The 113726-nt window shown below is 42.3% G+C and overlaps 3 protein-coding genes across 3 annotated transcripts; 2 read left to right on the top strand and 1 right to left on the bottom strand.

Moving 5' to 3' along the window:
• The first annotated feature begins 37549 nt into the window (after positions 1-37549).
• On the top strand, positions 37550-77767 carry srrm3 (serine/arginine repetitive matrix 3). The gene is made up of 13 exons (XM_073478787.1): positions 37550-37845; positions 48978-49079; positions 57591-57692; positions 58252-58332; positions 58866-58934; positions 62108-62143; positions 62394-62444; positions 62952-63059; positions 65004-65166; positions 73998-74293; positions 74378-74629; positions 74719-74844; positions 77488-77767. Exons 1-13 carry the CDS (start codon positions 37550-37552, stop codon positions 77765-77767), a joined length of 1962 nt encoding a protein of 653 aa, XP_073334888.1.
• Positions 77768-83253: 5486 nt separating this feature from the next.
• On the top strand, positions 83254-87706 carry hspb1 (heat shock protein, alpha-crystallin-related, 1). Its single transcript, XM_073479306.1, has 3 exons — positions 83254-83720; positions 86101-86164; positions 87107-87706. The coding sequence occupies exons 1-3, from the start codon at positions 83306-83308 to the stop codon at positions 87258-87260; spliced, it is 633 nt and encodes a 210-aa protein (XP_073335407.1). The 5' UTR covers positions 83254-83305; the 3' UTR covers positions 87261-87706.
• Positions 87707-97505: 9799 nt separating this feature from the next.
• Positions 97506-111412, bottom strand: ywhag1 (3-monooxygenase/tryptophan 5-monooxygenase activation protein, gamma polypeptide 1). The gene is made up of 2 exons (XM_073480149.1): positions 111219-111412; positions 97506-98262 (listed from the first exon to the last, which is right to left on the bottom strand). Exons 1-2 carry the CDS (start codon positions 111303-111305, stop codon positions 97606-97608), a joined length of 744 nt encoding a protein of 247 aa, XP_073336250.1. The 5' UTR covers positions 111306-111412; the 3' UTR covers positions 97506-97605.
• Positions 111413-113726: the final 2314 nt, after the last annotated feature.

Raw genomic sequence — 113726 nt, 5'->3', positions numbered from 1 at the left:
GCCTCTGTCAATGCATGCTTTCCCGTCCTCTCATCCCCGCTGGCAGACACACACTGCTCCTCCTCCTGTCCTACTTCCCTCTTCTTCAGCTCTCCTGAAGGGCGAAGCCGCTGTCGATGAAGCCTCGAGGGGGGGAGCGAGAGGGACAGTGGCAGAGGAAGGCTGGAAAGGTAGCTTTTATCTGGTCGAAGTGTTTCCGGCAATTTACCAAGTGTCAAAGCACAATCAGCCAGACATCGTCTCATGATGTGGTCTGATTTTGTGTTTAAAACACACACACACATTGCTGCCTTGTGAGAGCGAATAAAGGGTGTATCGGCTTATTCATTGAAAGCCAAATAGACTGAAAGCCTGAAACATTACTTCCTGATTCTCCTTGAAACCGTGCTTCAGTTGGCAGGGCGAGGACTGTAGCGTAGCCGGGCTGTGTGGTTTCTCTGCAGGTGGTGTCTCCTTCATGTTTTATTTAAAAAGCTTGTCAGTCTGCATTCCTGTCTCAAATACAAATCCACTCATGGAGGACTACTAGCTTAAGATTCATGTTTTACTGCTCTGTCTTTCGGGTAGATTGGGGGGTGAAGCATCCTTTTAAGGATGTTCTGTTTCATTGAGATTGAAGAAGACCTTTCACCACCAGTGGGAAATTAGACCCCCTCAACAATTATTACAAAGATATTTGAGACATTTTATACTAAAAAGAAGCTAAATTTTTTCAAGTTAAATTACACTATATTTTATATTATCATTATGTTTTTTATTGTATTATGTAGGAATGCACAGATTTATTGCCTGATCTTCGGTATCGGCCGGTAATCGCCTTGTTGCCTGCTGTCGTCCTAAAGGCAAATAAGAAGACATTCACTGATGACAGTGGCCGATGTTTATCTGATGTGCCACATCAATTTTGTGCTGGCACATTCATGAGCTGCTGGCTCGTGACATCTCTGACATTAGTTTGTAAGGCTATGTAAGAACTGAAAATGTCCTCTTATTGAGTAGGTTGTTGTAGAGCAGGCTGAAAAGGTTTCTGGAGAAGGTTACTTTAAAAAAGAATCTTTCAGAAAGAAGGTTATATTAAAGGTTGTGTCATACATTTGTATGATTGACTTTCTGTGCTTTCAAAGATAGTCTAATGAAGGGCTGAATAACTTAAAAACAGTTAGTTTAGTGGGGTTTTTTATATGAAGTTTTTTTGTTTAGCTTGCATCAAACAGTCTGTAAAAACAACAAAAACAAAACCAACAACTACAAATTAAACATCTGTTTTGGCATCAGCTATCAGCCAAATAGTTATTTTAAACGTCCATATTGGCCCAGAATGGACTGTGGATTTTGTCCCACATCACTTCCTGTACATTGAAAGTGCATTAGAAAGGGATCTCTTAATGGCTACCAGTATGAATATGAACAGGAGGAATACTTACAGCAAGCAAAACCTGTTTCAATGTACACAGAGTATGTACACATACATATGACGTACGTTTTGCAGATTTGATTCTCCTTGATGATAACATCTCTGGAGAAATCAAAACAATACATGTAAACAGGATGAAACAATCATTTTAACAATTTCACCTCCTACCAGACATGACTGGAGATATCCTGATGCTGTAGCCTCCAACCATCCGCTGCTTGAAGAAATATTAGCTGCTGCTATAAGACTCTGGTCTGATATAGACTGATACTCAGCACACTCTACACTGGCTGCAGTCCTTGAGAGGCTGTTATGAGCTATGTGCTGTTGTTGTGGGCCGTTGTTGCCATCATCAGGACCTGCTGCAGCCCACTCACAGGCAGAATGCAGCACCTTCCTATCTTCCATTAAGGTTACCTGAGATAAATTATCCCCGTAAGAAACCTTCCCCCCCACCCCCACCCTGCCGGTTCTGCAGCAGGGCCTGTGTCATAGAGCTCAGGCTGACAAAATAGCACACCACTCTTCCCATGTTAGAGCGCATCCATTTTTAATCCTCCGCCTTTGAGTACACAGAAACAGACACAGACAGGTACACTCTCTTACTGGCTGATTCTTCTCGGAGTTAGCTTTTGATGTTTTATCCCATTTCCCACAATCTGGCAGAAGAGCACATGTATCATCATGTGTGGGTTTTTTGGGGGCATTTCCAGTGCTTTGTGAAGCAATACTCAAGTCATGATGTTAAAATTCTGCACCTGTTTGACTCTAAGGCAACTGATAGTACAGTTTTGCTATGAAGTCATTTACCTGGCTGTGGGCTACAATTTGAGCCCACAGCCTTAATTTTTTAACCTGTATTTGTTCACATTTTAGTATGCCCAATTAGCTTTTAGTAGATGCTGTTTGCAGTGTACTCATGGAGTACTGGAGTTTTACTGGAGTTAGTGTCTTTTTCCTTTGATTTCTAGCTTGATTTATGGATGATGTACCATAAAAAACGCCATTGCAGTAGTCAGTTGTGGATGTAATGAAGGCCTGGATCAGCTATGTTTTTTAGGTCAATGAAGGCAGTTCTGTTGATTTGCTTGACGTGTTGTTCGAAGGAGAGGTTGCTGTTGAAAATGAAAATGAGGTTCCAGGGTGAACTTGTCGAAGTTGTTAGCGGTTTTGGTGAGGGATGTGGGGCAGATGATGATTATGTCTGATTTATCACAGTTTAGTTGGAGGAAGTTGATGTGCATCCATGATTTCATTTCCGCGAGGTAGCTGGTCAGAGTGGACTGAGTTGCAGTGAGGATGAATTTAGTAAAAATGAACAATTGGATGTCGTCGGCGTAACAGTGGAAGTGGAGACCATGTCGGCATTTGATGCAAGGGGGGGCATGTAGAGGATGAATAGAAGAGGACGGAGCACTGAACCCTGAGGGATGCCTTGGGACAAAGGAATGATGGAGAATGTGCACTTGTTGCTGTTTGTGAGGTATAACCAGGGGAAATGTGGTAATTGAACATTTTAAATTTAGAAATGAAGAAATCACTGAATAGATTTGGTGATCTGTTGGATTCTCTGTGAGGAAGTTGTGAGGAAGTCAGATGAGCCTTAGCTGACAGTCAGCCTCTTAGATAACTTTAAAGGGCCATTGTTCTGAGGAAGACGTGATCAATACTGGAATGTGTAACTGATTGAGCCAGCCTTCTCATGAGGTATGTAACCATTGTCCTGTTTTTACCTGACATGAATAAGTTAAGATGATCTGAAAGACTGCAGAGAACACTGTGGGTCTTCTCTCTGTACTGCATGTATTAAAGAGATCTGATTCATCTCACCAAGTCTATAATTCATACAGACAGTGAGCAACTCTCAAACTTCAACAAATAGAATTTCCCTTACATAACCTTATACTTGATGAACATCAGACAAAATTATATACTCAAAAGTGTAGTCTCACTGAATCTAGAAATCTGTGTACGTTGTCTCTGTGAGTGCCTTTCTTTACACAAATTGTAGCAAACAGGCACTAGCTACTTAGTTTCATTGCTTCTGAGCTTTGCATCACAGCTGCTGCTGCTGCATCTGCTGACTGTGATGGTAAGGGTGCCAAATCATCAGACCAACAACATCAACTTGATATTTTTAGAACACCAGCATGCCCCTTGTCCTTTTTTTTTTTTTTTTCTCACACAGTATATAACCTCTTCCTCAGCACCCCTCTTCAAACTGCACCACCCTTGGGAGGTGCATCACACTGTTTTAAAAAAACCCTGCTAGAGAGTATGACTCATCTTGATACCCAAATCAGACTGTGAAACTCTTTTATGGGGAGTCAGATGCCAAGACGGCCTCAGCTCATCTGTTTAGGGCCCGTCCTCCTCTCAAGGCCTCTTGAAATCACACTTGACATTCTGTCAGTGGTTTGCATTCGGATTCTGTATGTCAGTAATGTAACTTTAGGTTTGAGGTCAGCCTCCCACTGTGGAAAGCATTTAAGCAACTTGGAAGATCAAGAGAACGCCTGCTTGATCTCCTGATCAAAGGGAGCTTAGCCCCAGATTCATCCTCATCAAGAAGCAGAAAAACATTAGATAAAATTTAGATCAAGGACTGAAAACTGAATAATTCAACCCAACTTTTTTTCCACTTATATTATAGGGTTGGGGGCTGTTTCTAATGAACTTTGTCCTCTGCAGCTGATAATTGTTAAATAAGACAATGTTTTATTCATCAGTTTCTTCAGATCTATTATTACTAAATTAAATATTGGCCTTATTATCCTTTAATATCTGTGCATGCTTTTCTACCAGACGGATGTCTTTTCTGTAGAGCTTGCGTGCACATGCGTGTGCATTTTGTTGTGTGTGTGCGTGTGTGTGTGTGTGTGTGTGTGTGTTTTGGCAAGAGATGTGTGATAAAACAGGCACATGAAACTGCATTATTGAAGTCAATACAGTCATGAGAAACGGCCTTGCTCTTTTCGAGTCGAGGCCGTTTGAAGCTGTCACCCAGTTACTGCTCAAAGGGCAGTGTTTGACTGCTTGTTAGCCATCTTTGGGCTGTGTGTGTGCGCGCGCATGTCGGTGTTTGTGTGTGAGTGAGCATGTGTGTGTTTGTGTGTGTGTGGTACTGTCCCCTAGGGATCCCCTTCCTCTATCCCACTGACTTCAGAGCTGCTTTGAAGTTCTTCCTCAGAGAAGAGGTGAAGGGGAGGGAAGAGAGAGAGGGGAGCCTGAGACAAAGAGGGGTGGGGGGAGGGAGAGTAGTGAAAATGCTTCATTTTTATTCCTGCACTCACTCTGCTCATCGCTGAGCTGTTTCCTTCATAATTTGAGAATGATGTCACAGGCTGCACGGTGTTTTTCAGTATGACAGAGTGTAGTCGGGCTGTCGGGGTCGAGTGCAGAATCACAGGAGGGCTCAGAGAGAGGGAGAGTGGTCGACGCCAGCACAACGCTGTGTTAAGAATACAGCATATTAGGGTGGTCATGTAGCTGCTCTTGGTCAGCTCATGAATAATGGAGGGGATCAGTGTCTGGTTCCATCAGGTGATCCCGGTGTACTTTTTCAGGAGCTCTCTGTGTGTGTGTGTGTGTGTGTGTGTGTGTGTGTTTATGTGTGTGGGCGTGAGGGTGAGAAGAATGGAGAGAGGCGCAATGAGAGCAGCTGCTGTGGCCAACACACCCTCAACACATAACCATCTGCCACACTGACTCCAGAGAACTAACACACACACACACACACACACACACACACACACACACACACTGTTCTCTCTTCAGTAAACATCTTTCTCTCTGTCTATCTATTAGTGGTGGGCGATATGACCTAAAATTTATATCACAGTGTTTTTTTGTTTCTTGTTGTGATGGTATTATATCACGACACACAAAAATAAAAGAGATCCACCACGAAAACATGACTCTAACTTTTTCACTTTGTTGACAATGTAAGGGAAAAACAGATTAAAAACAAAAATGTTTATTGGCTTCAAATAGGGATAACAATAATGTTTAGACCCTTTTTGGGAGGGTCTGATAATGTAGGTTAAATAGTAAATGTAAAATAGTTGTGTGATTCATTCTCAGAGTGAGACGGGGGTAGGGTTAAGCGTCTCTTTATTAAAAACATTTATTTGGGCAGAAACCCCCAAGTAAATGTATGTAATTAAGCAGTCACTGTACCACAGGGCTCGTCCATCAAGTGCATTTACATACAGCCTTAAATACAAATCTCAGGTTTCTGTAAGAATTTGTTAGAACGTTCTGTTTTTTGTTCTAACAAACAAAACTCAGCACGTCACGATGTAACGTCTTGCAAACCTAGGTCTTGAAGTCATGCATGCTCATTTTTGCCATGTGATCAAAGTCAAAGTTTGCACAAGCATTGCACTTAACTCAGAACAGCAACAGCACGTCAAGCTAACATAAACTGAACCATGGTCAATAACATCTGGCTAGATCATGCTAACATAAACCTCTGTCAAAAACTAGCGAGTTAACAACTTTGCTCACACAACTAAACATCAAGCAAGATATGTAACTTAGCAAGACAGTTAATACTCAGTACTTACTCATTCAACAGACTTTGCTCAGTCACTATCTCTTTTTTGTCTTAGCTTCTTCCGTCAACGTCCTCTTTGGCCTCTTCACCTCTGTCATGATGACCGTGCCCGTTTCCATAGCCCTAACATCTGGCACCGGTTCTGGTGCGCATTCTGGCCCTGGACTTGAAGACCTCCTTACTGTCCAAAGCTGCTGCGACAGCGGTGAAACACATTTACTCAGCTAGCAGAGCTAACTTGTAGCGACACTACACAGCAGTTTCAGGTTGCTTTTAGGAAACTCTGTAAATCACAGAGAGTTGAGGCAGAGCAGCCGGAGGATATCAGAGGGAAAACCGAAAAACATTTTCTCCGTATTACTGTGATATTTGGTGCTATCTGCGATGTACTGCTGTAAAGCGTTAAACACTGTGATGCTACTTCATTCACCGAAGTTACATAGTGCAGAAACAAGCGATGGGGGAGGTTAAGTGGCAAAGACAGAGACACCATTCACCCTACTACAGGTCACTGTAACATTAAAATGACTTTGAAGCTGTTATTTTAAGATAAAAAACTTACATAATGTTGCTTTGATACTGAATACTCTAACATTGCTCCGGCGAGCTACATTAGACATAGACATCAGCCGTGCTAATGCCAGGTAAACAATGGCAAAACTCACAGGTTCCTAGTTTGAACTGCCTATAACACATCTTATATTCAATCTTATATGTTTCATTAATTTTTTCTGTTAAAAATTAGACTGATGTAAAAAAAAAAAAATCCAATTTGAGCCACTTTGTTATAGCAGCACAATGTTTTCTAAACAGGGTCAGGGCTGTCACTTTTGCAATATTGTGGAAGAAAAAGAAATACAAGGTAATTAACCTCCCATGTCTAAAAACTGGAGAAATTAATGACTCAACTATGTTTTAATTAGGACGTTTTACTTTATCCAAAATCCACAAAAGACACCAAACTTAAATCAGCACCCCGAAGCCAAACTTGAGCTCTTCAGCTCTGCCGCAAGAGATTTACACACACACACACACACACACACACACACACACACACACACACACACACACACACAATCACCAAACACACATAAATGCTTTATTAATGACAGTGTTTTATTGCACACACACCCAGGTGTTTGTCGAGCAGGAAATGATTGTTTTCGCATCTTAGTGTTCCTCGGAAAGCCTCCTGCGGCGATAGATACTGTTGATAAAGCAGAAGAGTGAGTGGGAGAAATGATCCTCTCAGCAGCCCATCCAGAGCCGTCATAATCCTGAGTGGGTGAGGTGCTGGAGAGGATCGAGCAGAGATAAGATGATGACTCAGGGAGCAGCTCTCACATGAGGAAATGAGACTGAGCCTCAATAATGGCTTGTTTGGTAAATTACTAACCTCCCTCTCTCACCCATTAAAAAACAGTATTTACAAGGGTAAACTAATATAATCCCCTGCTAGCCTCAGCTTGCAGCTTTATGATCTATGTAAATGATGTAGAATCGTAACAACATTTATTTGGATCACGCACAGTCTTTTAAATAAACAGCATTTTAATTGCTCTGGATAAACAGTATTGTCGGTGGGTGCGTGTAATGAGTGACAATGGTTCATCGTGAGCGAAACCAGCAGACAAAATGTCATCAGCGCTGAGCTGCACCGCGTGGCAGAATTCCATCTATTTACCCCGGAGAGATGGGAAGAAGGCCAAGGACGCGGAGAAATAAAAGCAGGAAAAGGTGATGCTGCGAGCAAAAACTGTGCTGAAAAGATGAATGCAGGCTCTGACCTTTTCCATTTTTTCTTTGCCGCGCACACTGGGAATTCATATCAGCCGTGCCTGCTGCAGTCATCGCACCGCCTTCCCCCCATTCAGAGCGGGCCAGACCTAAAATAACAGTTTGTTCCCTTTATCGTCGTACTGGAGGATGCTTCTAGCAGATTGACTTCAGTGTGTAAAGTCTATACCTGAGATCAGTCTGGAGTTACACTGGTATTTCTGTCTCTGTGTGTTGTTGTGAGAATGGTGTGTGTGTTCAGTGCACTCCTCCCTGTCAGAGTCATGCAGTCTGTATGGGGGAGGGGTGAATCAATCATGCTCTCTTTCTATGATTATGTAAAATTGTACGTGTGATTGTGTATGTGTGGTGACTGATGAATGTCTCTCTCTGCGGCTCAGTATATGCTACTGTGTGTGTTTGACTGAATAAGCATCCATCTGAAGCCTCCACAGTTAGATGATTATAAGCATTATGACCAAATGGCTCTTGGTAAATAATAAATATCTTCAGAAAGACCTGAGTGCCAGCGTGCGTATTATTCACAGCTACTTCTCCAGCAGCTTGAGTTTTACTTCACCCTTTGATTGCCCTAATAACGTGGATTATTGGCCACTTAACACCACCTGGGCGCTGTTTTGCTTTTGCACAAAGAGGGTACGAGGAATAACAAGAAACTGCACATAGATGCTGTAATTATTGTAAATGATAGGTAATGTGGCAAGAAAATTAGGGGATTACACTGCAGGGCAATATGAAAATTTAATCAATATGATCATACATTTGACTGAAAAGTTCACTAACAAGTCAGCGTGTTTTACATTAAATAGTCAAGATTTATTTGTAGTCTGCCTGTTGAGAGTGAAATCTAAGTACAGGGGTTGAGGACAGGATTAGTAACCAGAGCCTGTTTCACATATCTAGCAATTACACTTACATAAAGGGAGAGTAAAACAAGTACTTGCTGAGTTCGAGGAGTAAGACACATGTAAACACGTGTAAAAGTAAGAGACATTCTGCACAGTAAAAGATTTATCAAGCATTCATGCTCAATTTAGAGTAACCTAACTTTTTTGCACATCTTTGGATTGTGGGAAGAAGCCAGAGTACCCAGAGAGAACCCACACAGACACGGGGAGAACATGCAAACTCTGCACACTGCCTCAGCCAGGTCTCAAACCCAGGTCCTTCTTGCTGTGGGGCAACAGCGCTAACCACTGTGCCGCTGTGGTCATTTTTGAACTCATTTATCTGAAATTCTTAACATCTCCGGTAGGACTTAGTATGTGGAAAAACACTATGTTAGCATTGGTACTGTAAACATGTTAGCATGTAGTTCAAAGCACATGTTCGCTACGTTGGTATTGTGACTGTACAGTTAGAAGAAAAAGAAAAGAAGCAACAAAGTGAAATGAGCCAGTGTCTCTGTATGAGACTGTTCGAACATCTGTACTGCTCTGAGTTCTAACACATGCTTGATGGGTTGTTTTTTCAAAAGCAACATTCGGTTCCTGCAAATAACAAGGCTTCCCACTGTGTGTGGATATTCACATAGGACCAATTTTGCTACCAACGTTCTTACAAGCACATCGGCAGCAGGCACGAGTTAAATTGGGAGCAGGACAGAAAAGACTTGGAGAGAACGTTCCTTATTTGTGAAAACACATCCATGACATGTTCTTTGAGTCTGTAAAGGCAGACAGTGAGAGGACCTAACATGGCTGTACCCCACAAGCAGCAGGGCAGCCTGTGTGTATCTATGGTAACTACTCTCTTCTGAGGGAGAGTTTACAGGTATATGGACACAGATAGTGGATAGTGAATTATTTAGAGGCTCCATCAGACAGTGTCTGCCAGACAGTGAATTCAAACTCCCTCCTTGCATATTGGACTGCAACGAGGGAGATATTAGGTGGCAGCAGTCTGTGATTTGTTAATTTTTAACAAGGGGGGTGGCTCAAACCCTCACCCTTGACTTAGCTGTAGTAAAAACTATATCTGTAGTCATGTCCCTTTCAAAATGTTCTCTTACAAATGTGGCTCGGTCTGGGGGTGTATCTCTAAATGATCATAGAAACATTATAGGAATATCATGGGAATAATACAGGCAGCAGTGTATCTCTGTGATCCTCTCACTCTTATGTGACTACATGTTGCTACTTCACCTTAATCATGAAGGTGACACTACTCTATAGGCTACAATATAGTACAGAGTTGACATAGAGTTGACAGTGTATACTGTGGTTTAGAGACTTTTATAGATCCAAGACAAAACTGACAGAAGAGCGGGATTGAGAGAAAAAGACGTATTTACAAATCCCTCTGCTACTTCAGCACCACAGACAGCCACACGGATTTATCAATACACAGTTAAGCTACTGAAATTTCAGAGCCGTGCTCGGGCCATGGATTGTAACTTGCACAAATCTCAGGATTTGTGCAAGTTACAATGAAAGGATCAATGAATCAGGCAGACTATAGTAACGACTGAAAAGCCCCTCTGCCCCTGACTCTCTCAGCTACCAGGGGATGGCAATACTAAAAAGTTCAGCCATTATCTGCTCACCCTCTTCGCTGATGAAAAGTCAGGGGAAGTTTCTGAGGTCTGGACTGCGTTGGACAAATATGAGGCCATTTTTTTCTTGTCCTTTAACAAGAGGGATGTATTTCAGTCATTTTGCCAACAAAGGGGATGGCATTCCTCCTCACCCCCCGTCAGATCACATACTGGTTGGCAGCCTCCATCTGGCCCCCCCATCTCCTGCTAGAAAGAACCACTCAGTAGAAAATCCACAATTTTTCAGACTAAGCAGTATAAAAAAAAATGGTGCAAAGTTACTTGCAGTGTTTTACTCTAAATCTTGTAAATATGGTTAGCTTACATAAAACATTTACTGTAATTTGGAGCCAGTTTTACTCAGCATTATGATTAAATGTTTTTATTCCAAGAACCTCTCAGAGGCATGAATGCAAAGCATGGATGTCTCATTGGAGAACTGGCTTTATTGCCTGCATGCTGTCATGAGGGTTTTCTGTAAATGGAGAGTGCGACAGCCTGTGTGTATTCAAGTGCAGCCTGGTCGGTCGAGGGTAATAATGTCCGATCTGTTGTGGGTATTCTGCAGACATGTTAAAGTGTCTATTCTGCTGAGTGGTGCATTAGGCATGGTGAAGTAACACGTTACTTCTGTCAATAGAGGACATCCTCTTAACATCTCATACTGTCACCTCCTTTTATGTCTTCAATCCTCTGTCACCACTTTAATCAAGCAACCACAAGCAATTACTCACAGTAATTGTAAGCAGTCTAAAGGATGAAAGCAGCGGCAGCACGAGAGGCCTCTTCATCAAGACCTTTGAAAGGAAAACTGGTGCCAACATCTGCAAAATTGTTCAGATTACATTTCACTGCATTTTGGCAGTGGTGGTATTGCACATATTTGATTTGGATTACATAAAAATCTGTGCCAGCAAATACCAGAGGTGGGAACATGAGTTACAACATGAGTACTTTTGCTTGAGTACTACAGTACAATTCTGAGGTATTTGTACTTTACTTGGATATTTCCATTTTATGTTATTTTAAACTTCACATTTTAATTGGAAATATTGTACTTTTTATTCCATAACATTTATTGACACCTATAGTTACTAGTTTACAGGTGAGGATGCATAAAAACATATCGTAAGCATATAATATGTGTTAGTTAAAGATTAAACCAGTGATTCCACAACTTTTTGGCTTTTGTTACCTGTTACAAAAAATCCAGAGCTTAGTTGAGGCTCGTTGTCATGTTTCATACGTCAAATGATTTAGTATTCCACAATAAAAGTAATAAAAGTGTAGAGAAAAGTAAAAGAAATGAAAGGAAGTTACAAGTTACCCCAAGGTGGGTAACCTTTGTTGTTCTAAAGTTTGTTATAAAGTACTTTAAAGGTGCAATATGTCAGAATTTTGGTTTAAAACATTAAAAAAATCACTAAAATTAACAACAGAATGTGATAACGTTTTGTGAAAGACAAAACGTTTTCAAAAAAGAAGGCATACTTGAATATGTAGAGAACTAAGCTGCTTCCTCTTTTCTTCCTCAGCATTAAAATATGTGGTGGTTGTAATACTACAATACACAGTTCGTCTTCTACACTGTCAAATCCAAAATTGAACCAGAACTTCATTTTAATCTGGGCAAGTGCTGCTCGAAGTAAATTCTCAGCTTGTGTGTCGTTATTCTGTTTGTTTCTTTTCTGCTTTCCCAACGTTTCAAAGAGCTTTCCTCTGTGTGCGTGCTCATAAATAAAGGAAGTGTGTTGTTTCAACTCGGCACTTGTAGCAGTGGTTATCAGAAACAAACAACAGCAGGCCTCTTATTTTCAGACTTAAACCATCTACTTTGGATTCATTACACCAATAAGAAATCATAGAATAAAACAATTGCATTTTCTTTCCATCCCCAGTTACCACCTGCCTAAAGTATTTATAGTCATCATTTAGGGAGCTGGTGGAGGTTCTCCCTGTGGGAATTCAATAATGTATTATTCATGTTATAATGTTATTATTCAGTCTTTACTAGCAGATTCATCAAGACTTTCAAAATGTTGAAGAGACTTTTTGTAGCACTGAGTTCACTCATGTTCTTTTAATACACTTTAAAATAGGAAGTGCAGTAGCTCAGTAACTTTTGAGTTTTGCAGTCAGTTGTATGATGGATGGTATTAATGTCATTTGCAGTTGTGATTCAAAAGTTATATGACATTAAATCCTCAAATCATCCAACTATAAAGCAAGGAATCTGTCTGTCTGAATGTATGTTATTCGCAGATCTTGAGAACCATTTGGCTGATCTTCTTCACACTCAGCAGGTGAATTCGGTGCAATTTGGACATTCAATATTCAAATGTAATTAATAAACAGTGAGCACCGCTCCATGCAGCAGTGGGGATGTGGCTTCAGCACTCTGGTGTCATAACTCTATAGACTGAAGCTGGATTCACGCATGATCCCTCTCACATGATCTCATGGGGAAGTAGACGTAAACAAAATGGAAATTAGCACGATAGAACAACTTGCAGAAGTAAAAGTAATTTTTAAATTATATTAATTTGTATTGTGTTGATAAAATGGTCATCCTACATTGAGGTTTATAATACAGAAGTAGTTTTAATTCATCAATCTGTATACCTGTGTTTGTAAAAGGCTTATAACTACACTGCTATTTCCTACTCTGTTATACACAACTGCTCTCACTAGCAGCTCCTTTGTGGTGATTTTTTTGGTGCCATGCAACTATCAGACTTTCTCAACCTTGATTTAGTAAGCAATTTAAACTTCTGCAATCAGTAAAATTTGCACTTCAGTCATAAGTGAAATTATTCCAGTTCCATTGCCTTATGCTAATAAGGCTGATTAAACAAGATGAAATCAGTTTCCAGTTGAGGCTGCAGCCGCACAAGAAAGAAATCATTCTGTTTAGTTAAAGTAGAACTTTAAAAACAGAGTTTTGCTTTATCTACATGCATATGAACATGAGACTCAAGAGAATACAATGCAAAAACAATAGCAATCATAATAAGCAAGGCAGCTAGAGACAATAATACAAAGAGCTTGCAGTTCAAATAAAGAGGACAAAAACACGCGCAGTGAAACAAAGCTGTTCTGGGAGCTCAGCAAGGCCAAACACCAGCAGCGGGCTGCAGCAATTCACACAGCAGAGAGCTGCTGAACATTTATGGACCCTAGCTGCCAATTTCTTTTTGGGGGAGTGTTTGGCTTCATTGCTCTCCTTGGACCTTTAGTGGAAGAATTAGAAAATGGGTGTGTTGTCTGAGGCAGACGCAGAGGTGTGAGGTGAGAGGATGCTGAGGCGCTGTTCTCCTCGGAGGCTGCCACTTCGCCCTTGTTAAACTACAACGGCTGTGATAGCGGGCAGGGGCTTTAGCGAGAAGATGGAGATAAAGTGGGACATTTTACTATTGCTATTGTGTTTGAGTCAGAGCATTTGTCGCTGGCAATACAGCACCGCTATTTACCACAGGGACCCACTTATATTAACCAATCTGATAAAAGAGACGCACTGACAGCCTTTCTATCTCTGAGGCTCCCATAAAAGAGCTCTTGTTGACTCACATTTTCGGAGGGTGTTACTGCGAAAACTGGCTTTCTCAGCAATAGGAAGTCACAGGTATTATAGCCTTCCTACATCAGCAGAGTATACCTTAAAGTCCTTTGGTACTCTGCAGTACTGTTACAGGTTGATAATTGTTTTGTGGCATCTCGTTAGGAGACTCTGAGTTTAAGGATTCACAAGGAAGATCAGACAGACATAGAGATGTGTCTCCCAGAGTTCATAATTTTTTTGCTAGTTAGATAGATCTCTATTGGTTTTATGTCAGCAGCAGTCTTTCTGGCAGAAAGGATTTGGTGTAAATGAATGTCAGCTCTTTTCAAACATGGGCTCAGCTCCACCAGCATGAAATGTTAGAGAGCACTTGAACTTTTTGTTCCTCTTAAAGGTTAAAAGAAAAAACTCCAGCATGTTCTTTAAAGGATAAACTTCAACAGCAAATGCAGCTGCGTGCTTCACATACTGTTCTATTGTGTTGGTACTCTTTTAGTGGAGAACGGTGGACTGTTTTTCATGCGACCCTGGCCTCCTCCAGAGCTGTGCTACAGGAAAAGTGTCTGACCTTTACTCGCACGGTAAAGGCAAGTGGCCCACAGGTGAATGTCATCGGCAAAATGATCGGCTCCCTGGCAATGTTTTTGTTCCTTTCCACGGTAGAAGTGTCTGTGTGCTGGCCTGGAGATCTAACACGAATATGTCGCAGCCTGAAGCACACAAATTTGAAATTTTAGATTCTCCAGCTGCAGATGGAGAGAGCTGTGTCTGATGATGTGCCCTCTTCAGCACATCTGAATCTGACTCTCATCTGTATTCCATCCTCAAACCTCCAACCTCATTGATTAACCCCACAATATAGGGTTTTAAAGGAGTGAGCTGTCAGGGGAAATTTCATGCCCAGTGCCTTTTCCATTAGGGAGAAACAGGAGAATCTACCTCCTCGGGGGGCACGCGGCTAAAAGTTGCGGACCATGAATCCTATAGGTTCTTTTAAAGCTCATGAATCAGATAGTGTGTGAGGTCATCCAGCTCACCAGAGACACATAGAAATCAATGGAAAGTTCTATATTCAACCCATCTGCCACTCAGTAATGAATATAGAGTTCAAGGAGATCAGGCACTCGAGGCATCGGACGCTGGGCTTCTGGCTTCGGCAACTGTGCAGTTGTTTAAAGGGGAGGGTTTGTGAGGATGTTAGCCATTTATTCAGTGGCAACAAATATGATTAGCAACAGAAAGTGGGGAATGTGGGAGATGGACAGGATTAGAGTGAGTAAGTAAGGATAGAAATGGATGTGTGATCTGGTTACAGTCGGGGTAAGTGTGTTAGAATCTGACACCGAAGTTCTATTTATGCTGCGGGATGACTGAGACGGGGGAAACTGAGCCACGGCTCTCATTGGCTGGTGATGCGCCTGTCTTCTTGCATCACCAGTGTCTTACCAGCACTCTGCTTTCTTGCGGAGGCTTTAGAAGAAGATCGATACCACTGTCATGTCTGCACTATGAACTAATGGAACATAGTTGCCAAACTTGAGACCTCAAAAAAAGGGAATGATGGGGGTCTGGAGGTCTGGAGGTCTGGAGGTCCTACACCCCGAAAAATGTTAGAGACTTGCATTCTGGTGACTTTTAAAGTATGAAAATAATAAATAATAATAATGACAAAAAAACAAAGTACACTTTAACAGCATTTTTATGTTAAATACTTTTAATTTCACTTTTACCTTTTTAATTTTACTGAGAATAATTTACCCCCCTGCCATGACTTTGCCTGAATCTTTGGCATTAACTAATATTTATCAGTTTCATTTATTTTTTCATTCATTTTTTTGCCCCTGCGCCTTAGAGAATCTGTGCACGCCACTGCCCTTGTTTGTCAGCGTTTCGATGGTGATTGTGACCCCCGTGATTGACAGAAAAATGAACATACCAGATTTCACAAAATGTGCGGAACTTTCCTTTAAAACTTCCCGTAAGAAACGGGAAATCTTCTTCCCACGACGTCTGAAATTTGCCTGAGTATTTCTTTCTCTCTATTTCTCTGTCCATCTCTCACTCACTCTGGAGGACGGGGCACAGCTGTACACTTTATGGTGCCCAGAAACAGGTTGTGATAACTAAAAGGGGAAAATTGTGTGGAAATTTGTCATACATTGGGAGAAAAAGGGAGGAATTGTCACCCCGAGAGGAAATTGGGGGAGGGTAATGATAAACAGGAATCTCCCAGGAAAATCTGGAGGGTTGGCATGTATGAGCTGGAGCAAGCAACTGGGTAAGCTTAGCCTAGCACAAAGACTAGAAATAGAGGGAAACAGCTAGCCAGGCTCTGTCCAACAGTGACAATATCTAGCACCAATAAAGCTCTCTTAATAAAATGTTGTATTATTTTTTTAATCCATCCAAAAACTTGGATTGGAAGATGACATATCACTGTTTTACTGGGGGGTAATGGCAAAGTGTCAGACTATTTATTTGATGAGAGTCGTTGCCAGGAAACTAGTGGAGATTCCAGGATGTTTCTTCCCCCAGCCAAGAAATAGTCTGGCACATAACAGGTCAGATTGTATTTTTTACACTTCATTGTCTCTTGGACGGATTAAACAAAGAAAGATGAATTTTAGTGGTGGCAGATTTGTTACCATTCAACAGAGCCAAGTTAGTCGTCTCCAGATTTTTGCTAAATTAAGCTAACTGGCTACTGCCTGTAGCCTTATATTGTGTGTACAAACAGAAAGTGCATTGTTTTTCCCAAAATATCATATTTTTGCTTTAAATTACTTTTATTTTCTACCTCAATCTATAAGGTTAAGGCAAACTCAGCACACATGAGGTCAAAGGCATATTTATAATCATTTTTGGACTAACACTACAGAAAACACAGCGTGCATCCCTGTCACTGGTGTGTCACCTTTTAGAGCATGAGTAAGTCATCTCCTTGTCCATTCTATCTTAAATACAAAAAACTATTGTTCTAAACCACAAGTATCATAGGCTGGAGAATAGATAATCATTCATTCAAACATGTACTTCATTGCAGAGAAGTGCTGAGAGAATGTCTTGAGTTGAGATGAGAGGATCTGCAGTGTGCTAGCTTCACAGTCGGGGAGCAGAAAGGACCTGAGCAGACCCCCCGTGGTGCTGGATTGGAAATGGGGCCCCAGGAAACATATGAGGAGAGAGAAACGATTTGGATTTAAACTGCAGAGTAGGTGTACACTGTACACTGGGCCCATTTTCTATTTGTACAACATGCACGCAAACTTACTGACAGCCATAGAAAGCAGCTGTAATTGTCTACGAAATCGAGAAAACGAATGTAAAATCTTACCCTGATGATCTGATGAACAAAAAATAATATTTTAGAAACTGATAAATGTTACAATTTAAGACCTCTTGCTGCTGACATAAAATCCCTCTGATCCACCATTAGAGTCTACTTTACATTCCAACCTGAAGATCATACATTAATAGCCTCTCTGTAGTGTTTGAGAGGTTGTTACGGCTGATTGGGGCAATTTTTCTTAGCGAGCCAGAAGAGGAGAGACCGAGGCTCAGCAGGGACTTAAGCCAGAGAGCTGGGCAGGAAACAGATGGCATTGGTGGAGGGAGTGGGGGCAGGCGGTGCACGCATAGACACAGTGCCTGGCCAGAGGATATTACAGCGAGCCTGGACACACTCATCCTCTGTCCCCTGCCTCCCGGGGGATTAATAAGCCCATCATGGCTGCTGCCCATATGGGGAGCCACAGAAGGGGTGTGACAGTGAGGGGGTGATACTGTAACTGGTTAGCCATTTTGTCTTTAAATGCCTCACTTTGCCTCTGCAATGCTTAGGGACCATGTTATTGTTGCAGATGTTACAGCACAGCCAGCTTTACTTTGTGTTGTAATGGAGGGCAAAGGGAGAGAGTCAGAGAAAGGTGAGGACTACTGGGACTGCAGGTGTTCATCATTGAGGTTATTTTTACACCAGCCTACTCAAACAGGTGGCCAGATAATGACTGGCATAAAACCAAGGGGGAGCACCCCCTATCTGGTGCATTCCTCTGACCTGGCCTCCACAAAAGGACACTTTACGCACCACCTTGATTGAAATGGCTTTCTAACAAAGCAGTCTGTGTAGCTGCTGCTGCTGTGTCAGTATCGACTTTGTCTGGAGCTATATTGGTGTTGGTGACATTTCTTATATTCTCACATCACCTCCGGTGTGGCCAAAGGCTCTGTCTAACCTTTGAGGCGCCGAGTGGTGGCCCACTGGAAGAGCAGCAGCCAGCTCACCTGACCTTTATGAGTGCTTTCAAAGAGCCCCCCCTCCCAACACACATACACACACACACACACACATACACCCCAACCCTCTCTCCAGCCAGCTCTCAGTCTGCTGGCTCCTCTAGACCCGGTGTCTGGTGCTGACATGCTGGATCTGCTGCTGTCCTCGGCTCCCAAGAGAGCTGGCTGGCTTCTGCAGCCTGTCTCTACGTATATTCTTGCAGACTAGGATGGCATAGGAGAGCAGACAGTGCAACCTGACTTCCAGACAGTGGAGATGGATAGTTTTACTGCAGATAGGTCAGGGACTCCTCTCTGTTGGGCTTTGCCCCGTATCACTGATACTCTGAGTGAGAGAACAAAATCCTCTCAAACTTATGAAAGAAAGTTTCCTCCATGTCACAGTCACCTTTAAATTCACATTAACTGGAATAACAAAAACACTGAGGATCATCTTCCACATGAAGCACAGTTTCTGTATCCTCACAGTAGAGCCACGCCACTGTAAAACATCCTGCCTCCATCACATATGTTTGGGTGTTTGATAACCACATTTAAAGGATCATAAATGATGCTGATATATCAATATAGTTTTGGGGTTTGTTTTGGTATTGGTCGCACTCTTCCTCATAGTGTAAACAGTGTTATATGTGTGTGATCGGTGCTTTTGTTATTCAGTTGAAATGTTAGTGTAGGCTTAGATGAAGGTGACCTCCAGTCCAGGTCCCTGAGAGGGATGAATAGAAAAATCCACAATAATAATACCAGAAGCCATGCAGCCTGCTTTATGAGTGCACTTCTTGCCGGTGTTGACAGCTTCATTAGGCCCTCGCTGAGTGATTAAATGCATTATGACTCCAACTTACATCCATAAAACAATATTATTCAATATATATATTATATCACTTCCGTGGAGTAAAAGTTAGCTCATTCTACGATGGATATTCTTTTTCTTACTGATTGGCTCAGTTCATGCACAGAAGTGATCCACAACAGCCCCACTTCCCAATCTGTGTATGAATATACAAACTGTTGTTTGTACAGAGGCTGGGGATTAAAGCCGGATGCCTCTTTTGAAAGGTGCCTTAATCCTGCTCCCAGCTTGCAGATTAGAAGCCCCCGCTTTTTTGAAGATTTTAGTCAATATCAGCTCCTTCCCCAGGCATGTAAACACATTTCAACACTGATTAGCTCGGAAACATTGCTTTGGACCCCCCAAAAATACAGCCCTCGTGAGATATCAAAGGCATTACCGCATCCATGTATGCATGCGTGTGTCGTCTCTCGGGGCAGTGCGGCGGAGCCTGCGTTAATGCTGGAATATCTGCCGCTTCATAGCCCACTAGCACGTAGTCGTCTCTGACAGATGGCCGGAGGAGATGTGAAATCTGAGCAGGCAGAGAGGGGTGGGATGTCCGTTGTGGCATTATGGTTTGTCTCATGTTATCTCCCTTTTGCCGTGACCCGGGCGCTTCACGCATGGAGCATGGCAGATTGAGATGTAAAAGCACAGAGAGCAACACAGCGGAGGAGGGAGGAGTGACCGGTCTCACCTTGACAGTTTAGCGGAAGCTGCTAAAATACATATTTTTGCAATTCATCTCCCCAGCTGCAGGGTCAATGGGTGTGTATGCACGTGTGCGCCCGACTGCGTGCCACTCTGCAGGGCAGTGAGGTGTGTGAGGAGCTGATGACAGATGGTCATCATCACTGTCAGCGACATATCTGTCAGCTTGTCCTCGTCTCCACCTCTCTCATCCTATGATGAAAGGAGGCCTGTTTTTCTCCCTGTGATCTTCTTCTTTTTTAAGATATATGAGGATGGACTCGAGGTCACAGAAGATCAGACATGATAAGGGCGACCTGTCTTGTCTCAGCCCTCCATCAATCAATCAGTCAATCGGCCAACCAGTTTCTCTTTCACGGTCCCCTCTGTTTGACATTCTCGCCCAGTCTTTCTATCACTTAGTCTGCTACAGTTTCTGCTCTCAGTCAGTCAATATCTGTGCCAGACTAATCTTGTCCTCATCTGTTTGGCCTGTAGTTTTTGTCTGCACATGCAGCTCCAATATTAGGTTTTTGCATTTTTCAGTGGAAGCCATTACTGAGAAAATCCTGTGAAAACAGGGCTTTCTGTAGCTTGACCTTGATTCGCTGGAAGCTATCCGTCCTCTAGCATTAGTGAGTGACTGTGTGTCTCGTCAATATGAGGAGAATGTCTCCTTATCCTGACAGGCAGTGGACCTGGACCGGATTGTGGGGAGAAAATCAACAGAGAGGCCTGAAAATATTGTGAAAAAATGACAAAACCTTCCCTAATCACTCTCCTGTGGTGCGGCATCAGAAAGCATTCCTGATCTGTCAGCAATCTGCGGTTTGGTCCCAGCGGACTCCTCCTCCTCCATCCCCCATCTCCAGAGTAGAAATATACAGTATGTTCACATTAGGAATGCAGAGAGGGAAGAAGGCGCAGTGCACAATCCTGTTTCTTTGCTGTGAATGAACTGCACGTATGAGGGCTGAGAGAGCAGAATGTGAGGAGAGAGGTAGATTTTCTGTGTGTGTGTGTCTTATCTTGGTGAGGAGAAGGGTAGTGTGTGACAAGCGACACAGTGTACTACCTCCGTACAGCCTCCCCCAGTGACACTTGTTCTCTCATATCTGTGTCTGGTCTATTATTGTCATCAGCCAGCTGCAGGGCCTGAGTCTAGATATCACCAGCCGACATCTCTAATTGGGGCACGCATGCAAATTACACCCATGTTTATTCTTATAGACGATTACATCCACAAGCATCCAGCCGTGAAATAGAAAGCTTTACGCTTCAAGGTCAAGCTTTCTGACTCCGGAGGATTTCAATGGGCATCACAAACACTTGACCATTGCACATTATTATGCCCCGAGGGGCTGCTTCTACAGAAATACCCACATGCACTAGACAAACATTTTTACCATCACAATCAAATAAATGATAGTTGCAGCTACATTCAAGCGGCAGCCTCCTGATTTCAAGAGTCACACGGTGCAGAACAGACTTTAATGGACTGACATTTTGCCCTGTGTGTTTTTTCTCTTCTCAAAGATGAATTGAAGCCTCCGCCGTGTGCTCGATTTATAAAAGCGCTACTGTCCAAATTAATTTGAAATGGAATGTCGGGGTTGCCTTGGAGACACGCTGAGTCGGAAGCCTGCCATTGTAACTCACCTGAGCCGGCGCAGGAAAGGCCGTCTCTGCATTTTGGAAAATGAAATAGTCGTTTCATTGTGGGCTGCAGTGAAGAGGGGGAATGATAAAGGGAAGTAGTTAGAATTTGTCTTTGCGATTGATTTGCCGAGGCCTAGGCCATGTGTATTAACACCCCCCTGCTGTATTTTACAAACAGAACAGAAGTGCTTCTTACTGTGGGATCCCACGTCCACACAGTCTGCAGAAGTGAGATGAGTTTTAGTTATTTTACACTACAAATGTCAGTTTTTCTCTATTTTTCTCTATGTTCTTCTTATATGGTTGAAGTGGTTTTCAGCGACATTTCAATCAGAAAAATCAGGCAGTCGTTGTTTGTTTTGTCACTGCCTGGTCAGTCATGATTATTTTCATTATCAATTCATCTGACCATTATTTTTCAATTAACTAATTAATTTTTTGGTCTCAGTGAACAACGTCTCTTGCCTTTGATAATGATTAATAAGGATGATGACATGATTTTCCTTTACCGTTGTTTAAGGACAGAGAGAGAAATAGAAAGAAAAGAAGAATGCTCTTCACCTGTTGTGTATATTCTTTACATGTCTGTGACATATTCTACAGATATAGACATTGAAACCCTCTTACAACACTAGTATGATATCGATATGACGGTCCACAGAACATTTTCAGGTCTATTTTGGCTAAGGACAAATAGATGAGACTGGCAGTCTCTAGATGATGCGACAACTGCAGCCTTGCGTGAGACCCTGGTGAGCCGCTCTGCTCACACCGGCTGTGTGGCTTCTGTAACTTGTTTACATGGGCACCGAAATGAAAAGCAAGACGTTCCACCATGCACACACGCCGCACAGGATTAGTTAGGTTAGTCATGAATCTGCATGTTGTAGAGAAATAGCTGAAATGTTTGAAACTATTAACAGGTTATCATTTTGCAAAACACGCTGCCATTTAACAAAGTGTGTATGTATTTTTCTAGGCATCCATCGTTTTCCCTGTATTTGTCTGTGGTCCAACCGGTAAACGAGGTCTCCAAACTAACTTAAATGAAAGTGTAGTTGTTGACGTTATTTTAGATGAATGAGATGTAAACACTCATGATTTAAGTTAAAAGGACAAGTAAATTGTCTGTAAGCAAGGGCGTGATGCAGGCGTTTTCTTCTCAGAGGGTATTGTAAACAAACATGTTGATTGGTCTATAGAATTAATTTGAAAATGGTCAGCAGAAATGTTGAATACACATAATTTGTAGCAAAAGAGCTAAAAGTTGCAGACACATGCAGTTCTTTAGAAAGGTAAACATAGTAATTTGGGCTACACATGTGCTGATCAAGGAGGTTTTGACTAATGAATCATACAGCTCACATTCTAATTAGTTTATTGTTGCTGTCTTCTTTCTCACTGCAGTACTTTTCCTCACTATTCTCTCAGGCTTTTCTGCAAAAGAAACAAAAAAAAACTTTCCTCTAATTAAGAGAAAATGCAAGTTCAGCTTGTTAGACACACAAGCGTCACTGTAATCCTTCTACAGCTGATGTTCCAGATGTCTCAGTGCTGGTGCAGCCTTACCTCGGCTTGCTGAGCATCCTCCTGTGTGTAGCTGTATCCATCTTACTGGCTTGTCACACTGTTATCTAATTAACTATCTACCGAGGCAGAGCCACTAGCACTGTTGGCTTTAGCTGTGACAGTCATTGGTTGATTTTAAAAAGCTTTGTTTAATCTTCTCCCGTCAGTACAAATCCAACAATGCAGCGAAGAGCAATACATCTTTTTCTCTGAAGGTGTTTCATCGGAAAAAAAATGTTCTTACTCTCCCTTTGAGACACGTTTTTTCCAATAAACTGGCCTTTTTATCCTTTTCCCATTCAATTGCTCCATCTTCTGTAGCAGCCCGCAACAACCCATCTTTTCTCTTCACTCTTCTCTCTCATGTGTGGTCATTGTCTCGTTTAGCACACACTATTCTTACCCTTTCTTTTCTTTATCCGCAGCAGTCTGGTGGAACGTCGTAATACAGCGTGTCATGCTAGTTCAACTTTGTATCCGTAGCCTGTCGGTGTACTGATCCTCAGCCCTCGTGGCCCTGACCTGCCTAATACCCACTGTTATCCCCCTCTTTCTTCTTTTTTTGTGCGTTGAGCTGTCCTCACATGAAAGTTGGGGAAGGGAAAACTGCATCTGATTAGCGTGCAGGCTCATGGCTCGAGAGCCCCTCGGCTGACAGCTGTGAATGCCATGACTCAGAGGACAAGCCAACAGCTCATGCCTCCTTTGCAGTCTGATTCACCCACGGAGCGGGGCGGCAGCGGCCGTCGGTGGATCTGTGCGTGCCTGTAATGAAATGAATATCAATTCAATAATTACTGGATTGCAGGATTAAATCCATATTCATGCCAATATGAAGGTTGATTTAAGCTTGATAGATCCATTGTTATGATTAGAGAAAAGATCATTAAATTAATGTACCTTGAAACTGAAACAAGTACATTCCCTCTTTGACACTTAATACAGCAGATGCATATTTTTTTTTTGCAGGTACACTCCTTTGCAGACACTACAGCTTGACATTCATTATTTGATTACCATAGCAACCAGTGCCCAGATATAATTATGGCTATTATTATAACTTTTAGTATGAGTACAGTGATAAATGACGGCTATAATCCAACCCTTTAATTATTCCTCTCCTCCATCAAGCGAGAGCTGAATTCAATTTTTCAAACCACTTGATTATCTGATTGTCTCTTTTTTTTGACAAACATGAAGATATTTTCTTTTCTCTAAACATGTTGGCAGTAGTGGTAGCCAGCAAAGCGCTTACTCAGTGCCTTCACAGACTGTCTGGTGATAAATGGCGTGTAGTTGCCCTTGTCGAACCCAAAATCCAGCACCATTCTTTTCTTGCTGCTACCTCCCACTATTTTAAGCCGTTGCTGTGGAGCTGTGATGGAACTGGAGGTTCATTGTTGTCCAGGATAACTCGTATGGCTGAGATTACAGAACCATCTGTGAAGATTATATACTGTATATATTACTGCATGTACAGGGTCTGTTGGAGGTGTGATATGATTGCTTTGAGGGCTCATAGAGGGTTTTGTCCAGCCCCACTCCCCCTTCATTCTCTCTATCACACAACTACTGTTATGATTCTATGTTTAGTTTTAATCACTGACAAACCTTAAAGGGTCTTTTTTTCTTTTCCTTCAGTGTCTTCAAAGTTAAAAAAAGGTCAAAGTCCGCACCAACAGAAGCTCCTCTTGCTCTTAAAACACCTCACCAGTAGTCCTCCTTTTAATTTCGTGACTTTGTGACATCACACTACGTCTCTGAGTCACACATTTGCATAATTTATGCCTTGTGGCTAGTTTGGCATGTAAGAATTAATTTAGCACAGCTGCTCTGTTGTTGTTAGTGGTGCTGGGCCAGGCGTGTGTGAGCTGACCAATCAGAGGAGACTGGGTGTTCAGAAGGGCGGTCCTTAAAGAGACAGGAGCTAAAACGTTTCAGAGGGGGAGTATAGTGCTGTTGTACTGGACAGTATGACACTGATGCTTTCTGTGAGCACCATAGCATGTAAACCAGTAGTAACCCAAAATAAAATTATGAACCTGAAAAAAAGCATTATACAATATGTCTCATGTAAACATTATGGGTAACACTTTAGAATAACCATCATTAATGAATTATAAATGTACAGTTAATTAACTTTAGTTAATAGTTATTCCACTGTTTACAAACAATGAAATGCTTTATGCCTTGTAAAAGTAAATAAATACCAGTCGCAACTTTATAATGGCCATCCAAATAAAGCATTTAATAACCATTTACAAAGGATTATAAATATCAATTGCAACCTTTCCATTAAATTGTTACTCTGATCAAAATTCAGTTTTTATGTACTACATCACAGCTGGTTTTGACCAAGCTGACCACATCAGTCTGGAAATGTCAACATAATTGCTGAATTCTTTGCATTTATTTTGATGAATGTTTCTATAGGCTATGGTAATGCAAGCTGTTTTATTCTAACAGTACACTACAAAAGACCAAAGTGTATCTACTGGATATTATTAAATCTCGTAAACATCTAATTAGTGGGTGCAGGAAGTAGTGCTGCACATGGAGGTGGCACACAAGGCTGTAGCTATAAATAAGAATGTGGCATCTCAGTCAACATGCCAGATTTAATAAGGACTGAAATGCATTGTTGGCTATGCTCCATTTAGAGTCATACGCTTTCTGCCAGCAGCAGATGCGCGTATTAAAATCTTACTAGTCTGCGAGGAAATGAAGCTGTGGATGTGTCTGCTGTCAACCAGAGGCAGGAAGGAAGAGGCAGAGGTCCCAATCTGAATGTTTCTCTTCCATCTGAAACCTTAAAAAAAGTGACTGTATATGAGTTTTCATCTGTGAGCTTTCATCTGGGCCTCAGACTTAGAACAGGTTACCACTGGCTGAGATCAAACAGACAGGTTCAGCCAGGCTGGCCACAGAGGTCTGTGGATGTTGGTGGGTTGGTAAGTTGGTCGGCCCACCATTTTGGTCCAGGCTCAAATATCTTTGGATATGCTGTTGGATAGATTGCCATGAAATTTGGAGCAGATATTTTTAAGTTCCCCTGAGGAATTAAATAACTTTGATCCAATATTTTGGTTTATGACAAATACTTTGAAAACTTTCCCATCAACCTCAGCTGTATTTACTGTTTAATTAGCAAATGTCAGCCTGCTAGCATGTTAGTTAATTGAAGATGTAAACTTTGGAAACAATATACAAGCATCAGTATGTTAGCAAAGTCATTGGGGTCATGTTACCATGCTGATGTTAGCACTTGACTCAGAGAAGCACTGTGGCTAAGATCAGTCACACACAGCTGCTGACATAGCTGTGCGCTCAGGAGAGAAAATAACAGGTCAGGGTCAAAATGATATTTTAATAATCATCATATTAATCGCAACAAGAAATGTTTCATGAATCAAAATGTTAAGACACACTGTTTTCATTTTTAACTGTCCTTTTTCTTGCATATTTAACAGGCACTTGAAACTGAATTATATGTGAGCAGCATTTAAAATAAAGGAAACAAATGCCCTCACACTGTATTAAAGGAAGTGGAGAACTGCGTACACTTTTTACCTTGTCAGAATAAATTAGCTGTACTTGCAGTTCATATTCACCACTGTTTACTTTCTCAATGATACACAGTACATTTGACACCGTGTAAGAAACTGCAGTGAATCTGCTTCAAAGACGTTAATCTAAGTGGATACAACATAAAATGTCTTTGAGAGTCAATAAAGCAGCTTGGAGTGTCCTTTTACATCCCAGCTGTTATCATTTTAGATGTAAAAGTGCTCTTTGAAGCAACACAGAAGCAGAACCAATAAACACAGCCAGGTTTCTGTTGGCCTTGTGCTTTCTTCATCTGTCCTTGCCTCTTTTCAGTCAGGGTGAGTGTGTAGGAAATGTTTTTCTATCATTTCTTCTCTTAATTAGCTACAAGGTTGTGCAGTACATTGGATCATTCACGCCTCATGGGATATTATTTCTACCACTCAACTGTTATGACTAAGATTGTAAAAATTGTGAAGAGAGAATTCACCTGAAAAGGAAAATTCAGTCATTATCTACTAAACCTCATGCTGAGGGACGGTCAGGCTTCTGGAGACTAGATTTACACCATTTTATGCTTATTTTTCTGTATTTATTTTTTCTCTGGTAGTTTTCTTACATTTTAAAACAAGTCCCTGTCTACTTCAGCTGTGTAGGAGAATGCTACAACACTGTTTTCCTGGAGAAGCTCCAAAAATGTTTTGTGGACTACAAAACCTCAACTGCTATCTGCATCAGGATGGTTAGATACTGTGATAACTGAATTTAGATTTTTGGGTGAACTTGTCCTTTAAGTATATAAATCAAGATTTTTATTCAAGCAAGCAATGACCTGACGGGGATCAGGTCATTGTGCTGATTACTGCAGCTCCAAACTGCTAATTTTGCACCGATCGAGAAACGTTGTGAATCATTTTCTTTCAATTTTCTTTTAATCTGTTTGAAACATTCAGGTCGGAACATTTGAACTAAAACCAAAAAAAGGGTGTTAGCTGGTAGGGAACTAATAACAAAATCATTTGGTTCATTCGCTCGGAGCTAAGTGACAGAGAGCCTGAGTCCCCAGTGTAATTAGCCAGAGGTTTGAGCAGCCTGCATGATTTTTGTTATTCACAAAGCTGTGACAGCAGCAGAGGGCCGCTGGCTGCTGGTGATTACAATCCTGGAAAGTTGTAGGCAACAAACCTGTATTTAGTCTCAGCCCTTTGGCTGCTCTGAGCAAAACAATTCCTCTGTAAACTCCCGACAAGTTTCATTCCTTTGGGAAATGAAAAGGGGCATTGTCTGAAAGTTTGAGAGATTTCGTTGTTGTTTTGCTGTTATTGGTAGAAGGTGGTTGTTATGTGGGATTAAAGCGGATGCTGCATTTAGCAGAAGTGAAGGTGTTTTTGTGCAGTAGTCTCAGAGGCATGTCCCTGCAGTCCAGGGGTGTTTGCAGGGAGCGAGCGTCTGCCGGTAACTGACAGGCATCACTTTGTATCAGGAAGCTGATCGCTCTGCGCTCCAGAGTGCTGTGTCAATTAGGTAGCAGCAGCACAGGCAGGTGGAAAAGAGGACAGCCTCATTTCTGTGCTGCAGCAGTCTGGAGATTGGCTCTCAGATTGCTGCAGGCACTGACTCTATTCAGCCTAGTCTCTCTTTGACGGGCTCAATCAGCCATACGGAGCAGGCAGGTGGATAAGAGAGAGATTTCATCCATATCAACACCATGTCTTCAAAGCTTACAGTGTTAACACATGATTAAATAGGTGGAGCACTGTGGAGTATTGTGGAACTTCTTCACTGAAGGTTTAAATAGCTGACTGGGATCTGATTTACGAAGGCCACCTGTGAGGATGATGCATTTGTGTTTCCTGAACACTAAGTGTCATTCCCCCACAATTCATGGTGTAACCCTGACCACACCTCAGTGACACTTTGAAGAGGAACCTCTGACGATTTAAAGCAGCCCTTTACCCTTAACACTCTGGTTGTACTAACTTTTTAAATTAGATTTTTCTTTGAAGCTGACTGTGCAGTGGATGTTGTAAGATGTTAGCGCTCCAGCAGCATCGCCTCTTTCAGAAAACCTACATCGAAACTTTCCTGTTCTGTCTGAGCCAGAAGTTGCGGTTCGTTTTTGATCATTATCATGCAAATCAGTGATAATTTCATGTAAATATTTATGGATGAATAACTGCAGCTGATTTTTTTTTTTTGAAGTTATGATTAATCTTTGGGGAATAATAGCTCATAAAGAGGAAAATATGTGAAATAAGAATAATGACATTGAGAACTGAGTCAAATTTGCAAGAACACATCAGCCTCATGCACAGAAGCGCTCTCTGGTACGTTGATGAGCTACTTCAAGCCTCGCATGTGTGCCGGACGTTTAATATATTCCATAATGTATGGCGGGTTTGGATGGAGAGTGCATGGGACAGGCTAATCTGCAGATGACATTCCCAGCGTGAGAAAGAGAAAGGTCAAGAAAGAGGTCACAGATGAGGAAATTGCTCTTATCTCTCTCCTTGAATAGAAGATTTTGTTGAAAATTCCACTGTTCAATCTCTGCTGTCCTCTGAGTACGATGAGTCACACGGAGGAGTTTGACTGAAGTTTTGGGGACATCATTTCATCCCAGTGGGACGAACTTGCACTTTAGAAAGAAAGTGCCTCCTTCTCAAAATGAAATAAGATGACAAACTGAGTTTGAAAAGAGGTATTTTGTCGCAGATAGACTTTCAGTTCGCTCTCAGAAGCACTCCCTGGCAGTATCAGAAAAACTGCTTTGTGGGCTAAAAGAACACTGAAGCTTATAGAAGCAAAACAAAGGCCGCAGCAGCTGATGAAACCTGAAATGCAACTTATGATGTATCTGCTGAATAAGCAAGGACACCCGATAGAGGCTGAATCCATTAATACATCCAACATGGAGGATACTGGAGGGATATCACAGAAAAGAATGACCTTTTTGTTTTGGGACTTATTTCAGTTTGATCTTCAGCCCATATATGTCTTTGAGAGGAGTCAGACTGAACTTCTGATGAGATCGGTTCTCGTTAATGTAAAGTGTACTGCAGATACAGAGGACTTATTATTCTGTAATTGAAGGGGCTGGATGGCAGATATAGAGAAGGCTGAGTGTGAAATGCTGTAGAGAAATCATACGTTTCACACAGTGTTCTTACTTGTCAGAACCTGACAATGGGACCTGACTGGCTACAGTTAAGTTGGAGATTCTGGTGTGTTACACTAGTAGCAGCTAGTACTGCCTCGAGATAGGAGCCTCAAACAGAGATGAGGAGCAGGCTACAGATTTCACTTCTTTACAATAAACTTAATTTTTGAATGATTTAAACTCAAATGTTTACATATCGCACCTTAATAAATTTACAAAGCATGTCATTGTTTGTTAACTGTGAAATAACTATTAACAAAGTTTCATTAACAATAACTTTACTATTTATTAATGACGGTTAATCTAAAGTATTACCATTCCCTCTTCTCCAGGATTCGTTGAAAAAAGTGTTTGCACAGAGGCTGATGTGTTGATCTGTGCAGCGCACCGACAGGCGGGGAGTGACTCAGACATGCAGACCTGAAACCATCTCTCCCCTGCCAGTGACCCCACTAATCGCATCAGAAGCAGTCCTGTGCTAATCATTTCTCCCCTGAGACACGGCACATGGCAGCACTGTGGAGTTTAGGAGTTCGGGCAGAGTGAATGTAGCTGCGCCATGAGCCAGCTGGAGCAGATGTAAACCTGCCGAAGAGCCGAGGAGGGATTTAAAAAAAAAAAGGCACAGTTTGAACCCTGGGGAGCGAGGCAGGGCAAACTGTTCAGAGCCCTGTTTTGAGGTGACACATGCTCTGCTGAACTGTGTGCCAGGATGAGCCCAGATGTCACACTGAAGGCAGCATCTCTGTCTCCCTCTGAGGTGACTCGCACTGTTCTCTGCATGTTGAAAATAGGACGGGGGTGGTTTATTTCTGTCACACTCTGTCTCTGAGGTTGCCAAGATATTTCGCCACTCAAGGCCAAAAATTTTCAGCTGCCTTCTCGCCTCTCATTAGTTCAAAGTATGTTGATGTCTACTTTTTTTTTATCATCCTGTTTGTGTTTGTTCCAAACGATGCAAAAAGTGGCTCTTCACACGAAAGTGCAGAGCTCTGTATCAGAGAGGCGAGGCGTTTGCGGGTCTAAATGCTATCGCTGGAGTTCTTCAGCGCCGCAGCATCAGCCGGGCTCCAGCAGCTAGTCCCTCCTCTGCTCGAGCCCTCTCTTGCTCCCCGATAGAGTAGAAATCTCTCTCAACTACAACTGAAGCTGCACTCTTATTTCACTCTGCGCTGTAGCTCCCAAAGCACCAACAGAAAAGTAAGTGAAGCACTTACCAGAAACTACTCATACTCAGTCTAACCCCATGTCTCTTTAATAAAGTCAGCTGAATGTTAGGCTGTGCCTGGACATGAATTTACCAAATTTAAAAGCAGCTGCTATGTGGAAAATGTGCCAACATGTCAACTGAAGTCTATCTCTCTTGTTGTATTTAGTATGGTCTCTTTGTAACGGGCGGCGAAGGCTTTGGTAAACAGCAGCAAATAAGAAATTACATGCGCCAAAACTTTTGATCCCCCGTTTGAACTTCAAACAAGGCCACTGTGCAAATCTTCCCTCTTTTCTATTACCATTCCTCAGACCTCCGCTCCTCATTTCGTATGCACCTTCCATCCGAGTACGATTAAAAAAAAAAAAGAGACAGAAAAAGTTGAGGCTGCTTGTTTCCCCGGCACCCAGCAGCAATTCAACGTGCCTGGAATGAAGATAGCTGACCTTGGGTAAGCTAAACACATCCTCTGGGTGCCAAAGTGCTAAAAACAAAACACAAGCTTCCAGCCAAGGGGCAGATTATTTTGGTGGAAAAGGTGTGATAGAAAGCGGGAGACAGGAGACAGACGGAGAGAGGGAACTTTCGTGAATGCTGTTGGTGAGAAGAGATACAGTGACATGTACACACAAAGTTTATCCAGGAGAAAATTTCTCTTTTCACTGGGGGAACTTTTTCCTTTTTTTTTTTTTTTAGAGATAGCCACCAAGGATGTTTTTCAGCTCTTCTCTGCCTCTCTCAGTCAAGGTCAGGCCCCCTGTTACTGCCACCCTACAATCATAGTTGAGGTGCAGCCACCGCTGAGTGAGATCCAATCATCGGAGCCTTTGTGCACAACACAGAGTGAGCCGGGGCGCTATGAGAGAGGGGCGAAGGGTTAGAGAGGGAGAGAGAGTCGGCTTTTAGAGAGGAAAGTGGCTCCAAGCAGACCGGTCCCACCTCTCCGCTTTTCTCTGCAGACTGTAGCAGGAGAGATGGAATCCACTTAAACAAGCCAAGGAATTTCTACAGCACAAAATAAATAGAAGCACGCTGTCGCCTACGTGTGTTTTTCCACAAAGTGCAGCCTATTGTGCAGACAGAAGTCAGTCACTGAATACAAGAATTTTTGTCAGAAGAATTTCTTCTGATGCTCTTCTAGTCATACGTACCAGGCTTCATCTGCACTATTTACAATAACAGGACTAAATGTACAGATGGCTGTACATATGTTCTGCACTCAAAGTACCCTGCTGTGTAGATTTACCTTGTAAAAAAGCTGCAATATGTTCATATATCAGAGAAAGAAACATGCTGTAAAGAACAAGCTGCACATTTTATACCAGTTGTGATGGAGCTGGTGAAGAATTAGTCATGCTATCCTGAAAGTCTTCCCTCATCTATACAGCTGAGAGTGACTAATGACATTTATAAGTGCTAATGTGTTGATGCAAAGCTGCAGTGTTTCATCCACTAATTGGTTTATAGACAGAAATACAGCATTTCATGCCTGCCTTTACTTTTATATTCACTGCAATCAAACAAGACTAATCGTCTACCGCAACGCCAACAGTCCTGTGAGGCTGGCTAAGCCAAACGCTAACATCAGTATCATAACATAATGTTCAAATTGACAGTGTGAACATGCTACAAAATAGCAGGTATTATTTTTCTACCATCGTTTTTAGCTTATCTTTTAGCTTAGTTTAGAATGTTATACAAATATATGCTTGACAGATATGGTGCGTTCCATTTGAAGTCATCAGTCAGAATTTCCGAGTTCCCAGTCGGCACAAGATGGCTGCTTCGCAAATCAACAGCTGTGGAAGCTGTTAATTAGCACTTATGTCTTATTTGTGTCTCATCAAATCAGTCTTACAAACAGTTCTGTCTAACTTCTATCTATGGACATGTTGCTTTGGTGTTTGTATGCCTAAAATACCACGTAATGCATTGTTGATCTGGTATTGTAAACAATTGCTAACGATCTCTAACGTGGCTAGAACTGGTACTCCAAATAAAATGCGTTTCCATCCACTACTGCTTTGTGAATATTAGAGTAAGAAGGTTGGTGGTGCTAATTCTTCAGACAGGTGCCATTCAATCGATGCAGAGGAAGAGGACATAATGAGATGACTTGATTTAAAAAGTCTGACTTTTGTCAATGGAAAACCATGTGGAAAACATATGAATTATGCTATTTACTGTATGTTTGCTTGATTTTAGAGGGTTACAATAACTCTATTGATATTTTGAATGGTGGTGCTGCAGACAAAATCAGTAGAATTCATCCTCTGGGCACCATGAATACCTGTGCCAAATTTCATGACAACGCATCGAATAGTTGCTGAGATATTTCAGTCCTGAAACAAAGTGGTGTATCAACCAACCAACTGCTCTGCAGTATCCATAGAACTACGCTCAAAGCCTGGAAAGAAGAAATTGTGCTATATCGTAAATGGCACCTTAATGTCCTGAGTGCTGTATCTTAGACAACTGGACTTGTTTCAGTTTCTTGAAGATGTTTCACCTCTCATCCAAGAGGCTTCTTCAGTTCTAACTAACTGGATGGGAGTTGCAGGCTTTTAACCTCTGTGTGGGAGTGTCCTTACAGAGTCACTTAGAATAACCATGACCTGGATGACTGAGAGCCTTCATCAACATGCACCTAATTGCTTATGTATATAGACTTTCAAGTAGATATTGTCACAGTAAAGAAGCAGATTTTTATCATCAGTACAAAGCTATGACAGTGATATGTAATCGACCTGCTTCTTGCTTTAATTTGGGAGTTCCTGAGGTCAGGTCCTTGTGTACATTTGCTTCTAATGATGATGTAGGCAGTCAACTGTTAATCTATCCATCCAGAGAGGACGACAAGCAAGATAATCAATTATCCCAACCGATTGCAGCTCACAGGGACTACAGAGTATTGTACCAATGATGTCCTTTACTTTTGTTAATGATATATTTTGATAAAATCCCCCATGTGAAAAAAAAAAAAAAATTAAAATTGCTATAATCACACTGTGGCTCAAGTCCAGGCAGTCCCCCCTCTAATGTCTCATTAGCCTAATGCAACATTAGAGTCCTAATGAGAGTACGATTTTTTTTAGTGTGGCCACGGTGAATGTTATCCTCATTAACTGAGCTTTAAGTGCGTGATCCATGGACTGTGTGCATCAGATGAGTCAGCCCTGTGTGGGCACACAGCCACCGTGTCACTGAGAGATAATGATGCTTGAATAAAAAAAACCCTTCAAAATGTAGTGAAAACTGGCACCTCATCCACCAGGATTTTGCCTTTTTTCTACGCTCCGGGCTTGTTTTGTTTACATGGTGTGATGTCAGCAGAAGATGGGGCTGCAGTGCCGACACAGCAGAGGCCTCCAGTCAAGCAGGCAGCGCAGGAAACCACGGGCAAAGGTTAAGATCAGATGGCAGGAAGCGTCTTCTCTCGCTCGATGGAACGTCTCTTTTGTTTCTAGCACCAGTCAGCGTCTTTGATTTCAAACTGGAATATTGAATGTTCAAGTGCACATTATCTCTTTGTGATTTGAAATAACTGATGGTGTCACTTAGCGCATGTGTCTAAACAACTTCACTCAGCATGATGACTAATTACAGACAGTGTTTGTTGGGATGTGACAGTCTTACACGCCCTCGCAATAATAGCAGAAAAGGTTGGTGCCACCATTAATACAGTCGCTCCAGATAACCTTCAGTCCCTGTAGAGGACTCGCACACAATTAACTGTGTGCCGCTGCCTTATCAGCTCACTGACAACTCCCCCCTTTCTGCTCTGATTTTTTTTCATTACACAATTAAATGATTTAGTTGTCTTAACTTGAAAGAGAACAGATTTTTTTGCGCCCCCCTCGTCTCCCCTCCAGGGGACAAAAGGACTGACTGTGGAATGATGCATTAGTATAATGAGATGACTCGATATTTACAGCGTGGTTTAACACAGGCTGGAGCTTGGCCCCGCAGCTTTTGACTCTCACATCTGGCGATGTAGAGATTTTCATTTGAGATGGGAGGGTCCTTTCCCACAGATTTTCCGATGATATCTTCATTTTATCTCAGCTCATTACTGCTGAATTTCAAACAGCTTCTCACGCTCGGTTGGGTAAATGCGTGCGGTGTAAATGGTGGGGTTTGTTACCAGGAACGACCCAGCGGCCAAGACATGGTGTCCAGCACAAATGGGATTAGCGGTGGTCCTCCCCTCTGGCTGTTAGATCCAGACCTGAGCACTCACAGCCAATGACCACCTGGCCTAATTAGAAGAAAGACAGGACACAGGAAGTGTTGTTTCTGTTCTGACATTTCTGCTTAATTAGTAGAAAACAAGCTCATGTTAATTGACTTCCTTCCAATCTCATACAGAGGCCCTCCTGCCTACCTGAATGTCATTTTGAAGGACTACAGAGAGCTTACCGCCATATAATCTTCTCCGGAGTTGTTTTTTGACGAGCGCTTGCAGATGAGAGATTGCTGTCATGGAATATCAAGCGCTGATTTAGTGTATAATAGATTCAGCGATGATGCCTCCTGCTGTCCTGCCACCTGTTCTGTCAGCCGAGAGCCGTGTCGCTATACGCACAGATCCACGGCTCGTTTACCCGCTCCCAGCACCTCAAAAACAAGCACATCCCCATTAACCAGTCAAAGACTTCCAGAACCGGCTCCAGCAGAGAGAACCGCCTGCCTATATGGCACAAGCTGCTCGCACACTCACTACAATGAGATGAAATACGCCGGGTAGTTCTGGAAGTTTGTCCATCCCGGCCTCGGTGTCACCCCGTCTCCGCTCCTCCATGTGTGACAGTGATGAAGTGCCTCCGCTGGGCTGTTTTGGCTGCTCAGTGAAAAATGAAGCCATTAGCTGTACAGGGAGAGGACCGGCGCCGGGCAGCCGAGGCTCGTGGGCACGTGAAGGCCTGCATGTTCTACACCGGCCTCAACAGGACAATCCATCTTAATCAGAGCCCGGTCCATGCAGCACTTGTACCGGACGACTTTTTATTCAGAAGAATGACACGCTCATCACTCCATCAGTAAACGAGCCAGAAACAGAAAGGTCAAACAAGTCAGAAACAAAGAATGCATTCAGTGGTGATACAATAAGTCAGTCAAGTTATATTAAAGAAGAATCAATACTTCAGTACACTTTCTCCTGTCACCTGTTGTGTTGTGAGAGACTTATCAGCCTCTGTGTCCTTAAGATAGTTAGTGTCCTTCACTCTCATCCTCCTTTGGCATGTATTGTATACAGTGTTGGGGGTCAAGCACTACAAAAGTGACCTGTTACAGCAACATTGCTTTCGGCAGTAATGGAGTAATATAAGACATTTTCTAATAGGATTTGCAGTAATTTTGTTAGTTACTACGTCCAGTAATGCTTTGCCATCTGAAACAAAGTGTTTATAGATGTTTCAACCTGGAGACTAGTGTAAGCTTGTTCGAAGCAGCTCATAACAGTATAAATATTTTAAGTTTTGTCGTTCAGTTCATTTGAAGAAACTGAAGAATTCATTCAGATTTACAGATTGAGAGACAGAAATGGTCCTATTTGTGTCCATTCCTCCTCCTTTAGTCTGTAAGTCCACCGATCAAAAGAATCAAAAAGGGTTTGCATTAAATGAATCCTGTGAAGTCCATCACTCACTGTCTTTGTTCGTCTAACGGAAAAAAAACTTCTTTCGACAAGATACATATTTTTCTATTCTTCCTGTTCAGTGTTGTTGGGTGTGTTTGTTTTTTTATGTTACTGCCTTCAACATGATCTCCACCCATTTCTGTTTAGTTTTCACCCCAGGACAGCCCCCGGAGTACAGCAAGCGCTCCCAGTTTGGAAAGCAAATTGGCTCTTTGATACTGTGTATTATTGAACGAGCTGTTATTTGCTATCAATAAATCAATCCCCCACAATTGGAGCAAATTATTCTCCCTTTACTATAAAGGTGGATAGCTGGGTTACATGGTAGCCAAGCTATTTCAATGCGTTCTGAAGAAGTCCCGCCTCACAGACTGCTTTAGGGCCTGTTTTTGCAGTGACATGAAACACGAAAGTAACACAGAGCAGTATAGTCAGTAACAAATGATAGCAACAAGTAATGTGTAATACATTACATTTTGGAAGTAACTTGCCCAACCCTGCTGGTATATGACCCTTATGTTCAGCTTCGATGGGGTCCAGGAGATGAGAGCGTTTCAAAGAGGAATCAAACTCTTCCTCTCTCCCCCCTAACCTTCCTCCAGGCACTACTGGGCTGTTGACTCATGCAGCAGAAGATGCTGCCAGCGCTGTCGCTGGCAATGCACGTCTACATGTACTCAAGATCCAAAGTGTGTGTGTGCATGAGTGTACAGTATGTTGAAGTGTATGACTGTTAGCAAAGTGTAGTGTTCAGTTCAGACAGAAACGCTGCAGCCTGTCCAAAAGTATTAACATCTCAGCTCACCTATCAGTGTGTGTTGTCAACTCTGAATCATTCTGGCTTATTGTTCATCCGAGTTTGTTGTTGCACAGACTGAATTTGTGTGTGTATCAGTTGGCAGCTTTCTGGTTGTCAAACTGGGGTTCAGGGAGCATAAAGGGGCCTTCAGGGGGCTCTACACTGTCTTGAAAGTGAAGAATAATTTATACTCTGCTGAATGTAGTCGTAGTAGTAGCACTAGATAGAATTCAGTAATAAATCCTCCTCCTTATCTGTGTCTCCACAGAGTTCTGTAATCATGTACGATGCTGCGAGGGTGCCGTCTCCCAAAGATGGTGCAAACGGGGTGGCCCAGCCCGTGGTCCCCGGAGCAGGAGCCGGAACAGCCGCAGGACCAGGAGGGCCGACGCCGGCCGCAGCCCTACAAGCTAAAGCCGAGGACGGACAGCCAGGTACGGAGGAGGAGGAGGAGGAGGAGCCCAAAGCTGAGCCTGTCCTGGTGAAAAAGCCACACAGAGAGATTCTGGACCATGAGAGGAAGAGGAGGGTGGAGCTCAAATGTATGGAGCTGCAGGAGATGATGGAGGAGCAGGGGTAAGTAGAACCATTGACCACAATGGGCCTCGCACTTAAAGCAGTTATAATCAATATTTTAGAAAGGACGTAAACTTGTTCAACGTTTGTTTGTGCATCTCATCGCCATGTCTTACTGTATATGACACAGGACACTAAAGATTAGACAACTATAAAGAACAATGTGTGGCGTAGCATTGCCAAACACCCAGGCTGTCAGTATAGTGAGTGGCTATAGTTTACTTTTGGATAGAGTTGGTAGCATGGCAACAGTGTCATAGCAGATTTGGCTAACGTAAGCTAGCAGGCTAATGTTAACGTCGTATTGATCAAATATGGGAGGCACTCTGTGTAGCTTTTTTCCACATTGACTCACATAAGAGGCTGGATCAAACATATCAGAGCACTCACAGGCTTTATATGAGTGCACTCACAGGCTTTATATCCAGTGTACAAATCCAATCAAACCATTTTTTTAACAAGTGCCGCAATTTAGCATTGCTGCTGGGTTTTTTTTTTCTTCTTTTTTAAAGATATTTTCGGGGCTTTTAAGCCTTTTTAGTTTATTTGTCACGTCCCCAGTTTCTGAAGGCCTTCTTATTGCTGTGTTTGGCCACACAATGCAGCTACTTTCAGTGAAGAAACTCTTCCACCCACGTTACATTATGGAGCATTTAGTAGCTGAATATCCAGATATTTCCCGCAGGAGTTGGTAGAGGGCAAAAACTGAGCTAAGTGAATGTTGGACTGACATATCCCAGGTGAAACAACTCCAAATAAATGAAGATATTAACTGCAGAAAAAGAGTTATAATGCCTTAATCTGAGTAAAATTGTAGTTTGAGTGTGATATGAAAATAATCAGTCAATGAAGAAATCAAAACAAAACAAAAACAACCCCGTTGCTTTAGCACAACATTTTCATTCTTTATATCAGAATTATGAGAATTATTTCTGTCACAGCACAATGCTGATTGCGTTGGAGGCAGTATTCATATTTTCTAATTGTTTCAAGTCCACTAATACAATACTGACACTGCTACATCTGTTATGTTTTTCTCTGCGGGGACTTGAAGCTCCGGAGTGTGAAATATGTCTTTTTATTCTGTAACAATTTGTGAATGAAACTTGCCTGAACACAGATCTTATTGGATCTTCTTGCCAATTTGGGGCCATTGATTTTGCTAAAGATCAAATCTCACAAATGCGTAGCTGCCGGTGCACAGTCGGCATTCATCGAGTCAAAAGCAAGCAGTTTGTGCAGTTCAGAGATTTTAATGAATCAGTTGCATGAGTAAGCCTCGCCTAAAAAAGCAACAGAGTTTTTGGACAGAGTGCAAACATGTTTTCACATGAAGTACAGTGTGTATTTAACAAAAAAACTCAACAAGCGAGTAGGCACTCGAGTTGCGCTGGATATTTGATGTCAAGTGACGTTACCGTTTCCAGTGGAACAGTAGTTGTTTATCTTTTCTTAACAATTCAGTTATTGTGGAGCTGTTTGGAATGCGAGCCATGAAAGCACTCTCTGTGTAGTAGAGAGCTTGACATTGACAGCTGTGTACCTGTAGGGGCGTTCATAAGTTCACAAGCTGCAGCAAAACATTATATTCAAAATCTGTTTCATGCCAAAAGTCATTTTCGTTGCAATATTGGGAAATAAAATGAAAAACAAGCCCCTGCAGAGGAGTGTAGTCAACATAAGGGGCTGTAGTGCATAGTGCTGTGGTTTGTTGATGTGGCCGTTTTTAGCAGCATGGTATGGAAATGAGGAGGGATCAGGATGAATTCATCATCAGAAGTTGTGATAGCTGCCATCTACGTACGTAAATGACCAATAATGTCATCGCTTTTCAAAATGCATTCATGTACGATCCTTGCAGGATGATAATTTTGTGGTGGACAGAAACTAAACTCATGTCGTTATGAGGAAGGCTGCTCCGGTCCTGCTGGAATAAGAAACAACTCTATATTAAGAACTCTACAGGGACCGCTTTGGCACAGACCTTGGTGCTTCCTGCTTGGCCAGTAGCCCCGTTTAACATAATTGGCAACGCTCACAATCAGCTACCTGGTGAAGGATCGTGTCCTTGTCACTGTTCTAGTGGCTCCTGTGGAGAAGCAGGAGGGAAGCATGGTAAAAAGACCCATGACTGTGTGTATCAGGGGATTCTACACTGTCACCTGTAGAAACCGTAGCTGCATTTACATCTACATGTAGCAATGGTAAAGACTGTGAGAAAAAATTGGGGTAACTTTAGGTGTAGTTGCTTTAAATAGTGACAGAAACATGGCCGTTAAAAACAGAAACGATCTGTGGTCCATTCAACTTTTTGGTTTTAGATCTTGAAAGATTTAAGGATTGCTGATTGCCTCGATGGTCGAAAAGCCATTCAAATCAGAAAATCAAATATTGTTCCCAGGACATGATGTAGGTCCATCTTCAAAATTGTATAACAGGCAAGTGAATGATAAATCAATGAATTTTCTCAATAAAGTTGGGGAAAAAACACATTCTTCTACTGTTACATGTCAGATTAGACATTTCATAGTGAGTAGAACCACTTTGCACATTTCAAGTTTAAATGCTTTGGGGATCACTTTATTTAGCATGCAAACCATATAAACACACCAGTTTGAATCTCTACTATATTGTCCGTTGTCCACAGCTAGTGGGAGATATTGGTGACAAAACCCGCACTCTGCTGGGAATTTGGCCTTGTGCTAGTGAGAAAAAGAGGTAAAAACTTCAGAAACATCTCATGGTTAAAAAAAAAAAGGAAAAAAAAGCTCTTTTCATTATCAGAATTCAATCTTTTGAGCAGAATTTGTTCATGCGTGTGTTGCTCGGTAAAACATGAAAGTGATGTGGTTTGAGCAGGTAGCAGAAACAATCCTGGTAATCCCCAGAGCCACGACTGCACCATGTAGCTTCCGCATGAATTACGTGATACAAATTTTACTTCACAGATGAAAATGCCAGACACACACACACACACACACACACACGTACAACATTTCCGTGGTTCAAATATGGTGATACATGTAGATTAATACATCTGCAGCGGCGGTTTTTGCTTCACAATCTTGTATATGTCACGGAGGCGACATTACTCATCCGTGATGTTGTTACAGCCAACACTTGAACTTTGTATTAATAACCTTATCCTCAAGTAATGGTTATTAGCGAGGGTTGCCATAGAGACAGTGAGCGTAGTGCACAAAGTAGTCTGTTTCATTAGCATGATATGTGTCCTCCAGCCCAAAGTTAGGAAGGGATCAGCGTGTGCTGACGCCGTGGCCATGAAAATTGTAGTGACTGCAGTCAGCCCTAATCCAAAGACTCAAGGCTTCTCTCAGGCTGATCTGCAAACACACACGCACACACACATACTGCTGCTTGAATAACCACAGCTCGCAGGCAAACTCCAGGCTAGCTGAGACTGTAATTAATGACGAGCTCTGTGATCCTACGTCGGTACAGAGAAAATTCACTTTCCCACTGATACCTCATGACATTTCATTCACATCACACTCGTCACTTATAAAAAGGCGGCTAATCCTCGACACATTAGGGGAGGGTGATTTAATTAAATAAAGGGCAGGCTAATTAGTGAGGAGTTGTTGTTTTTTTCGTCTTTCGGTTTTCAAATTTTTAAAAAAAGTAGGTCTGTTCATTCATTTCTGCTTCCTCCTCTGCTGATTGTAACATTCTAGAGTATGAAGATGAATTAAATCAATGCTCCTGTGGGGGTTTTGAGAAGTCGGAGATGGATTAGACTTCCCTTTACTTACACTCATTTTTCTACCCTTCTCTCAGCCTGGCTGGGCTCGTCAGGCAGTAGAGCCTCATTAAGACTGCAGGCTAATGGTGGATCTACAACAGATTGATGTAGGAAAGTGCTGGACTTTAACAAAAAAAAAAAAAAAGAGGGGGTGCACTGCAGCCATCTGTCAAGGCTCATCCTCTGCCTTGGAGGAGTTGTTCCTGGTTTGAGCCCAATGTAAAAGAGTGCTACAGTGTAGTGGCAGGCAGCAGCTTGGCTAATGATGACAGAATACAAGAAGACCCACGCTGACCAGCTCCACTCACTCGTCAGACTGCACAGGCTCACTGGCAGACAGCGGCACTTGAAGGACGGCGACCGCTTCGGCTGAGTGTTAAAGCCCTGTCTGGATGGACGCGAGTCATCTTGTTAAACTATAATAAAAGGAGGATCTCATTTGCCAGCTTGGCGCAGCGCAGCTCCCCGTGCCTCTCCAATTTCTAATGTTCCTCTTTAAATTAGAGAGTGTGTGTGTGCATGTGAGCAGGATTAAGGGATAGAGCTGAGGATGAAACACAGGGATAGAGAGAGAGAGCAATGCCAGGCATTAGACACAATTAAAATGGTGGCTGGAGTCTGTTTTCATTTGTTGTGGGTTTAAGCCAGCGGGCTCAGCCTCGACGTCGCCCCGGACTCCCCGTCCTGACTGAGGCCTCGGTGAAGGATTAGGCTGGGGGGCAGGTTGGACGCCTGCCTCCTTCTCTAACTCTGCCAGCATGGTAGACACTCCCCTCCTGCCTTTACACACAGCACCCCCTCAATTCAGCCATGCTCTTCTCCAGAGATAAGACCAGGATAAATAGTCTGTCATGAGTGATGGCCTCACCCTGGGAGCCAATTAGACAGGCTCAGCAATTAAAGGAGTCTGTTCATTTAGCAGCAGACCCCATTCAGTGAGGCACCGAGTGCTCCGCCGCTGCATTGCCCTTTTATGTGTATCAGATGTGCTGGAGGTTACATACATCGGGCCGTTGATCTGTTAGAGTCGCTATTTGAGGAATTAGTACAAAAAACTAATCATCACCATCTGATCACTGCATGTACTGAGCCTTTCAACAAATGCTTAGTGTCTACTTTTAAGTTTGGCTACATTGTGATAACGCAGCTCAGAGACTGATGTAAAGCTCAAGGACTACTCAACATGTAAGAGTCCAGATTCTATTTCAGGGGTGTTTTTCCGCTAAATGAGCCATAATGATTGTTCATGTTTTCAACTCCTGTGGTGTCTGAGCCTTTTTCCAGCTCTCTAATGAGCTCTCTTCATCGGGACTCAGGCACTGTAATCTGCAGGCGACACGCTGCTCCCTTTAAACACATGAACCCCACATATGCGACGGGGATAACCTAATTATCTGTGTCTGTGTTTTTTTGTCTGATTGCCGATAAAATAAATGAATTCAAAAAAATGTGTTACTTTGGCTCTGATGCAGCATCTTCTGTCTGTCTGTAGTCACCACTCTCACTGTGGTGTGTGACCTACAATCAGAGATGGGCACAGATACATCACAAAATACAAAATACTGACATCAAAAGATGTTTTTAATTAAAATACAATTCATTTGTAATTCAAAAAGTCCAAAATTGCATTTTATACCAACTGATATTACTACGTTATAGCTGTGTAGTCGCTTCAGTATGTCTTTGACTTTGTTAGACAAGTTCTTAGATAGTGACAGAAGGGAGAGCTGCAATTAAAATTAAATCATTATTTTGTGTTTTATTATTTTGTCATTCAAGTAACTCTGTGTGTACTTTATCTTTTCTTAAAACTCCAAATGTAGCCTACTTTGATTTTGCATCTAACATCGATGAAGTGGTTAAAGAACATCCAACACATTTAATCAACACAGTGTGGTATACATGGTGCCAGCTGTCGTCCCTTTATGCTCCTCACAAAGCAAAAATTATATGAGTGGATGAAATAAGTCATGTTTATGGTGCAGTACTGTGGATGTCAGCTGGTTTGATTTATGACTATACAGATAAAACTATTTGGCGAAGGTACAAATTAAGTTTTGTTCTGTGTTATTTATTGATAGCCTCAGCGTAACAAAATGTGGCAACAACTAGGCTACAAGATAATAATGTCCACCCATAACAAAGTGTGAGCTAGGCCCTCTTTATGCATGCATGAAACTGTGTGTGTGCCACCAGTGGTACCAGTTCCTTGAATAAGAAGCAGAAGATATTATTCTTTCTGCTTCACCAAGCAGAAAAATTAGATGTGCATGTGCGTATTGAAAAATTAATATCTGTTGGTTTTAAAGTCGAGTGGAGAGGTGTAGCCCGGCACAAGCAAAAAAAACACAGAGAAGCATAACTGAATTTGTGTTGGTGCCTGTACATAAGTCCAAACAAGCAAATTAAGTCTGTCTGCAATAAATTGAAACTGCAATGAAAAGAGGTTAATTGTGGAGTTTCAGAGCTAAATTGCTTCATCGTGACCACCAGTGTTTTGGTATTCCTTTAATAACTTCCACAGTGACACATCACAGGAGATGTGAGTAGCGAGGATCTTATTAAGAGAGCTGCTCTCAGAGCCTCTGAGGCCACGGCAAATAACTCTCTCTGTCTGATGGAGGTTTTCCTGCAAGCCAAAGTCTGCGTCATAAGACGATAAGCTCGAGTCCTATAAGACAAAATTGGGAGGAAAGCATCACAGGGAGAATGACCCATTTTATACATTGTCACTGGGGGGCTGTTGAGCCAATATAGCTGGTCCACGCTGGACAAAACAGCTTCAAACGCTGTTGTTGCAGGAGGCGTAGAGAAGATGAGCAATCAGAAAGAGGAGCAGTGGTTGATTGTGCTGCTCCAACCATTGATCTGCTTACACTGTGGGGGAGGAGAAAGAGCAGCTTTGAATAGAGAGAGAAAGGTGTAGTCTCTCTTTGTGACTCTTTCTTTCAGCTCCATCCTGTATCTGTTATCTAACCAGACAATCTATAAGCGTGGAGAGCATCAATGAAAATCCTCTCCAGTTTAGAGTTAAACTGTTTCACTGTGGCACTCTGTAGGTCGTTTTAATTCTGCCCCTGAAATAGAAATATGGGGGCGTTCGGGCTCGCTTTCCCGCGTTCCCAGCGCCATTCAATCTTCCTAACTACATTGGCATCGCTTTGCCTCTGTACTCTCTGCAGCGAGATTGATGGCGGCAGACTTTCATAGGTATACAGCAGCGCCTAGGGACGACTTGTGGAAAAAAGGCTCTTCAGACATCAAACGCGGAAACATCGCTGGCACGCACACAAACACACACCCACACACGTAGGCACGTCCTCGTCAAATCGATGACTATCAGCGTTAGGATGGTCTCCGGGCCACAACTATTCATTTTCCTGGATCATGAGTTAATGGGGGGGATCTGCGGGTGCTCGGAGCTGTCTAATTACTCCAATCAAGTTCTTTAATCGTGGTGATTTCTCATGGCTGGAGTGGCGGGGGAACCCCTCGCCCTGATGGATGTGCCTTGTCTCTCTCCACCCAAATTGCTTGGACTTTGCATGCTATAGGCAATGGACCTGGGCTAAGTGGCTTTCGGTGCCATGCTCAGTTTGGCATTAATTTCAATTTGAATTCAGTGTTACCCAGAGTGACCACTCCAGTCCTCCTCTCCAATCCCTCCTCTGCACTGTGTCAGGCCAGAACAGATGGTGTGTTAGGCAGAAAGCAGCTACCTTTACAGCTGCAAGAGGTGCTAATTAAATGTGCAGAAGAGAGATGTGTTGTCCCGATGTGCTCATCATGAACGTCCCATATGTGGCCATATACACAGATAGATTCAGAGCTCCCTGTGGCTTCTTGGCGAACTTTTCTTAAATGCAACTTGCCGATCATGTAACCTTTCTTCAGCCTGCCGTAGATTTTGATCTCTGTAGGTGAGCCTGCCCACCAGTCACCAGGTTCCTTCAAACATTCAGGAGCAGTGGAGGATCTCCCGGCCCGTACTTCTAAACCCCACACTCTTTGTATAAGCAGCACCACTGCTGGGCAAACACTCTCTGACTTTGGTTGGAAAGCAAAAAACGATCAAAAAGAACCCAACTTTGCTGAGCTTCATGCCGTCAAGCTGTGCAGAGCCTCTGAATCGAGCGATTCAGTGGGAGGACAGAGAAAGGAGACGGAGAAGCAGAAAGAGGAGATTCTGTAGGTCATGTGTCAACAGAGCCTTTAGCTTCATAAGCGCTGACCCTCCTTTTCTTGCTTTTAGCTGGAGTCTCAACAGAGATAGCTGCAGGCGCTAACATCCTCACCATCATCAGCACAATGTGAAGGAGAACGCCCTACAGCCACGGCTTCTGTTCAGCCAGGGCACATTCATTTTCACAGCCAGTGTCCTTTCTGAGCCTTCTCACCCTTTTACCTATTGTACACCCTTCTTCGATCCACAACAGACCGCTGAGAGCACCGCTGTAGAGTTGTCGGGGCAGCAGCTAACGTATGGTGATGGCTCCTGTGCCGTGCATGGAAAACCATGAATATAAAGTGCGTGTTTGCGGCCTCCATTGTGCTGAGTTGACAGCCGCTGGGCTGAGAGATTGCCGTGGAGCAGGACCCGATGGGGCTCACACACCGGCTGGCTTCTCCTCCGTTGGGCCATCTTCCAGCTATTTCAGCTCTCCATCGCACTGCTCATTCTCCGCACCGTCAACGCACTGATAGCAGTCTGCCCAGAATACATGGTACCGGCTGCTATATTTAATCTGAGAAAAGCAAACACTCCTCAGACTAATGCTATTTCCACGCTGAAATGAGCCACTGGTTGATTTACAATCCAGTTTATGGAATTGGTCCTGCTATGGGCCTCCGCCTGAGAGGAGAACAGAATCTGCAAAATAAGAGTCAGTGTTTCAGCACTGAGTGATGGACAGTCCCCTGCTCTTTATCGCTTTGCCAGTGAAACTCTCATGTTAGACGTTATAAAATATTAACCAGGTAAACAAGCCGCTTTGCCAGAAGCGCGTGCTGTCACATACTTGGTCTGCTGCTGTTTTTCATATGGGTCACATCCCTTAGATCCAATTAAGAGAAATCTTAATGCTAGAACACTGGTTTTCAGAGTCTGACATGGATGGTGGGGCTCCACCAGCAGGGGATGTAAACAGGAATTATAATGTTGCCAAGGAGTCACTGAGTTAGCTGTGGGCCTCAACTTGATCCTTGTTTTTTTAGCCTTAATTGGCACCTTTAAATGTCTGCAGAATTAGCTATTAGCAGCTCCTGTTTGCAGTTTAGCCATGGATGTGCAAACAAGAGTCACTGGATTACTTTGATACTGAAGGAAACTTAAAAACAAGATGATTTTCAAGCAAGTTCTGCTGCTGTTTTTCATATGGGTCACGTCCCTCAGTGCCAGTTAAGAGAAATGTTAATGCTAGAACAGGGTGTGTTCAGTGGATATAGACAGAAATATAATGTTGCCATGAAGTCAGTGAGTTAGCTGTGGGCTACAATATAAGACCCATTTGTTAGCCTATCTTTGCTTTTCATTTTGGCAAAATGGCACCATTAAAATCCATCACTGGATTATTTTGATACTGAACAACTGTAGTTGTAAGGAGTGTCTTCTATCTCTGAATTTGAAATGGAGTTTGGGATGCATGCAACTGGGGAAACTACAAGAGGACTGATACCACTCTAAGGTCTTTAGGCTAAATATGAAGCTATAGCCAGCAGCTGGTTAGCTTAGCGTGAGATAAAGACTGACAGCAGGAAGGAAACAGCTACCCTGGCTCTATCTGTAGGCACAACATCTGCCAACCAGCACCTCTTGAGAATCATAATGAACTAATTAGCTTCATATTTAACTGACAGATGTGATTGTGGTATCAGTATTCTCATCTAAACTCTCGGCGAGAGAACAAATATGTTTATTCCCCAAAATGTTGAACTGCTGAACTCCCTTCGAGAGAGACAAAGAGAAACTGTTGCCAAGTAAAAGTGTATGTTTCAGCACTTAGTCAGAGACAGTTCCTCAGTAGTTTGCAGTTGGAGCCCACATGTCAGATGTTATCTCTTACCAAATAAGCAATAATGAATAATAATCAGCACGTTGAGACTCAAACAGATGATGAGTTCTTTATTCTGTGTTGTATTTGCACCTTAGTGTGAATGCAGACCATTTTAAAGTGTGGATAAGTAGTGAATCTCCGTCTGAGCACACTGCTGTATCCCAGGCACACCCCACACATGCTCTTGTTGTTCTCGATATGAACGCTACAGTATATTATTAATGGCTGAGGCTTCCAGTCAGTCTAACTCTGTGATGTCTGGCTCCTGGCCACACTTTAACAGCTTTATTAATTCTCTCCCTCTCCCCTCCCTCCTCCGTCCACTCCTCTCCCTTCATGTTTCTCTGCCTCTGTAGCTCATTACATCCCATTAGCGCAGCCTGAGCAGAATGTGGAGATGGTGTGAAGATGGTGTGAATACACCAGGAGATCAGCTCGGTGCGCAGTGCACTGAAAATGCCGTGTGCTGTCAAGTTCACAGACATGAGAATGTGGAGAATTGCAGCAGCAGAAGAGAAGCTGCTTCATTCTCTCTGTAGCTGGTTGAGTTATTACTGTCTCCCTTGCAGAGCTGTCAGTAGACACAGTCTATCACTGGCAGGCCTGTGGTCAGAGACTGTCACTGTAGCTCAAAGCTGTGTGCATGAAATATTTTAGGAGTCTTGGATTCAGTTATTATCTCCCGCACAAAATAGGAACACGACGAAAATTAAATTACAACTGATCATTTGACAATTTGACACTCTTCTTTTGCAGCCACAGTATACCTGAAATGGAAAAAAGCCAGTTATTCTCAATTAGAAAAAATGACAATAAATCTACAATGTGACACAGACAGTGATTTCTTTCATGTGGCACTGCAGCAGTCCGCAGTATTCTGTCTGTCAGCTCATGGAAAGCTCCTCCCCGCTGCCCCACAGTTACTCTCAACTCTGTGATTTATTGCGCTCCGCTTGCAGAATAAAACATGACACGCAGTCTGGGCGCGAACAAGAAAACTGCCGGGGTCGGGAGAGGTTGACAGTGAGTCATCAGAATATACATCATCCGGCGGAGTGTCATTTTTGGTTAGCACACGGTCAGAAGACTCTCTTTGCCATTGTCGGGACTGTGTGCGATAGCGGGGGACGACATGGCTCCTGCATGGTCATGTGGCAGTTATGACAGATGACAATTAGCTTCATCAGTGCATCTGCTGCATTCAGTGCTGGTATTAAAAGCTGCTGCTTGTCAGCTGAAAAGTCACAACTGCAGATTATAGATGAATGTGTGTGTGTGTGTGAGCCTCTACTAACTGTGTCTGCTCTCATCCTCAGGTACACAGAAGAAGAGATTCGACAGAAAGTGAGCACATTCAGGCAAATGCTGATGGACAAGGAGGGCGTTATCACCAGAGAGGGATCACACACTCAGCCAGTGTAAGTTACTGTCTATCAGGTTTTATGTCTATTATGTGTGCATGAAGTTAAGTTCACAGAACACGATGTTGGCCCTGATTTTCATGCCAGCAAAAAGCCTGAAACCAGAGACAAATCAGGGCTCGGTCTGTGAAGTGAACTGTTCAAAATCCCAATCCAGGATCTCACCAACACGTCACTGGCTAAGTATCTGTTTGAGTCACAGACGGGTCGGGGAGGGAGGAGCGAGCTACAGTTAATTAGAACCTCTTTCCTCCACTGTCATCCACAGTAGCTCTCTGAACCCAGTCTTTTATACATCCTATTATATGGAGCAGGAACAATAATAGCCTCTAGTTTCTACACACAAGCTGTTCAGTATTTGTTAGTCCTCCTGAACCACAATACAAGCAGGCAGATTCACTTTTTTAGTGCAAAAATAATCCTTGCTTTCCGCTCACCCTGCTAATCCGTTCCCTCACACACATTCTTTTGTTTTTCTTCATTGTTTTTCTCTGAAAATCAGTGCAAAAATAACTTGGACAGTTTGGACCGCATCATTCCCGCGTCATGCCTTGTGTCTGTGATCTTGTAACCGGGATACCGTCCACCCATACTTACTGTCATTTATACTCCCCACGACTATATATTCAAGTTAATTTTAAACCAAGCACCTGAATTAATCAGAAATGATGTGTATTTGGACCCCACCTTTAAAAAAAAGAAAAAGTAAGTCTAAAGTGAGTCCTTTTAATTGTCTGAGTGGAAATACAACAAGAGTTTAGTGGAAAGCGACAAGTTAGAAATGCACTGTGCCATTTTGCACATTTGGTTTTACAAACTGAAAATTGTGATGCATTGTGAGGAGGCCCAGATGAAAATATTGTTTGTTTGAAGCGTCGGTGAAAGTGCCAACCTTCATGAGGATCGTAAAGTAAAACAACACACGCAACAAGAACAAATTCAGCTGATTCATTAGAGAAACCGAAGAGTTTTGTATCCTTGATGATGAATTTATTACAAAATAGTCCAAATTCTTTGTAGCAAATGAATCTAATAAAACTTAACTGCAGTAAATCAAATGCCAGCAGAAATTGATTTTAAAAGAGGTTATGAGAAATGGCCTTCCAATGTAATAATGTCTTCAGGCGGTCGGCTCCCAAGAATATGGACCGTAATTGCAAGAGTGCAATGAATTTTAATTTAAATCTTTGGCTTTTGACTGGTAATGCCTCTCTGTGAGTACACAGGGAATGGTTAAACCCTGCTGCTCTGAAAATAATCAGCAGCATTTTAAAGTCTATTCTAAACTCTGCTGGAAGCCAATGAGGCGAAGATTGGCATGATAATTGTCAATTTGTTTAGTGTTCAGCCTCTCTCTAGCTTTGAGCGCATGGTGGGAGTGAGAGCGTCTCATCTGAGGCGACGGAATTAAAGGAATCAAAATAAATGATCTTTGTCCAGATCACACACACACACACACACACACGCTTGCAAAGGCCACCGCCTCAGCCGTCAGAACACATGAGAAAGAGCAACAGCAGGATGTGGGCGTGGTGTCCCTCCTGAGTCAGTCCACCATACTGTGCGCGTGAATGATTGAGAGAGGCAGTGCGGTGGTGGCGACGTGACCCCGCTGTCTGTGAACTAATGACTGGTAATGACGCTGATGCTTCCTGTCTCACAGACGAGACTAATGATTGTCCCTCCTCTGCACCTCAGCCGGTGTCTGACATCGGACCAGACCGGGCTGAAATGAGGAGGAAGGCTGAAGGAGCGAGGTGATGCACAGAGGGATGAATATAACGCATTATTTGTGAGGAGAAAGTAAACTATGATGAAGCAGAAAGCTTTGTTTGTCTTGCTTTTCTCGCATTAGTTCAATCTCAAGGGCACTTCTGAGTCAGGTCAATTTAGGATGTCAGAGCTGAAACTTTTCCTCTGCAGAAAGGCCTTGATGTGGAAAATTGAAGATGGTTGTAATTTGCAGGGCTGTTATCCCTCCACTCCCTCTAACACTCAACACACACACACACATACACATACACACAACAACAAACTCTCTCTGAAATAATCTACGCCCCTCTGCCCAGCAGTGTGACGTTACTTGCGAGGTGCCTAAATCTGAAGCATCATGTGGAGCGTGCTATAACCGATCCCCACAGGCTGGCCCCGGGGAAGAACTGTGCTATAGGCCCTAACTGACCCACTCCCCTGATACTCACAGCGATAAGCAGATCAAACGTCCCCGCATGAATAGGTAACACAGTGGGGGACCCTCACTTCTCTTCACATGGCCCTAACTCATTGTAGACAGCCAGCAGTATGCACTAATGTGTCAGTGATCTCATATCAATGGAGAGGCTGTGTCACGGCCCTCTCCGTCTCTAAAACTAAGGTCCTGGTTTGTTTTCGGGCTTCGGGTCCTTTGTAGCCATGGTTGAGCCACGCAGCATGACTCTAGTAACAGCAGTGCTAGTCTGTCGGTCAGTTGGTCCACTACTGTGATCCAGAAAATGTCTTCACTACTACTGGATTAACTGCCATGAAATTTGGTACAGACGTTTAAGCTTCCCTGAGGACAGCTTTACTTTGAGCACCACCAGCAGCACACATGTTCATGTTTCCAAAGTATGAAGTCTAATGACTTCACTTCAGTGATCCCCTGACCTTTCCCCTTGTCCCAACATAATACTGTACAACAGAGTCAGTTGTCTCCAATACTATTGGATGTTTGCCTTGACACAGAGTACACACATTCATGACCTCTGCTGTTTTTTTTCTAGCACTAGCAATTGTATTTTATTTTTACCTGCATAACTGATGACATCCCCATCAGTCACATCTGTACTTTGTGTACATTGCTATGTTGCATGTTGCTAACATGCTAAACTAAGATACTAAAGGTGGTAAACATAAAACCTGCTAAACACCAGCACCTTATTATAGTTGTGAGCATGTTAGCTGACATTTGCTCAGACACAACTATGTCACAGACTCACAGAACTGTTGAATTTTACCTGAAATATTAAATATTTTCAATCACAATTTGAAAGGTATTGAGTTGTATTCACTGAAACAGTAAACTAAAGACCACATATAATAAATCCCTGTAATTTAAATACCAGTTTTTAAGAAATATTTTCATGGTTTAATGACATTGTTGTAAAAAAGAATGTGTTTCTACACATCATTATCAGCTGGACGTATACCACTGTATGCCTGCAACTTAATCTGTGACCTGGATCAGATGATCTCATCGTAATGTAGGCAGAGGTGGAAGAAGTAATCCAATCTTGTCCTTAAGTAAAAGTAGCGATACCATAGTGTAGAAATTCTCCGTTTAAAGTCATGCATTTACATTTTTAAGCACTCGTTATGGAGAATAATGCAGAATATAAAGTATATCATTGCATTGATAATATATAATATTATCGATGTATTAATGCATTCATCACTTTAATGTTGAAGTTGTTAAAGGTGGTTTAAATGCTTCATACAGTTTATCTGTTCGGTAGCTTGTGAATTTCCCCTCTGGGATCAATAAAGATGTATCTTAATCTATAATATATCACAATATAATGGTTGATTATATTTCCTATAATTAAATTAAGTTGTCAGATAAATGTAGTGGAGTAGAAAAGTCTAATATTGTAGGAGTAGAAGTATAAAGTAGCAGAAAATGGAAAAAGTGCACGTACTTCAAAATTGTACTTAAGTACAGTACTCAAGTAAATGTACTTAGTTACTTCCCACTACTGAATGCAGGTACAAACCTCTTCACAACTTCTGCACAAAGATGAATATAGTATGTGGATATGGAGATAATAGGCACAGATATGTAGATTTTCTAAATGATAGGAGTTCATTAAGACCTCAGATACACTGCTGCCTTCAGTGGGTTTCAGCTCGCTCAGATGGCAGGCTTTATTCAGATGCTATCTTTTCCACAAGGACTATTACTATTGACAGGCTAAGCCCCTCAGCTGTAGCTTAATACCCACACACTAGCAATAAACAGCCAGCAGTGAGCATGAATGTGCAGGCCCATAACTCTGTTTACCGATGTCCCACATTGATTTCCTGCAGGACGGTTGGGAACAGAGATGGGGAGAAGGAATGCGGTGTGTAAAGCCTCCCAGAGCCATGCAGGCTTACACACAGAGAGTGTCCGATCACAGCTGGATCAATGGGGAAGCTGACCCTGGGCTTAACATAGCTGCTCGATATCTGATGAAACGCCTGAGACGGACATTTATCCATTAGAAACAACAGGAATATATTTCATTTCAATAAAAACGGACTGACTGTTCGCCTGTTAGATATCTGATCTGGGTGCATCCACAACATCAAGGTTTTTCCCCATGATCACAAAATTGATCAGCTCTGCTTAAACCGCTAGTCCAGTCAATCCTTCATCTTAATATGACCATTATACAGCAGCTACTAGATTTGCACCCACCCTCATACTGAGGAGCAATCAATCCTACCTCCACCTCCCTCCTCCCAGAATAACAAACTATAACTCTGCAGCAATAGAAATATATCCGGGCCTTCAGTGGCAAAGTGGCTGTCTGAGGAGGGATATGAACGAGCTGCACTACTTTGTGCTGCGGCCCTGAGGAGGACCTTGGCTGTAGTCCATCACTGCCACGTCCAAGGGACAGTGGCTGAGTTAGGTAGTCTCTGGCCTCACCAGGGCACCATTAAGCACAGGGACACTCAGTCATCTGCCTAACAGGGGCGCTGTGTTGATCATGACCAGGCTGGACAGATGTCTCCGGCATATTGGAGCATGGCTTCAATTAAGAGATTAGAGACAGGATGGGGAATTAGTTGATTTATCACTAATGACTAAGCACGGGGACCACAAGATAGTTTCCATTGTTGTTAATTGCTCTTTTTGGCAGTGTGCTTCATTCTGGCCTACAGGGACACTCGTTGAAGAGAGAAGGCTTAACGACTGATGGCAAATATGAAACATGTTTTTTAAAGGCCAAATGGAGATTTGAAAACTTACATGGGCGTTAAAAAGAGAAATATTAAATAAACAACAATATTAGACCATTTTCAAAAAACTACTGTCCTTGTCCAAACATGTGAAGCCACTGTGTCATTGAGAGAGGCTGTGTCATTGAGAAGGCTGTGTTCATTTCCTTTCTTCTGGAAAAGAAGCTGGACTTTCTGGTTTACTTCAGCTGTCTTTCTTACATATTTATATTAATGTAAGCAAAACTAAAAAACATTATCATGTCGCATCATCCTTCCAAATTGATGTCAGTCTAGTTAAAAGAATAGTGGGATTGTTGTTTATTAACGCACCTTACTTACTACCCTACTTCCAATCCCATTTGAGCACCGTCCTTTACTGCATACCTCATTCTAATATTTGTTATGATTATCTTAAAACTGGAAATTCATCACAATCAACCTCTTCTGAGTGTTTTTATCATGATCCACGATAATATCTTTTTATTGTTCCACCTCTAATCCACACGCTTGAATGCATGAACGAACGCTAAGAAGAGAACCAATTTCTTCTTTTACCTTTACTTCTATGTAATACCCCTTTTCCACTGGTCAAAAATCCCACTCAGACCTGCTAAGATTGGCCAGTTGTGTGCATTGGGAATGTGTACACTCGGCATTTACACCTCGGCTCGGCTCGGCTCGGCTCGGCTTTGATCTAAACGTACTGAGTGCCATTGTAGTTTTCTAATGTCACTTGTCTGTAATGATTAAATGCAGCTCTTGCTTGATTATGGCAGCTAGCTAGTCCAGTAATGTTAGTATATCACACACTACTTCATTACTTGAAATGTGGCAGATGGTCAACTCTTTTCAATTCCTCCATTATCTATAGAATCTGCTGTCATAACACTGTCTAATATGTTAAATCTGAATAACGTTAAGAGCAGCATGCTGTCACTATGATTTGCCACCACAGCAATGTAAGCACTACTAGATGGTATAACACTGGACTGCTGGATTCGTCTGTTGCCTGAATAGTGTCTGCAGGCGTCCCCTCAGGCTGCAGCCATGACCTCCACCTATCAGAGGGTATGTGTATGAGATTTTGCACTGCAGGGCGCTGTGCCTTTGTGTGTGTGTGTCCCTCTTCTTAGCTCAATATTCAAAAGTTAGATGACCTCTTTCGCCAGCAACTTGCAGTGTTTGCTTTAGCATCCAGCCTGTTTCCACTCAGGCAGTTTTTAACTCAACAGAGAACTCAACTTTGTTAAGATTAAAATTCATATGAACCACGGCACACCCCCGCTGCCTACAGTTGTTTACTTCTTTGCTCAATTGCCTCTGTTTTTCTGAGACAGTTTGAATTAACGTGCTTTGTGTAATGCAAGTGTTTTCATCAGAGTGAGCGTTGCAGTGTGTGTGTTGAGCTCCAACACTTGTACAGAAAGGGCTGTCATGGTGAAGTTAGTTTATTTTGCTCGTACTTGGCATCCCCGCTGTGCCCAGTGGTGCTCAGCCAATTAAGGGCTCTGTTGCCTCGTCTCTTTCTAACTAACCGTCAGGCCTGTGCCCTGTGCAAATCCTCTACACACTCTCCTTGCAGCCATTTTACACCGCTTATTTTGTCTTATTTCCGCACCTCCTCTCTTGATTTGACATAAAATGTGCTCTTATTGTTTGCCCCATGTGTGTTTGATCTCTCTAGAGATGCACCATCCTTTGTCAACCTCTTTCTGTGTGTCTCCTCATCCTCTTTGTCTCATTACTCCTGCCTGTTTTCATCTCTCTCTTACCAGTTGAGGCTGCATGGCTCGTCATTGAGGTTACGTCTTTGTTATCATCACTCTACATATACTACCATATTCTTCATCTCTGTGTAAAAAGAACCAGAAAGTTCAGAGCATGACCCACTGGGTTTGTAACAATACAGGGATTTGACAAGGTCAGACAGATAGGACTGCATAAGGGAAAAATAATCAGTGTGGTTTGTTTTTTATCTCTTTCTTTAGTCCACATGGAGCCTGCAAGGTCAGATCTGGTGGATCAGTGGAGGCCACATAAGAGGGACGGGGGTAGCGGGGCAGGGAGGATTAGGGAGGAGGCTGCTGCCATCTGTCTGTATATACAATACAGCGTGTGTGAAAAAAAGCAGTGGGAAGATATGAATCCCACAAGCTGAGCTGTAACAGTGAGAGAGATGATGATATTCTCACTGCTGCGGTGAGAGAAGATTACAAATGTCAGTATAGAAACCACAGTCACAAAGAGTTTATTGTGTGAGCATCAAATTTTCATTGTTTTTTAACTCAAGTTAAACCACAGATGGATGTAAAGTACATTCTGTATAATGTTACAACATGGCTGAAAATGTTTAGCTAGCAGTGTTGCTCAAGGTATGGCGAGGTCGGTCAACCACTTTATTCCAGACTGAAATATGGCAGCAGATGGATCACCATGAGATTGTCTACAGACATTCATGTTCCCCAGAGGATGAATCCTACTGACTCTTCCTCAAGCACCTCCAGCCGGTGGAAATGTGACGTTTTGAGTGACATATCTCATCAACTATTGGATGTTTTGCCTCCTGAGAATGAACTGTAATACAATTGGTGATCCCTTAACTTTTTATCTAGCACCATCATCTGGTCATTTTTTTAAAAAAAATTGTTGAATACTTTTGGAGCTTCACCAAAATCCTCTGACCACAATGACTCTCCCATCAGCCTGAGCTGTACTTGTGTTTGTGCTAATAAGCAGCTTTTAGCATTCGCTCCAGACTAATAGACAGCCCATAAATTACCAAAAAATTGCAGTACAGGAGTGCCAAACTAGGTTTGCGGTAATTTGGAAAAAGTGTCTCCCTTACATAGTTTTGGTTTTGGTAAGTTTATTTTTCAACTGTAAAATGTCACAATTCTGAAAAAACAAAAAACAAAATATGAATTGTTAAACCCTTAAATATCATCAGAATCTGGTATCAGTTAGGCTAAAGTTAGCAGAAACATGCTAAACTAAGATGGTGAAAATTATTGCTGCTAAACATGTTGTTGTGCATTGACACAGGAAGCTTGGGTGCTGAGGGGGCTGCAGCACCCCTCGAACTAGGCATTATAAATACTCATTGATTAAAAAAAGTGTGACAGATGCAGCAGAGGAAGAGAGAGATCTGTGAGACCAGTGAGAAAGATAAAGTGCAACAATTAGAACAGAAGTTTCTGTTATGTGACAAACAGGCAGATCAACGTTATACGTGCTTGTTTCCTCTATCTAAACATCTGTCTCCTCACCCCGCTGCATTATAATAAACTATGAGGCTGTTTAACCCTGCATTTACATACATCCCTCGTGATCCAATCACAAGTGGACAGCTCTGTCCCTCAGGTCACATCTGGCATGTGTCTCAGTATGCATCTTAAGTGACCACTCTGCAGATAAACATACATTTTTTTTACCGGGGTCATGCATTGCCATACATCCACAGCCTTGTTACTTCTCTTATTATGATATTCACATACTCTACACAAACACCACATTAATGATCCTGCACTCTTTCGTCTTCAGGGTCAACCACCTGCACTATCAGCCCGATGAATACGGAGAGGACCCTGAACTGGTCGGCTATGAAGATGGAGACTATGAACATGATTACCACAGTGACAACAGGTGAAGCACGTGTTCAAGCACAGACCTACTGTACTGTATGATGGTGATGTGTTGACCAGCTCGGACCCCTCAAGTGGTGAATTAAATCAGCCACCTAATATCTCCTCCACATGGCCTCTGGGTGTTTCCTTTGATAATATCCGCAAACATAAAGTTGATCTAAGGATACGACGATCTTCACATCCTGCAGCAACACTCAGCAGATAAACACCCGTTATTATTTCTGTTTGAAATCATAATGTAGATGGTCATTTAGATTGTGCTTTCTGCTCTACAGAAAAGATTAAATGCAATTTCCTCGAGAGCAATTTCTCGTTTCCATTGTAAGATATATTGCATGAATATTTTGTATTATGGCAGAATGAATGGAGGAAATGAGAAAATAGACACTTATCGCCTTTTTATCGGCAAAGCAGCAAATAACTATAATCAGAAATTTATTCGTTGGGAATATTATTATGCTAACAATCACTTGTAAATTGTTTCTGCCTTTCTCACTCTCGATCTCGCTCTTGATCTCGCTCTCCCTCTTGTTCCCCCCTTTCGATGGCCAATTCAGAGTGAAGAGGAAATCAAGCAGCTCTCCATCCCCTCGTCCAAAGAAAAGGAAGAAGAAGAAATCTGGCCGCCGAAGGAGTCGGTGAGTGGAAACAGCTTCCACTGATGAAGTGCTTCGATTTTTCTCCTTTTTCTTTTTTTTTTTTTTCTTGCCTCGTTGACAGAATAATTAGACTGTGGTTTTGTGAAATGGAATTCCAATTATTTTGGCGTGAATATTGCGAAGGAGCCATCAGATACTGCAATTGTGTGCAGGGGGAAAAAATCTGGAGGGAGACATTAGCAAAGCAGAGTCTCATCTTCCATTTTCTTTTGACAAGGTCAGCAAAAGAAATCGAAAGAATGAGAGTCTGAGACAGAAGGAGAAGGTACATCGGTGCAAAAGAGAGGAAAGTATAATAAGAGAAAGGCAGACGGATAAAAGGAACTGAGGACAAAGAGAGCCCTCGATGAGAAAACTCAGCTGAGCTATATGTGATGACACCTTAACTAACAATGATCCCTGAGGTGGAATGTATTGTAGCACAATGATGAGTGAAAAGCCAGAATTTAACTGACATCTGAGGCTCGTTTTGCACTCATGGCATGCAAATGTTTCCCTCTCTCCATCAATAGGTTTGGCAGCTCCTCACCCACTCACAGAGAGAAGAAGAAAAAGAGTGGAAAGAAACACAAGCGAGACAGGTGAGTGTGTACACACACACACACACACACACACCGAGCGAGTGTCATCAGAGATGTGTCATCACATGAAAGAAACTCTGACTTTTCAAGGGTTTGTCAACAGTTGCTCTCACAGTGATGGATGTGAGAGAAGGACTGTGGAGAGGGAGGAGGGAAGGAAGAAAGGCAGGAAGAAAGGGAGGGAAGGAGGAAAGATAACAAGAAAAATGGAGGCAGGAAGGGAAGGAAGAAACCGTCAGAAGAAAAGAAAAAAGACAGAAGGAATGACAGAAAGGAAATGAAGGATGAAAATGAAGGGCAAATGTGAACAAGAAAGACAAGAAGAAAAACTGAGAAAAAAGGAAAGGAGGACAGACGGGAAGGGATGAAAGACATGATCCAAGCAAGAGAAGATAAAGGAAGAGACGGGGGAAGAAAGGGAGAAGAAGAGAGGAAGAAAGGCAAGAAAGACAGGATAAAAATAAATTGAAGAAGTGAGGAGAAAAACAGGGAGAAAATGAAAGAGAAGAAAGAGAATGGATTAATAAAAGCAAGAGAAGACGTATTCAAGGAAGAGAAGAAGGAAAAGGAAGAGAAGAACTAAGACAGGAAGAAAAAGAAGGGCGAGAAAAAGTAGATTAAAGGAAGGAGGGGAAACAAAGAGCATGAGCTCATCAGCAGTAGTTGTGAAGTGCCCTGGGATATCATAACCACAATAAACAATGGTAGAGTTCCTTCCTCCTCTGGTTTCTCTCGGTGTGGAGCGGGGCTAAATGTGCTGCTCTAATAACCCGGCCCGTATGGGGGCACACAACACAAGAAAAATGAGCCTCTCACCAAACAGCCGAGCATCGCTGCACTGCCCCGCTCCTGTTTCACACCTCTCATCCATCCACGCACATCCGAGTCCCCCTCGTCCTCTCTCCTCCTCACCCCCACACCTCCCTCCCTCAGCCCTCCTCTCCCAGCCTCCCACCAAAGCTGCTCTGCATTGCAGGTACTGTTGATATATGAATAATGTATAAATGAAGCGGGGGGGGCAGAGTGCACGTTCCCTCCCCAGAGCAGACACCCTCCCCTGATGCTCTTTTCTTTTTTTAAGGCGGGGGAGCAGGAGATCACTTTGATCCTGTCCTGCTGAATTTGATACCGCCGCTTGTTTATAATATACAACTTTAAAACAGCAGCTCCACGCCCGTACGTAGCTCATATACTGTCCATGTCCATGCAGCAGACGGTGTGCTGATGGATTTAGCTGTGACTGGAGTGTGTGAGAAAAGAATAATGAGCCCTCCACAACAACAGCTCATATACAGTAGTCCCCGGTTGATTCCCTCCAGCGGGGAAACATGGGCTGCTACCGGGGCCACGGCTCTGACTCACATATCAGCCACATACATTACTGTGACAGCTTTATTACTCCCCTTCCAGAGAATCAACACACTTTGTGCCGCCACTCCCTCCCACTCCACTACACACTGTAGGTGTTGTAAAGCAGCGGAGGAGATGTAGGGCTCTTCAGGAAAATAGAAACGGCTCTCACAGACCGGCCTGACTAATCACCATGGAAACTGCAATGAGGGTGAAAGTGATATGGAGGTGATGTGTCAGTCCAACGCTGAGCACCGAGGAGCGGCCAGCCTTCCCCATCATTACTGTACGCTCAAATACACGGTTAAAGGGAAACTGGAGCTCAGGTTATTATTCCTGCCTCTTCCACAGCCGGGGGAAAAATAAGTGTGACATGGAGCACCTGTAGAATACCAACTGGAAAAGGCCGCTATGGGAGCTCCCTGGGGACAGCTCTGAACATATGGATGTATGCATGTCATTCAGATTAGGTAGCAAGATGGTGGCTCACATGTAGCTCATTTGGTATTCCATTAAGGAGTCGGCACATGACGGCACGTGTTGTTCATAGTAACTTGAACATGTTCATATTCTGTGACTGGCAGCTGAAGCCTCATGCTGCTTTGTGTCTCAGCGTCTTTCTGTAATATTTAGAGTGCTGCTTTCATTCATATGTTGTATTTATTAGACACATATATTTTATTAGTTAGTACATGAGTTATTATGTATAACATTTGCCAAATTAACAAGAAGGAACAAATAGTTAAGAATTTGTTACAGACAGCATTTCACAAGGTATATAAAGTTTCTCACAACTCACAAAATTAAGTGATTTTTTAATGGAGTCTGGGGACTTTCTCCACAGGCATCGCAGACGTTGCCTATATTTGTTACTGTTTACTGTTATTGTCCATAAAATGTTGTCTTCTTTCATAGATTTAGTGTAAATTATGAAATCAGTTGAGACATTGTGTTCAAACAGCTGCTAAATGTTGGCAGGTACGACACTCTTTCGACACGGAAGTAAATAGGCTTGTACAGCGATGCCACAACAAACGTTTTTTATAAGAAACTACTTAATGTATCGGATTTGATGTAAATTTACAAGAACGCATGAATAATTCTGAATTTGACGTAGCTGTAGCTGTAAAAACACGCGATTTGTAAGGAAGTCTGGGGATATTGCGGTTACTATTTCAATGCTTAGCTCCAACAGACAGTTCTGCTGCAAAGAGACACCAAACACATTATCTGCATTACACTGAACAAATGGAAATCAGACAGTGTGTAATCCATTCTGCCTGTTGTTTGTCTTCCTCTTCTGGATTCATGGGGGACGTCAGTTAAGTAGGGGGTCTGTCAATGTGGCCCACATGTGCGTACATACTGCTAAGACAATATGGTCACACTGGAACGTTTTCACACCTGTACACAGAGCTGTCCACTTGTGATTGAATCACTCAGGACGGATTTTAATACCACGTCTGAATTCTGTCTGAAACACCTTCAGGGACTTTATGTAGTTTCAATATTCTTTGGAGGTGAATTTGTAGGAGTGACAGCACAGATTAGATTTTGGGTTCAGCCTGGGGCATTTGTCCAAAATACTACCTGTGCTGTCCTAGAAATTATTTCCAGAAGCAGGTTTAGTAATTCCCAGAACCACCTGAAATCTGGAACATGGGCTGAGGTAAAAAATACCTTTTCTGAGAGAGAAAAGTTAACCAGATTACCTCATGACAAAGGCCCCTGGTCCACAGTTGAAGCATACTGTATATGAATTATTCAGTGGATGTGATCTGGCTGTCATCATTAAAATGATTGTGGCGTTTTTGTGATTATAGATCCGCATCTGGCTCCAGGAAAAAGAGGAGATACAGGTGTGTATGAAACCAATACATCATAACACAATTACTGTTAACTACATTGTTTATGACAGAGTGCATCAAAGCTCTGTGCTGCAAATGAGTTTTTCTTGTGCGACGTGTGTGTAATGTTACTGTCATTTCTGCCTATTTATTACTGTTTGTTCAAAAAGACAATCCATATGGGTGAGTGGTGCATTGAGTTCCTTTTTTACATGCTGTAATGTACTCAGCTTCATTATCTTACGTACGGCGTGTGTTTCAGGTCGGGCAGCCCGAAGAACAAACACAAAGACAAGAACAAACAGAAAAAGAGGTGAGACACTCTATCAGCATTCACAGTGTTGAGCTGACGGGGGGAAAAAAATTATTCATATGTCATTATTTCATGTACATATACAGTACGCAATGTGTAAGAACAAGTGAAGCACAGTTTGTCCTCTGCACACAGTAAAACAAACAGTGAACAATAGTCTCAGCTCAACAATGAGTACAACTGGAATCATGTTCCATCTCTCATAAATTTATATTGCTATTTTACACCCATTATCTCAGGCTCTCTGAGACTCTGCGAGAATGTTAATGACTGTAAACTAGCGAGTTCAACACATTTTCCATGCCATACATCACACCCCATCTTGATTAGAATATATATTGAAAGTGTTTGGCGGTGCATGAACTGTTTTACATATCGTGAGATCCGATACTGAGCTCGCTGTGGCATGTGTGTCCCCGTGGTGTATGCGTACATACACATGGCTCTCTGTGTGAATATGTATGCATGTGTGTGGTGCGTGTTCGTCTGTCCGTTGTCCTCCACCAGGTCCCCCGGTGAGACCCCCAGCAGGAGTTCACAGCGTCAAGGCAGCTGCTGTAGCTCCCGTAGCGCCTCCCTGTCCTCCACTCGGAGCACCTCCAAATCTCCTGCCAGGTAGACTCCTCAACATACACACACACACACACATAAACACAGTGTCGAGCGGTTGCCCTGGTGACCGTCAGTCCCTCTCTCATTTAGTCGCGGTCCTCAGGGGATAGATTAGGATACAAATGGGGCTCCTCTGCATGTCTTATAATAACCCCCATTAAGTGGCTGTGATATCTCACTCTGCACTCATGTTGAGTGCTATGGAAAAATATTAATTGTTGGTAACACTGTTAGTCATTTTATGGAGCACAGAGCATCAAATGTTTCTTTTACAAAAGCCAAATTATCTATATGTTTCAGTCAGTTTGAATTTTAAAGTTTTTTTTATTTTTAGGGCAAATAAGAAAATAGAAGAAGAGTTGCTAAGATTTTGACTCTCCTGTGTGAAGTAAACAGCCAGTGAAAGAGCAGAATGAGGAAACCCTTTGTAATTACATCATTAATAAATGTATAAAGTTATAGTAAATTTAGTTAAAAGTTATTTTACTGTAAACAAAGAAATTGCTTTATAGACCATTTATTAAGCAATTGTTTATTGTAAAGTTGCAACTGCTGTTTATGAACCTTTTACAACTGCTTAATAAATGGTTCATGAATGATTTAATTGTTTGTTAACAGTGAAATAGCTATTAACTAATGTTTAATGAACTATACATTTACCATTTATGGCCTGAGTCAAGCTGTGATTGGCCGGTTCACACTGCTTCAACTTTCTCCTGCAGCGCTCTAAAACAGTTTCATCTCATTGCAAATCTTTGATATGAACTGAGCTTTAGATTTTACCGAAGTTTCTGAGCCTGTATATACCAATCTTTGAAGGAGTAAACTTAAGAATGATCTAAAGAGGCGGCTAATGAGAGAAAAAGTTCTTTGCTGAGTGATATATATATAAATAAGAACATCAGGCATCAAGTGACTTACTGCTCGTTACAGTAAGATCACAGAGGATCAGAACTGATGCAGCAGAACCACAGATGTCTCTGCTCTTTATTCCACATATCCTCCTTATTTGTCAAAACCTGACACCTACAGTATATTACCCACAATGCAACTCAACCATACAGATTTCGGTGTGTTATGCTAGCAGTAATTAACATAGCCTCGGGCCGCTAACCTGAAACAGAGATGAGGAGAAGGGTGCAGAGGTCTTGTCAGCACTTCTCTTAAACTGCACAGCAACACATTTTTTTTTCGAACTTGACGCTGACTCAAGTGACATCACTCTGGGAAATTTGTTTGATTTCATGCAGCTCCCTATAGAGCCCAAAAAGGCGTTGTACAATTATCTTCACATCTGCAGTCGACTTGTAAACAGATTTTGATGTGTAACATCAGAGAACTTCATGAACCCTTTGAGAGCAACTCCCATGTGACACATCATTAATCACATGTATGCTCTGTGAGAGACAAGGATTCATCCTACATCTGCCTTATTTAGAAACAAAATATTATTACATTATTCATCCAGTAGCTGTTAAAAATGTGAAACAACACCATTGATTTTGTATATAAAAATGGAAATACTAATGAAACAATAGGAAAGTGGTTGAAATGGGAAATGGATAATTCTGCAGCTGATGATGTCAGACAATAAAAATGCACTCAGCTCATGTTCTTTGCACCTCTGATAAATAAAAAGTGATATCAAATATAAACAGAGGGATGACACTACCCTTTTCTGAAGCACACATACAGTATTGATTCAGCTAACAAAATTATTCAAAATGAACAGAACACATTTCAGAAGGTGTGTGTTCATCTGTTTCTCTGTGCTGCAGTCATATTGTATCTACTCTGCACCAATTTAAGAGACCTCTGGAGCTCTCTTCAATTCAAGAGTATTTTAAGCTAAATGAAAACAATTCTTACTTTATCACCTGATTGCTGATGTCCCCCAGGTGTCTGTGCTTTATTGAGTGTGTTGCTGTGTGGCTCCGCTCTTTCCAGACTGAACTCCAAGCACAAGATGGACGGACAAAAGGCGTCCAGCACCCCGCTGTCCCCGGGCTCCAACACTCCAGCGGCGTGGCACAACGGGGACCACACCCAGCGAAGCCGCAACGGCAAGGCCGGCAGACTCAACCACGCCGAGGGCGACAAAGGGCACGATGTATGTAATCTAGTCTATTTTGCTCCCACACCCCCACCCTCCCCCCACCCACTGCAACGGTATCTACCACAGTCTCTACAGATGAGTTTTATCTTGCTCTTTTGTGTTGGTTGACATGAATTCTCATCTCCTTTGATATTGAAAGATTTTTTCCACTCTTTTATCAGTTGTTCCTAGTTTGTAGGCCAGTTGTTATTAATATTATTATTTTTGACGTGTGAAAGACACTCCTGTGTAACACTTGCCGCTCCTGCTGCTTTGTTTCTGGCTCTCTTTGACTCCTCTGCCATCTTGATTTTTTTGTTTGTTCTTATTGTTTGCCGGTAACAAAGGGTTTCTAGTGTTTCTGTTCAGCACACATTGTCTGAGTCGCAGCACAACATTAGCATAACACACCTCGAATGGAAATATGAGCCGCACTGGCACACAATGTTTCCAAATGAATGAGCAGAAAGATGTGTCACTTCTTCCGGGCGGGTGCCTGCTAAGGCACAAGAATAACAGAATAAAGTCAACGCAGGTACGACTACTTCAAACATTCACTCCCCCCTTGAAGGTCCATGCCCGTGAAGAAATATCAAAGAGAAATGTGTCTATCAGGGATTGAGAACTTCTTAGTTTTACTGCAGATTGTCTTAATCAGCCAAAGAGTCATGATCAGACGTCTGATGGTGCCATAATGTGATAACAATCTGCAACTCCTCTTTGAACTGACTAATCCAATTACTAAATGGAAAGTTTTGATCCACGCCGGCCAAAATGATTTCTGTATATGTTATATTGCTATGAACAAGGTGCAGCGTTCTGTATCATCTGCTTGTGCAGGGCTGTATGGAAGATTTAAAATGCCCCCCAAAAAAAAACATTAACATGAACTGAAACACAATACACGTTTCATTTTTCATGCATTTACTGTGTCATAACTAAATAACTTTGTACTGTTTTGTTTTTAATAACTAAACTAATTGTTTTTTGTTGGAACAGGAATTTTTGTATTCCAAATGTAAGTCACAATGAAATCTAACTTAGAGCATCTGTAGACTCTGAACTAGTCTTTAAATCATAAACAACATATTTGTTTGGATTGTTTTAAGTATGTGTGGCTTAGCGAATATTGAACATTGAAATACAGAGCTGTAGGGATATGTGGGTGTAGACTTCAGTTGGCCTCCGCACACACCTCCCTCACCCGTTGTGGTTAGAGGCAGAGCGTAAAGGAAGAGGCTTACATTTATAAATCTAAGCTCAACCACGTTTATGAGCTACCCAAAAACAGTAAGTGCGGTTTTATATGACAAGTTTGATTGGATACGTTCATGTCATCGTCCCTGAGTTACAGATGAGTCATCAAAAATATGAAATGCTTTACAGGAACTTTGATATCATAGATTTGAATTTTTAAATTCAAAATACTTTATTTTAAATTTTTCATTTCACTGACTTTAAAATTAAATCACACAAAAGGAAGTATTGCACTTCAGTGATGTCCAGCAGGGAGCAGCATATACCTGCTAATAACACACACAAAGCACTGTTATTAGTTTTCATGAGGTGTAAGGTATACTTTTTAATATGATTAATTATTAAAACATTGAATTAAAACATTGACTTTCTTTAACATTCACGATGATGAAAATGCTCAAAACCTCTGAAGGTCAATCACAGATAAAAGTTAGTAAAAGTCAATAATAACAATAATAATATTAATAATAATAATAACACGTTTCTTATTAATTATGACACAGTGAAACCTGACATATTTGTGTTTTGTATTTCACATCACTTCTTTGTTTGACTTTTTTTTATTCAGGCATTTTAAATCTTCCATAGAGGTGGGCTGTGCCAAAACTCAATCTTCTCCATGTTCTTAAAATAAAAACAGAGCTACAAACTGTCCATAAAAGGCTCCTAAAGCTTCATGGATTATAAATCATATTTGTACTCTGTAGTTGTTCAACTTGGAGCTTCTCCTTGTTTTTTCTGGCTCCTTTGAAAATATCCACCTCTGTTAGTGTCTGATTACCTTAAAGGCACTGCCTTGTGATGAGTTTTAAATCCCTTTTCTGCTATTATGGAAACAACCTTGCATCTTCCACAATGTAAATTGATCGTTAGAGCTACAGTAGGATGACAGCCATTATGTTGGAATGAAACAAAAGGCAGCTCTTGACTTGTGAAATAATCTTCCTCTGATGAATGGGCTGCAAACACCCTGTAAACACACACTCTGGCACTGATGTCTCCTATTTTCTACTCCAGCTTGCATGTGTCTATGAGGTCTTATCTGGTCTCTCTCTCTCTCTCTCTCTCTCTCTCTCTCTCTCTCTCTCTCTCTCTTCCTCTGCTTATTTCATTCATTACTGTTTCTTTTTTTCCTTATCAATTTAAGTGGTATTTACCCATGAATAAATGCCCAAATCTTTCTGTCTCGTTTATATAAAAAGCACTCAAATGCTTTGGAACTGGACCAAGTAGGTTAACTGGGTATGTGTAATAGTTTCTTCTTGTCAATACAGTTGTCTTTCTTCTCAAGCACATGCTCTGCTCAGTGATAGATCCTCTTCTCCTCCAGGCGTCCAGTCAGCTCCTGTCAAAACCACCAGGAGTTAAAGACACGCTCCTCTCTACTGCTTTACTTTACCATGTCGATGTGCATGTTGTCCCCTGGTGGCAGTATCTCTTCTGTCCCTGACGTTTGTCTCTACTCTATCTGCTCAGGCCAGTGGAGAATGGCAAGGGCGGTCTGTTTGATCACGAGCCATTCAGTTGGGATGTAGTGAAAGAGGAGCTTTTAATTGGCTCACATCTTTTTTTTTTCAAGCAGCATCTTTGTAGCACAAGGTGATGCTGCCACTCTTGTTAATCTCCACCAAAAGCTTAAGTCTTTCCTTTATGATAATCCCCCAACTGAAGTCTTTGCACAGGAGTAGTTATAGTGTGACAGATCCTGGATGCAACTGAAGTTTGATTTTACTGCAGCAGTTGTGTGGTTTAGCAAATGTTCTGTATAGCAGCTCTGGTTGTCTATCTACCATCTCAGTTTGTGTTCCTGTAGTCGTCCTCTAGCCCTATTTGGATCTGTCTCGTCCACTGTGTGGGAGGCACTCCTGGATGCTTCCCATGGAAGAGCTCGCGGAAAACAGCTGTGCACTGCTCGTTATCAGAGGTGGTGAAGTAGAGCAAGCATGTATTTGCCAAACCGACAAGTTATAGTGGGAGTTTATGGGAGACTCTTGACAGTCTGCTACAACCTGCGAGGATCACGTGACTGAAAGAGACAGCCGAAGGCAGCAGTAGGCTCGTTTTTTGGTTAACAGTGAAGAAGCACACAACAACTGTATGTTGAAAAGTGTTTTGTTAATCCTGGTTTTGGGTCTACAATGCTCTCCTCTTCCACACACATGATTCAAATGATCAGCTCATCATCAAGCTCTGCAGAAGCATGATTCATTTGAATCAGGTGTGTTGGAGCAGGGAGGCATCTGAAATAGAGCACAAATAGACTAAGGCTTGTAAGTCAGTTTGATGTGTTTCTACTTTTAGTTTTTTCACCTCTGTTTAGTCAAATACATTTAATACAATTATAAACATTCATGCAACCTTAACCTTCACCTTAACTTTTCAATTTCTGCATGACATTTGTATTAGTACATCGCTCTCCCTCAAAGGGAGAGCAATGTACAGCTTAACGCTGTTTAATTATTACTCAAAAACCCAACTTCATTGCATCGATTGTACCATTATGTTTTATCAAATAAATTCTCACAAAACAACACAGTCAAACCCGCAGTCAGTAATAGTTTGCACAACAGTAAACATGCTAGCGATTAGCTTGTTAGGGTAGTGCTAGCTCAGCTACCCCTGTCAGTCACGGTACCCTCACCTTGGAGGTCATAACAGTCTGTCAAGAGTCTCCCACATAACGACTGCTCTCTAGCCACAGGGGGCAGAAGTGAGTCTGTTTAATCTTGGTGCCCGGTAAAGGTTGCAATGTGTAAGAATTTTTATTGAAAACATCAAAAAATCTCACTAAAATTGTAAACAGAATGTGAAGGAATAACATTTTTAATATCATGACATCTATGTATTATGTTACGAAGCATGTTTAACATGCTAACCAGCTAGCCCCGGTCCATCCTGGTCCAAAGCTCCTGTGATAGCTTCACCACACTTCGCCAGTGCCTCAAGTTCCCAGGCTGGACTGCTAGCTGCACGGCTAACTGAGCTAACTAGCTCATGGCAGCTACAGTTGGTAGCAGTTAGCGCCTACTCAGGTGGCCAGTTCTTACATATTGCAACTTTCAGACATAATATGCAATTTCTGAATTAAAATGTCTAAAAATGACGAGACCTTTGATCTAAATTTGGTTGAGTGAACATAATCCCAAATGTAATTTTATTCAAGTTAATGGTGTTCCCATTTGTTGCATATCACTAGATCCTCGTTAGAGATCGGGGAAGGAAGTCGCCAAACGTGACTCAACATAACGTGAATAAAACTTCAAACATGAGTCACGTGCAGATAGCTTTTCATCAGCAACTGATTGGTGGTTGTTTAACATATTAAACAACTCCCATGAACCCTCATTAGTTAAGGTCTTTTGTTTAATTTTGATTGAGACGACCCCTAGTGGCAGAAATAACACACTGTGCATTGAACTTCACCACCTCCAATAAAGAGCAGCACACAGCCACTTCAATGGGAAGCATCTGGGACCGTCTCCATCAGAGTGACTGAGACGGTCCCAAACGGGGCCAGTCGTCCTCTTGCTCATTATTAATGGATGTCTTCAAACACTTCAAGCACAAGTACATGGAATCTTTAAAAATAGTGGGACAATTCACACATGTATTAACATGATTGTTATTTTAAAAGGGACCCAAGCCATTTTGAAAGCAAGCTCCCTGTGCACACAAACAGTTTAAACAGCAGATCTGACAGCGCTCCTCCAGGCTCTCTCTTGCCGTACCTTGTGTTTATACTGATAAATAAATCAAAAAGACTGCCCGGGAGAGCGCCGGGCTGCCGTCCAAAAAGTGCAGAGTAGAGAAGTGCTGCTGCTGAAGAAGACCCAGGCCAAAATGTGACTGGGGTCCCTTTCAAATGTGCTGACTCTCTAGTTGTCCATCATAGCAGTGACTGCCCCTCCAACACTCTTTTACTCCCCCTTCCTCCTCCTCCTCCTCCTCTCTCCTACCTGTTCATCTGTGTCATGTGTGACTCACGTCTCACTCTTGTTGTCCTCGCATTTTTCTTCCCACATATCTTTCACATCTGCCAGCTCTGCATGCCTCCCTCCTCCTCCTCCTCCTTCCCCCTCCTCCTCCTCCCCACATCCCGTTCTTAGCTACTCTACTCTACATGGATGTCCACTAACATGACAATTAACTCTATCCGCTTTCCTCTATCCTCTCCCCCCCGTTTTGATACAAATATGGCTGCATTTGTACAAGCGAAAAAGACAAAGCAAATCATGTAGTTTTCTAGACTCATCCTTTGTTTCTAATTTTAGTTTGATTTTAAATTTCCATCTGGATTTTTATTTTATTTTTCTCCCCCTCTCTTTTGTTTTTGGTTTGTTTATTTCTCCTTAGTCTCTGGACTAAATATGTAGCTTTGATACTAAAAAGAGGTCATTGTCTTTTTCCCATTTCGCTGCGGAGAACATTCCTTTCTCCTTTTTTCTTTTTTTCTTTCTTTCCTTTTTTTTGTTGATATTGCATACGTGTCACTGATTGAAATGGAAGGTAGGTAATGCTTTGCCTACGCACGTGATCTTTATGCAGATGAGAATGTGACAAGCACCCTAGCCTGAGTGACGTCAATGTTTCTCTCTCTCTCTCTTTCTCTCTCTCTCTCTCTCTCTCTCTTATTTACCAGTGGTCTTTAACCAAATTAATCTTAACTTCATCAATTATGATTTGACTCTTAAAAGATTGGATTACGTAGAGCTCTGGTTTTTCTCTTTCCTCCTTAACTTCATCCTGAAGTCCAATATCCCGCTCTATCTTCCAGGTCCATCTCTTTCTCTTCTTTTTGTTTTTTTTTCTTTCTGTTTTGGTAGAATGCATTCCTGTTTTGTCCAGCATCTCTCTGTTTGTTGGTGAATTAGTACATTCGTCTTATGATTTCCACCATATTGATTTCCACGACTGTTTCTAACAACTGTCATAAGCACCAGTGGTTGTGTGTTTTTCTTATTCTACCGCTTAGTTGTCCTCTCTCTAGTGGAGAAACGGCTCTTCTTTCCGCAAGGACCAGTCGGTGCTTTTGTTGTACTGTAGATTACGAAGCAGGTCAGACAGCACATGATAATGCATGCTGAAGAGCCAGCTGTGTTTGGTTTCACACAAACCGCCTTTTGGAGATTATAACCTGCTAACAATGAGCAGTGTATATCTGTGCATCACAAGGTTCAGTCCCCGACTCCTGTTGAATCACTGATCCAGGTTCTGTTTTTGTATTAAATTCTCAAAATAAAGGTTATGTGAGATATTTTAACTCACACTCGGTTTAGAGGATAAGGTTGGCATCACAACAAATCCCTTGAAGAGACCTAAACTAACAATGTGTTAGTTGTTCAATGCTGTCTTACCTTCCATACTGCCAAGCCCCAAATCTATGGATTCCTACTGAAGATGTATTATTTTCCTAACTGCTCACAAATATGTAGTTTTGTTATTCAACAAATCTGAGAGTCTACAGGAAACCACCAGCAGTCAGTGTTTCATGAACAGTTAAAATGGCGGTCCTAGCTATATGTCGCAACTGTGGACGGGGGTGTGAGTTAACTGGAATAAACAGTGAGCTATTTATTGTGCATTTAACGTTAGGTAACTGCTAGCTAGTAGCCTGCGCTTCTAAAACAGATTTTCATATTCATATAGCAGTATTCAGTAGTTTGTAGTAGCCTAAGTACGACAAGCTTTTGCACAAGAGCTGCTAGATTTTTTTACTGTTGTTCATTTGGCCAGGAAAGTCATTTTCTGACGGATGACCCGTTCGTTAATTCCTACGGGAAGAGCATGCTCTACTACTGTGAACAGCCACGCTGTCATTTCAGTGTAGAGCGTCAGATTGGATTGAAGAACGCACCCAAAGTTCACCATCTTACTAATTAGCACTAAACACAAAGTAAAGCTGAGGGTGATGATATCTGACTATACAGATATCTTGAATATCTGTACAAAAGTCGATTGCAATACGTCCAGTAGTCGCTGAGATATGAGAGGCACACCGACACCACCATCTATACTCAGTCAAGTCTACATAAGAGGCAGTAAAGTCATCACTCACTCAGGGGTAACATTGTGCTAAATTTACAGCTGCTGATTAACACACCAGAGCAATACATTCAAGTGTCTGTAATGGGTTTTGACAACAATGGAGCTCCATGGCACGGACAAATAAACCAAGCTGACATGGTAGGATCAATTCATTGTTGGTTTTTGTCTTTTTGTGGGATTTATCAACAGCAACAAAAATAGAGAACATTGCCAACCTTATCCTTTAAGACTGTGGTTATTTAAAAACTACTTGCTTTAAGGTAATTGAGTCTGTTCGTGACTCTAAAAGTAGCGTCTTATTTTGAAATTCCAAAGGATACAATCACATTTTTGGTTTTCATCAGCTAGATGTAACTTTACTGAACTTTCACTGACAAAATGTTTTCGGGGGTTCTTGCATCAGTCAGTCCCCCTGAAATTGCCATAAAATGTGTTTGAACCCAAGAGAAGTTGACTAGCGTCTTGTACCAAGGGGCCCATGAGCACAAAGTGATTGTAGCCAGCAGAAGCTAAAGTAGTTAGCCTGTAAACGTGTCAGGCAGTAAGTTAACAGCTGCCCTGTGGTAGATACCACACGAGGAGAAAAAACGGTAAAGAAACTACGTTGAACTCTCGCCAGCCAGTTGCTCTGATGTTCAGGAAGGTGACTGGGCCCAGAGGATTTACTCTCTGTGTGAGGGATTCCCTGCACATTGTGGTTCTCCTCTTTGCTTTTGAGTTCTTTTCCATTGATTTCCATGCATTGTCTCATGAGTCACTGGCAGGGAAGGGTTTTGTGTCTTTTTCTCTTGCATTTTGTGAATCTAATGATGCACTTATGTTGCCCCACTTTTCCCTTTTCTTCATACCTTACCTACTAAAGGAGGGAATACCACTTTATTGGTAAGTGGATGTTAACCAGAAGGGAGTTAAACAAGAGTAACCATTAAAAAAAAAACAAAGAAAATGGGTCGCTGTTCACATCTCAGCAATTGTCTTCAGGAAAAAAAAAATCCAGAAAGAGAAAATTGAGTAGCAGACGATTTGTTTTCTGATTCGATTGATTCAATAATTGTGATCTTTATTTTGTTCCTTCCATTTCTGTGATGTTCCGTCAAGTTGTCTTCTCTTTCTGTTTTGTTTCATTTCTTTGAACCATTACTTAAAAAAAAAAAAAAAAATCTGAAGAAGTCCTCTTTTTCTACTCTACAAAATCTGTAGCTCTGTACTTTCTGCCTCTGCTCTTAAACTTATTTGGTTCACAGTTCTGTTTATTTTCTTCCCTCTCTTCCTCCTCCTCCTAGTTTTTTTGTTTGTTTTTGCGATTATGATTTCTTCAACTCATTATGGTTTTGCATGCCAAGTATTGCATGCGCTGCACCATAGAGGACTATCTATAAGCCATATGGAGAAAACCTAGATCTTTTTCTTTTAGATGTTTACCTTCTTTTGGCAAGTACACCGTAGCACTCAATCACCAACCTGGAAACACTCTAATGCTCTTTTTGTCCTTTTTCTTTTTTTTTTCTTTTTGTTCCCCTCTGTTGGTCATCATTTCTCTACAGAAGCTCCGTCTGCTGACCGCTAGCTCCGCGAGCATCCAGTCCACCCTGCTGAGAGAGCACAAGCTCCACAGCGCCCCCAGCAGGAGCCAAACGGGACAGATGTGCGCAGCAGGAGAGGCTGGGAGTGTGGACGGCAGGCACGCGGCTGTAGGGAGCTCCGTGAGCCAGACGTCAGGGAGGAGAGGGAGCCAGAGAGGCCAGAATAAGAGCTCCCACTCCCCTGCTCACAGCAGCGACTCGGCCCACTCCCAGCACAACCACGCTCACAGAGGGAGGAACTCTCGGCACCAGAGAAAGTAAGCACAAACACCTCCATTTGTCTCCGTTGGATTTCATGTTGCCTGTGATTTCAGAGAGAATTATCTGACATGTGCTCCCAGGACAAAAGGTGGCCACTCTTCCAAGCGTCACCACCGCTCCAGTCGGGGTCAGGCACACCACCGGAGCCAGTCTGCATCTCCAGGACGCCACTCACACACGTCAGGCAGGAAGAAAGAGGAGAATCGGAGCAAAACCAACCTCCGCCAGCGCAGCAGCTCCTGGAGCAGCGGGCGCTCGTCCTCACGCTCCGCCTCCAGAGACAGAGGCCCCAGCAAGGCCAAGTCCCCTCACAACAGACAGAACACCTCCAGGTGAAACCCCTGTCTTTGTCTCACGTTTTCTTTTCAGCCTGTAGGTTGATTTTGATCTCACGTGATCTCTTTCTGATGTTGTGACGCAGAGAGAGGGAGAGTCCAAACCGCTCTGACACCGACAGCAGAGCTCGCCGCCGCTCACGCAGCTACTCACCCATCCGCAAAAGAAGAAGAGATTCGCCCAGCTTCATGGAGGCTCGCAGGATCACCAGGTAACACACCTGATCACTTTAAGATATCCATTTAGACATACATATGAGTAGTTAGTAGGTGGACTTTCCTCCAGCAGAGGACCAGAGTAAAGGGCCGTCCACACCAAGAATAATAACAATAATCACTATAAATCAATAGCTTCTAATGTTTTAATGTCCACACCACAACTTTGGGATCACATTCAGAGCAATTTAATGAATGACAGAAACACTGACAGCCAATCAGAATCCACCTGAATTTACAGAGCCATCTGTTAGCTTAACGTTGTGGACATTATTCTACATGTTAGTGAATTGACTGCATTAGGAAACACTTTTTAGATGGTCTACTCTGATAACTCAGTCTTGGATATTAATATAACTTACGAAATGCAAATATAACATATGTTAAGCTGCAAGTTAAGAAAACAGCATTTTACCTGACACATATTGCCCACCGGCCTTTGGTGCTGAAGTTTGTTTGGTCCTTGTTTGGTCCACTGTTAACAGAATAGTATCGTTATATTTATCGTTATAGAGTTAAGTTAAGTTAGAGGCACCTACAACACAGTTTATCTTCAGAATTTTTAACAGCACTTAAACATGACACACCTTAATGGTTGTTACACTCTGCAGTTAAAACATGTTTCAATATTTCACAGCCCTGCACTCACGCCAGAGCAAAAATCGCTCTTTTATAGCCTCAAAGTACAACAATGACGAGCAAAAGGAGTAAAATGAGAGAATGCTTTTGCTCTAACTTACAACTGGAAATTCTGAAAACCTCATTCAGATCCATTCAAGCCTTAAATATGTGAAGGAGAAATGAAAAACCGCAGGCACAGATGGATGAAGTGCTAAAAGGATGGAGGTTTGGTAGGTTCAGTTCTGTTGGGGGTTGTCCAGACAAACAGAAAGTACTGTTTCATGCTTTTATACATTTATATGAATCCAGCTGATAAAACGTGTAAAGAAAATGTTTTTATGCTTTTCATAGGAAGGGTAGAATAACAAAGACTATTAGAAATGTGTTGTGAATGGCTGCATTGTTAATTCAGTAGCCCTATAATCATGTTGACTTCCATTCAAAGAGCAGCACTGTCCTTCACTCCGTTGTCTTTGATTGAGGGTCACGTCTTTTTATCCTGAATCCAGGCAGATGAGATATTCAGCCCTGAACAGTGCCTGCAGTCTCTCTTATTACAGGACTGTTACATTAGACTGAATTCTGTGCTTAATAAATGTAAAATGGAAACAGAAATGAAGTATGATTTTAAAGGCTGAGAGGAATATGTGTTGAATTCTTCTTCTTTGATTTCTTTAGTCGTAGTTTATTGAATTATTAATGCACTTTATTGTTTATTGTTCCTATTAAATGTGATAACATCTGCTACAGTTAAAGGAACAATTCACCTAAGAATAAAAATTCAGTCATCTAGTCCCCATCTGCTTCATTTGTTAAGGAGAATGCTGCAACACTGTTTCGCTGTGAAACTCCAGAAATGTTTTGCGGACTAAAAAACCCAACTTTCTATCAGTCTGAGGCTGAGATGATGATGACTGAATCTTCATTTTTGGGTGAACTTTTTACAGACCTATTTTGACAGTGAGTTATTTAACATTAGATCATCTTTTCCTATCTTTGCATAGAAATGTCTTGAGGCTCGTCTTACATGAGCTGGTTTGTAGTTGGTTTATTGAAACATGAGAAACCTACCACATCCCTGTGAAAGTGTGTCTGACTCTCCCTGTCACCTCTCCACCATCACATACAAGTGTTAATAGACGTGGGTGAAATGTGTGCACCTTGTCATCTTTCGCTCCGGTCCTAAAGGTCCTGGTGCCAAGACAACGGGATGCTGCTGAACTGAGCCGCCGCAGGCTAGTTACCCTGGTAACAGTTGCTGTGCAGCAGGATCCGGCTAGTCTGACTCCTGAAGCTCGGCCCGAACAGCAAACCATCAGAGGTCCCCTGAGTAAACCTGGCCTCCTCATGTTTTTTTCTTCTTCTCTGTCCTCTCTCTGCTCCTTCGTCTCCTTCCAAAGAAACTCACGCCGACTCTAAAGCTACACCCCACTGCTGTTATGCACTAATGTTATAACACAGGGAGATGGAGATTAAAACGCTATCAAGGTTTATTAGAGTGGATATGCTTCTATTGCACCGGCTGTGGATTCCCATGGCAGATAGAGAAGACAAAAGCTGAAGCTGACGAGGTGAAACACACCTTGTAGCAGCAGGGATACCTTGATAGCGGTTATCTCTCCCCGCACTGTTGACTGTTGATTTTTCTGGGTGTTGGCCTCCACTGAGAAGAAGAGGTTCTTTTGGGAGCTAACAGCTAATTACCTTCCAGGAAAGCACTTCCAGGGTGGCTATTAACAAGGCAATCGAAGCTTTAGCTTAAACTAACATGACATGCATTTCTCTGCTGTGTGTGTGTGTGCGATTAAAGCGTGAGTGCGTGTGTGTTGTTGAACAGCTTGGACTTTTTTAACCCATACAGCTGCTCTCTTTCAGATCCTGTACTGATCATAAGTCTACCACCTAACACTGATTGCTCTCAACCAACCGAATCTTGTCTTAATACCTCATCGGCGTCAGACACTAACTCGTCACCATCATCTGCAGTGATTGTTAACACCTCTCTCTCCTCTCCGCAGCGCTCGGAAGCGGCCGATCCCATACTACCGGCCCAGCCCTTCATCGTCCAGCTACGACAGCAGCCCGTCGCGGTCCAGCCGCAGCCGTAGCCGCAGCTACAGCAGCTACAGCCGCAGCAGGAGCCACAGCCGGAGCCACAACCGGAGCCACAGCAGGAGCCGGAGCCGGAGCTGGAGCAGGAGCCGCAGCCAGAGCCGGAGCTGGAGCCGCAGCAGGAGCCGCTCCCGCAGCCACCACAGCTACTACAGCCGCAGCAGCTACGACAGCCCCGGCTTCTGAAACACAAACAAACAGAGAAGCAGTCCGGTTTAATTTACTGAGCTCCGCTCCAGTCATGACGTATCTGCGGTACAGTCCAGGGCCCTCGACCCCGGACCATTATCCCTCTCTAACACAGAGCCTGGATCAAAGAGGAGAAATGTATTTTGATAGAGCACATTTATTATGAAATTGGCTGTCACTGTTCATGTCTTCAAGTATACAAGGTATTACAGGAAATGGGTTACCACATGTCAAAAATTAATTTGGTAGAGCCCAAAGAACAAATCTTGCTGTATGTTAGCACTTTCTTTCTCTTCCTCCACAAAGCAACCAAAAATGAATCCATTAAAAACTATATACTATAAATATATATATAAATATATATGAGTAGAAGACAAAAAGAGGACACATGGACAGCTTACTGTACATTTTCAGAGAATCTTTTTTCCATCATCATGTACTCATCCCCCCAAAGACTTCCATTTCATCGAAGCACAGAGATCAACAAAAGTGAGAACAAAAGAGAGGTCGGCGGATGAAACAGGAAGCAAAACCGGGGAAAAAAAGAACTTTTTTTTATGATAAAAACTGTATTGTATAGGTTTGTCTGTATAGATGTAAACTCTCTTACGTTCTGGCTTTGTAAACTATGCACTGTATATTCCATCTAGTTTGAAGAGGCTTGTTTAGCATGATGCATCAGGAGAGACTCGCTGCTCGAAGGAGAGGACCTGGCTGAAACGAAAAGGTGCCAGGGTGCATCTGTTCTCCCCTCAGCACCCGCATACAGAGGTGAACAGGAAGGGGAGAAAAAACTATGTATTATGTACTTTGACTCTCTTCCCTGTTTAAATTATTATGTTGATTCTGCTAATCCTGACTTTATGTGCGAGACTGAGAGTGTGTGTGCGTGTGTGTGTGCGTGTGAGTGTGCGTGTGAATGTGTACCTCCTCTGCAAAGACCAGTGAGGTAGTTATTTATGTGTCCCCCTCAGTAGCCTGCACCTCAGGCTGCTGTGTGGTGCTGTACAGGAAAACTGTCTGCAAAAAGTCTCCATGCACACTTTTATGTTGATGACAGCTATTTATAATTGGACTGTATTTATTAGTTTATTTATTGGGTTATTTATGAATTTATTTATCTTTTTACCACGAGCTGTAAAGCAGTTGGATCATGCTTTGAAGATGAGATTGCTGCGAACTGTATATGTCCATGTTTGACACAATATGGGTTCCTTATAGCGGCGAAGGCTTACAATCGGGTGCAGTGTGTTTAAGATGCTCTGATTTCAGCCAGTGGAACTGAGTCTTCGCCCACAGTTTACTCCCACAACTGCCATTATGGCGCCCCCGGTCTATTGTAATGGCTCGTTCTAACGCGAGCCGCGATGGCTCGGCCTGTAGTGAGGAGAGAGGGATCAGCCTCAAACAGAACATCTCTCTGTGATTGGAGGAGAGTCCATTTCCGTACCATACCGTACAGCTCCTACAGCGCGGTAAAACAGACTGGCGATACAATCAGGGATCACCCCAAGTCTTCCTTCTTACCATTCGTCCAGTCTCATGTCACTCGCACAGTGTTGCATTCCCAGTGTAACCCGACTATGATACTCTGCAAACCTGTTAATTTATTCCAAGTATAGCATCGCCCCTTTGGTTCGACAAGTCATTCTTTGTAGTGTACAAGTTATTATACCTGACAATAAACAGAAACAAATGGGGAAATGATCACACTCTCGTGTTGTTCTTTTTATGTCATGCAGTTATGATGTTATGGTGTCATGCAGGCGTTGTGCATATGTTTCCCTACAGATGGCACTGATGAGAACCTTCCAGTACCTGATACCCTGACTGGAAACATGAAAACCTGACCCAGTATGAGCTGGAACGTTGTCCAGCTCTGCCAAAGGATTGCCACCTCCAGTCAAATCAGGACTGAGGGGAGGATGTGGTCTGTTTTAACACTTCTGCTGTGATATACAGTAACCCTGTGGGAATATATTTATCACAATAAGAACTGTGCAGAATCCCCAAAAGAATTAATAAATAAATCAAATAAAAATGAGAGTGAGAGTGAAAAACTAAACTATAAATCTATTTAAGAATGCGTACTTGCCTTACCTTTTTCTGTTTCTTCCCCTCCGTCAGGCTGATATTGGTGCAGCAGAAAGTGTCACAGCTGATTATCACTGTATTGTGCAGTAGATAAGTACAGTTGCACCACTGTTAGACTCTCCGGCTGATAACTGCATCTATAAAAGTGAGATGAGTCCGACCTCAGACGTCTGTGAGCCAACAGGAAGAGGGTAAAAAATACTACTGCTTACTGAGCATGAGCTGGACATGATTGGCTTGTGTGGCTGAAACCTGATACTTTTCTGCCATTAAATGAAGCCTCCCCTCTTGACTATAACTACACCCATGTTGCTCGGGCCTCTAAACAGGGGGGAGGTGTTGCTCTAATCTACAAATCAATTTTCAGTTTAACCTCCAACCAGGATATTAAATGTACCTCATTTGAGGCTCTGGTTTGAAAACCATCTTCATCAAGCAGTAACAGCCTTGTCCAGGGAACAGGCTTTCACCCCGTGGTAATCTACAGACCTCCAGGCCCTTACTCCCAGTTCTTAGAAGAATGTGGTGAATTTATTGCAGATCTTGTTACTTGTTCAGATAAGATCCTAATTAAATTAAACTTAAATAAGCCTTCCGACCCTCTAAGTAAAGCTTTTCTGGCACTTCTTGATATTTCTGACTTCATTCAGCTTGTTCATGAACCTACTCATTCCAGTGGTATCACTCTGGACTTGATCCTTTCCCATGGATTGGATGTGTCAGCCCTGAATGTCACGTCTGTCTCATCCGCGTGTCAGACCACTTTCTTATTACATTTGAAGCATCATTAGCATCATTAACCTTTTCAATCAGCTTTCAGAGCCTGTCATTCCACCAAAACAGCACTTACTAAAGTGGTAAATTACATTCTACGTACTTTGGATTCAAACTCTACCTCAGTGCTTCTGTTACTGGATCTCAGTGCTGCATTTGATACCATAGATCATGGCATACTGTCAGACTGACTTGAAAGTCAATTTGGCATCTCTGGGCTGGCTCTCGCTTGGCTAAAGTCTTACCTATCGGAAAAAGAACGCGTGTTTCTTATAATAATACTACATCAATGTTTACTGATGTGAAGTATAGAGTTCCCCAGGGCTCTGTTCTGGGCACTTTGCTCTTCTCTTTATATATTTTGCCTCTTGGCCAAATTATTCGGAGTTATGGAATACATTTCCACTGCTTTGCAGACGACACTCATTTGTATGTGCCCATAAAAGCTGATGATAAATCTCAAATCACCAAATAAGAGACCTGCTTGTATGCAGTGAAGAAAGGGATGTCAGAAAACGTCCTGCTCCTGAATTTGGATAAAACTGAGATGTTGGTCGTTGGCCCCGCTCGACAGAGACACCACTTTGATCAGGTGACAGTAACTCTTGAGATCTGTGTTACTTCTCAAAGTTCAACTGTCAAGAACCTTGGTGTTCTCCTCTCTTTTGATCAGCACATCAAAGAAATTTCCAAGATCGCTTTTTGCCACCTGCACAACATAGCTAAAATTAGGTCCTTCCTGTCCACAGCTGAAGCAGAGATCCTGATTCATGCCTTTGTTTCGTCTAGGCTGGATTATTGCAATGCCTTATTTTCAGGTCTGTCGTGTGAGAACACAAAAAGTCTTCAGATGGTTCAGAATGCTGCAGCTAGAGTCTAGAGAACACGTACAAGAAAGTTTTATCATATTACACCAATCCTAGCTTCACTGCATTGGCTCCCAATTCATATAAGATCAGACTTTAAGGTGCTGCTGCTGACATACAAAACTGTACATGGCCTTGCCCCATCGTACATATCAGATCTTATTATACCGTATACTCCAACTTGTGCATTATGCTCTAAAAATTCAGGGCTCCTGACGGTTCCTAGGGTTAAGAAGAAGTCAGCTGGCTGCAGGGCTTTCTCCTATCGGGCCCCTTCCTCTGTAATAATCTCCCAGCTGACATCAGACAGTCTGGCTCTATTGACGCCTTTAAATCTAAAATCAAAACTCCCTTCTTTGATTTAGCCTTTAATGAGTCCTTGACTACAATTGCTAGCTTCTTCAGTGGGTCAGTCTCAGTCTCAGTGAGTAACCTACAGTATTAGAATTTACATTGTCCTTCCAATGAGAAACAATCTGTTTATTCTGATTAACATCACATTCCTTTAACTTTTGTTTTGTTTTCTGTCCCCACAAGCTGCACACTATGTCGCTATCTCACTCTCTATAGTCTCCTCCTCCTCTTTCTCCTCTTTCTCCTCCTCCTCCTCTTTTTTCACTCAGGCTCCCTTCTGATGGACCACGGGCCCCTGGGACCATCTTCCTCTCCTGGCTCCTGCTGCCTCACATATTGATGCATATGGATCGTCATACCCTGGGCTCCACTGGATCATTGCTCTCCTCTGTTTTACCATCTCCTTATATCTGTATTTCTGTAAAATTTGATGCTTCTTCACCCTGATCCTCTCTGTTTTACTGCTAATTATCTTGTGTGGCCTGCCCTCTTCCAGGTCACCACGGTGGAGAGGAGCTCGTGTGGCTTGGGCACCGCTCGGCGATGCCTCGGCCTGCTCAGTCGTCTCCTGTCACAAACTCGCTGACAACTCTGAGGAGTCTGTGGCAGACTGAACTCTCTGACTCACATCACAGCTGGATCCTATAGGCGCAGGGTGACAGGGTGACAGGGTTCCATGCGGGAGCCTTTTCCAGCATCTCATGAGAGTGCCAGTGAGACTCTGATATGAACACATCTGTGACACGCAATAAAGCCACATGCACGGCGGCAATAACAGTGTGCTAGACTGACAGCAGCTCAGAGTAACCACAGCTTATTAAGTTCCCTGTTTGTGACATTAATAACATGCAGGCTGCAGAAACGTCACTGACGCTCATCTGATAAAAGCCAGTTGTGACAGTGAATATGGTGGATGATGTGTAGACCAAGGAGGATGAGTGTGTGTGTGTTTATAAGTGTTTGTGTAATGTTCATTCGCATCCATGTCACAAACTGACGTTCCTCTGTGTATTTAATATGAGGCCGATAATAGCATGGCGCTGCCTGTCCTGTATGTCACATCATGGCCTATACGGAGCCACGTTACTGAGAGCATGTTGAGTAAGGAAGACTTCCCAGCAGCCTTCCAGATTCTTCTGGCTCTCCGGGACGTTCAGACAGGAGAGGCGTGGATTACTCAGAGCACTGGGCAGCTGCTACAGAGGAGGGCCTTCCTGTTGGATTCCATTCGAGTGCTACGTCTGCCACAAATAGACACTCGAGTACCTTCCATGAATATGTTGGGGGAGTGATCTGGGGGGGACTTGAGCCAGAAGGGAGGGCTCTGTTGACAGGGGTGGTGTCCACAGGGTGGAGTGTTTAAAAGCTCACAGCTGAGAGGCAGCGAGCACATTGGGAGAACATTTTCAGAGAGGCCAAAGGGCTCTTCAGCAACACTCCTCCAGCCATGACCGAGAGACGTATTCCCTTCACCCTGCTCCGCACCCCCAGCTGGGACCCATTCCGCGACTGGCACCAGCACAGCCGTATCTTCGACCAGACCTTCGGCATGCCGGCCCTGCCTGAGGACTTTCCCCCCACATTCCCCAGCACCCACTGGCCGGGGTACCTGCGGCCCTCCGTCGTGACCCCTGACATGGGGATGATGATGCCCCACACCCCCATGATGACCCAGACACCCATGATGTACCCAGGCGGCGTGATGGCCCAGCAGGCCCGCGCCGCCCTGTCCCGCCAGATGAGCAGCGGCATGTCGGAGATCAAGCAGACCCAAGACAGCTGGAAGGTGTCGCTGGACGTGAACCACTTCTCACCTGAGGAGCTGGTGGTGAAGACCAAGGACGGTGTGGTGGAGATCACCGGTGAGTTCTCATTTCTCCTTGCTTGCATGCTGATTCAAGGAGCACAGTGTTTTTATGACCTCTCGGACTAGAACATTGAGGTGTGTCCTGTCAGGAAGTCTTTGATTGGATCACACAAAGTGAAACACATAAAACTGCAGATAACACAATGTCTCACTTGGTCTGCTTAGGTTTATTCCCAGTTTAAGGGAAACTGAAAAAAGGCACAAGATAAAAAGCAGGATTTTTGCTTGCTGGTTCAAACACAAGGCAGATGCATTGCTGCAGAGTTACATAATATCTTGAGACAATAAATTGAGTTCCAGCACACTGGAGGGTGGGTGCTTTTTGGCTGCACGCCTGCTAGATGCAAAACAACGCACGTAATTCAACATGTGGGAGTCGATGCTCGCAGATGAACACAGACAGAGACTGTTTTATTACACAGCCGCTCTCACTTCCTGCATGAAATGTTTCCATTGTCCATCTCAAAGAGCTCTAACCTGAAAAAATATGTGTGGAATGGATCACACACCTAATAGCTGAGCTCTCCGAGGCCTTGAGCGGCCCTTTCTCTAAATCTTCTCTCACCCTCTCAGTCTGCCGTTTCACAAGGAATCAGGCTGGTAGAGTAAGGGGTTTAGTTGTGACTCACCCTCTGTGTCTGCTACTTTAAAAGGACTGCTGGCTAATATCCAGGTCCAGGGTCCAGGGCTGGATTGTGCCCAGTATCTCACCACTGAGAGACAGTTAGGAACACAAAGGCAAAGGATCCAGTCCAAGTGGAATTTGCCACCTCGTTTTTCTCATGTCACCAGAGACCAGGGGGGATAAGTTTGAATGATGATGATATCATCGGCTCTGGTGAAGAGTTCTATATACACCACCCTCTCTATGCAACAGTCCTCTTCATGAACTGACGACCCTGCATGTGGTGGATGCTTGGCCCAGCCACACTCACACCAGCAGCGTCATGATGGTGTTGAAAAGGGGGACAGCTCCCCGGGGGACAGCAACCTCTATCAGCCCGTTGTCATAACAAAACATAATACTGTATAAGACCCAGAGCGAGGGGCAGTGTCTCAACTTCACAGCCTGAATGACTGACAAGGCTAATGAGGATCTTCTGTGCCCGGTGAGGCTCCGGCTACAGGAGCTGTTAAAAAGATAAAAATACCAGAAGCCACAGACACAAAATGGCACCGCCATTCTTATGATGTGTTTCTAATACACATGTAGTATAGTAGTATAAATGTCATGACTTTCTTGGTGAGAGTTAGATGAGAAGATTGACACCACTCACATGTTGGTGCAGTTATCTAGAATCTAGTGTTTGGAGGATCTTTGATGACTTTTCCATGTCGGAGGTTGTTTTTTCCCCAGGTACAAGTACAATTGAATGCAGCATTATACCTAGTTGGCACACTGACCAGTTGTCTTCCCAGATGCCTGCAGCTGCTGTCGCTGTTTCAGCTAACTTCCTGTCTGTTTTGCAGTTAGCGACCCCTTCCCTCCTCTCTGCGTCACCACACCTGCACGACTCATTTCTTTTTGTGTGGCAGCTCTCTTCACCTCTTTCTTTTCATGAAGCGTTCTGCATCGCTCGGCCTGTTTGGTGGTATAAGCCGTCACCGGGAGCGCTGGAATTGGTAGCTTACACCGCGTTCACGAGCAGACAGGACCGCCTTAATGGAGTTCACTGTCCTGATTGGATAAAGAGGGCCGAGATACCAGATCATTTATTTTCTCTTTTACTGCATGAGCAGGAGGAGAGCCATGGGTTACTGACCAAACACTATAACAGTGATAACTGTTGGAACATAGAGATATTTAACACTTACTTTAATATGAAAATAACGCTCACAGCAGCTTTAATATGACCCAGGTCGTACCCTCACCCCAACCAGTTACCCTCGAAGAATCCGGGCTACTTTTGGATTTGGATCATATTAATCATGGCTGCATTGCATTGACAGGTACAGGGTAATTGTGAGAATAATAATAATTGATGACATTAGTGTAGCTACGCCTGTGCTTTTACTGCTATGACAAGACAAAACAACACAGAGCAGCACATCATCTTAATATTGAGAATCCTCAAAATAATGATTTTAGTTTGGCTTGATTATAATCTCACGTCATTGTCAGTGAGTTATAGTGATAATAACAGTTACACGTTGTAAAAGTTCACACACCTGTCGTGAGCCGTCGGCAGTCTTCCCATGAACAGTAATGTGCAAACAGGAAGTCACATCTGTTCGTCACCGTGCAATCATTCCCTCGCACAGCTTCCTCACCCCTTTATCACTTTTAATATCGATTTTACACATACACACACAAGGTCACGTGACAATCTTTGAGTGATAACATGTAGATAAAGGTATGTTGTCTGTGTCCTCAGGCAAGCATGAGGAGAGGAAGGACGAGCACGGTTTCGTGTCCAGATGCTTCACCAGGAAATACACGTAAGTAGCTCGATGTGTTAAAGGGGCACTACGCAGTTTTGGAGGAGAAATTCAAACTCAAAACTAATGAGGTTATAATACAAACTTAGAAATATCTATTTTTTCCATAACTGAATAAACAAGCTGTACTCAGAGGAAAATAAGGTCCCCAGAACACTGTTTGAAGCTAGAAAGGTGGCAGGGTCTGCCATATATAAACAAAGTAAAACAATAAGACATTGTGTTGTTCTTTAAGGTCAGTTTGTTGATTCAGTTTATTCAGTCTTGAAAACAAAGAGTTTTTGTTTATTTAGTTTGTTTAGGCAGAAAAAAAATCAGTAAATGAAGATCTTTCTCCCCCAAAACTACGTAGAGCTCCTTTAAAGTTCATTATTTATCAAAGAATAAGTGTAGTTTTGATCACTTTTTACAAGCGTGAAGTCCATCTGATGAAAGGAAGCTACGGGCCGTGCAATATGTCAACAGCTCACTTTATACTAACAGAGTTCTTATTAAAAGATGGCCTGTTGTGGCCGTTTGATGGAGGCTTTGCAGTGAATTTCCATGGAGGAAATGCATTTCTCAGGCTGTCTTCAGCTTTCCTGTGATTGCCTTAATGTGGCTTTTCCGCCCTGAGTCCCTTTAGTTTTGGGTTGGCCCAGCCTGGAGAGGGCTGGCTGCTGCTGATAGCTAAATTTCATGCTCTGAAAAGCAGCAGCAGCAGCAGCAGCAGCAGCCTCCACCTCCCAGCGTTCATCCCTCCTCTGCCTGGCTTTTTTAGATTCACAGGGCTCTGCTGCCATCCAGGGGCCACAACATGGACTGAGCCGGTCTTGATCTGATTTTACCCCGTCGAGGGTGACTCAGGCATTAATGTTTCAGTTAGTAGGGGTTGTTGTGCTATTTTTTTTTAATCAGACTCCTTTTTAATTTAAAGATTTGAATTCAATGTGTTCCCTCCAGCCTCCCCTCTACAGCCAACGTCGAGAAGGTGACCTCCAGCCTCTCTCCTGAGGGGTTCCTGACCGTGGAGGCTCCTCTGATGGTACCGGCCATCGAGTCCTCAGAGACCACGATACCCGTCAACGTGGACAAAGGTGGCGTGGTGAAGAAGTAGGAAGAAAAAGCAGCGCGGCGGCTCCCACACAAACACACACACATTCAAATAAGCACTTTATTTCTCCAGCATGCTTCTCGCCAGGTGAGGAAGCAGCTTATCACTCCTCCTGAAGCAGGCTTGTTCAGCAAGCTCTTCTCTCTCCCCTCTGTCTCTGGTAATGAGCCAACCCCAGCTGAGCGCACTGTGTAAACACATCTGCACCGATGCCATATGTGTGCTCATTCTGCTGTAATTACACTCTTCATCTGAATGTAGGAAGCCTCAGCTCAGCTCCTCTCACAGCTTTTCTTTCTGCCTCTCCCTCTTTTACACACAAACACCTTTCTCATTTGAGTTAATCCCCCCCTCACGATGCCTCCGCCGCGGCCTCCCCGGACTGGAAATAGACATTTTGAGACAAACGATTCAGTCATCAAAACACAGAATAAAGAACAATCATGATATTGAGTCTCTTCATTTTTTTTTTTTCTGTTTATTTGCATGCTGGTGAGCTGACATCAGAGGTGACATCCTGAAGCAGATACTGAGCTGTTTGTGTGGAAACAGGAAGATAAATATTAAACTTCCTTCCTTTTTAATGCTCAGTTATTCATCTGATCATCATACATGCAAAAAAAAAAAAAAAAAGCAAGTGAAACAGGAGTGAGGCAGGCAGCCCATGATAAACTGGAGTCTTCGTCAGTGTTGCCTTTTACAGTTACAGTTGTATTGTGACATTTGAGAACAGCGCCCCCATCGGGTGCCATAATGCACCAGGCTTCATTAAAATTGTAGATAACAGTGTCTAAAACATTATTTAAACATTGTGTCCTCAACTAACAGCCTCACTGTCAGACTACTCAGTATGACACTAACAATAAAAAGGAATATCATAATATTCATGACATTTTTTTTATAAATGAAACCTAATCAAGTGACCTACAGCAGACAGTGTAGAGGGCATCTAAGTTCATCCTGACCCTGACATGAGCCCTGATCAGTGGACTAAACCTGGTTGAGTCTGTACTCTATGAAGTTCAGCTGATAGATGAGAGGGTTAGTGTTAGGGTCTCTGTCATATGTACAGAGAAAAATGGCCATTTCTGCTGTGTATGTGCACGGAAATGTGTCATAACACCCAAAATTGCATAATTCCATCATACAGAATGTCTCTGATGAATTATTCATGCCCAGATAGATGCATAATAGATGGAGATGCGCTCTCTACTCTTGACTGAGCAAGGTCATTTAAAACAATTGCACCAGCCATGGGTGCTGGAGGGGGAGTGAGAACGCTACGAGGTCTGCTGGAGCCAAAAGGTTTGTGTATGATACTGATTGTTTCATTAGTTATTGACCTGTTGATGCCCTTTAACCATGTTATTACTTGAGGATGAATCATAATATCTTTAATGATCCTCTGAGTGTCTTTTCATTCAGTCCTATTATCAGGCCAAAACTTCAGTTCTTCCAATTCTTTGCCATTCATGCTAACATGCTAATTTAGAGATGGTAAACGTAGCAAACATCGACATCTTAGCATTGTCACTGCGAGCATGTTAGCACGCAGATGTTAGCATTTAGCTGAAAACACTACTGTGCCTAAGTGTAGCCCCACACAGCTGCTAGCATGGCTGTATAGATTCATAGTTTTATGGAATAAAGGAGCAATTTGTACAATAGTTTATTATTGAGTCTGACGCTTTGGATCAGTGGCAGCCGACCTACCAACACAAAGCATCCGTATTTGATGACCTGTGAATGAAACTCAACAATCAACTTACTCCAGCATCACCTTTAAAGGTGCAGCATGTAAGAATTGGCCACCTGTCATATTCATACTCAAAACAAATAGCAGGCAGCGTAACATCAGAGTCACGGCCCTTTGCTAGTTAGCTCAGTTCAGTGGAGGGATCAGTGGAGCATTAGTGTTTACACTGCTAGCACATAGCTTTGGATTGGGGCGGGCTGAATTAGCATGCTAACTTAGGTATCTCTGTGACACAATACATAGTAATCATGATGTCTAAACTGCTATCTCACATTCTGTTGATGATTTTACTTCTTCTTTTAACGTTTTCAACCTTTTCTTACATATTGCCCCATTAATCAATCATAAATCAAAATCAAAGCTGCCAAAGCTCAGGTATGATGTCTTACACCTTTGTCTGAATGGCAAAGAAAAAATCTCAAAGTTATTCATTTTCTCTTGATATGAGACAGCGAAGACAAAACAACTGTGAGAAGCTGAACCTCCGAAAAATGTATCAGTGTACTTGATGAAACAACAATTGTCACAAATAAATGATTGATTGTTGTAATAACAGATATATTTGAAATTCACATTTATCAATCTCAAAACGTAAAAATAGCCTCCATGTCACAGCCCAGATGTTTTACACACATTCTCTGTTATAGAATAATCTGTTACACAGACTGTAAGCAAAGGTGTCATTAACACTGAGGACACTGGGGACATGTCCCCACCGCTTTTTTAATGACCAATTTTGTCCCCATCACTGTTTAAAAAAATGTGCTAAAAATAGCTTGCACCAATAAATGTTCACTAACAAATGAGATCAAGTGAATTTTGATGCATCATTATGCAAAAATAATTATCTACCCTGACCTCACATGGTCCCCTCATTACATGGCCTACAATCGCATATGTTGACGACCATTAAAAAATGTCTCCGCCACTTTTCAACATAAAGTGATGCCCTTCACTGCAAGTCATGATAAATATATATATGACTGTCACATGGGGGTAATATTTGCTATACTTGTGGATGTCAGTGAAATAGTAGGACTGGTACAGTATCTGCTAATCTCCACTCTCACACTGAAGCATGGCTCCACAGCAGCCCTGCTTTTATCACTGCTATGATGTTTTAACGAGAGTTACATAACTCAAAAATGGTGTAATCATGGATTCCATTCATACAGCCACTTTCATTAGATATTCATGTGATTTTATTAGACACTCGAGAGACAGATTTGGATTTGTGCGCAAACCTGAACTATGGAAACTCTAAAGTAAAATACCTGAAAGCTGCAATTTCACCCGTAAATTGAAAACAAGCCATTAAGTTACTAAAGGGGAGACACTCGAGACGGGTTTTGATATCGTCCTGCACGTTTTCACATGGTTAGGATGTGTACTACTACATGTAGGTTGACAAACACACGGTCAAGATATAAGCAGAGGAACTAGGCCAGGGGCAGCCGCTGGTAATTACATCACCAGACCATATCAGCTGAGGGCCCTGCTGCAATCAATACACTGTACAGCTGCATGTACAGTACGAGGCTGACACTACATGATTGTTTTTGCTAATGCTCATCTCCCTCCAGTTTGACCGTCAGTCAGTGCGGGATGAAATGAAAGATGAGGCGACTGGTGACGTTCTGAGTGGCTGCTGGTTTTCATCACTTCTTTTTTTTCTTCCCCCCTGTCAACTTCCACTTCATTTTGCGTGCCAGCCCACTAATGCACATACTAAGTCTACTCTTGACTGCAGAGCTGCAGGGGAGGTCTATTTATAGAGCGCTCTGCTATGCACTGAGCCTCCAGCATGTTGTATAGTTACACAGGGTAGATAGCGGACATGAACTGGTGGTCCCAGACCTGTAGTGACTAATAGGTTGCTTATCAGCTGTTGTTAGCTTCATCTCAGACCATTCTACAGTATTAGTCTGTATAATACACACAAAGAAGAGTTTCATGTCTATTTGCTGAACACTATATTCAGTATATGTATTTATACTGTGTGTATGTAGAGCCACATGTATTCAGTACTCTGCCGTTCAGGAGCCAGGCAGGCGAGGCAGCACTCTCCAAACCACTTAGCATTTCAACTTTTCCTCTTCCATGAGTCACCATTTCCTTCCAGTTTAATGCAGGCCTAAATTATTCATGCCAATCCCCATCAATCCAGCAGCTATCCAGTCCTTGAACCAGGGAAGTGCCTCCGCGTGGAGAGCTGTTTGCTACCAGGCTGCTGATTGGACCCTCCTCAGAGCTCCTCATCCTCCCTGCACTCAGGCTGACAGGCTGAAGAGGCGAGGGGCCGGCTCTCCCCAAAGAGGCTCTTAAGAGATCTTGAAGTGTAGCGTGGACAGGAAGTAATAAATGTGCAAATAAACAGTTTACTTAAATGTAGCTGACATTATCTGTGTTCCAGGACCACAACTGTTATTAGAGCAGCGTGATGCATGTATTCAGCTACTACATATTACGTGTCTTTGTTTTTTTAGGCCTTTTCCACAGCAGATGTTTTGACTTGTGTTAGTTATAAAAGCACAGGTGGTACTTATAACATTATCAGTGTGTCACAGTGAGTTGTGACAGTGAGACAGCACGCATTAATACCAGGATCCTCAAACCGAGACAGCCCCCATTAAATGTATTATTCACACCTGCACTTTTCCTACTGTGACATCTTTTAATGTCTCCCATGGAAAAGGTCATTTTTGGGTAAAACTCTTCACTTACAGTCTAAAAGAGGAAGACACAGTGACATTATTTTTGGCTCATCCTATTTGCATTTATGTGGAACTGCTCTATTTTTTGAGTCGGCTCTGTTGACATAATTCTTTCTTAGAAAATCTATGCAGAAGTCAGATTAGCCTAAAATATAACACACGTGGTCGGATTTTCTGCACATTTTCTAGCGCTTTTACAGCCAAAGCATACAAACAGCAACATTCGACAGATATTATGTACATTAAAGAGGCACTATGTGGTTTTGGAGAAGATATTCAAACTCAGAATTTTAATATCTACAATATTAATGAGGTAATAATACAAACTCAGAGATATTTATTTTATCATAACTGAATAAACAAGCTGTTCTCAGAGGAAAATAAGGTCTCCAGAACACTGTTTGAAGCTAGAGAGGTGGCAGGGTCCGCCACATATAAACAAAGTGAAACAGTATCAGATGTGTTCTTGTTAATTCAGTCATGAAAATAAAGAGAATTTGTTTATTTAGGCATAAAAAAAATCTTCCCCAAAACTACATAGTGCACCTTTAAATAGACAAATATGAAATCTAAATTCTGTTTCCATTGTGGTTTATAAGACTATAATCATCAAGAGAAAACCTGCCTTGTGTATAGTTTATGTCATACACACAGCACAGTACACTGTTCATCACTGATGCTGATAACTGATGGTGATGGTAATGTAAAGGAACAATTCAACCAAAAATGAAAATTATCTCCTCCCCCCATGCTGATTGAAAGTCAGGTGAAGTTTTGTAGTCCACAAAACATTTCTGCAGCTTCACAGCAAAACAGTGTTGCAGCATTCTCATAAACAACTGAAGTAGATGGGGACTTGTTTTAAAACATAAAAATCAACTGAAAACAAAACATAAAATGGCTCCATACAGATCATCAGACTGAATCCAAGTCTCCAGTAGCGGTTAGATCTCAAATTGATTGAAAAGATGTTATTCACACCTTGCAGCTAGCTTAGCTAGTACAGGATTTGCCTTGAAAAAGAGTGAAAATAATATATTTTTTAACCAATTTGGGATCTCAAGCCCACTGGAGACTTGGATTACACCGGACGAGTTGTATGGAGCCATTTTATGTTTATTCTTTAGTTGTTCTTTCACGTTTTGAAAGAAGTCCCCATCTACATCTGTTGTAACCATGAGTGAGTTGAGTCAGAGAGGTGTTCTGATGATAATATACTCTGAATGTTATCTTTACACCACTGATGTGGCCCAATACACTGTGTTTATTGATGACGCCTGCTGATACGACGTTACTACAATATGAATATGGAGCGAAGTCCAACGCTGATAAAGGTGAAACAACAGTAAGAGCGAAGACTCAGAGCGGGTTACACTCTTAGATTTTTTATTTCACTGTTGCACACAAGCACAACACAAATCCCCCTGCTTACTAATTATTCATGTGTATTTGCAAGGCTTTTCCCCATGCATATAAAACTTTAAATGTTACCAGCTGTAAAAGCATATGGTAACGTGTGTAGAAAACTGCAGTAAATCTTGCTCTGTAGCGCGAACCTTCATCTGAACTGTCCCATTAATGACATTCAATGTTACAAATCTAACGAGCACCTTTAAAGCAGACTCTAACAACACGTCTAACCCTGCAGCTGCACACTCATGAAACATTTACATGACATTTCTGATCATAAAAGCATGAACAATATCCCCACAAGCTCTGATATCTCCAGTGCCTGTGTGGACTGAAGACCTCTGAGTGAGCAGTGCTCTGAGGAGAGCAGGTGGCGTGCTTTGTTCTCCCTAGCAACAGCTCTGGGATTGGCTGCTGTCAACACCTTTGACAGCGGGTCGTCCTATCGAACATGAGGGTGTTGATTGCCTTTCAACCAATTAGCACTCACCAGCTGCTCATTAATTAGTTCTGCCTCAGTGATTGAACATGCTAATTAGCCCAGTTGTAGCTCCTGATTGACATCAATTTACAGCATTTCAGCTCAGTCACTCCTCCTCTGATTAAGTGGAGCCTTTTCATTGTGCTCATAGGCAGAGTTTGCTTTATGTTTTCAACTGACTTACCTGCATGAAAATGTCTGTATTTGTGTGAAAATGGGGCTGATGATGTAAATGCTTACGTCACCTGCTCTTGGTCCAGTTTGATGGTAGTGATGCTGTCCTTGTCCTGCTTGTGTTTTACGAAAAATGCAAACTCATGAAGTGATTACATTGCTCAGATGTGTTTCAACTTAACATTAACAAGCCCATAGTAATCAGGACCTTTAATATAGTCAGATAATAAGAAAGACATCCAATTAATCTCAGAGGTGATTCTGGATTTGGACCTAAACTGTCCTTGTTGCATTGCCACATTTCTGCCATCTAGAAGTACACTAACACTCTTGTATTTATTAGCCATGCTAGCAGCATTAGCATTATGAATTTTCCTCTAACACCGAAATGAGGTCGACACTCAGTTCATCACCCACTCCGGAAGAATAGTAACAATCTACATTTCTGTTAGCGCCATCATCAGGTCAAAAGTTGCAATTAGCAAGTGGTACACAAAAGCTAAGGCGTGAACATCGTAAACATTATACTTGCTTAACATCAGCATGTTAGCATTGTCATTGTGGCCGTGTTAGCATGCTGATGTTGGCATGTAGCTCAAAGCAACCCAGAGTCATCATTTTGATCCCAACACTACTTCCTTATGTTCCCCATGAATTTATACGTGCAAATGAAGATAAAAAACCCAGACGTACATGTTCTCTGTGTCAGATGAATCATGGTTTGGAGTGCGAGAGAGGGAGAGACACATATCCAATAATTAGTATTCCTGATTTCAGGGATATTGATGAGCAGACAACATTTTGCACTGGTGAGCTGTGGATGTTCAGCCCTTTACACCTAATGTGCACATTGCACTTACACACATTTTATTATTTCCCAATTGCATATATTCTATAAGAAGCGGACATTTGCATATTTCTATTGTAAATTTATATTTGAATTGTGGTTCACTTATGGTACTTGCATTTTCTCTTTTGTCTGTGTTTTTGACTTTAATGCACCTCAACGCCAAGACAAAATTCTTGCATGTGAAAACCTCCCTGGAAATAACCCTGTATCTGATTCTGACTCTTTGTGATTGTAGGTTTACCCCATCTTAATTGTCCACCTTGTGAGCGCCATAAAAAGACCTCATGATAGGAATGACCTCATCCTGGAAAGCTGATACACTGACTCCTGTGTCGTCAGGTCAGTGGAGCAGCCTCCTGACCTGTTTGAACAGGTCAAAGTTCATATCCTTATCTGCTAGCTTGATGAGGTCAGTATTAGTCATGCTTTCAGGGAGACGCCCTCATCAGACTGAGACACATGCAGATGAGCCAGAGGAGGGGTTTTTTTGTAAACTAGACGCTTCTATGGAAAAATAGTCAGTAAAAAAGTATCAATATTATTTAATATAAAGAAATATATATTAAAGGTGCACTACGTAGTTTTTGGGAAGACATTTTAATCAAAAGAGAAAGATCTTCATCGACTGATTTTTTTTTTGCTTAAACAAACTAAATAAAATGTTTTCATGACTGAATAAACTGAATAAACAAACTGACCTTAAAGGACAACACCATATACACCGTTTTACTTTGTTTATATGTGGTGGACCCTGCCACCTTTCTAGCTTCAAACAGTGTTCTGGGACCTTATTTTCCTCTGAGAACAGCTTGTTTATTGAGTTATGGAAAATATAAATATCTCTGAGTTTGTATTATCACCTCATTAATATTGTAAATTTTAAAATTCTGCGTTTTAATTTCTTCTCCAAAGCTACACAAAGCTCCTTTAACATTGTTCTGTTGTTGAGTTGTGAGGATAGTCGTACATGTATTGACCATGAACAGTGATGGAAGTATATTTACTCAAGCATACTTTGAAGTACTTCCCATTAATGCAGATTTAATCCATGCTACAAAGCTAACAGGAGAGTGAGAGCTGTGTCTCACACACAGTCCTGAGAAAAGGTCTAACCAGGAAGTAACTACGACTGTTAAAATGAGTTCCACCTTAAAATGCATCAGTGACAATGATCTGCTAATGTCATATATTAATACAGCAGTCTTAATTTTGCTGCACACCACATGTAGCCAGGTGAATTTTGTAGTGTTTCACCATTTAATCTTATCCATAGTATTTTAATTATGATAATTTGTGCTGCTGCCAGTGGATAAACACATGAAGGGAAAGACATCCAACGTTAACACACTCACTGTCACGCAAACGTAGTTACGCCACTTTTTGTCACCCTTACCAAGAATTTCATGTCACCATAGCGATGTCCGTAACAGATCAATTTATTGTTAACAATCACTGTTTTGGTATAGCGTACTTCAGCAAATGGAGTAAAGAAAACACAGATTAAAATAAGGTCTAGCTAACAATCGCAATAAAAAGAAATAAATAAAAAATAATCCGATTAAGGTCTAGTAATTCCATGTTCATATGAATACATAACATCTACAGTATAAGTTAATAAATTGAAGCTACTGTATAAATACATCACCAGCATGCACAATATTGTATTATGGAGAATATTGGAGCAGTTATCATCTTACACTGAAGAAACAGTATAATAGGCAAGTGCATTTCTTGACCAAGAAGAAACTGAAGACAAAGTAAATCCACAAACCTCAAATCTGCTTTTAGAGCTTCCACTTTAACATTGCATGTGCTCTGTCCACAAATTATACTTATTCACTAATCGAGTCTGTGGTTCCAGGTGCCGTTTCAGAGATCCTACTGATTGTTATGAAGATAGCATAATTGGAGAATAAGGGTGGACTCATCATGGTGTTCAATTACCACATTTTTCTTTTTTCTTTTTTTTAAATTTCCAGTCATTTTAATTTTGCTATCTAGATTTCTGTGAATCAAATCGTTTCCTACAAACATAAGGAGCCAATAGAAGTTGTTATAGTAACGACAATACTGACAATAAGAATTAGGTGTCCAAAAACAGTTAATTTATTTAATAAAGCACATCAGCACATGAGAGGGACAAGCTGCACTAAGTTTACTTCATGAATTTGTCTTTTTAGTTACAGTATGACTGTTCGACTGAGCTGGACACATACCTGACACAAAGCAAACAAAAACATTTTTTTATGTTATCTTCAATAACAGAGACAACCTGCTGTTCACTCAACGATCATAGTGTGGTGCAACTAAAGATGTCGGTACGTTTGTAGTTACACGATGAAGTTCGACACCCCTAAAAGCCCGTCTTCATCTCTGCAACCCGTCTGCTCTCTCTCACTCGTTCTGTCTCCCTCTCTGTCTGTCGCTCTCACTAAGCAAGGCCATGACATTCAAGGTTACTCTAATTTTCTTGTTGCTCAAGCATCGAAACTCCATCTCTGAATGCTCCTCCCCTCACCAAATACAATAAGACAGCTCAGCTTCATTTGCGCGATAAGACCAGTCTCTGCCAGTGTGAAGGTACTGTTACCCAATAGTCACACTGTGATGAATGACATACCTTCTGCTTCTAAAGTGGTATTTTGGCAAATGCTGCAGAGGCTACCAAGGAGGGGGTTTCATTCTTTTTATTTTTTGTATTTTTTAACTGTAGGTTATTTCTCAAACTAAAATCGTCTTCCCTCCACCTACTTTTTTTTTTTTTACTTTTAATTTGTTGAAAAATAAAGAACAGCAGCCGCGTTAGTACCATCGGCTAAATTGGCCGCCGATGTTCCACTGCCCACCCCTCCCCCCTCCCTTTTTTTTAATTTCTAAGAACTTTTTTAACTATTATTATTATTTTGTCATCATTTGTGAGCGCGCGTGTTGTGTTGTTTTGGCAGAATGAGGTTTTGGACTCTTTAGTTGTTGCCCTCTCCTCCCTCGTCGTCCTGCTGGTCGCTCGTCCACAGCGTCAAGTTGTCTCGTAGCAGCTGCATGATGAGAGTGGAGTCTTTGTAGGAGTCCTCGTTGAGGGTGTCCAGCTCGGCGATGGCGTCGTCGAAGGCGGTCTTGGCCAGGTGGCACGCCTGCTCGGGGGCGTTCTGGATCTCGTAGTAGAAGACGGAGTAGTTGAGAGCCAGGCCCAGGCGGATGGGATGGGTGGGCTGCATGTGCTCCTTGCTGATCTCGTGGGCCTCGCTGTAGGACTTCTCGGAGGACTCCACCACTGCGGCTCTCTTCTCCCCCGTGGCCACCTCAGCCAGGTAACGGTAGTAGTCGCCCTTCATCTTCAGGTAGAACACTTTGCTCTCGTGCTGCGTCTCGTTGCAGTTCTTGATCAGGAAGTTGTCGAGGAGGTTGAGCACGTCCTGGCAGACGGCCTCCAGCTCCTTCTCGATCTTTTCCCGGTAGGCGCGCACCATCTCGATCTTCTTCTCGTTGCCGTCGGCCGATGTCTTCTGCTCAATGCTGGAGATGACGCGCCAGGATGAACGCCTCGCCCCAACCACGTTCTTATAGGCCACAGAGAGCAGGTTTCTCTCCTCATTGGATAATGCTTCGTTCAGCTCTGTGACCTGAAGTAACAAAAAGCAAAGAAAAATATGCGGACGTTAGTGTGTCTCTGTCATCTCATCTGTCATATTTTATTTATGTCAAATATGTGAAGATATGTCTCATTCAACAGCTGACAGACAACCTGTGACATACTACAAGTAAAAACTTTTGACACAAAAACAACAATTCAATCCTCTGTGCACTACAGCAATCACAAGGTGCTGGACAACAAATGCAAACTGATTGAAAGCTATGACTCTGAAAACTGTCACAGATGGCTCCGGACAAACTGTCCAACACCCAAGGCAACCGTCACTACATCCAGCAGGGTAAACCACACCCCCAGTTCACTGACATCATCCTCTGAGGTGACTCCTGATTGGTTGTCCGCAGCTATGAAAGCTGGTTTTGTTTTGTTTGGACAGGCTTGTGTCTGGCTGGAGGATTTAATCCTTTATACCCCACTGGGACTGTGCAGCAGAGGCATCTTTACAGACCTTTTCTGAGTATAAAGCCTGTTGTTACTTTCTTTTTCAGTGCAGAATTCAGTTGCATGAGCATACCAGAGCTGGGGCCCCCGACTGATCACGTGGAACAGCTCTTCACAATGCCTTTAGTGAACGGTATATCGGTCATCATAAAACTACATTCTGGGTTTTAAAGTGATTGGATTGTGCTGATATTCCTTGTAAAGTTAAATAGGAAAACTTAAGCTGTCTCTTTTACTTTTACTTTAATGACCCAGAAAAAAACAATGATGAAGAGACTTTTGGGGAAAAAAAACAAAATATTACAAACAGCCACTTGATAATTCAGGCTTTGACCTTTGGTTCCCAAGACACAAAGTGCAAACCTGAAAAACTACGTGCTACATTGTGGTGGTGCATTGCAGACCAAGCCTAAGTAACAAAGTATCCTACTAACTGATGCACTGGTGACACTTTCAGGGCTTTACAAATGTGATAGTAATAATAGTGTTATTAGTATACACATGATAAAGTCGCAAAATTTGATCTTCTTGAATGAATGATAATCCGTATAAATTGATTCAAGAATATGGATAAGCAGCTCGTTAAGTGACAGGACACGCCGGAAGTCGTGCCCATAATTTGCTCAAGTTATCACAGGCTAGGAATAAGGTGGATAATCAGCATGCTAACATGAGCACACTGACAATGCTAACATGGTGATGTTAGGCAGATATAATATTTACCATGACCACCATCTTAATTTAGCATGTTAGCATGCTAACGTTCGCCAAATAGCAGTGAACACAAAGACTGCACAGAGACTTTAGATTTACAGGTATTTGGTCATAAACCAAGGTATGGGACACCAAAAAAATTTGGTGCTGATCCATTTAGAAGATGTTAAAATATTATTAACATAATACTGCATGGAATAAAGCCAAGGGGTCACCAACATAATTTGGATTAATCTTCTGGGGAACATGAATGTCATGGCAAGACAGACTTACATTGCCATCCATGACGCCATGGTAGTGTGGCAAAAAATAATAAGACTTTTCTTATTCTGTTGTTTCACTTCAGGTAAGTCTCTTTGCAGTGTTTGTGTATCATCTTATATAACTTGTTCTCTTCTGCCACAGTGTTAGAAGGGAGCTACCAGGTCACTTTGAAACTTTTTAATCACATAATAAGATAGTTATTCCCTGGAGGTTTGTACTGCATGATAGTGCACATGAAGTGTCCTTGACACACGGCAGAGCATCAGTGTATTGCTCAAGGACAGACCTGTGACCTTTGAGGTGCATCACAGTCACTATGAGGTAGCAGCTGTGTCATTCTGCTTTGGTTTGCACTCCCGTAACACACATGAGTTGCTAATCCCTCTTCCAGTTGTTGCTGTAATCTCTATTCATGCAAACATATGACTAATCATGTGTTCATCTGATGAGCTCATTGTCAGCATACGCAGGTCCTTATATGCATCTACTGCCATCTTTCACACTCAGTGAAACATTGAGTAGCAATGACAGCAACAGTTCAGTTCAACGGGCCCAACCATCCTGTTTAATAGCATTACTTGAACTGTTATAGGGAGGGGGAGTGGAGGGCAAAGAGCAATCACTGATGCAATCTCCTGTTTCCATGGCGACTGCAAAATCTGCTTTTTTTGTAAGAGGCATACTATCTGTGATGTAGACTCTGGCCACAAGCTGCTAATACAAGGATGGTGACATGACTCGTGGTATTGAGAAAGCTGTAGTTCAGTGGGTGGAGATGCAAACAAGCCATTTCATATCTCACACCCTTCAGCCAACTCGTACACTGGGAGTCAGTCTCAGCGATGTCATTTTAATGGCTCGGTACAGGAGACAAATGATTCAAAAGCAAACAGCCTGCACATGAAACATGGGCCGACTCTAAAACCACAGGCAACCTTTTCACTTCAATCCTGCTTCAACCTTTCCATTTGCATGCATAGCCTAAAGATGGTGATGTTAGTTGGCTTCTGCCAAATTAATAAAGCACATTCATGGTGCTCAGAGGATGAACCATTTTCCATATGGAACACAGCGTGAGCTTCCCTTAAATATATGAAATGCTGCTGAGTACATGTCCATTAAATTCTGGTGGTAATGTCAGTTAGCCAGTCAGTCCACCACTTTGGTCATGTCTCAAACACTGCAGGAGGGGTTTCCATTAATTTTGGTACAGATATTCAAGGTACCTGGAGGATAAATTCTCATGATTTTGCAGTGAAATATCTTGACCTTTACTAAATTTTGTCTTGATATACATGGCTCCTAGACGTGCCATTAGAATTATATTTTTCCAGCACTTTGGTATATGACCAAACACCTGCAAACTAATGACATACCTATCAGCTTTGGCTGAACTTTATGTGATGTGCTAATTGTCAAATGTTGGCAAGCTAAACTATGATTGTGAACCTTTTGAATATAACCCGCTAGCATTGTCAGTGAGCGCATGTTAGCATGCTGGTGTTAGCATTAAGCTTAAATGCAGTGTTATGCTTACATAACCTCACTGACTCTCTGTTCATCAGAGGAAGAATCCTTCTGATTCACAATTTTGTTCTGAAGCAATAACAGACTTCAGATTACTGTTAAATTTCCTAAAAAGTCCCACAGGATCTCATGACCCTTTTCCTTTGGTGCCACATTAAGACCAGATAATCAACGTCATCCAAGTGTTAACTTGAGGCCAGATTGCCAGGAAATGTCATGCATCCCACAGGAAGAAACACCATGAATGTAGTCATCTCATGACTTCTTCTGTGGTGCAGCCTCTGAATATAAATATGAACAGGGCCACTAGCAGGACTGTAGACTTTTGTGCTTGTTCACTAAGGAGTGTCTCAACACAAGATGTTGTAAAATTTACAGCTGACATAAATACAGTGACCTCCGTACTGGAAGAGAGTGAAGACAGACAAACAGAATGACATACGTTGCGTAATGATTCCCCCCTCCCCATTAGTCATCGCTGAAGCACAGCCTCAGCTCTATACCGCTCCATACCTTAGTCCATTAAATTACAATTAGTGTAAACGACCTACAGAGAATGCAACCAGCAGAGTAGGTCAGTGCTGGAGCAACAGAGAGGTCAGAAAAACAAGGCCTAAACAGTACGTCTGTAAAAACATGGCAGCCTTTGTTTCAGAAGGCTGCAGGGTGAGCAGAAAGCCCTGACGGAAGCTGTGGTGCGGTGATGACAATAGAGCTCTGTCTACCCATAAAGCTCATCAATCGCGCCTGCTCTCTCGTGACTCATCCTTGCACAAGGCAGTCAAACTTCCAAACAACTGAGTGTTAATACAAACAAAGGCCAGCAGGACAATCAATAATTTCCTCTTTGACAGCTCTTCGCATGGCCATTAATATCCACAGGAGAGTCACAGTAAGAGCTGCGGGGCTGGGAGAGTGAGAGGATATGTTGGGCCTTACTAGAGGCTGGGTTAGACCTCCATACCCGCTGCCTTACATTTCCATTTAATGGATTACAATTCACATAATGAAAGCTTGCCGTAGTCCCACAGCTTCCCCTTTTTCTTCCTGTTCCACGCTTTCCTTCTGTCTTTTCCTTGCTCATTCACTCTCACTCCCCGGTCTCTCCTAACCTGATGTGACAACCCCCCTGCCGACCCTCATTCATGCAACAGAGCACAAAGGCGCCGTGGACTACCTGACGTCACTGGCGGTGTGAATAAGGCTAGAGCCTGGTGCTAAGAAAAGGGGGATGCAAGGCAGTGTGTGTGTGTCTTAGTAATGGTGGTGGAGAGGCAGCTTCAAGTAGCTCTTTGTTGCTACGCTACCACATATGACAGTGGTTTTTCTGTGATTACAGCTGATGTGTGTAATGAGACACGTAGAGGGTTGATCATTCAAAAGGAATGAGAGAGATGTGGAGACCTAATTAGGCTACTGGACTGGTGTGGAGAGAGCCAAACACTAGTTAATGCAAGCTGGGGCCTCTGTGCCAGTACGAGTTCTCTGCTGTGATTGAACAAGACAGAGAATCAGGCAAAGCACACCGAAAGCGAAAGTAAACCAACGGCCATATTACATACTGGTACATGCTGTCAAATATTACTGTGAGTAAATAATTGCTTATTAAATAAACTGCACAGTACATGACAATACAAGACTATCATGTTCAGCCCATATATTTGTGTGAGCTGACTGTGTTCTACCTCTGAGGTCAAATGTGGGTTACGCTGGCAGCTCCCAAATCAATTCTATTCAAATTGACTATAATAATATTACACTGCTATTTGTTTACACTAATGATTACCAGCTATACAATTGCGGCTAGGTCACACTCATTTCCAGATCACAGTTTGGAGGCACTGCAGACTCATCACATATTGACTAGCGGTGTTACTAACAACAACAGTACTGACATTATTGTGTAATTGCATTACTAATACTTTGTCATAGGCTGTGTCAGGGACACAGGCTGACATTCAAACTCATGTGTTTAGTGTGGGTCCATCTTCTGGCTATACCCATCTTGGGTCACTATGTTTATATTTTCCAGGTCTGTAATAATACTGTAAACTCATTCAGGGGCATGAAATCCCAAACAAATAACCCTCATCATGCTGCCAAAGCAATAAAGTGACAACTTCAACCATTCGTCTACAAACATCAAATGTGGTGTCAAGTGAAATTTCACTTGATGAACAAGGGAAACGATAAACACAAGGAACTAGCCAAAAATAAAATAGAAAAATTAAAAAATATATTTTTTGCATGATAGAAAAAAAAGATGTCCCATTTCTTTGCCTAAACACTTTTCCTTGACCTCACAAGAAAACGAAAAAGCAATGAGGTCGAGGCAAGATGTGAAAAATAATACAAAAAGAGAACCGCAGTGCTAGAAGACTCTCACTGCACTCGGGCTGCAAGGAACTGTGGGACGGCATTATCTCTTTTCCTCCCAGTGTGCTCTACACTAAAGGAGATAAGAAAGGAAGCACTGAAGCACCTTTCCTTAGCATTTAGAGGATTCAACCAGCTTTTATCATGGCTCCCACTTAGATACTTCCACATCATTTCACTCAGTTAGGATCCTTCCTCAGCAAAAAAGACTATTTGACTGCGGTCCTTGTTTACCCCCCCAAGTCCTTACTGACCATGCCAGTTTTACCTATAAAGCATTACCATGCAGTGGTAATTGTGCCGTTGTCATACTTATTCAATACTACAATGTACTACAATGAAGGAATGGGACGTTGAGGGGTGATTCTGTCTCCATATAAGACGATCTTACAGTTGTTCAACATCTGTGGGCACTGGATAATACCAGAAACTGCTGGCACATCTCATCTCATACAATCTTTCCATGAATAGAATCTCATTTAAATACGGAAGGAGAAGATTTTGAACTTAGGAGAACTGAAAGTGGGCGTTCAGACTGAAAACTGCCTAAATTAACAAAAAATGCAAGTGGCTGGTGCAGGCGTGTAGCGTCAGGTATTGATGAGACGAAGAAATATGATCCAGGAAGTGTAGTGTAGCAGGTTACTGCGTATGAAGGCTTATCAGACCAAAAAGAGAAGGATTTTACAAATCTTGAAAGTTATCGTAGTGACAAAGACTTTCTTTTGTCTTGATAACTTTCCTCATAAAACGATAGAAATATGGCTGGTACAAACTAATCTCCAAGGAACATGTGCTTGCATATATTTGATGGCCACCACAGCGTCTTACTGAAGGAAGTTGTATTGTGACAATGAATCCAAACAGGAACTTCTTTACAAGAACAATCCACAGGACACCTTTAACAATGACTGGCTGATGCGCTTGGCTGTAACATAATGGATCATGGTACCACTGTACCTGATGGTTGCAGATGGTGCTAAGTGTAACTCTCTATAGGAGACAAACAAAATGAGATTTTTGGTGTTTGGATAATGCTTTTAAGTAAACACAAGGAAGAGAAATGTGAATCTTTCAAAAGCTGCCACCAGTCTGTGCTTGTTTTCACACTCCACACTAACAACATGTTTTCAGCACCCAGAAAGGAGCTACATGAATATGCCGATTCTATTTTTAGCTGTTTTTCCTCTCCTTAGAAGTATATTACAAGTGCAGGTAAGGCCAGATGTGTCAGTGTGATGCCTTATAATGTTAGCAGTTATGTCCCCGCACTCGATGACAGTGAGTAAGCAAAAGGGAAAGTAGACATTATGCAACTGAACGATGCTACAGGATAATAAGATATGTTGAACCGGGAGGGGAATATCACTCAGTTCATTTCTGCACATATTGCTGCAAATGCAAGCAAGGCTCTCAGATGTTGTGAAATGAACAAGATTATAGTGTGTGTAGGTGGGTGAGGTGGGCGTTTTTCGTAGTGCCTCTGTGACTCACTACTGAGTCAAGACTCATTTCGGCCATACCGAAACATCCTGAGATGACACTGGCTGCATTCATAATTGGATTGAGATTTAGGAGTATGTTCAGAAAGAAAAGAAATTGAAGTTTGATGCTTCCTATGCCCTCTGGACAAAAACTCCAAAATGAGGATGATGGATGAGGATGAACTAGAAAACAGGAAATGGTGACTGAGAGAAGACAGACATTTTCTGGGGCTATAACCCCGTTTCCTAGTTTAGCACACTGATTATAGCAATCAGTATCTAAAATGAAGTTTATCATAGGTGTCAAATGAAAACATCTCTTTCATTCACACTAAAGGCACATTTGAGACTATAAATCTCACTCGATCTTGTTGGTACCTTCCACAAGATGCATCATCCCACACACACCCACTCCTATGGAGATTCTGATCACCCCTGCATACAGCAGCGTTTTCTATTCAAAATGTTTCTTGCAGCGAAAATAAGACACAGCTAACCCAATGATTTTGGTTTAAGTGGCAAGAACTCAAACTGGATAAAAATATTGTGGATCACATCCCTGTTTTTCTACCAGTTCATGTTCTCCCTCAACAACAGACAAATCAGATGCTGGAGTGTCAGACATCGCAGCAGCAGTGACAGTGTTGCGGCTTACAGATCAGATTTGGATCAGGGATGGAAATTTTAATAAATGTTGTAACGATCCACACAAGAAACTGGAATGCTGTTTGATTTATTTCACCGTCATGTTCTCATACATTAGATTTTTGTACTCTGATAATGACTGATGCGTGCACTCAGTCTAACCTACACGTTGGCAAGTGTAGGCCTGTTCTGTTCACTACATTTGGGGGGGGAAGCTGCAGAACCTGCAAAACCTGCAGGATGACTCCCTTATGGCACCGATCTAGAGCACATTGCCTCGTCTGTATCTGAGATTATATATATGTAGGAAACTCAACACTGACAAAACACGTGTTTTAAAAGCTCATCTTAACATGATTTAAATTAAGGCAGTCGCATATTTAGCTTTTCTGCTTGCACTCTGAGATTTACAGACATCTTTGTCTTTATCCAAGGCAGCAAACATTATACTGTATAGTCAATACGTATTACATATTAAAGATACAGTCAGTGTATGGAGCAGCTGCAGCACAATGCATCCGTTAATGCATTGAACGGATGTCCAAGGGAGAATAATGCAATCAGTTCATTAAGTGTGATGGAAGCCTTGGCTCTCTGTGCCATGCACTTCCTAAGACGAGTAAGCTCGCCAATAGGATGTGTGTATGTGTGTGTGTGTGTGTGTGTGTGTGTGTGTGTGTGTGTGTCAACGCTAATTCAAAGTAATGGCGTCAAATCAGCACATCATACCAGCTTATGGTCACTTGGTTAAATCAGTCCTAGTCGAGCTCCTGCTCAAGCTCCTGTTAGTGTGTTGTGAGGAACAGATCGAACAGATCCTGATTCAGGAATTGCAGAAATGAGGAAACTCATTTTGCACGCTGGTATCTATGTCATTCTTTCTCTCACTACTAAAGCTCATGAGTCTAGGTGAAGGTTGGAATTGTGACTCGACTGATAAATGGAGGTGTGGTGTATAAACCATAGATCAGGCAATAGCCGCCTTGTAGCTGCTGTTGCTATGGTACCCTGGATGTCAGATGCTGGGATCTGCAACACCCCTTTCAGATCAACATTGCGAAATGGGTCAAACCCACATCTATGGTTGATCTCAGTGAGGCAACACACATCATTAAAAATGGTTTCTTGATCCTCATCCCTACCAGGATCGCATGCGAGTTGGACACTGCCCACCTCTGGTGAACAGGATCGGGACTTAAGCTAACGTTGGCTAGTTTTAAAAAGCAAAAGAGAGAAAGTGAGTGAGCGACAGAGAGCAAATGAGAATCTGAAACTTGACCCTTGACTGAGTTGCTTAGTGTAATCCAATTCTATGCAACTATGAAACTCTGTGGTTTATCACTCACTTGTATTGAGCTGCAGCTGCAGACTGAAGTCTCTGTAATGCTCAGGGATTAACTAGCGTGGTTGCAATTGAATCATTGAAATTGAAAACCGGGTTGAACATGGGTTCAATAAAGCACATCGTACCCGGGGTTGGTATGAAAGGAGTAGGAGCCTTGTGTGGCTCACATAACAGGCAGCTTTTGATATTGCTGCTTCAAAAGCTTGAAAGAATAACTTGACATTTAGAGCTTGTTTTTCTTGTGGGAATTAAGGTTGAAGGTTTCCCCCAAAATGGCATGTTGGGTTTTTTTTCTTCTTCAAAAGCACTGCTTCTCACAAGGTAAAGTCAATAAAGTTCAAAACGTAATGGGATTCTTTTAAAAGAAGCTCTGTGAGCACTGAAAACAATCTTTATCATTAAAACATACACTGAACGACTAATTAAATTGAGTATATGACTTGACATAAATACAGCTTTTATCACGGTTATTAAAAATATATGGTACTATTTTGTCTCTACAAGTGGACTTTCATGATGAATGGGGAAAGCAACAGTGACCCATGAGGTAGACAAAGATCATTCATAACTCTCACTGAATATTTATCTCCCAAAGAAAAGAAAATAGTAAATGGGCTATGATGTGCAAAAACACTGACAAGATCTTTAAGGAGATACTGATGATAAAAGCCGTCTTCAAAAAGACCAAATGCGTTTGTTACATTAAAACTGCTGTATTGATTTGGGTTTATTAGGTCTGCCTAATAAATGAGTCATTACGATATCAGAGGGTGGAGGCACTGTGCCCCTGTGGATATGATGATGTAATAGATTCATTAGATATGCATACTGTAGTAATGAGGTCTTTTTAGATAAATATTCAATATTCAGTCACTCTCGAAAATGACTCCTAAAGGTCAACCCTGAATGATTACAAAAGTTATGTTTTCTTTACACAACAAGCACTTCCTCATGAGCCAAGAAATGTTTTGTCTAAAGACATGGAGCATAATTACCTCCGCCCGTTTGTTGCTTGGTTTGTCAGCAGGATTACACAAAAACTACTGAACAGATTTCCATAAAACTTGGAAAAGGGATGGGTCTCAGTCCAGAATAGACCCCATTAACGTTTGGTGCATATCAAGATAAAGGGACTGATCCAGGAGCTTTTTCTCACTTTCTTCAACATTGCAAGTTAGGGCATTTTTTAAGAGTACAATCTGAGGCAGATCCTAGATCTGGTGAGCTTATGATGGTTAAGCAATTTTGAGTGGTTTTTAGAATGATACAGGGATATCATGTTTGGTATTGGATTACGCTTTGTACTGAGTATGATTCTAGTTTGTTTTGTGTGGCTCCCATAACAAGTAAAGGCGTCAGTTACGTGGGTTAAATGGGGACATATGTCATGCATTGCCATCGGGAAGTGACAGTGCCATGAGGTTTCTCAGCAGCAGCATTTACTGTACAACTAAGAAACTAATTTTCATTAAGAGGCTGATTTTCGGTGCAATGCTATTAAAATCTTTTAAAGCCCACACATGGACAATGTTGTACTGATGTACTAATGTAGATTAAAGGGGAATGCACAATTAAACAGCACCCCAAGATAATTCGCAGGCGGGTGGGTCTGCATCTCTGATCGGTTACTGATCACTCATTGCTGTCCCCAACAGACAGAAAGAGGACAAGCAGACTTTAAGGCTGCTCTCAAACCTGTGATGTCACACATACCTCCTAAAAATACATTTGGAAAAACATGGTAGAGCTGTTGATGTCTCTGTTCGAACATTTTTTGCTGGATGTAAAAATTCAGACAAATATGCAAGAATCTCTCTCATTTACTGTTTGCATAAAATCGCAGACTAAAACCTTTTGATTTCTAGCTCCCAAATAATAAATGACTGTCCCAGATAATGAGAATAGCTTCTATGTTCTTGAATTAAGATTATTTCCCTTTGTCTCTGATTTTCTTGCAAAGAAAGGAGACACTGAATTATTGATGCTGTGAAAACATACTTGATGGTGAGACTTGCTGGCCAGTCATTATAATCTCACAAAAAGCATCAGCCCTTTGTCATTATTGCTCATATTTGTTGGGTCTGGTTCCTGAATCTGAGGCGTTACTGTCCTCCTGAGGATGGGTGCAGTGTGTCGTGTTCCTGGTTATTTGGTTCCGTTGCCACCGGGGCGGTAACCATGTCTGCAGTGGCAAGGGATTCCCCTCAAATGATGGGCGAGGCAGCAGACACACCCCGCTGCCTAGTGCTGCAGAGAGACTGGCTGGGTGAGGGGCAGCTCTCTTCTCTGACTCGGCAGAAATCGGAAGGGGTGGAGCCGGGCCCCCTCTGGCATTACCACTACAGGCCGGTCCTAGAGAGCGGCAGCACACAGCGTGGCCTTTAAACACGCTGACAGCTTACTTGTTGACTCTTGGAGTTGGAGCTGCTGTGGAAAAAGCAGCTTCTACTAATATGCTTTATCTGGCATTAAATATAACCACTGGCCTTAACAGCCTGGGTTCACAATGAGGCTGCTGCTGGTGACAATGGCCTTGTAGTAAAAGCAAACAGATACAACTGATGGAGAAAATAAGTAATGCTATGATCATTTCTAGAGGAAAATTATAGAAATATGACTGAAACTACTAACGTCTGGATATCACAGCAAAATATATAGTAAAGGGTATTATAAATCATTGTATCATCACTAAAAGTGACCGTTAGTAGGACTTTAGACACGATATGAACTCCTGCACATCTATTATAGCTCTTCTTTTACATAAAGAAGAGTAGGCCCTCTCCTACAGAACAACATTTCTCCAATTCTCCTACCAATGTGTCTATTCCTCTGTGATCTGATTGTCCAGACAGTGCCCGTACAGAGAGATGCAGCCTTTGTGAAGCTGTGATAAAGCAGCCTATGAAATGGTGCACTACGGGTGGGCCTGTGCTGCATCTTGGCAGATGCTGCGGCACGCCTCTGTGTGGGAACCTGCTGGAAGAGGTCGAGGACGCAGGGATGCGGTTGCTACACAGCATCGATTGACACCAGCGGTCCCGTCATGCTACAGTTTGAAGTCCCCCCCCAAAAAAAAGGAAAAAAAAAAAAAAAACAGTTTGCTGCAATATGACATCTACAGAGCTTTCTGGAAAGCTGTCCGTCCACCAACACCCACGTCTGAAAGGTGAACGCTTCGCATTTTTGTGCGCTGCTTCTGCGCAAATCGATTGCGATCAACCTTCAGCCAACATTGCTTCTTCTCTATGCGCCAAACTGTGAGGCAGCAAGAGGCAGAGACAGCTGGCTGTTTCTCCACAGCAGGCTGAAGGAGAGCCCGGACTCCACATTAAATCGATGGCTCATTATTTCAGAGCTCAGCATCCTGCAAACCGGAACACGACCGTCAGCCTGCGATGTGCCTCTCATCATCATCATGGTACCACCTCGCTCGCCCTCTGCTCCGACACTATGCGCATCTTTCGACGCCTTCATTTTCATGCTCTTTCATCACCAAGAGCCAGAGAAAATGCAGTTTGATCACGTCTTATCGCTAACGTGCTGCTTTTATCCCACCCTCGGCTCTTTCACAACCGAGGACGTTTTTTATTAAAGGAGCACTGGGCGAAAGGCACCGCCCCAAGATCAAACAGTCCGCATCTGAGACGACCACAATCCACCGCAGATAAACCTCCTGTCATCACCTGTCAATGATTCATCTCAGCCCAGCCTCACTGGATCACAGCCACACCACCGACACCACCGACACCTCTGACATTAATGCTGAAAAGTGAACACGGGGGCTTCACGGGCCCTGCAGTCCCGTTCACAACGATGTCCCCCAAACCTGACTATAACCGCCTTGTGTCCCGCTCAAAACGACGACTTTCTCACGAACGCAGTCTTTAATCATAACTTTCATACACCATTTTCATGAGGCTTCTCCCCTGAAGTCTAAATGTGCCCCAACAACGGAGGCACAGTCCCCCCTTGTCTGCGTATCACTGCCCCTCATGCTAGGTTAGCTAGCTTTAAGACATTTTACACACACACACACACGTCCAAGAGGCTGTTTATGATTAAAAAAATGAGTGAAATGACAAAGGTCATAACGGGAGGAGGGAGAAGAAGAAGAAGAAGGAGCCTACTCACCGATTTCATGGCAGCTGCCATATCATCATACCTCTCCGCCTGCTCGGCCAGCCTGGCTTTCTGCACCAGTTGCTCGCGGTCTACCATTTTAAAGACGTGTGTGTGTGTTAGCTTTGCTGCGTGTTTCGGGGGCTAAAAAATTGGTAATATGAATGTTTGAATGCAGAGAAACGGCGCCGGGTGCTCTCGCTGCAGCTGCTGCCTGCTGTCTGTGCGCCTGCCGACGGGACACCCCTCCCCCTCCGAGCACTTTCCCTCGGTTGTGTCACCACCCAAAAAGGCGTGTCTTCACGGAGTGATGTAACGGGCCTGGCAGCCGGAGACAGCGCAGCCTATTGCCCCACAGCCAGGCAGTGGAGGGCTTTACAGTCACACATCCAAGGAGAAGGAGCTGGTTTTATATAGTGGTGATGTTATGCTGGATTATTCTATCACACTTAGTATCACATATCACAATAATCACATGCAAAGCTTGACCTGGGCAAGCTGCTCTGGGCCCTCTGACCTCCATGTGCCCGACACTGACCTGAGGAACATGCACCACCAGAGCTCAAAATACCCAACATGACGAGGGGCCTGACTCATCTTCGTGGCCCCCTGTCTCCAAGAGGGGGCCCTAGCTGTCTCAGAACTCGGCCTCCATTATTTCATCTGATAGAACGCTTACATTGATGATACAACCTTGAGGCAATTTGCATGTTATCAGGGTACCACACACCAAAGTTATTCATGTAATGTTACAGCTTCTGAACGCGTGACGCCATGAGAGAAAGAGGAATGGCAGTTTTTACCCTGGGGCCAACAAGTAATGCCATTTTCAGGTAGCTCAACCTGCACTGAAATGCGGATATGCAATATTAGACAAAGATAAGGCTTTAACTATATATCTTGCTCCTACAAGATACTGTAATATGTTATTTGCAGGTTATAACATCTTACTGCCATGTGATAAGCAACATGCCACGCTTTTGTGGAAAAGTTTGAAGGCTCTGAAACTTCTTTAAAGCAGTGAACCCAGAGAGGCCACACCTTTGTACTGTACCATATTGTTTACAACAGTAGTGACACACTTTTTAACGAGACAACAGATGTGCAGTGTACTGTATCTGTGACATGTAATATTTCACTAAGAATGCATGTTATACATATTATATTATTATATCTTTGCATTTTTATAGTAATGATTATCGTCAAGGTAACATATTCCCTGTCCCCAGGTCTAATTGGCTGAGTCATCGTCAAAGCCTGTGTAGCTGATAAAGAAAAGACACACCTTCGACCATAAAACACTTCATATCTTGTGTTTGACATTAACTGAAACTTTGTTGCCCGGCAGTGAAAAAGCACAACAAGCTGTAAAAGCTTTAAAATTAGAATTTATCAGGACAGTTTTACTTTTGTCTGCAATGCAATCACATTTTAGTGCTTTTTCTACATTGTGTTAAAAAAATAAATAATTTTTTGATGTGAAGATTGAACAGTTTGTTCTCAGACAATTATGAATTGTTTGAGAAACCACCCTCGTAACCATGGATATGCCATTTGCTAATATTTCTGTTGATCGTACTGGCTGTATTTCTGAAGCAGGCTCATATCATAATGCTGATATGCTGAGTCATTTTATCATGAGTCATCAAACACGCCCTCTTACACAGACCGTTCTGTTATCCTGTCCGTGTAGACGCTGGACGTTTCTGAGATTGATTAGCTCCAACTTTGCTCTTGAGCCCACCATAGAAAGCCATTTTACCTTATTTTCCTGTTTACCACATTTATACCAGGTGAATAGATATCTATGATTGATGTTTGAATAAAAATACCAGCTTAAACTCTTATATTTAAGGCTATCTGTGACTGTATTTTACTCACCACAATCCAAATGTAAGATGCTGAATTAATCTCAGAGTACAGTTTGACTAACAAGAGTGTATGATACCTGATATTGATACTTCAGGTTTGACCGTCTGTTATGTGAGTGCCAAATATGTCTGATGGAGATTAGTTAAATTTAGTTAGTTAGGTTAATTCTGATTGTAACATATCTTTAATCTGTGATGTAGCTGTGGCCTATTTAAAGATAATGCAGATTTTTGTTCTGGTAAATAAAATAAAGTGCTACAATCTCAGGAAACGTTTCCTGAATTCCTGTTCTTCTCATATTTCCTTCTCCTTTTGACAAAATGCAGTAACAATGGTTATGATTGTTTACAATCAGTACTGAGGTGGAGCTTGAGAGGGCTTACAGATTAAATCTTGAAGTGGTTAATGTCATTGCATCAACGTTGTCTAACTGATTTTTCTGTTCTCTCATATTCTATCACACATTTTAGTAACATTGAAGTAGTTTAATTATACACAGCATGTAGAGTGAGATGTAAAACCCATAATTGCTCGTTTCTTTCCACTCAGCCACTTATTGCGGCTAATGTTAGCAAACTTTAGATCAATACTGCTCTTTAACTGACGTTACTGAGTCACTTTGCTGACTTTATTCTCTACTTTTATTAC

This window comes from Pagrus major, chromosome 13 (genome assembly GCF_040436345.1).
Source record: "Pagrus major chromosome 13, Pma_NU_1.0".
NCBI lineage: Eukaryota > Metazoa > Chordata > Actinopteri > Spariformes > Sparidae > Pagrus > Pagrus major.
Note: the sequence above shows the minus strand (reverse complement) of the source record. Positions and strands in the feature narration are given on the sequence as shown.

Excerpts from the sequence above, each read along its gene's own strand:
- srrm3 (XM_073478787.1), top strand. The coding sequence starts at position 37,550 with ATGTACGATGCTGCGAGGGTGCCGTCTCCCAAAGATGGTGCAAACGGG. Across the intron at positions 58,333-58,865 it reads TCTGGCCGCCGAAGGAGTCG|GTTTGGCAGCTCCTCACCCA; the intron begins GTGAGTGGAAAC and ends CTCCATCAATAG. Across the intron at positions 74,630-74,718 it reads AACAGACAGAACACCTCCAG|AGAGAGGGAGAGTCCAAACC; the intron begins GTGAAACCCCTG and ends GTTGTGACGCAG.
- hspb1 (XM_073479306.1), top strand. The coding sequence starts at position 83,306 with ATGACCGAGAGACGTATTCCCTTCACCCTGCTCCGCACCCCCAGCTGG. Across the intron at positions 83,721-86,100 it reads CGGTGTGGTGGAGATCACCG|GCAAGCATGAGGAGAGGAAG; the intron begins GTGAGTTCTCAT and ends CTGTGTCCTCAG. Across the intron at positions 86,165-87,106 it reads TGCTTCACCAGGAAATACAC|CCTCCCCTCTACAGCCAACG; the intron begins GTAAGTAGCTCG and ends TGTTCCCTCCAG.
- ywhag1 (XM_073480149.1), bottom strand. The coding sequence starts at position 111,305 with ATGGTAGACCGCGAGCAACTGGTGCAGAAAGCCAGGCTGGCCGAGCAG. Across the intron at positions 98,263-111,218 it reads TGGCAGCTGCCATGAAATCG|GTCACAGAGCTGAACGAAGC; the intron begins GTGAGTAGGCTC and ends TTGTTACTTCAG.